Source organism: Oreochromis aureus, linkage group 11 (assembly GCF_013358895.1).
Source record: "Oreochromis aureus strain Israel breed Guangdong linkage group 11, ZZ_aureus, whole genome shotgun sequence".
Classification (NCBI taxonomy): domain Eukaryota; kingdom Metazoa; phylum Chordata; class Actinopteri; order Cichliformes; family Cichlidae; genus Oreochromis; species Oreochromis aureus.
In genome coordinates, this window is record NC_052952.1 from 39,102,978 (window position 1) to 39,245,750 (window position 142,773).

Here is a 142,773-nt window from a genome sequence, read left to right on the forward strand (position 1 = left end):
CTCTGTGTGACTGTGTATATAGCGATTTGAGTTATTGTGCTTTGCTTCCACTCCTTGTGTCCCGTGTTTTCCTCTTCCCATCGTGTTCTCTCTCTCTGCCTGTCTCAGCTGTCTCTGTGTACCTTCTGTGTGATGTTTAAGGTCCGCGTCTTGGCATCAGCACTTTCAGTTTCGCGTCCTCCCCGTTCTGTCATGTGTAATTGTCCTCAGCTGTGTTCCCCGTGTGCTTCCACTTCCCTCGTTACCTTCTGTGTATTTATGTCAGCGTTCCCCTCTGTTCCGTGTCGCGTCGTCCCTCATGGTTGTGTGTTTCCTTGTGTCTCCCTTGTGCCTTAGCTTCTAGTTTCTCCCAGTACAGTGTTGTATCGCTCCCTGTGTTCCTGTTAATAAAGCCGTGTCTTGAGTCGTGCGTTTGGGTCCTCTCCTGCTTACACACAACCAAAACCTGACAATAATTAGCTAAGACCGCTGGGTCTAGAGATGGCTTTTTAAGTAATGGCAAATTAATTAATTAATTGTACCAACAGCAGCTAGGTCTGGGGAGGCATCCAAGCCCTCAAAAAACTATTAATGCACCCCCCCAGCCCCAGCAGCCTCAACCTGGCAGAGGTGCTCAACACCTTGTTTGCTTGGTTTAAGTCTACCCCTCCCTCATACCCACTGCCACCCACCTCCACCTTCCTCCCACACTTCCCCCTCCATCTCCCTTCAGGAACATGAGGTCAGGAGGAGACTGAAAGTGGTGAACCCCAGCATCAGTGAAGAACACCTCAAACAGAACCCCTGTTGTGTTTCATCTTTAAATCGAGGGGAAGTAAATCCACAGCCATGTTTTCTGCAAAGGGAACAATAAATTATTTATTTATCAGAAGCTTTTAATTATATCTTCTTCAAGCTTTATCAAGGTGGTATGTCACTATTTTCCTTCACATTGACTGGATACATTCAGAAGTTTTCTGGGACTTTTCGTAAACATTTTGGATTCTTTGGCTTGCGTGTACTCACATTCTGATCATGAAATCTTTATTGAATATTTTGCTTTTTTATTTATTCTATGATCTCTACCTTTCTGAACAAGATGATCCCCTCTCACCTTCCTGTAAGGGAAGTTTATTTTGGAAATAATTCAGACAAATCCAGGACCCTAAGCAGGACTCCTCATCCACAGGTAAGCTGTCTGAATCCAGCTATGGCACACCTGTATGTACCACAGTGTGTATCTGCTGTGTGGTTCAAACACGAATCTTGAACATGCTGTTTGAGACTATTCAGGATGCTCTTTACAGGTACCCTCATCATCTCTGAGTTCACCTGAAACTTTCTGCTTTGTCGTGAAAACGTCCTGTGTGGCTTGTTTTATCCTGAGTTTAACACAAACTTTATCTCATATAACTTTACACTAACAGCAGGTTCATGATGTCGTTCCTGTATAACAGGAAGTCCACATATCCTGATGATGATAATAATAATAATAATAATGGATTGGATTTATATAGCGCTTTTCAAGGCACCCAAAGCGCTTTACAATGCCACTATTCATTCACTCTCACATTCACACACTGGTGGAGGCAAGCTACTGTTGTAACCACAGCTGCCCTGGGGCAGACTGACAGAAGCGAGGCTGCCATGTCGCGCCATCGGCCCCTCTGGCCAACACCAGTAGGCGGTAGGGTAAAGTGTCTTGCCCAAGGACACAACGACCAGGACAGAGAGCCCGGGGATCAAACCGGCGACCTTCCGGTTGCAGATGCACTTCCCAACCCCCTAAACCACAGTCGCCCCATGATGTTTCGATGAGTAATCCTTTAGTTTTCTCTCAGAGGATTGAACCTGCTGTCTGATCTTTCCAAAGATGTAATATAACCATGATACAACAAAGTCCTTTATTATGATTTACAAGTTATGAGGTAAGTTTTTAGGTCACTTAATCATCTCTGACAGCAAATATTGAAAACCTGCCTTTGGAGAATCGGCTCATTCGGCCTTTTATGGCCCATTAAAGATGCCACATCAGGAAAACATGTCCAAAATGTCCTTTTTATTGCACACAGAGACAGTGTGAGGAGCTGCTTTCGGCCTCAGACACATCTCAAGAAGTGAGGTTTAGAAAACTCTGTCTCACCTGTGATGATGTTACTGACCACACAGCGCCATCGGGTGGTCATCTCCAGGTATTACACCTGTATCATTTCTACTGTGTTGTCATTATTCGAAGCTCTCTAATTATTAATAAAGATGACACTGCTTTATTTAACCGTTACAACAAGATCAATCAGAAGCAATTAATAACATAATCGATGATAATCAGTAACAGGCAAAATGATCAGTCTGTTTAAGAGAAACTTTGAAGCACAAATAAAAGTCAGAATGCTGAATGTGATTGGACGGTAGTGGCATCTGTTTGAGGGGGTGTGGCCTCAGCTCACAATGCTGCCATAGCCTGGAGGTTTCTGCAAACAACAATATAATATAATAATATTATATAAAATACTTTTTCTTGCAGCAGATTGCATTTGATTTTACTTTCTGTATTTAGGTATTTTGGTTAATTTTGGACACATGCATGTTGATAATCTCTCTCTGGAAAACAAAAAGCAGCGTGGTCTGTGTTGTTTGGTTAATGATAATCATATGAGTCGAGCACGCAGATTTAATACAGAGAGGAACTGTCTGTGATGGGCGTGTTGATAATAATAAAATACAGCGTATTGGTCTATTGATACAATAATCAGATTCTTTCCTACGTTTGAAGAATCACATCTGGTTCTGAGCTTACAGCTGTAGAACAAACCTCGTGAGGACAGACGGGAACTATCCCTGGTGGTAGGTCCAGATAACTAGGTGGAGCCTGACTGACAGGCAGCGCTCTCACTGTGGGTTGGTCCAAGTTTGGGGAGTCTGTACAGTCACTGAAGCATTTCCATAGTGCTGGTTGGTGAATACCAAAGAGACAAATATATCTATTAGACATTAGAAAGAAGTAAGTGTGCTTGTCCTGCTAGACCTCAGTGCAGCGTTCGATACTGTCGACCATAATATCCTATTAGAGCGATTAGAACATGCTGTAGGTATTACAGGTACTGCGCTGCAGTGGTTTGTATCATATCTATCTAATAGACTCCAATTTGTACATGTAAATGGAGAGTCCTCTTCACACACTGAGGTTAATTATGGTGTTCCACAGGGTTCAGTGCTAGGACCAATTCTGTTTACATTATACATGCTTCCCTTGTCATTAGAAGGCATAGTGTATGTGACATGAATGACAGACCAACCACATAGTTCGTACGTTTCATACACTTCTTTATTCGGTTGTTGTTCTTACAGTTCTCTGTCTCAGCTGTGACCGGACTTCAGCACACTCACAACAACAATCCCAACCTCAGTTCCCGGCATATTTTGTACATGGCAGGCGTGATGAGCTGATGGAGCTCCAGCGTGTCTCAGCCTCTCCTGCAGCCACGCCCAAGCCACCCCCACCATATTTTTATTGCTATGCAGACAACACCCAATTTCCATCTATCCATGAAGCCAAATAATGCACACCAATTAGTTAAACTGCAGAAATCTAAACTCAGATCAAACTGAGGTTATTGTACTTGGCCCTGAAAATCTTAGAAATATGGTATCTAAGCAGATTCTTACTCTGGATGGCATTACCTTGGCCTCCAGTAATGCTGTGAGGAACCTTGGAGTCATTTTTGACCAGGACATGTCCTTCAACGCACATATTAAACAAATATGTAAGACTGCTTTCTTCCATTTGTGCAACATCTCTAAAATTAGAAACATCCTGTCTCAGAGTGATGCTGAAAAACTAGTTCATGCATTTATTACTTCCAGGCTGGACTACTGTAATTCATTATTATCAGGAAGTCCTAAAAACTCCCTGAAAAGCCTTCAGTAAAACTCGTGTTGTAAAGGACTTCAATCATTCAATTCATGCTTCTTTGGCAGCCCATCCTAAAGACACTATTTTCACAAATCAAATCAAATCAAAACTTGGTGATTAAAATGGATTTTTACAGCTCATTTCTGGAAGTAAAAGTTCAGCCTTTTTTATTGCAACATTACGTCTTGAATCTGACCCTGCTTAGTGCTGGACCAATCAGAACAGACTTGTTGAAAGTTAAACATTAAGGCCCAGACATGTATTAAGTCCAGTCTTGGACCAAAAATGTTTTTTAAGTGAAGCTACTGTAATCGATCCCTTAATTGATTAACTTAGGGACATGGATATTCTAGGTACTTTCAATGAGGAGAAGAGGAACAAGAAAACTAGAACACCTCCTTATGCTGTCTTATAGAGAACACTCTATGGCATTTATTACAACACAACACATGACAGTCTCATCAGCAACTTCAATAATATGCAGAATGTTAACAACACTTCTGAGACAAAACCCAATATAATCCCCCTTCAGTCAGTCAGTTCAGTTTCCATATTAATATTAGTCCATTTATGTCTCTTATCACAGTTCTACCTCCACCAACCACTCTGGTTTGGTGAGGAAAGGAAAAAGAGTAAAATATGGTGTTGAAGTAAAAAATAATAATAAAATAAATTCAGAGCTCTGAGAAAAACTTTGTCAATCTACCCGGGTAGAGTGTGTGTATGTGTGTGTGTGTGGATAAGCCCAGTGTTTATCTGCAAAGATGAGTAAAATCCTCGTTCGCCGTCCTTCGGGGTGGAGCGATGCGTCTCTGGGAAAAGCCCCACTGGATTCGCCTTCCAATCGCCGATCGAGTATCCAGCAACTGTCTCTCGCACTATGTCTCAACAAAGTAAAAAAAACAACTGGAAAAAGGGATACATGTTAAGCAAATCCTAATAAGTCTGTAACTGTAAGAACCTTAACACTTAGAAAAACAGTTCTTATTCTCTTCGGTACTCAATGCGCTCAGTGCGTTCTTCTTCTAGCTTGCTGGCTATCTGCGCCGCTGCAGCTCTTCTTCTTGCCGCATAACGCAGTGCAGGACAACTATAGCGCCATCACTGCCCTCTGTTGGATAGAATCAGTACTGCATACATTAAACATTAAATCACTGACTTGAACAGCAGTGGACACCTTGAGAGGGTTACACTACACATTAAAATGGCTTTTCAATTAGCACTAGCTTTAATCCACATCTGGGAAACTGGTTATGAATGGAAACGTATTACCATATCTGTGGGTAATCATCACTGGGCCTGTGTCAAGGCCCAGTGATCAATAATCTATTTTAAATAGATTTAAATAAATATAGTTTTAAATAATCTGCAGATTTTTTAAAATTGCAGTCATAAAATGTTAAAATGTAACCAACTAATCAACCACCTTCAGCCCAGAATCAAAGTGCAAAACCTAAAATCCCCAAAGTCTGATAAATGTTCAATTTAGGACACAAAGCCTTAGAGAACTCCTATTGGTTGGCCAAAACGCCAACTGCAAAAGGAGACCGAACCCTAACAGGAGATAAACACCAGAAGAGAACCTGCGATTTAACACCATGACTCTGCAATGTGAGACGATGGCTGTGTCCCAATCCAGCGACCGCACACTTTGTAGTGCGCATTTGTAGTGCGCATTTGTAGACTGATTACGTCACAGTGACGCGACGAAGGCTGTCCTCGAAGAGTCCTCCAAATGCATCCTTCATTTCCACAGATTTGAAGGCTGGGTCCGGTGTAGCCTTCATGGCCCAACCTATCCCACAATTCATAGTGCGGCAGTGGGTGTGGATAGTTTCTTCTGAAAAAATCGAGGATGGGTGAAACGGGGCGGCTGAAGAGTAAACTTTTAAAAGTAAGTACTGAATGTTATTTATTTATGTGCAAATGTTCAATAACAAAGAACATTAAAACATGACTGTTGGCCACATGTCGGCAAAGTTATGTGACATTAGTGATGTTTGTACTAACTTGGTTTTAAAGCATTTACTTTCAAATATACGCCGTTCAATAGTCGACCTTAATCTTACAGAGAATGTGATGATTTTATGGATAATTAAAGTCAGTCATATATCCACAAACACAACAAGCTGAAAGTCAGTGATGCTGCTCGGTTTGCAGTCCTGAATATGACGGCACAAGCAGGATTCACTGCACTGTTAATGTTAGCTATGTTATATTGCTGCCTCTGTTCGGTGGTGTCGAGCCAAACGGACTTTAACGTGTGTTTGAACGAGCTGACGGTTCACTCGTTAAGCTGAAAGAAAGATGCTTTAATCACAGGAGTCACACATGTGTCCACTGGACCATCTGGGAACTCTTCTTGTTTAGCACTCGTAATAACACAAACACTAAATCCTCCTTCTCTTGTGCTGTTTTGTAGCAGTGTGTACACCTGAGACTGTCACCTGTCTGTCTGTCCTGCACTCTCTCTCTGTTTCTTTCTCTCTGATTGTGGAATAAAAGTATGAACATGTATTTATAAGTTACACTTGTGTTTGAATCCTACAGCTTATCACACATTTGATTTCCATGTGTGACAACTGCAAGTGTCCAGAGTGAGGACAGACTGAGGGACCCACTGCTGCACATCATCTGTGAGGCTTTGCACCCTGATGATCCACCAGGACAAACTCAGCAGTGTGTGAGGAAGAGGAGGAGGAAGAGCCAGCAGCAGCTGACAGATGGAGAGAATAGACAGACTGTTCCCTGTTTGTGAAGGACTGCTAGGAAAGTTTAACATAACTAATTGTCTGTCCTGAATCAGTCTTATTAGGTAATGTTCAAATAATGTTATCATCCCAGTGTTTTCAGTGTGGGAGAAAGTACTCAGGGCCTTCAAGTTACACACTATGAAAGGCAGCAACAAGTTTAATATTCAGAAACCTAAAGTATGTATCAGCAGCAGAATGCAGCTAAAAATAAATGTTTGTTTCAGTTCTATGAAGCTTTGAGTATTTTGGATTAGTAGCACTGCTGTGTTTGTTGCATCATATTGCTGTAACTGTTTATATGCTTTATATATTCTGAGCTAAGTTGATCTATAGTGTTACATCATATTCTATAAGGATGTTATGTGTTTGTAGACTTTCTGCCCAGTTTGACCCATTTAGCAGAAGTCAGCCTGTTTAAGGCTCTGATATCTATTCTGTGTGACTTAAAGCAGTTATGACATGGTCTGATTTTCTCACCCAATAAAGGAATATTTAATATATCAGTCTGATCTTCATTCTATCAGAAACAGTTATCACAGCTCGTACATTGAATTTTTACACATATATATAAAGCATTGAGCCAAACTAAATAATGCCAACAAATTAAATGAACAACATTTGTCTCTTATATATAATACATCTGTATATACACTGTCAAAGATACTTGTCTTTGAGTGAAGATTTAAGGTGATAGGAAATATAAATAACTGCAACTTGAATCTTTACTGAAGCTCAGTGTTTGACACAGAGTTCAAGCTCACTGCTGTACTAAATCTTAATTAATATAATAATAAATATAATATTAGCCATATTATATTACCAAAGTGTAATGACACTCGTCTCATGCGTGACATTAGCTAATTGTTATTTACTAGCTCATCTTAAATCTCATGTTGTTACAGTCCCGTGGTCTCAGCCTCAGATACTTAACTAAGGAGTTTGGGTCCGCTCTTCTTCACAGCGTTGCTTCAGCTCATTGAAGTTTGCACCATTCGTTTACGCACAGCTCTCTGAGCTCTGCACTCTGGACCGCTGCAGCAGCTCCGTCTGTGCTCGGATCACCGTCCTGCCGATTGGTCCGAGCTTCATCTGCGGGACACACGGCCTCACTCTGAATCTGGAATACTCTGATGTACAGTGGAGTTCACGGTCCACTTGGATCGTCATCCCTCCTTCACCGCGCTCACAGTGAGCCGTTTGCTGCTGTGCACTTTACTGCTGCTGAAGTCTGCTGCAGCTTTACAAACCTAAGTCATGTTTTCTCCTCTTTTAAACCAGCCATACTTCTTTGGTCTATTTCTATTTGTGCTGTCATTAACTTCAATGTTTAAGATGCTAACTGAGGCCTGTAGTGTGAGATGGAGCGCTTTGATATTTGCACAAATTGACTGCAGCCACACCAACATCTGCCTATGAACAATCCTTCTCACTTTAGAATGATGGACTTTCACATTGTGTGGAAATGATCTCATCACTCCTCCCAGACTGATGGACAGAACCAAGAATATTGCTGATGTCTCATCCTCAGCACTGTGATAGCACATTCTTGAATGCTCCAGAGCAGCAAACTGACAACATTTCTACTTTTATATAGGTGGCTGCTTCTTACCCTTGTGACAGGTGAGACCTGAGCCTGGAAACTGCCCCTGGTAGGCAGGGCTGGGTTTTTCCCTTTTATAAGCACAGGTGCAGGTAATTTGTTGATCTCTTGTGTGAAAATGGAGTTGTGTGAATATTGGGTCTAAGCAGCGGTATTTGACCTTTTTAGCTTTTCTACAACAGCTTGATGTGGGTTGCATAGCCTTCTGTTAGTGAGGTAGGTCCCAGATAACGTTCTGCTTGAGTTTTGGCAGAGGTTTAAAGTTATTTGTACCCCAGTAGCAAAAAACTGCGGGGAAACTTGCCGGGGACAGTTAACTGAAAAACAGACATGAGGCAAAGTGGGAGGCATATTCCTTCTGAGGTAACCTGCTCAGTGTAAGTAATGTCCTGTTTTAATTTACAGATAGCCAATGGCTGCTGGGCCGACGTCCTTGGACGTCTGTGTCTGCTGCCATTTGTTCTGAGGCTGATTTAATTTGACAGTGAAGAGCTGAGAACTGTTCTGATGGTTGTGGCTGTTTATTTGGTCTGTTTGTTATCTCATCGTATCAGCACCCATTAATGTACTGATTTTGTTTTAGAGCAGTTTCATCATTTCTTAGCGCCGCAGACAGTGAAGGCGCTGTGTGGAAACTGAACCTTTTTCACGCCGCTTTTGCATGTACCGCGGTGCCGGGCATTGAAGAGTTTCTTTGACAAGTCTTTGCCCGGTCAAGTGTGGATTGCCATTTAATGTCTAAGACATGGTTTTAGTTTTTAATATATTCCCCTCAGCGCTTGTCCTGTCTCCCACCTACAATCGTACAATTTTATACTTTTAAATGTATATTATAAAGTGCACCTTTTAATTGTCTTGGGTGCTCCTGTTATCTGTTAAGAAAGATTTGTTTTTGTGTTAGGATTAAACCTTGTGGACTGATTGCATGCCTGCGGCTCATTCCTACTGACATGGGTGCCTCCCTTGGGTAACACCATGTTGATGCCTGTAGAACTAGTAAGAGTGGGCTTGGTTTTTTCACAGGATTGTATATAAATAAAAGTGAACTGAGGAGGTCGTAGGTTCAGCTGTGAGATTACTGATAACGATATCGACCAGGACACGCCCCAGTTTCCAACGATTTTTCCACCTGTTTATTAATAAAGGTGCTTCTGATTTAAAACCTACAACATCTCAGAATAAAATGAGTGAACTGACTTTTTCTGCCCAAGCTGCTCCTTTAACAGTGCCCCCTTGTGCTGAAACAGGTGTAGTGTATAACAGTACAGATTTGTTTTTCAGTACTTACAGTGTGAACTGGTTTCTTTGGAGTATCATAAACAATAAACCAATGTTTCTCAACACAAGTTCAATCAAAATATCATCTCTGAAAGTACAGACACAGGAAACGGGTAAAATAAAGATGAGTTTCCACGGATATACCAACTATTATATTGACTATAGATCATTACAGTACATACAGCGCAGTAGGTAGTTTTACACGTTATCAATCAAACAGGAGTGTATAAATAAATATGTCAGCTTTATGAATGAAAACAAGTTAGTTTGCAGCAGGATGTTTGTCTTCATCTGGTAGGAGGAGGAAAATGGAAATGACCTCAGTGCAAATTGTGCATCTGTAAACATCAAAGGAGTCTGATTATTTCTCTTTAGGTCAGTTCAGGTCTGAATGGAGGAGAGGACGAGGAATTCGGAAGAATCTGAAGAACTTTCTGTGGCTAAACATTTAGACAATTAAATGAAGGTGAGGAGAGCTTCACCCACAAGTTTCAACTTCAACCTGCTGAAAATCTCTCAGGGAGCCACAACGGTGAAACGAATTACCACCGTGTATGAGGAAATATGTTAAAGAGCTCTAGTAGTGGGTTATTTCAGTTATCCTTTATTTTATTCATTAAACTGATCTTGGGTTGGAGTTCTTCATCGAGCTTTCCTTTGATGTGAAAATTTTACACCAGGATGGTGGGTCTCCTGCTGGTCATGCAGAGGTACTGCAGTTTGTCTGTGGTGAAACGATGCAACAGGAAGCTGTTCTTCAGTTTGCCACACTAGAAAGAAGTAACCGTGACTGTCACTGGAAGACATTAAACACTGTATATCAAATTATAGCCCACTAGGCCAGAACCAACCCACCATACTTCTGCATGATGTTTGACTCATAAAGAATACATATCAGCGTTTTCTAGTTCAAAAATACTCAACATTAACATTTTATGCTTTTGAGGACCCAGTGTAACCTACAAGTTGTAATGCACATGCACCGTATGAAAAGCAGGTGATCGCTGCGTCAGGTACATATGTCATATGGTTTATTAGGAACTGAAGGCATGCAGATGGTGTAAATGATCTTCCTTCTGAGTTAAATTTAAATTTCAGAAGTTTTAAGAACTGCCCCTTGTATGTCAGCACAGTGGCCATGCAGATCAGGGGGAGCCAGGCCTCTGCACGAACGAGGCAAGTATATCATCATAACTCACTGAATTTAAACTGATTTTCAAGCACTTTAGTTTCTTAAAGATGCCAGAACAGTATTTGTGATCAAGAATACGTAGTTCGATTTAAAATGCAGCTTTCGTACTAATATGTTAAAACAAATTAGGATTACCTGTGAAGACACTGCTGACAAGCATCACGCAATGTCACTGAACAGCCACATAAAGCACCATTATTTAATTTAATACAGGTTTGTAAACACCTTCGTAAGAAAATAAGGTCTTGCATGTTGAACGTTATTTAGTTTCTTGGATTTAATATTTATTTTATTCGAATTTTGAAAGCAGTACAATTTGATATTTTCTTCTTGTTATTTTCAGAGCCCAAAGTCAGAGTCCCTGAGCAAGATGGCAGCATCTGCGTGTGGACGTACATGTCTATGAGCACGTCTCTGCGTGTGGACGTACACGTCTATGAATTCTGTATAATTTCAGCTTGAGCTGAAGCTTGACTTGAGTCTCATCAGAAACGCTTTTTCAATAACCTAAAAAAGAAGTCTAGTCAACTTAATACTGCTATCACCTGTATGATCGAGAACCTGCACAGACATGCACATGGCATATTCTCATATTCTCAGAATAATCTGATTCCTGAAGATATGTTATGTATGAAAGGTAATCTGAAGGGTAAGGTGATAGATGCATAAGACTGCTTTGTAACATCTACATTTATGTAGCTTTCAGCCAGACTTCATGGCTCTCTTTGGAATCTAAGTGCATGTTGCAATGATCTTTAATGTTGGTTGGATTAAACTCATACTGACCTCACAGTTTCACACCAGGAATAGACTAAACCTGTATTAAACCTAAACTCTTCTCAGGTGAATTGAGTCCTTGTTGGTGCAGCTCTCCTTAAAGACCACACCATGGTATTAATTTGAGTTCATCTGTGATGATCTAATGGAGATGCTTCACAGTAAATCAACCCCTGATGAGTCTCTGCAGCTACCTTTTGCTTTGCTCCCTTGTCCTCATTCATCAATCCCCGTTGGACTCAAGGACTTTCTCCGCCAGAATCTCCTGGAAGGTTGAAAGCTGCTTCATCTGCTCTGTCTGCATCGAGTGTCTCCTCATCAGCTTCTTCTTCATCTTGAAGTCTGGGCCCCGTTTGGGTGAGGCTGGGGCTACTGGGACCAGGATCTTATGTCCAGAGTTGATGGGGGAGGTGGGTTTCCCATTGGCCCGGATGTCAGGGATGGGTCTCTGCGGGTTGATGTTAAGCGGAGGCAGGAAGCCGGGCCTGGTGTGGGAGATGTGGTCCAGCAGCAGGGTCCCAGAGCCCCGGCGCTCCAGGAGCCCTGGGCCACGCCGTCGCATAGTGATGGGGGAAACTGAGTTGGGGATGTTTTCCAGAGACTCCCTGGAAGAACTTGTGACCAGGGACAAGGGGGAAGCGTTGTACCTCCTCCGCTCTACCGAAACCCTCCCAGAGTCCGGTGATCCAGGAATTGACTCTGGACAAAGGTGGGTATCTGACTCGTAGTGCTCCATCCGTGTGAGCTTGGGGTGAGCTAGGGCTCGGGCCACAACTGTCCCAGGTCCAGCAGCATTCTCCTGGGATTCTGGAGCTGTGTTCCTGCGGTAGAGGATCTGGTGCTGCTGGACTTTATCAGCCCACGATGGACCAGACAGCCCTGCGCAGTCCTCAGAGCAGGATCGGTCAATGAGTTTAGGGGACGTGGGGTCGTGCGTCTCAATGCTGTGACGCCGTGACAATAGTGGCCTCACCGGCTCTGTGACAGTCAGTCCATTCATCTCTGTGATCGTCTTGTTCAGGTTGCTGTTGCCCTCCTCCTCCTCCAGACCTCCATCCACCCGGTCCTGGGGAACCCCACTGAGAACCGAAGGTGCCACCAGGCCCCACGGTTCTGAGTTCAGACGCTTAAGCAGTTTACGGGGCGGTGGCCTCTTCTCACCTGGAGGTCGAGCTGAAGGTAAAGGTAATGCTGAGGTGAGTTTGAAGCTGAAGATTCCTTCCTCATCTTTGTCTCCTGCAGGGGAGGAGGTGCCAATCTCCACCTCAGAGGGTGACATACAGGCAGGAGACAGTTTGTCTACAATGCCTGGGGATGGTGGGGAGTTGAGGTACTGTTTGGTCTTCTTGGTGCCTGATGGAGATGTGTCGGTGGTGATGATGATCACCTCCTTGCCCTTGGCCTTGCAGGAGTCCAGCAGAACCTGCAGGGTGTCACGGTCCCCTTTGTTGATGGCGTGGACAAGAGCAGAGGAACCAGAGTAGTCTTTGAGGCTGGGATCGGCTCCATTCTCCAGCAGCAGTGAGACCACCTCCTTTCCTGCCTGCTCTGCACAGGCATGCATCAGCGCTGTCCGGCCACTCTTGTCAGGGATGTTGGGGTCAGCTCCTTTCTCCAGCAGATACCTCACCATCCTCTGCCGGGTCTGTGGGTCATCGTAGCTTGCTAAGCAGGCAGCGGAGATGGGCGTCTCCCCACGCTCATTGCCCTCATTGATGTAGGCGCCACCCTCCAGCAGCAGGCGGGTCAGCCTCAACTTCCCCTGGAAGACAGCTTTGAGGAGGGCATTCCCCTCAGTCTGCAGGGGTCCTCCATCGCCCATGATCCCTCGCCTCTCCTCAGACCTCCTGCCCACAGGATGCTGGCTTAATGCTGAATCTCCATCCTCCTTGATAAGTCACATGACCTGCAGAAAAAGTACATTGAGGTGAGTCCACCTTAATAAAAAACATGCTAACATGATGGAACCAAAGATACTATTTAAATTCTTTGGAGTTTTTAACCACTGATATTTACTGAGACTCTTTCTGCGTTGACGTCAGTAATTACTTCCTCATCCCCCACAATTTTGTTGTACATGTACAATGACAATAAAAGGCTATCTTATTGTATTCTCCAAATCATCAATGTGTCTTATAAACCTTCTTTCCTACAAGACTGCTGAAAGAATTCCTACCATTAATCAATACTTCAATCTTAAATATGATCAACCTATCTCTGCCTTCAAGCTGGCAGTAGTTCAGCTTTCAGAGCTCATCACAGCACAGAAACAGCTTTACTGAAGGTTACAAATGATCTTCCTATGGCCTCTGACAGTGGACTCATCTCTGTCCTTGTCCTGCTAGACCTCAGTGCAGCGTTCCATACTGTTGACCATAATATGCTATTAGAGCGATTAGAGCACACTGTAGGTATTACAGGTACTGCGCTGCAGTGGTTTGTATCATATCTATCTAATAGACTCCAATTTGTGCATGTAAATGGAGAATCTTGTTCACACGCTGAGGTTAATTATGGAGTTCCACAGGGTCCAGTGCTAGGACCAATTCTGTTTACAGTATACATGCTTCCCTTAGGCAGCATCATTAGAAGACATAGTATACATTTTCACTGCTATGCTGATGACACCCAGCTCTATCTGTCCATGAAGCCAGGTAACACACACCAATTAGTTAAACTGCAGGAATGTCTTAAAGACATAAAGACCTGGATGGCCGCTAACTTTCTGCTTCTTAATTCAGATCAAACTGAGGTTATTGTACTCGGCCCTGAAAATCTTAGAAATATGGTATCTAACCAGATTCTTACTCTGGATGGCATTACCTTGGCCTCCAGTAACACTGTGAGGAACCTTGGAGTCATTTTTGACTAGGATATGTTCTTCAATACACTTCAATGTCCTTCCATTTGCGCAACATCTCTAAAATTAGAAATATCCTGTCTCAGAGTGACGCTGAAAAACTAGTTCATGCATTTATTACTTCTAGGCTGAACTACTGTAATTCATTATTATCGGGATGTCCTAAAAACTCCCTGAAAAGCCTTCAGTTAATCCAAAATGCTGCAGCAAGAGTCCTGACAGGGACTAGAAAGAGAGAGCAGATTTCTCCTGTATTGGCTTCCCTTCATTGGCTTCCTGTTAAATCCAGAATTCAAAATCCTGCTCCTCACATACAAGGTCTTAAATAATCAGGCCCCATCTTATCTTAATGACCTTGTAGTACCATATCACCCAATTAGAGCACTTCGCTCTCGCTCTGCAGGCCTACTTGTTGTTCCTAGAGTATTTAAAAGTAGAATGGGAGGCAGAGCCTTCAGTTTTCAGGCCCCTCTTCTGTGGAACCAGCTTCCAGTTTGGACTCAGGAGACAGACACTATCTCTACTTTTAAGATTAGGCTTAAAACTTCCCTTTTTGCTAAAGCATATAGTTAGGGCTGGACCAGGTGACCCTGAATCCTCCCTTAGTTATGCTGCAATAGGTGTAGACTGCTGGGGGATTCCCATGATGCACTGGGTATTTCTTCTACACTCACTATGTGTTAATAGACCTCTCTGCACTGAATCATTCTTGTTATTAATCTCTGTCTCTCTTCCATAGCATGTCTTTAATAATAATGATGATAATAATAATAATAATAATAAACTTTATTTATAAAGCACACTTCAAACCAAGGGTATACCAAGGTGCTTAACAAGTAAACATAGAGGAAGAAAATAGAAATAGGACCAAAGCAAGTACTAGGTATGCAAGCAGATAACTGTCACTGATACACAGGAGAAGCAGCAGATACAGAACAAACAAGGAATTAAAATGAGCATAAAAGTGCATAATGTAGAATCATAAGTGAAATGTTAACTAGAAAGAAAGGCAAGATTGAATAAGTGGGTCTTTAGTCATGATTTAAACAATGCACTAGAATCAGAGGTGCGGATAGCAAGAGGGAGGTTATTCCAGAGTACCGTGGCAGCCAGAGCAAACGCACGGTCACTCCGAGACTTCAGCCGAGATCTAGGTTGCGTCAGAAGTAGTTGAGTAGCAGATCTAAGTGTTCTAGCAGGAGCATGTGGCCTAAGAAGTTCACTAAGATAATTCGGCGCTAATTTATTAATAGTTTTGAACATAAGCAGCAATATTTTAAATTGAATACGGTACTTGCTATGCTATCCAGCAATACAGCCAAGTTACTGACATAGTCACAGGAAGAGCTAGCAAAGGGACCCAAAGCACCACTTGGACATGAGAGATTTTACTGTCGAACACCACGATCTCAGTCTTCTTATCGTTTAAGACAAGGGAATTACTCAGGAACCATTCTTTGACCTCACGCTGCATTCTCGAAAGTAATGCAGAGACACAGCAAGGTCATCAATAAGTTCAAAATAGATCTGTATGTCATCGGCGTAACAGTGAAAGGCGATACTCTATTTTTCAAAGATTGTATTTGCTCCCTTTAGGCACAATGAGAAAAGAATAGGACCTAAAACTGATCCTTGAGGCACACCGCAACAGACCGGTGCACAGGAAGAGGAGAAGGTGCCCAAGTTAACCAAAAAGGACCTGTCAGCGAGGTATGATTTAAACCAGTCAAGGGCAGTGCCTCTAATACCCTCACTGTGCTCAAGTCTTAATAATAAGATGTTAGGGTCCACCATATCAAAAGTCGAAGAGACTTTCATTAGAGATAGGATACTAGGTCCAATTACATCAAAACAGTTCTTAACTATGCGAGATGGAAGAATGTCCAGCACAGTATTGTGTTATTCATTTGATCAACTAGCTGCTTAAAAGTCAAAAGTGACACAGGCTCAAACTGGTGGAAAGTTGAAATGCACTCAGAAATGGGGAGAGGACATGGAACAGGGGGAAGGGAGGACTTAAGAAATGAGACCTTATCTAAACAATGCATTTGAAATCGCTCACAAAGAGCCTGAGAATAAGGTAGAGGCATGTCCGGGCAAGGGTTAACCGCTGAGTTAAAAAATTTTAAATAAGGCGCAAGGGTTATGACCATTGGCCAAGATGATTTGGCCATTTTAGCAGCACTTTGGAATTTTAAGCAGCTTGTCCGTGGCCTGTCATAAGAAATCTGAAGTTGATCTTTTTTCCACCTTCTCTCAGCGCAGCGACACACGCTTCTGTTTCTTTATTATTATTAGTGTGAATGCTTGTAAAAGCATTCACAGTATTGTTCTTCTGTTTCTTTATTAGTGTGAATGCTTGAAGCATTCACAGTATTGTTCTTCTAATTAGTGTGAATGCTTGAAGCATTCACAGTATTGTCCTTCTAATTGTGTGGATGCCCTCAAAGGGCTTCCACACTATTGAGCTCCTGTTTCTCTTTATTCTTTATTGTGTGGATGCCCTCAAAGGGCTACCACACTATTGAGTTCCTGTTTCTCTTTATTGTGTGGATGCCTCAGGCATGCCTCTTTATTCTTTATCCTTTATTATTCTAGTTGCTCCGTTTTTTTGCCGCTTAACTACTCCCTCAGTTTTCAGCCGATTTTCATTGTTCAAACTCTAAACTGTTCTGCTACTTCTGCTTTCGAATGCTATATCTTTTGGTGTTTATTACTATTATACTTTTTAAAATATTACACTTTTTTCCTTTAATTTGTCCCATTGAAATGAATGGGAAACTTCCACAATTCTGCTAAAACTTGCTTGCTTTTCAAACTTAACTACTTCCTCATACTTTCACCTAGAAACTCCATTCAAACTTTAAAATGTTCTCAACTTATTGGGCTATTCCTGTCTGATTCAGCTTTTTCAGATCTTCTACCGTTTTAATCTTATCTCTCTTTAAGTTTTCAGTTGCAAAATTGTGATTTTTCGGAAAATACATGCGTTGCTATGGTTGCTATGCAGTTAACTCAGAGTGAGAGCTTGTCCTTTTTCAATTTTCTCTTCATGGCCAAACAACTTCTTGCTACTCGCTCAATTTCCACTCAACCCCCACAAATTATACATCAAAACGTAGGTATTTTTGCTGGCTTTCAGGAAATGTCATTATCATTGTTGTGGGATTTACAGATTTTTTGCAAATCTCCTCAGAGCAACACAAAGTCTGAAAACTCTCCATAGAAAGTCAATGGAGAGTTTGTTCAAAATAAGCGCTGGATTTCTCTAATGAGAGGCATTTTCAAATCGTCATATCTCCGTAACGAAACAAAGTTGAGACATGAGGCTTGTGCCAATATATCTTCAGACATCCCTCATGCTCACAATTCAAGAATTTTTTCCTCACCTATTACCGTTTGGCCATGAATTACACTTGTTTGAGGATAGGAAATTTGTCCCTCGCTCGGATTTCTTCAGATTTCAAACTCTGGAAATGAGGCACTTTTTTCTCTCGTCAGATCTTTTTGATGGATTTCCACAGAGACCTGAAAATTCCCATGACTGCTCACCAAAGCCTGCTGTTTCTTACGGTAAAAGAATGATTTTGATGCTCCATATAGATTTAGAGTTACAAAACGTTGCTTGAGGGCAAGTCAGGGCAGTTTTGCTTTGCCTCTACTCAGTTACAGTGTATTACAAGTCATATATCTTCAATAATTTATATTTTATCTCTGAATTATGAAGACCTGCAGATTCCCCCATCTCTTCTGAAGAACACGGTGTCAGAATGAGCATTCTAGCCCCTACGGTTAGGAAATTATGGCCATTTGTTCGAGGGGAGTCCTTAATGTGAGAAATACACTGCAGAAAACTTATACCTCTCTCTGTGTCTGTGTGTGTAAGGGCTGATTACAGCAGGTGCAGCTAATTTAACTGACCTAGATATACCAAGCCCAGACTCTTCACAGCCACTGTTCCCTTTAGACTGTGTGTATGTGTATGTTTGTGTGTCTGTATCAATATTTCTCCCATGTTTAAGTATTACTCCTCAATAATAGTATTTCTGTTAAATCAAAGTACTTCTACTACATCTTAGTACTTCTGCTCAATCATAGTATTTCTGCTATGCTGAAGTGCTTTTTGCTCGATTATAGAATTTCTGCTAAGTCAAAGTATTTCATGTAAATCAAAGTATTTATACCAAGTCCCAGTGAAATGAAGCCGTTTCTTCTCTCATCATATCTCCGCGACGGAGGTACAAAGAGCAATGAAAATCGCAGTCAAAGTACACCAAAGTCTGCTGATTCACCCAGTAGAAGAATGATGCTTCTATTCCACCTAGTTTTTGAGTTACACGACGTTTTCTAACTCCAAAAATCGGCGTTTTACGCCTCTCACCACGATCTAAATCTGACAGGTCATCTCCCTGTTTTCCAAGTTGCCGCCTTTCTCTTTCCCAGTGGCGTAGTTGGTAATGACACCATCACAGACCAGTAATTCATATTGATCATTTATTACAATTCTGCAAAGTTTATGATTTTAGCAGCTTTTCTAATATGGACCTCAGATTCTTGTTAACACTCCATGGCACAAATACTGTTCCCTTTAGGCTCTGTGTATGTGTGTGTGTATCAATATTTTTCCCATTTTAAAGTATTACTCCTCCATAATTGTATTTCTGTTAAATCAAAGTACTTTTACTACATCTTAGTACTTCTGCTCAATCACAGTATTTTTGCCAAATCATGGTTTTTGTGCCAAAACATAACATTTCTGTTATGTTAAAGTATTACTAATAAGTGGAGGAATTTTTGTCATGTTATAGTATATGTGCTGATTACAGTATATCTGCCAAATCATAGTATTTATCCCGATTCATAGTATTTATGCCAAATTACAGTATTTCTGCTAAAAAGCAGAAATAGTACCTTTTAGCAGAAATTTCTGTCAAAAGATATTAGTTATGTTAAAACAGTATTTCTGCTAAATCATAGTATTTGTACTAAATCATCGTACTTCTGCCTATTCATAGTATTTGTACCCAATCATAGTATTTCTGCCATATCATCGTATTTGTGCCAAATCATGGTATATTTTTGCCAAATCATGGTATTTGTGCCCAGTTAGAGTATTTGTGCCCAATTAAAATTTCTGTTATGTTATAGTATTACTACTAAGTCGCAGAATTTCTGTTATGTTATAGTATATCTGCTGAATATAGTATATGTCCCAAATCATAGTATTTATAGCAAATCATAGTATTTGTGCCTCAACATAGTATTTCTGCCCAATTGTAGTATTTGTGCAAAAACATAGAATGTCTGCAAAATCACAGTATATCTGTTATGTTATAGTATTACTACTAAGGCATAGTATTTCTACCAAATCATAGTATTCCTTCAAAATCATAGTATTACTGCAATTTCATAGTATTTTTGCAGAAACATTGTACTTCTTGTAAATCATAGTATTTCTACTAAATAATAGTATTTCTGCCAAATCATATTATTTGTTTCAAATCATAGCATTCAAACCAAATCATATTATTTGTGCCAAAACATTGTATTTGTACAAAGTCATAATATTTCTTCTAAATCATAGTATTTCAATCAAATCTCAGTAGTTGTGCTAAAACACAGTATTATTGCCAAATCATAGTATTTGTACCCAAACATATAAGTTCAACTTATTTAACTCTTCTCAACAGCCCAACACGTCTTCTTCACCCCGTTTCAGCAGAATTGTGTTTTTTTTCACCCCTTTTCAGCACAAATCCCAGTTTTTTCAGGTGTTTTCAACAGAAATTTTTTTTTTAGCAGAAATTCTGCTGATTCACCTGTTTTCAGTGCAACGTTCTACTTTGCCTCTTTTCAGTAGAAATTCTGCTGATTCACCTATTTTAAGCAGAATTTTCAGCCTTTTACCTCTTATCAGTACAAATCTCAGTATCTTCTGCTCATTTCAGAAGGAACCTTTTCACCTCTTTTCAGTACAAATTTGAACTTCTGTACCCCTTTTAAGCAGAATCTTTGCCTTTTCACCTCTTTTCAGCAAAAGATTCTGCTTCTTTACTTGTTTTCAGCATAATTTTTCAGTTTCTTTACTGCCATACAATTTTTGCAGCTTTTCATCTTTTTCAGTCATTTTCAGCAGACAGCTTCAGCGTTCCGGCATCCACACAGCATTTTCACAGGAAATGCAAATTTTTTCTAGTTAGTGTGAATGCTTGTAAAAGCATTCACAGTATTGTTGTTGTAATCTTTATTATTAGTGTGAATGCTTGTAAAAGCATTCACAGTATTGTTGTTATAATCTTTATTATTATTATTAATGTGAATGCTTGTAAAAGCATTCACAGTATTGTTCTTCTGTTTCTCTTTATTATTATCTTAACCACATTCCGTACGTTTTTTGGCATCTAACTCCTTCAAAACCGTTCAACTTAGAACAACAATTCAAACACCGTTAGATTCCTCTTCTTTTGGACGTGACTGCTTCTACTTTTCTCATTTTTAACATTTATATTTTTAAAATTATTCAACTTTTTCCAACAAAAATTTCCCATGTATTTCAATGGGGAGACCCTTCAAATTCTCCTTCAACTCACTCCTCTTTAAACTGTATCTACTTCCACATACATTGACATAGAGCCACCATTCAAACTTTAAGACGAAGACCAGACATTCAACTATTCAACTTGTATTTATCTTTTCAATATCTATTATACTTTTTCTTCAGTTCCAGTTTAAGTTTCATGATGTTTTTTCAGCCGTTTCAGAGTTTATAATGGGTGTGTATGGGACGGAATGTTGCCGCTAGAGAGAGCTCAACTGCTAGAGTGAGAGGAGCAAAAAAATTAATCTTAAAATCTTTTTTTAAAACTGCTGCTGTGTCCGCAGCGTTTGCTCTACAGCCATCATTTTACCCTCAATACGTAGTCATCGCTGTCCTCTTTCATCCAATGTGTTTACTATTGTACTAGGTGTTATGGTTCTTTCATAAATGTCACCAATGCACAGCCTCCTCCCTCCAACTCCTCCATAGACTCCAATGTTAAAATGGCTCAGAAGGTTCGTTTGAAAATCAGAAGTACAGGCTGTCTTTACACTGTCACCACGTCCATATAATAAACTCCACAGGCATGAAAACTGAGAATTCAGTAGACTGGACATTGCTGCCACTCACGGTGAAAGAATTTTGTCAATATGACCTGTACTTTTCTTTTGGGAGCGATTTGTTTGGGGCTGACTTTTCTGTTCATTTTAAGCAGCAAAAGTGAGGTGCATGTCTGCGTGTGTGTGTATGGAGCCATTGGGTGCAGTCACTATAGCAACCAGGCTCACACCTGCCTGCCTAACGAGCTCTGTCTCTCACTGTGCCAAGATTCATCTTGAACACTTGTCTTTCAACTGCTGCTGTGTCCACAGTGTTTGCTCTACAGCCATCATTTTACCCTCTAAACATCGCCATCATTGTTCTCTTTCCAACAGCATGTCTTTCAGAGCTCATAGATACAAACGTTTTAAACTGTGTGCATCCAAGTGGAGGGATCACATTTTAGTCATTCAGTTATTCAAAGAATATGAACTTTTAATATTAATTCAGATGTTTTCTGACTCTAAATTTTCTTTTCTCATTACTTAGGTTTTTCTAATTTACATTTAAAACATTTTCAACTATTTTCCAACTTCTTCTCTGTGGATGTCAGCTTTTAGCAGTTCGGCACTTTTGTTTTCAGGTGAAAATGTCTGTATTTTTCATCTCATTCAACATTTTTAACTTAAAATTCAGCAATTAATTCATTTCAGTGCATACATTCAGATTCAAGCATTCACACTGCAGTTTCTTCAAAAAATGCACTTTCTAGTTAGTGTGAATGCTTGCAAAAGCATTCACAGTATTGTTCTTCAAATCTTTATTTTTATTCTCTATTCCGTACGTTTTTTGGCATCTAACTCCTTCAAAACCGTTCAACTTAGAAAAACCATTCAAACACTGTTAGATTCCTCTTCTTTTGGACATGACTGCTTGTATTTTTCTCATTTATAACATTTATATTTTTAAAATTATTCAACTTTTTTCAACAAAAATTCCCCATGTATTTCAATGGGGAGACCCTTCAAATTCTCCTTCAACTTACTCCTTTTTTAAACTGTATCTACTTCCACATACGTTGACATAGAACCACCATTCAAACTTTAAAACGAAGACAAGACATTCAACTATTCAACTTGTATTTATCTTTTCAATATCTATTATACTTTTTCTTCAGTTCCAGTTTAAGTTTCATCCCTTTTTTTTCACCCGTTTCAGAGTTTATAATGGGTGTGTATGGGACGGAATGTTGGGGCTAGAGTGAGACAGCTCAACTGCTAGAGTGAGAGGAGGGGGAGAATTAATCTTAAAATCTTTTCTTAAAACTGCTGCTGTGTTCGCAGCGTTTGCTCTACAGGTCTGATTTTACCCTCAAAACGTAGCCATCGCTGTCCTCTTTCATCCAATGTGTTTACTATTGTACTAGGTGTTATGGTTCTTTCATAAATGTCACCAATGCACAGCCTCCTCCCTCCAACTCTTCCATAGACTCTAATGTTAAAATGGCTCAGAAAGTTTGTCTGAAAATCAGAAGAGCATGGTGTCTTTACACTGTCACCACGTCCATATAATAAACTCCACAGGCATGAAAACTGAGAATTAGGTAGACTAGACATTGCTGTCACTCACGGTGAAAGAATTTTGTCAATACGACTTGTACTTTTCATTTGGGAGCGATTTCTTTCGGCCTGAATTTTCTGTTCATTTTAAGCAGCAAAAGTGAGGTGCATGTCTGTGTGCGTGTGTACGGAGCCATTGGGTGCAGTCACTATAGCAACCAGGCTCACACCTGCCTGCCTAACGAGCTCTGTCTCTCACTCTGCCAAGATTCATCTTAAACACTTCTCTTTCAACTGCTGCTGTGTCCACAGTGTTTGCTCTACAGCCATCATTTTACCCTCAAAACGTCGCCATCGTTGTCTTCTTTCCAAAACCGTGTCTTTCAAAGCTCAGAGATTTAAATCTTTAAAACTGTGTGGATCCAAGTGGAGGGATCACATTTTAGTCATTCAGTGATTCAAAGAATATGAACCTTTATTATTCATTCAGATGTTTTCTGACTCTAAAATTTCTTTTCTCATTACTTAGGTTTTTCTAATTTACATTTAAAACATTTTCAGCTCTTTTCCAACTTCTTCTCTGTGGATGTCAGCTTTTAGCAGTTCAGCACTTTTGTTTTCAGGTGCAGATTTCTGTATTTTTCATCTGATTCAACATTTTTAACTTAAAATTCAGCAATTAATTCATTTCAGTGGATACATTCAGATTCAAGCATTCACACTGCAGTTTCTTCAGAAAATGCACTTTCTAGTTAGTGTGAATGCTTGTAAAAGCATTCACAGTATTGTTGTAATCTTTATTATTAGTGTGAATGCTTGTAAAAGCATTCACAGTATTGTTCTTCTAATCTTTATTAGTGTGAATGCTTGTAAAAGCATTCACAGTATTGTTCTTCTAATCTTTCTTATTAGTGTGAATGCTTGTAAAAGCATTCACAGTATTGTTCTTCTAATCTTTATTATTAGTGTGAATGCTTGTAAAAGCATTCACAGTATTGTTGTTGTAATCTTTATTCTATTTTATTATTATTATAGATTCCGTACGTTTTTTGTAGTCCTACTCCTTCAAAACCGTTCAACTTAGAAAAACCATTCAAACATCGTTAGATTCCTCTTCTTTTGGACATGACTGCTTCTATTTTTCTTATTTTTAACATTTATATTTTTAAAATTATTCAACTTTTTTCAACAAAAATTTCCCATGTATTTCAATGGGGAGACCCTTCAAATTCTTCTTCAACTCACTCCTCTTTAAACTGTATCTACTTCCACATACGTTGACATAGAACCACCATTCAAACTTTAAAACGAAGACAAGACATTCAACTATTCAACTTGTATTTATCTTTTTAATATCTATTATACTTTTTCTTCAGTTCCAGTTTAAGTTTCATGATGATTTTTCAGCCGTTTCAGAGTTTATAATGGGTGTGTATGGGACGGAATGTTGGGGCTAGAGTGAGACAGCTCAACTGCCAGAGTGAGAGGAGCAAAAAATTAATCTTAATATATTTTTAAAACTGCTGCTATGTCCGCAGCGTTTGCTCTACAGGTATGATTTTACCCTCAAAACGTAGCCATCGCTGTCCTCTTTCATCCAGTGTGTTTACTATTGTACTAGGTGTTATGGTTCTTTCATAAATGTCACCAAAGCACAGCCTCCTCCCTCCAACTCCTCCATAGACTCTAATGTTAAAATGGCTCAGAAGGTTCGTTTGAAAATCAGAAGAGCATGCTGTTTTTACACTGTCACCACGTCCATATAATAAACTCCACAGGCATGAAAACTGAGAATTAGGTAGACTGGACATTGCTGCCGCTCACGGTGAAAGAATTTCGTCAATAGGACCTGTACTTTTCATTTGGGAGCGATTTGTTTCGAGCTGACTTTTCTGTTCATTTTAAGCAGCAAAAGTGAGGTGCATGTCTGTGTGCGTGTGTATGGAGCCATTGGGTGCAGTCACTATAGCAACCAGGCTCACACCTGCCTGCCTAACGAGCTCTCTCTCACTGTGCCAAGATTCATCTTAAACACTTCTCTTTCAACTGCTGCTGTGTCCACAGTGTTTGCTATCAGCCATCATTTTACCCTCAAAACGTCGCCATCGTTCTTCTCTTTCCAGCACCGTGTCTTTCAAATCTCAGAGATGTAAACTTTTAAAATTGTGTGGATCCAAGTGGAGGGATCACATTTTAGTCATTCAGTGATTAAAGGAATATGAACTTTTAATATTCATTCATATGTTTTCTGACTCTAAATTTCCTTTTCTCATTTCTTAGGTTTTTCTAATTTACATTTAAAACATTTTCAGCTCTTTTCCAACTTCTGTGTGGATGTCAGCTTTTAGCAGTTCAGCTTTTTTGTTTTGAAGTGCAAATTTCTGTATTTTTCATCTCATTCAACATTTTTAACTTAAAATTCAGCAATTAATTCATTTCAGTGCATACATTCAGATTCAAGCATTCACACTGCAGTTTCTTCAGAAAATGCACTTTCTAGTTATTAGTGTGAATGCTTGTAAAAGCATTCACAGTATTGTTCTTCTAATCTTTATTATTATTATTAGTGTGAATGCTTGTAAAAGCATTCACAGTATTGTTCTTCTAATTAGTGTGAATGCTTGTAAAAGCATTCACAGTATTGTTCTTCTAATCTTTATTATTAGTGTGAATGCTTGTAAAAGCATTCACAGTATTGTTCTTCTAATCTTTATTATTATTAGTGTGAATGCTTGTAAAAGCATTCACAGTATTGTTCTTCTAATCTTTATTATTATTATTATTATTATATTTTATTATATATTCCGTGACGTTTTTTGTACTGTATCTCCTTCAAAACCGTTCAACTTAGAAAACCATTCAAACACCGTTAGATTCCTCTTCTTTTGGACATGACTGCTTCTATTTTTCTCATTTTTAACATTTATATTTTTAATTTTATTCAACTTTTTTCAACAAAAATTTCCCATGTATTTCAATGGGGAGACCCTTCAAATCCTCATTCAACTTACTCATTTTCAAACTGTATCTACTTCAACATAGGTTGACATAGAGCCACCATTCAAACTTTAAAACGAAGACAAGACATTCAACTATTCAACTTGTATTTATCTTTTCAATATCTGTTATACTTTTTCTTCAGTTCCAGTTTAAGTTTCATGATGTTTTTCAGCCGTTTCAGAGTTTATAATGGGTGTGTATGGGGACGGAATGTTGGGGCTAGAGTGAGAAGGCTCAACTGCTAGAGTGAGAGGAGCAAAAAATTAATCTGAAAATATTTTTAAAACTGCTGCTGTGTCCACGGTGTTTGGTCTACAGGTATGATTTTACCCTCAAAACGTAGCCATCGCTGTCCTCTTTCATCCAATGTGTTTACTATTGTACTAGGTGTTATGGTTCTTTCATAAATGTCACCAAAGCACAGCCTCCTCCCTCCAACTCCTCCATAGACTCTAATGTTAAAATGGCTCAGAAGGTTCGTTTGAAAATCAGAAGAGCATGGTGTTTTTACACTGTCACCACGTCCATATAATAAACTCCACAGGCATGAAAACTGAGAATTAGGTAGACTGGACATTGCTGTCGCTCACGGTGAAGGAATTTCGTCAATAGGACCTGTACTTTTCATTTGGGAGCGATTTGTTTCGGCCTGACTTTTCTGTTCATTTTAAGCAGCAAAAGTGAGGTGCATGTCTGTGTGCGTGTGTATGGAGCCCCTGGCTCAGTCACTATAGCAACCAGGCTCACACCTGCCTGCCTAACGAGCTCTCTCTCACTCTGCCAAGATTCATCTTGAACACTTCTCTTTCAACAGCTGCTGTGTCCACAGTATTTGCCCTACAGCCATCATTTTACCCTCAAAATGAAGCCATCGTTCTTCTCTTTCCAACAGCGTGTCTTTCAAAGCTCAGAGATGTAAACCTTTAAAACTGTGTGGATCCAAGTGGAGTGATCATATTTTAGTCATTCAGTGATTCAAAGAATATGAACTTTTAATATTCATTCAGATGTTTTCTGACTCTAAATAGTCTTTTCTCATTACTTAGGTTTTTCTAATTTACATTTAAAACATTTTCAGCTCTTTTCCAACTTCTTCTGTGTGGATTTCAGCTTTTAGCAGTTCAGCACTTTTGTTTTCAGGTGAAAATTTCTGTATTTTTCATCTCATTCAACATTTTTAACTTAAAATTCAGCAATTAATTCTTTTCAGTGCATATATTCAGATTCAAGCATTCACACTGCAGTTTCTTCAGAAAATGCACTTTCTAGTTATTAGTGTGAATGCTTGTAAAAGCATTCACAGTATTGTTCTTCTAATCTTTATTAGTGTGAATGCTTGTAAAAGCATTCACAGTATTGTTCTTCTAATCTTTATTATTATTATTATTATTATTATATTTTATTATATATTCCGTGACGCTTTTTTTGTAGTCTATCTCCTTCAAAACCGTTCAACTTAGAAAACCATTCAAACACCGTTAGATTCCACTTCTTTAGGACATGACTGCTTCTATTTTTCTCATTTATAACATTTATATTTTTAATTTTATTCAACTTTTTTCAACAAAAATTTCCCATGTATTTCAATGGGGAGACCCTTCAAATCCTCATTCAACTCACTCCTCTTTAAACTGTATCTACTTCAACATACGTTGACATAGAGCCACCATTCAAACTTTAAAACGAAGACAAGACATTCAACTATTCAACTTGTATTTATCTTTTCAATATCTGTTATATACTTTTTCTTCAGTTCCAGTTTAAGTTTCATGATGTTTTTTCAGCCGTTTCAGAGTTTATAATGGGTGTGTATGGGACGGAATGTTGGGGCTAGAGTGAGAAAGCTGAACTGCTAGAGTGAGAGGAGCGAAAAAATTAATCTTAAAATCTTTTTTAAAACTGCTGCTGTGTCCACAGCGTTTGATCTACAGGTATGATTTTACCCTCAAAACGTAGCCATCGCTGTCCTCTTTCATCCAATGTGTTTACTATTGTACTAGGTGTTATGGTTCTTTCATAAATGTCGCCAAAGCACAGCCTCCTCCCTCCAACTCCTCCATAGACTCCAATGTTAAAGTGGCTCAGAAAGTTCCTTTGAAAATCAGAAGAGCAGGCTGTCTTTACACTGTCACCACATCCATATAATAAACTCCACAGGCATGAAAACTGAGAATTAGGTAGACTAGACATTGCTGCCGCTCACGGTGAAAGAATTTTGTCAATACGACATGTACTTTTCATTTGGGAAGGATTTGTTTCGGCCTGACTTTTCTGTTCATTTTAAGCAGCAAAAGTGAGGCATGTGTGTGTGTGTGTGTGTATGGAGCCCCTGGCTCAGTCACTATAGCAACCAGGCTCACACCTGCCTGCCTAACGAGCTCTCTCTCACTCTGCCAAGATTCATCTTGAACACTTCTCTTTCAACAGCTGCTGTGTCCACAGTGTTTGCTCTACAGCCATCATTTTACCCTCAAAACGAAGCCATCGTTCTTCTCTTTCCAACAGCGTGTCTTTCAAAGCTCAGATATGTAAAGTTTTTAAACTGTGTGGATCCAAGTGGAGGGATCACATTTTAGTCATTCAGTGATTCAAAGAATATGAACTTTTAATATTCATTCAGATGTTTTCTGACTCTAAATAGTCTTTTGTCATTTCTTATGTTTTTCTAATTTACATTTAAAACATTTTCAGCTCTTTTCCAACTTCTTCTCTGTGCTTGTCAGCTTTTAGCAGTTCAGCTTTTTGTTTTCAGGTACAAATTTCTGTATTTTTCATCTCATTCAACATTTTTAACTTAAAATTCAGCAATTAATTCATTTCAGTGCATACATTCAGATTCAAGCATTCACACTGCAGTTTCTTCAGAAAATGCATTTTCTAGTTATTATTATTATTATTATTATTTTATTATATATTCCGACGCTTTTTTGTACTGTATCTCCTTCAAAACCGTTCAACTTAGAAAAACCATTCAAACACCATTAGATTCCTCTTCTTTTGGACACGACTGCTTCTATTTTTCTCATTTTTAACATTTATATTTTTAATTTTATTCAACTTTTTCAACAAAATTTCCCATGTATTTCAATGGGGAGACCCTTCAAATCCTCATTCAACTTACTCATTTTCAAACTGTATCTACTTCAACATACGTTGACATAGAGCCACCATTCAAACTTTAAAACGAAGACAAGACATTCAACTATTCAACTTGTATTTATCTTTTCAATATCTGTTATACTTTTTCTTCAGTTCCAGTTTAAGTTTCATGATGATTTTTCAGCCGTTTCAGAGTTTATAATGGGTGTGTATGGGACGGAATGTTGGGGCTAGAGTGAGACAGCTCAACTGCTAGAGTGAGAGGAGCAAAAAAATTAATCTTAAAATATTTTTAAAACTGCTGCTGTGTCCGCAGCGTTTGCTCTACAGGTCTGATTTACCCTCAAAACGTAGCCATCGCTGTCCTCTTTCATCCAATGTGTTTACTATTGTCCTAGGTGTTATGGTTCTTTCATAAATGTCACCAAAGCACAGACTCCTCCCTCCAACTCCTCCATAGACTCCAATGTTAAAATGGCTCAGAAAGTTCCTTTGAAAATCAGAAGAGCAGGCTGTCTTTACACTGTCACCACGTCCATATAATAAACTCCACAGGCATGAAAACTGAGAATTAGGTAGACTAGACATTGCTGTCGCTCACGGTGAAAGAATTTTGTCAATACGACATGTACTTTTCATTTGGGAAGGATTTGTTTGGGGCTGACTTTTCTGTTCATTTTAAGCAGCAAAAGTGAGGTGCATGTCTGTGTGCGTGTGTATGGAGCCCTGGCTCAGTCACTATAGCAACCAGGCTCACACCTGCCTGCCTAACGAGCTCTCTCTCACTCTGCCAAGATTCATCTTGAACACTTCTCTTTCAACTGCTGCTGTGTCCACAGTGTTTGCTCTACAGCCATCATTTTACCCTCAAAATGTCGCCATCGTTGTTCTCTTTCCAACACCGTGTCTTTCAAAGCTCAGAGATGTAAACCTTTAAAACTGTGTGGATCCACGTGGAGGGATCACACTTTAGTCATTCAGTGATTCAAAGAATATGAACTTTTAATATTCATTCAGATGTTTTCTGACTCTAAATTTTCTGTTCTCATTTCTTAGGTTTTCCAAATTTTAATTTAAAAACTTTTCAGCTATTTTCCAACTTCTTCTGTGTGAACATCAGCTTTCAAAAGTTCTGCACTTTTGTTTTCAGGTTAAAAACTCTGTATTTTCAGGCTCATTCAACATTTTTATTTTTAACTTAAAATTCAGCAATTAATTCATTTCAGTGCATACATTCAGATTCATGCATTCACACTGCAGTTTCTTCAGAAAATGCACTTTCTAGTTAGTGTGAATGCTTGTAAAAGCATTCACAGTATTGTTCTTCTAATCTTTATTATTATTATTATTATTATATTTTATTATATATTCCGTACGTTTTTTGTAGTCTATCTCCTTCAAAACCGTTCAACTTAGAAAAACCATTCAAACACCGTTAGATTCCACTTCTTTAGGACATGACTGCTTCTATTTTTCTCATTTATAACATTTATATTTTTAATTTTATTCAACTTTTTTCAACAAAAATTTCCCATGTATTTCAATGGGGAGACCCTTCAAATCCTCATTCAACTCACTCCTCTTTAAACTGTATCTACTTCAACATACGTTGACATAGAGCCACCATTCAAACTTTAAAACGAAGACAAGACATTCAACTATTCAACTTGTATTTATCTTTTCAATATCTGTTATACTTTTTCTTCAGTTCCAGTTTAAGTTTCATGATGTTTTTTCAGCCGTTTCAGAGTTTATAATGGGTGTGTATGGGACGGAATGTTGGGGCTAGAGTGAGAAAGCTGAACTGCTAGAGTGAGAGGAGCGAAAAAATTAATCTTAAAATCTTTTTTAAAACTGCTGCTGTGTCCACAGCGTTTGATCTACAGGTATGATTTTACCCTCAAAACGTAGCCATCGCTGTCCTCTTTCATCCAATGTGTTTACTATTGTACTAGGTGTTATGGTTCTTTCATAAATGTCACCAAAGCACAGCCTCCTCCTCCAACTCCTCCATAGACTCCAATGTTAAAGTGGCTCAGAAAGTTCCTTTGAAAATCAGAAGAGCAGGCTGTCTTTACACTGTCACCACATCCATATAATAAACTCCACAGGCATGAAAACTGAGAATTAGGTAGACTAGACATTGCTGCCGCTCACGGTGAAAGAATTTTGTCAATACGACATGTACTTTTCATTTGGGAAGGATTTGTTTCGGCCTGACTTTTCTGTTCATTTTAAGCAGCAAAAGTGAGGTGCATGTCTGTGTGCGTGTGTATGGAGCCCCTGGCTCAGTCACTATAGCAACCAGGCTCACACCTGCCTGCCTAACGAGCTCTCTCTCACTCTGCCAAGATTCATCTTGAACACTTCTCTTTCAACAGCTGCTGTGTCCACAGTGTTTGCTCTACAGCCATCATTTTACCCTCAAAACGAAGCCATCGTTCTTCTCTTTCCAACAGCGTGTCTTTCAAAGCTCAGATATGTAAAGTTTTTAAACTGTGTGGATCCAAGTGGAGGGATCACATTTTAGTCATTCAGTGATTCAAAGAATATGAACTTTTAATATTCATTCAGATGTTTTCTGACTCTAAATAGTCTTTTGTCATTTTCTTGTGTTTTCTAATTTACATTTAAAACATTTTCAGCTATTTTCCAACTTCTTCTCTGTGGTTGTCAGCTTTTAGCAGTTCAGCTTTTTGTTTTCAGGTACAAATTTCTGTATTTTTCATCTCATTCAACATTTTTAACTTAAAATTCAGCAATTAATTCATTTCAGTGCATACATTCAGATTCAAGCATTCACACTGCAGTTTCTTCAGAAAATGCATTTTCTAGTTATTATTATTTTTTTATTATATATTCCGACGTTTTTTTTGTACTGTATCTCCTTCAAAACCGTTCAACTTAGAAAACCATTCAAACACCGTTAGATTCCTCTTCTTTTGGACATGACTGCTTCTACTTTTCTCATTTATAACATTTATATTTTTAAAATTATTCAACTTTTTTCAACAAAAATTTCCCATGTATTTCAATGGAGAGACCCTTCAAATCCTCATTGAACTTACTCATTTTCAAACTGTATCTACTTCAACATACGTTGACATAGAGCCACCATTCAAACTTTAAAACGAAGACAAGACATTCAACTATTCAACTTGTATTTATCTTTTCAATATCTATTATACTTTTTCTTCAGTTCCAGTTTAAGTTTCATGATGTTTTTTCACCCATTTCAGAGTTTATAATGGGTGTGTATGGGACGGAATGTTGGAGCTAGAGTGAGACAGCTCAACTGCTAGAGTGAGAGGAGCAAAAAAATTAATCTTAAAATATTTTTTAAAACTGCTGCTGTGTCCACGGTGTTTGGTCTACAGGTATGATTTTACCCTCAAAACGTAGCCATCGCTGTCCTCTTTCATCCAATGTGTTTACTATTGTCCTAGGTGTTATGGTTCTTTCATAAATGTCACCAAAGCACAGCCTCCTCCCTCCAACTCCTCCATAGACTCTAATGTTAAAATGGCTCAGAAGGTTCGTTTGAAAATCAGAAGAGCATGGTGTTTTTACACTGTCACCACGTCCATATAATAAACTCCTCAGGCATGAAAACTGAGAATTAGGTAGACTGGACATTGCTGTCGCTCACGGTGAAAGAATTTCGTCAATAGGACCTGTACTTTTCATTTGGGAAGGATTTGTTTGGGCCTGACTTTTCTGTTCATTTTAAGCAGCAAAAGTGAGGTGCATGTCTGTGCGTGTGTATGGAGCCATTGGGTGCAGTCACTATAGCAACCAGGCTCACACCTGCCTGCCTAATGAGCTCTCTCTCTCTCACTGTGCCAAGATTCATCTTAAACACTTCTCTTTCAACTGCTGTTGTGTCCACAGTGTTTGCTCTACAGACATCATTTTACCCTCAAAACGTCGCCATCGTTCTTCTCTTTCCAACACTGTGTCTTTCAAAGCTCAGAGATGTAAAGTTTTAAAACTGTGTGGATCCAAGTGGAGGGATCACATTTTAGTCATTCAGTGATTCAAAGAATATGAACTTTTAATATTCATTCAGATGTTTTCTGACTCTAAATTTTCTGTTCTCATTACTTAGGTTTTTCTAATTTACATTTAAAACATTTTTAGCTATTTTCCAACTTCTTCTCTGTGCTTGTCAGCTTTTAGCAGTTCAGCACTTTTGTTTTCAGGTGAAAATTTCTGTATTTTTCATCTCATTCAACATTTTTAACTTAAAATTCAGCAATTAATTCTTTTCAGTGCATATATTCAGATTCAAGCATTCACACTGCAGTTTCTTCAGAAAATGCACTTTCTAGTTATTATTATCTTAACCACATTCCGTACGTTTTTTGGCATCTAACTCCTTCAAAACCGTTCAACTTAGAAAAACCATTCAAACACCATTAGATTCCTCTTCTTTAGGACATGACTGCTTCTACTTTTCTCATTTTTAAAATTTATATTTTTAATTTTATTCAACTTTTTCCAACAAAAATTTCCCATGTATTTCAATGGGGAGACCCTTCAAATCCTCCTTCAACTTACTCATTTTCAAACTGTATCTACTTCCACATACATTGACATAGAGCCACCATTCAAACTTTAAAACGAAGACAAGACATTCAACTATTCAACTTGTATTTATCTTTTCAATATCTGTTATACTTTTTCTTCAGTTCCAGTTTAAGTTTCATGATGTTTTTTCAGCCGTTTCAGAGTTTATAATGGGTGTGTATGGGACGGAATGTTGGGGCTAGAGTGAGACAGCTCAACTGCTAGAGTGAGAGGAGCAAAAAAATTCATCTTAAAATATTTTTTAAAACTGCTGCTGTGTCCACGGTGTTTGGTCTACAGGTATGATTTTACCCTCAAAACGTAGCCATCGCTGTCCTCTTTCATCCAATGTGTTTACTATTGTACTAGGTGTTATGGTTCTTTCATAAATGTCACCAATGCACAGCCTCCTCCCTCCAACTCCTCCATAGACTCTAATGTTAAAATGGCTCAGAAGGTTCGTTTGAAAACCAGAAGTACAGGCTGTCTTTACACTGTCACCACGTCCATATAATAAACTCCACAAGCATGAAAACTGAGAATTAGGTAGACTGGACATTGCTGTCGCTCACGGTGAAAGAATTTTGTCAATAGGACCTGTACTTTTCATTTGGGAGCGATTTGTTTCGACCTGACTTTTCTGTTCATTTTAAGCAGCAAAAGTGAGGTGCATGTCTGTGCGCGTGTGTATGGAGCCAGTGGGTGCAGTCACTATAGCAACCAGGCTCACACCTGCCTGCCTGCCTAACGAGCTCTCTCTCACTCTGCCAAGATTCATCTTAAACACTTCTCTTTCAACTGCTGCTGTGTCCACAGTGTTTGCTCTACAGCCATCATTTTACCCTCAAAACGAAGCCATCGTTGTTCTCTTTCCAACAGCATGTCTTTCAAAGCTCAGAGATGTAAACCTTTAAAAGTGTGTGGATCCAAGTGGAGGGATTACACTTTAGTCATTCAGTGATTCAAAGAATATGAACTTTTAATATTCATTCAGATGTTTTCTGACTCTAAATTTTCTTTTCTCATTTCTTAGGTTTTCCAAATTTTAATTTAAAAACTTTTCAGCTATTTTCCAACTTCTTTTGTGTGAACATCAGCTTTCAAAAGTTCTGCACTTTTGTTTTCAGGTTAAAAACTCTGTATTTTCCAGCTCATTCAACATTTTTGGCTTAATATTCAGCAATTAATTCATTTCAGTGCACACATTCAGATTCAAGCATTCACACTGCAGTTTCTTCAGAAAATGCACTTTCTAGTTATTATAGCATCTTCCGTACGTTTTTTGGCATCTAACTCCTTCAAAACCGTTCAACTTAGAAAAACCATTCAAACACTGTTAGATTCCTCTTCTTTTGGACATGACTGCTTCTACTTTTCTCATTTATAACATTTATATTTTTAAAATTATTCAACTTTTTTCAACAAAAATTTCCCATGTATTTCAATGGGGAGACCCTTCAAATTCTTCTTCAACTCACTCCTCTTTAAACTGTATCTACTTCCACATACGTTGACATAGAACCACCATTCAAACTTTAAAACGAAGACAAGACATTCAACTATTCAACTTGTATTTATCTTTTCAATATCTATTATACTTTTTCTTCAGTTCCAGTTTAAGTTTCATGATATTTTTTCACCCGTTTCAGAGTTTATAATGGGTGTGTATGGGACGGAATGTTGGGGCTAGAGTGAGACAGCTCAACTGCTAGAGTGAGAGGAGCAAAAAAATTAATCTTAAAATCTTTTTTAAAACTGCTGCTGTGTCCGCAGCGTTTGCTCTACAGGTATGATTTTACCCTCAAAACGTAGCCATCGCTGTCCTCTTTCATCCAATGTGTTTACTATTGTCCTAGGTGTTATGGTTCTTTCATAAATGTCACCAAAGCACAGCCTCCTCCCTCCAACTCCTCCATAGACTCTAATGTTAAAATGGCTCAGAAGGTTCGTTTGAAAATCAGAAGAGCATGGTGTTTTTACACTGTCACCACGTCCATATAATAAACTCCACAGGCATGAAAACTGAGAATTAGGTAGACTGGACATTGGTGGTGCTCACGGTGAAAGAATTTTGTCAATACGACTTGTACTTTTCTTTTGGGAACGATTTGTTTGGGGCTGACTTTTCTGTTCATTTTAAGCAGCAAAAGTGAGGTGCATGTCTGTGTCCGTGTGTATGGAGCCATTGGGTGCAGTCACTATAGCAACCAGGCTCACACCTGCCTGCCTAACGAGCTCTGTCTCTCACTGTGCCAAGATTCATCTTAAACACTTCTCTTTCAACTCCTGCTGTGTCCACAGTGTTTGCTCTACAGCCATCATTTTACACTCAAAACGAAGCCATCGTTGTTCTCTTTACAACACAGTGTCTTTCAAACCTCAGAGATTTAAACTTTTTAAACTGTGTGGATCCAAGTGGAGGGATCACATTCTAGTCATTCAGTCATTCAAAACATATGAACTTTTAATATTCATTCAGATGTTTTCTGACTCTAAATTTTCTTTTCTCATTACTTAGGTTTTTCTAATTTACATTTAAAACATTTTCAGCTCTTTTCCAACTTCTTCTTATGTGTAACAATCAGCTTTTAGCAGTTCAGCACTTTTGTTTTCAGGTGCAAATTTCTGTATTTTTCATCTCATTCAACATTTTTAATTTAAAATTCAGCAATTAATTTATTTCAGTGCATACATTCAGATTCAAGCATTCACACTGCAGTTTCTTCAGAAAATGCACTTTCTAGTTGGTGTCTGTTTTCTGGCTTCATGGACAGATAGAGCTGGGTGTCATCTGCATAGCAGTGAAAATGTATACTGTCTTCTAATGATGCTGCCTAAGAGAAGCATGTATAATGTAAACAGAATTGGTCCTAGCACTGAACCCTGTGGAACTCCATAGTTGACCTCAGTGTGTGAAGAGGACTCTCCATTTACATGTACAAATTGGAGTCTATTAGATAGATATGATACAAACCACTGCAGCGCAGTACCTGTAATACCTACAGCATGTTCTAATCGCTCTAATACGATATTATGGTCAACAGTATCGAACGCAGCACTGAGGTCTAGCAGGACAAGCACAGAGATGAATCCACTGTCAGAGGCCATAAGAAGATCATTTGTAACCTTCACTAAAGCTGTTTCTGTGCTGTGATGAGCTCTGAAACCTGACTGAAACTCTTCAAATAAGCCATTCCTCTGCAGATGATCTGTTAGCTGTTTGACAACTACTCTTTCAAGGATGTTTGATATGAAAGGAAGGTTGGAGATTGGCCTATAATTAGCTAAGACAGCTGGGTCTAGAGATGCTTTTTAAGTAAAGGTTTAACTACAGCCAGCTTGAAGGCCTGTGGTACATAACCGATTATTAGAGATAGGTTGATCATATTTAAGATTGAAGCATTAATTAATGGCAGGACTTCTTTGAGCAGTTTTGTAGGAATGGGGTCTAAAAGACACGTTGATGGTGTGGTGGATTTTTGTTTGATATGTATAACTATGTAACTATATACACTATATATCTATGCGCACTGAACATATATATTTTAACTTTCATGTAGAGTCTTAAGCACAAGACATTTTTGCTTCACCGAGGTTTATTAAGTTGGTACAGTAACAGGGCAGTTAGGTGAGGGGAGAATTCTCCTGAATAATTTACTTAATAATTAATTAATTTAACATCTTTAATGCAGCACAACCAAAACAGTAACATTGTAACAGAGATCCTGAACACATCACAATAAAATATCATACGGTATAAACACACACACACACACACGCACACAATAAATGTTACATGGTAGCAGAGATACTGAAAACAACATAATGAGATCACTGTCATGTACACACACACACTATAAACCTACACTGGAGTGTTTATTTTTATGTAATGCATTTAACTCATATATTTGATGTAGTTAGGCCAAGTATTATTCACATTAATATCATAAGATTATCACAAAAACTATGCTACTTGCTGTACTAATGTGTGACCTTTGACCATGTTGTGACCTATTGTCAGAGGGTAAAGCAAAGGGTTAACCTATTGGTGTCACTTTGGACCGGGCCCTCAGCCAGCGCCAGGTGTGAACTCTGGCCGGTATCTGACCCCAGCAGCTGTTCCTGGGTGCGTGGGAAAGTTACCCAGCAGCAGGGGGCGGGGATACTGGTCCCTATATTAGGGGACCAGAGGACGCCCCCAGAGCTCTTTTCCTCCTGCTGCTGCTACCTGTCCATCTCTGTGTTGCTCTGCTGTCTGTGCTTAAGGCTGTACACCCTGGGGTTTTGCTTTGCTTGCTTTCTGCTATGTAATTCTCTTGCTAAATGTCTGTATGTATTTTTCCTGCTGTTCATATGATTCAGTGTATTAAACTCTGTTCCAAGAATTCTACTCTTTTACAGAGCATCTTTTTGAGAGTCTTGGTTTTAATTGGATTTGGATCTCCACATCGTTGGTAGAAGAAGGTTATCAGAATGGCTTCAAAATTTGCGACCACAATGGTTTGGAGGAAGTAATTATTGAAGCCAACTCAGAAAGATCAATTGGAGAAAAAGAGTCTAACATCAATGGTACTAAAAGTAGCTGTAGATAATATTACATCTGTGGGATGATTATTGGTAATTTTTTCTCTAATGATAAAAATTTTATTCATGAAGAAGTTAATGAAGTCATTACTAGTTAACGTTAAAGGGATTGTTGGCTCAGTAGAGCTCTGACTGTTTGTCAGCCTGGCTACAGTGCTGAAGAGAAACCTGGGGTTGTTCTTATTTTCTTCAATCAGTGACGAATAGGAAGATGTTCTGGCTTTGCGGAGGGCTTTCTTATAAATCAACAAACTATTTCTCCAGGCTAAATGATGATCTTCTAAATTTGTGACACGGCATTTCCTCTCCAGCTTACGAGTTATCTGCTTTAGGCTACGTGTTTGAGAATTATACCACGGAGTCAGGTACTTCTGATTTGAGGCCTTAGTTTTCACAGGAGCTACAGTATCCAGAGGTAAATGCGTAGTGAGGAGGTAAAATTATTAACAAGATAATCGACCTCTGTTGGAGTAGCGTTCAGATAGCTGCTCTGCTCTATGTTGGTACAGGGCATTGAAGATGATAACAGTGGGTGGATTATATTCTTAAACTTAGTTACAGCGCTTTCAGAAAGACATCTACTGTGATAAAATCTACTCTACACTGCTGTGTAATCAATTATTGTAAATGTAAATGTTATCAGGAAATGATCAGACAGCAGAGGGTTTTCAGGAAACATTGTTAAATGTTCAGTTTCTATGCCATATGTTAAAACAAGATCTAGTGTGATTAAAGTGGTGGGTGGGTTCTTTTACATTTTGAGAGAAGCCAATTGAGTCTAATAACAGATTAAATGCCATGTTGAGGCTGTCATTTATAGCATCTACATGGATGTTAAAATCACCCACAATAATTATTTTATCTGAGCTGAGCACTAAATCAGATAAAAAGTCTGAGAAATCAGAGAGAAACTCTGTGTAAGGCCCAGGTGGACGATAGATGATAACAAGTAAGACTGGTTTCTGAGTTTTACAGCTGGGGTGGACAAGGCTAAGCATCAGGCTTTCAAATGAATTAAAAGTCTGTCTTGGTCTTTCGTTAATTAATAGGCTGGTGTGAAAAATTGCTGCCACACCGCCCCCACGGCCTGTGCTTCAAGATTTCTGGTAGTTAGAGTGACTCAGGGGTGTTGATTCATTTAAAGTAACATAATCATCCTGCTGCAACCAGGTTTCTGTAAGGCAGAGTAAATCGATTTGTTGATCAATTATTAAGTCATGTACTAACAGAGACTTGGAGGAGAGAGACCTAATATTTAATAATCCACATTTCACTGTTTTACTCAATGGTTCAGATGTGGATACTGTATTGTTCGTTCTTTGTGATTATTCATGTTTAAGTTGCTTGTTGTTGGTTTTTAGTTTGTTTTTTGTCTGTTTGGGAGCTGACACAGTCTCAATGGAGATGGGTTTTTGGGGGGGTAGCAGGAGGAAGGAAGTTGCAGAGAGGCGTGTAAGACTGCAACTCTGCTTCCTGGTCCCAACTCTGGATAGTCATATTTTGGGGGGTTAATAAATTTGTCTATATTTCTAGAAATGAGAGCTGCTCCATCCAAAGTGGGATGGATGCCGTCTCTCCTAACAAGACCAGGTTTCCTCCAGAAGGTTTGCCAATTTTCCATTTTGGACACCTGTCAAGAGAAAATTGTATATATGTGATCAGCTACATGAAATGTATCCTTTCATTATTTGTGATTAAGCACATGTTTAAGAGGGACGGCCGGGGGCATTCGTATTGTGCCGCTAGAGGTGAAATTCTTGGACCAGCGCAAGACGGACGAAAGCGAAAGCATTTGCCAAGAATGTTTTCATTAATCAAGAACGAAAGTCGGAGGTTCGAAGACGATCAGATACCGTCGTAGTTCCGACCATAAACGATGCCAACTAGCGATCCGGCGGCGTTATTCCCATGACCCGCCGGGCAGCGTCCGGGAAACCAAAGTCTTTGGGTTCCGGGGGGAGTATGGTTGCAAAGCTGAAACTTAAATAACCTTTTGCCTAGTAACTTGTGTGATGAACTTATGCAGATACTAACCGCATCCTGTCGTTCTGAACATTTAGATGTAGAGAAGACCAAGCTCAGCTCTTTTACGAGAACATGCAAATGAAGAGAAGGGGAAAAACCCGCTGCTCTTAATGACGTTGTTACCTTTGTACACCACACACACACACACACACACAGGAACATCTTGTATAAATAAAGGACGTGGACAGTCAATAGACGCAGATCCTGTGTTCATGGCTGCCCTCGCGAGTGAAAGAACTGCAGTGTTTGTGTTTTCTAAACTCAGGAGTCTTGGCTAAAGAAAGAGCGGCAGGGTGATTTAAAGAAATCCCCTGTCAACACCACTCAGACAGCCAGCAATTTAAGGAGAACATGCGGCTAAACATGTCACTCCTGGTCTGATTGGGGAGGGGACCAGAGAAAACTACAGAGTCTGACATTGTTTTGGCAAAGTTACACTCCATTTTCAATATTGATTTTAGTGACCTCCGATTGGCGTAACCGGGTGTCATTACTGCCGACGTGAATTATGATTTTACTGAATTTACGTTTACCCTTAGCCAGCAGTTTTAAATTTCCCTCAATGTCGCCTGCTCTGGCCCCTGGAAGACAATTGACTATGGTTGCCGGTGTCTCTAGCTTCACATGTCTGAGAACAGAATCACCAATTACCAGAGTTTGACCCCCGGCGGGTGTGTCGCCGAGTGGGGAAAAACGGTCAGACACATGAACAGGTTGGTGGTGTACCTGGGGCTTCTGTTTGGGACTATGCTTCCTCCTCACCGTCACCCAGCCATACTGCTTCCCCGGCTGCCCGGGCCAGTTTCCCAGGGGACAGCTAGTAGGGCCTACACAATCTTCGGCTGCACCGGCTACAGGGGCCTGGCTAGCTACGGATTTTTCAAGGGTGCAAAGCTGAGTCTCCAATTCAGTAATCCTGGCCTCCAGAGCTGCAAATAGGCTACATTTATTACAAGTATCATTACTGCTAAAGGAGGCCGAGGAGTAACTAAACATCTGACACAATGAGCAGGAAAGTGCAGGAGAGACAGGTGAAGAGGCCATGCTGCTAGCGAGTCGGCTACGAGCTAAGCTAAGCTAGCGAAACCCTAAAGAAACAGTAGTGAATATAAACAGTGTTGGGGAGTAACGAAATACATGTACCGCCGTTACAGATTTAAAATACAAATATGAGTAACTGTATTCCATGGTAACGGTAACTGTATTATTTTACAGTTACCATTTAAAAAGGTGGTATTCAGATTACAGTTACTTTTTTCTAAATAAATGGATTACATGGCGGTCTTTTCCTGTTTCATATGTTAGGCTGTCCCCTCTCTATTTCTGGTAATTCCACGCCAGTGGAAACCCAAACAAAACACGCATTAAGAGGCTCTAATGCCTGTGTTTCAATCTCGCGGCCCATGTCACCTCTACTTGCAGCCCGCATAACGACGTGAAGAAATATTTTTAAAAATTATTGTTCAAAAACTGATTTAATATGAAGGCAATAGGCAGAGTGTTACAGGCATAGCCCTAAAGAATGTAGCCTCATGGGCAGTGTAGTCCGCGCTGCAGGGAGAATGGACTGCCATACCCATGATGTGTCTGTGAGCGCGAGGGAGAAAAAGGAGAGTGGAAAAATACGAGCTGTCACAGAGCAGAAACAGGAGATGGAAGCATGTAAATATAATAATAACCACTGCAGCCAAAAAGAGTGCCTGACGAGCCCAGTTGTAAGTAAGCTATTAAGACTCGACTGTACACTGTGTTCGTGTTTTCCTCCCAAACAGTAAGTTCCGTTGGAGCAGCCTTTCAACGCCTCTCTCTGTCTCTCACTAGGAAAGTTGACCCAGACAACAAAGTAAAGCTAGTTTCCGGCTACGAGCCCGACACGAACCCAACGTATTAGCCAGAGGTCCCTTTACTACGGTTCGGAGCCGCGGACCTGTTTTATATACTCGCCGAATAGTTTTCTGTATGAGATCACTGCAAAAAGTGCAGCCTTACCTAATGTCCACCCTACTGTTACTTATTTTATATTAAGATTTAAAAATCTAGTTGCTATTGGTATGGCGAGTAGCCTTCAGTAATAGTAATAAATCACACAGCAAAAGTACATTCATGTACAGGGTGGGCCATTTATATGGATACACCATAATAAAATGGGAATGGTTGGTGATATTAAAGCCCTGTTTGTGGCACATTAGTATATGTGAGGGGGCAAACTCCTCAAGATGGGTGGTGACCATGGTGGCCGTTTAGAAGTCGGCCATCTTGGATACAACTTTTGTTTTTTCAATAGGAAGAGGGCCATGTGACACATCAGACTTATTGGGAATGTCACAAGAAAAACAATGGTGTGCTTGGTTTCAACGTAACTTTATTCTTTCATGAGTTATTTACAAGTTTCTGACCACTTATAAAATATGTTCAATGTGCTGCCCATTGTGTTGGATTGTCAATGCAAGCTTCTTCTCCCACTCTTCACACACTGATAGCAACACCGCAGGAGAAATGCCAGCACAGGCATCCAGTATCCGTAGTTTCAGGTATCCATATAAATGGCCCACCCTGTAGTTGTAAAAAGCTTGATAATATATGAAGTAATCCAAAGTATTCAGAATACGTTACTCTCATTGAGTAATGTAACGGAATACGTTACAAAATACATTTTGGGACATGTATTCTGTAATCTGTAGTGGAATACATTTTAAACGTAACCTTCCCAATACTGAATATAAATTACTGAGTAAATATACCAAGAGTGTGTTTCAGAGGAAGCACGTGAAGATTACACTATGAAATAAGAAGTTACTATAAATTTTTTATTAAATTGCTACACAGATAAACTACAGAAAAACACCACTGTGTTGGAACAGGAACAGGGAGTGATACTCTACGGCAGAGAGACGAACACCAAGTGACAGTGTATGTACTGCATATAGGAGTGCAGGGTGTTCACCTGTGACCTGATGAAGGTCGGATAGACCAATGTGTGTGCAGCTGTTACATGCAACTGTTTCATGAAGCAATAATGCAAAGATATTGAGATGACAAGCTGACTCTGAAGGAAATAAAACACAAAAACAGGCTGTTGTTTGTGTGTGTGCATTTTTATAAATTGGCATGCTACAATACTTGTGGGGACCATCAGTCACTTATGGAGACAAAATGCCCGTCCCCACAAGTTTGAAGACATTTCTGAGGTTCAAAACGTGGTTTTCAAGTCAGGCTTACAGTTAGGTTATAGTTAGGTTTAGGCTGAGGGTAAGCAGCTAGGCAGTGGCGTGTCCAGCGGGGTGGCCTGGGGGGCACAGGCCACCCCCCCAACCAGACTGGCCACCCCAGGTGTCACCCCGAAGCTAAAACAATAAAATTCAATGAAATATCAAATGTACGATTATGTTTTCACAGTGAAGCTCAGATATCTGAGTGTAAGTGAATGCAACATCGGCTTCTGCACTATGAGCGTCATGTTAGCAAAGGTAGGAGAGCCAAGCACGAAAGACGGCACCACAGAAAACAATTTTTCGGTGACAGATTAACAGGTTAACATTGCTGGACTGGCCATCGGGCATACCGGGCATTTGCCCGGTGGGCGGATGACTTCTTTATTTATTTATTTTGTAATGGCATGAACAATGAGAAGTGGTGGATTGTCCAGATGCTGGCCGATGTGTAAAAAAACTCAGTTGTTTGGTGTTCGCTATGTCGGAGCTTCCACAGAGGCCAGCAGGTGGATGAGGGAAGGGGAGGCAGGAGCAGAGACCCGAGGCAGCCGCCAGTCCGATTGTCAGGTGAACTGAACTTCAGGTAAGAAGTTATGACCTGCAGTCTATCTGGGTCAGATATAAACCAAGTTTAGGTGGAGTTTATTCTCGTTGTGCTGACTTTTTACATTCAGTTACAATAACTTGTACTGCGTGCTAGCTAGCATGAAGGAGTTTCTGTACAGCTGGGTGGGTGCTGTGATGTTACTGATGTTGAACTTTATTTTATTCATAAGGTTAGTTAGTAGAGTTTCCAACCGTCCTGTAAAAAACGGAATCGTCCCGCATTCAGAGAAAATATTACATGTTTCGTATTGAGCTGAGAAGAGACGCAGTTTGTCCCGTACTTTAACTATAATGAAAAAAAGACACAGCTGGAGTTATTCTGTCTTTATGCTGCACAGCTGCCTCTTCTCCTCTCATTCTCTCCCCCTCCCTCTCCTGTTGCTACTTCAATCATGAAACTGATCAATGATCAGCTGATCGGCTTTTCTGTCTTGTTTGTTTATCGCCCACTTTGCACCAGAAAGAGGAAACCAGTGGATGTCACGCTAAACAACAGCAGCACGTTTAAGCTTGGTCAGCTGTTGTTAGAATTTATTTAATATTAATTTCTAGTATCAGCTGATGTTTGCTGGAGCCACAGCTGTAAAAGCTGCTGGTCATGATATCGGTTTGGATATGTGGTGAGAGGGAAACATGAAGATGAAACCAGGAGATGTCCTTACTGAATCATCAGAGCTGAACAATGATGGAGAAACAGGTTTACCTTTTAGGTGACATGAATGAGTTGAAGGGAAGTTATGAACCGTTTCTGAGAGACAAATAACAGCAGGATCCTTTTCTTCGTAGCAGACAGCTGGTAACTGTGCAGGGGCGGGTCTAGCAAAGTTATGCCAGGGGGCCAGGTAGGGCATTAACAGGGAAAGGGAGCACAAAGATATACTTTTCTTTCTTATTCTCATTTAAAATATCTAGCTCTTATTAAATAATTATCTGAATCTTGCGAACAAAGTTTTTATTTGACGTAAATTGTATAGAGATCATACATATACCAACAAGACAGTGTACATCACTGTCACAACAGCGTTTGTCTTCATTCAAAGGCTTTATGGCTTTAATACCTGGTAGGCCGGTCTGTAGTCAAAATGCCCGATTTTTTTGTCCCAGTCCAGCCCTGCAGGTTAATACTGGCAGTGTCACCATGCCAGCTGACTGTATTTCATCATCAGCCAGTGTTGTTCTTTATACATCAGTATTACCAAAGTTTACCATAAGGCAGCATAGAAAGTATTTACTTCTTTTCATTTGTTTCCCCACTTTTTTCCTGTTTCAAAATCAAACACCAGTTTGTAAGAAGATTATCTTCTTTTTTTAATAGGCAGATAAAGTTTTGCATTGGCTAATTTGCCAATTGTATGTTAAAAATGTTCGTATTTTAATATTCAAAAATGTTTTTGCCCAAAACATATGTGTACTATATTTCCGTAAAAATACTATGCAAATATTGCTGTCCTTGAATGCTGAATAAACACTGACAAAGCACTGATTGTATCTCTTGTACATTATCAGCGCAGTATCTAAAAACTTTGCACCGTAGTGGTTAAAATCTCATTCTAATAAGAGTTAAAAGCACATTCAGTTATTAGGTTTATAGGGTTATTGAATTATGGTTAACGGTTGGTGGAATTTTTTTTTTAACATTATCTGCCAATTACATCTGCCACCCTTCTCCAAATCTGTGCCCCTACCTGGCCCCCCCAACAAAAAATTTCTAGACACGCCACTGCAGCTAGGGAAAGCATTACGTCAATTATGTCCTCACTAACATATGAAAAAAAATGTATGTGTGTGTGTGCGTGTCTCTTTGTTTGTGTGTGCATGTGTGTTTGTGTGTCTCTGTGCGTGAGGTAGTATTTCTACAGCAGTATACCGTGTAGTAGTACAGAACATTATTAGAGAGCAATCCCTGATCGATAGATTACTGATTGCGTCACGTGTTCCTGCTGTCACCTGGCACACAGGTGGAACCTCCCGCTCATGATGATGATGATGATGATGATGAAGGTGAGCTGTGGAGGAATGCGGATCTCTCGGTTTCTACGTCACTGCGCTGCTCTGACGCACGCGGTTCTATATTTACACACGCGTGAGACACGTGCACGCGCGTGTGCCATCGCAACACGCGTGCGCGTGTTCCAAGATGAAGATAAATGATGTTTCTATAGCTTCATCATCATCATCCTCAAACATCTGGAGGCATCACGGCGATCAAACAGACCCACACACGCACGCGCGGGGTACCGGGCCCGGGAGCGGCGATGCTGGTGGCGATGACGATGATGAAGATAGAGCAGAGCTGCAGTGATGGAGCTGATAAAGGTGTGTTTGGTGTTCTTACCTAGGTATGAAGAAGCCTCCTCTTCATCGGCTCACCGACCGTCTGAGTCCGTCACCGACCGATGCTGTTTACCGACGGACTGACGGAGCCGCTCCTCCTCCTCCTGTGCGTCTTCCTCCTCCTCTTCCTCCTCAGTCTCAGCGGCTCACAGCGGATTCACCCCCCCTACCCCCAACCCCCACCGCCGGTTAACGGCACAACCGGACATTTGAAACATTTCTCCCTGATCAATAACCTGATCAGACTGAAGCTCTGCTTTTAGTTCCGCTGCTTCATTTTAATAGAAATCACCTGTTAGACGGCCACGGCGTTTCCATGGCAACGGTACACTTCCTGTTCGCACGAGGGAGAGTTTTGCTGTTAAAAAAAGATTTCAGCGCAGACCAGCGATTATTATGGGATGTCTGTAACTGTAAGAAAGCAGGTCAGAGACTCTTCATCGTCATCATCCTCTTCATTATTATTATCATTTTTTATTTTTTTATTACCTGAAGATAAAAATAAAATACTGCAGCGCTCGCGCGCGCACACACACACACACACACACACACACACAGAGTGGTGCTATTATGGAAACAGTTTCTATGGTAACTGATGTGCTGAATTCCTGCAGAAGTGTTCCCACGGTGACACACACACGCACACACACACACACACACACACACAGACTGTGTGTGTTTAATGCTAGCATTTTAACGAATCAGCTTTTGTGTTTATGCTGAACATGCTGGAACCTCCTCACCTCACCAAGTCAGAAACCTTCATTATCATCATCCTCACAGGGATGCTGTAACAGGCGTGTTCTCCTGTCCCTTTGAAGGTTCTTCAGGTTCTCCAGGTTCCTCCTTCAGTCAAAACACATCCTCATCAGGTTAACAGGTGATAATAAACCTCCCATTGCCATGAATGTTGGTTTATCTCACTGTGTCAGATTGGCCACCTGTCCAGGTGTACTCCACCTTTCAGCCTATGACAACTGGAATAGGCTTCACCCCTCCATGACCCTGAAGTGTGTAAGCATAAAATCTCAGTGACACAGACGAGCAGAGACGAGTACCTGATGTTTGATCTGTTTCTGATAATTTACTGGAGTAACATTACAAAGTGCGTTCTGGGTAAACGTTCAGACTCGTATCAGCCTGTGGGACAGGTGTCTGCTCCGGTGTGAGCAGCTGAACGTTGCAGGTTTGTCGCAGACCGGTTCTGTTGCAGGGTGTCAAATCTTTCCTCCAGATCCATCACAGAAACTTGGTTACCACAGAGGTATCCATATCCATGATCCCTGTGAGAATTTTCCCATCTACACTGACTTCATGGCATCAGCCAAGCTTCAGCTGTTTATGATGACAGGTGGTGCTCAGTTTAAGTCCTCGAGTAAATATATGGCATTTGGGGAATGTATAATCAAATAAAGGCATGTTAGAAAATTAATCTGTGCAGTGTCTTGAAGCATGCTCAATCACCCAGCTAAGGAAATCCCAAAAGGTTGATTCTGTTCACCTGGACGTTTTCTGTGGGAAAAACATTTCGTCACTCATCCAGGTGACTTCCTCAGTCTCAGCTGACTACAGGTTTCCCCAATCATATAAACAGGACATTTGCACAATGACTGAAACCAGCCCACTGAATTAACAATGGCCTGGGAGGTCAGTTCCTTGATCATTAATATGCAAATTGTTATGACCATAGAACAAAGCCAATTGATGAAGGACCATTGATCACTGACTCAGGACGTACCACAATTCACAGCTCACATTAACTCGGTGGACCGACACATCAAATTCACCAGGGAGGATATGAAAAGTGGCAGGTTAGCCTTCTTAGACTTCCATCAGTAATGGGGGAGATCTAAAAGCTGATGTGTACCGTAAACCTACGCATACGGATCAGTATCTAAGGTTTGACTCTCATCATCCACTGGAGCATAAACTGGGTGTCATCAGGACGCTACAACACAGAGCGAACACCATCCACAGAGACACAGCGGCCAGGGGAGCAGAAGAACATCACATCAAGAAGGCCCTGAGTAAATGTGGTTATCCCAGCTGGACTTTTGTCAAAGCTGGGAAGGCCCCAAAAGAAAGCTCCAGCTGATCCAGGAGAGAAGGACAACCACTGCCCAAGCGAAAACCTGTAGTGATCCCATATGTGTCAGGAGTATCGGAGCAGTTGAGACGCATTTTTTCTAAACATTGCATCTCTGTGGCTTTTAAACCCCAAAACACGCTGCACCAAAAATTGGTCCACCCCGACACAAACAGAGTAACATAGTGTACGCTGTTAAGGGCCAGGAGGATTGCCAGGATTTATACATCAGGGAAACCAAACAACCTCTGGCTAAGAGGATGGCACAACAGAAGAGCTACCTCGTCAGGCCAGGACTCTGCAGTCTATTTACACCTACAGGCCAGTGGACACTCTTCAATGATGAGGATGTGCACATCCTGGACAGGGAGGAACGCTGGTTTGAGCGCAGAGTCAAGGAGGCCATTTACGTGAAGCTTTCCTGGTTTACAGTGGAGTTTTGGTCTGTCCTGGTCTTTGTGGTTCCTGCTGACTGCCTCTTGGGGATAATGAAGAGACCCATGACTCTTGATCTCTTTCAGTGCTTCTGTTGGTTTGTTTGAAGCATCAGGACGTCCTGTGCAATTGAAGCGTGTTCTTCTAAACTCTATGAACACGCCATCAGGAAAACTCTAGCGTGAGGAGAAAACCCCTAATACGTGACATCAGTGTAAATTAAACCCAGACCTCAGCAGATTACCTTTTTTATTATCAAACTGTCAAAAGCATTTACACTGAGCCTGTGCAAACAGTCATGTGACAGCCTATCACCAGCTGTAAGCTAACATGTTGGGTATTGAATATCAGCTGATTGATCATTCATTCACTTATCTAAACTCTCCTGTCAGATTTATAATTACGTCGCTGGCAGGGGCCGGAACCACTGCAGAGAGTGATTTGAATGACTGTGGTGGTCCAATGACAAGCGTCACAGTGCTTTCAGGATCCTTTGGTGTTTCTGATCATCACCTCCAGTATCTTCCACTGATCGGGAGTCACCTGAGACACAAAGAGTTGAATAAATGTTAATACAGTGAATAGGTGGAGCCACTGAATATTCAGGTGTGAAATTGGCAGAGGGACACAATGCGACACTTACACTGCGCAGTTCGTTAAACTCTCCTGCGAGTGACACATACTCTCCTCCATCAAACCGAATCACCTGAAAACAAACACGCAGTTCCTGTTACATTCAGCAGGAAGTCCAATCTGACCAATTAGTGGCGCCTCGCAAATGCACCTCATGAACCATCCAACCCTACAACTGTTTGACCTTTGACCCCAGGTCATTTTAAACTCACAGCTCCAGACATCCAGGAGGCATAGTTGCTGCTCACATAAGCTGCCAGGTTTGCGATCTCAGCTGGTGTGCCGAGTCGGCCCGTTGGGATGCGGTCGATTGTGGCCTTCTCGAAGGCTCCAGTCGGGTCCAAACGGCTGAAGGCCCCCTGAAACCCCCCAAACAAGCCAAAAAAACATAAACAACAACAACAAACTGAAGATAACAAACACCAGCCGCTACAGTCACGTGGGTGGCACCTTTGTTCTGATTGGTCCAGGCTGGATGATGTTGAATCTGTGGCCATAGCGCCCCCATTCTGCTGCCAGAGACCTGAGACACAGCAACAAAACTAATAATGCTAACCACAGGTGATGCTGTGATGTTCAAGGTCATCTAACCTTACAGAGTGACCTCCAAAATCAAAATGGAATTTAACCTACTTGTAGAGCGCCTCAACTCCGGCCTTTGCCGAAGCACTCGGGACCACAAAACCAGAGCCAGACTCAGCATATATGGTGGTGATGGCAAGGAAGGATGCTCCTAAACAAACAACAAAAAAACCCAGACAGCAACATACCCGACACACATGATCAGAGCGAGACAGTCAAAGACATCTGAACAGAATCTCGGAGAGAAGTCTCGAATGCCAAAAATGGCAGCACTCTATGCCTAAAGAGCCAATCAACAGCTGGACAGGAAAAGGCTTTTCTACCTTTCTGGTTCTGGATCAGCCTCTTTCCGAGCTCCAAGGTCACAAACGCTGTCCCGTTCAGGACGATGTCGGTGATGGTCTTCCAGGCATTTGGTGACAGACGTTCTGACGGACAGACAAAGTTTCCTGCAGCATTGTTGATTATTACCTGCACCAATCAGGATGGAAGGTTTAGGGTATGGGTCACCCAATGAGGGCCTGAGAGATCCAGAAAGAGGTGTGTGTTTGGTGTGTGTGTGGTTACATCAGGAAGTCCGGTCAGAGCTTCCATCTGATCGACACATTGAGAGACGGCCTGAGGATCTCTGACATCACACTGCACCGCATGCACCTGAAGACAAAGAGACACAGCTTGTTTGGACCAGCACAGACTACACAGAGTCTGGTACTGGATCCAGATTCTGGTTCTGACCTTGTTTCCAGTTTGGCTGCTGATCTCCTCAGCTGTCCGCTGCAGGATGTCCAGCTTCCTGAAGCACAAACCAAGATGGAATCAGGGTTCAAACAGTGCTCGTGGCTCGTTTTGAGTTCTGGTGGCTGCTTGGTTTAAAGAGGAGATGGAGGAAGATCCGAGTGTTGCTCTGATGAAAAAGGCACCGACTCATCTATGAAGTCGGGTTATTGAAGAGGAGAACTCAGAGGCTCTCTAGAGTTCTGGTCACATGTATGAAAACAGGTTTTCCCTGTTATCCAAACTAACTCAGAGGTAAACCTCAGTGTGACGATGATTCTTAATGAGAGAGGAGACACTGAAGCTGGACAGATGAGGAAGAGGAAGATGGCAGATTAAAGTTAACGGTGCGTTTCCGTTTAAATGGACCTCTCTTCACCTTTACCAGCTGGTTCTGCGGGATCTCTGCAAACATTGTGCTCAAATCTACAGTTCCTGAGCTGACGATCAGATTTAAAACAGATTATGGTCATGTGACCCCTGACCTGCTGGCAATGATGCACTGCGCTCCCAGCTGCGACAGGGTGGCAGTCATGGCACGCCCCAGCCCCGTCCCTCCTCCTGTGATTAAGGCCACGTGGTTATTGAAGCTTCCCGAGGGCAGCATGGCGTCTCCAAGGGGCGGAAAGAAGCTGGCCTGCGACCCGAAGCGGAGACCCGCTGACCCGTGGAGCCTCAACTGGAGCTGCAAACACATACGATTAATCACTTCATCGATCCGGTAAAAGGAGCAATTGATTACATTCAGCATCAGTTAGACTCTTTATTGATGGACTTTTCCAATTCGAACCATGAAAATGTACCTGACAGGTGAGTCCTTCTGGTAAAGAAGTGTGTAACTGAGTTGGGGCTTATTGATCTCATTAATCTCCTGACAGGAAGTTCATCTAACCACCACCAATCGCATGCTTATTTACTCTGATGAAACTGTGATCAGTCTCATTTATCGTTTTCTATAAATGAGACTGCGGCTGTTTCATATTATGAAACCTGCTGTAAATCAATCTGAGGCGGACTAACTGTGTTATTTAAAATCCTCTGCAGGTTAGAGCAGGATAAACAGGTTAGTTTGCTGCACTGTGACGGTCTAAAGTAAAGAACACAGTTAGCTTACATCAAGTGTAGCAGAGATTCATATGAATTTTAGCTGATGATGCTTGTATAGTGCAGGGGTAAGCGACCTTTCTGATGATGAGTGCCATCTAAAATTTCCTCAGAAGTCAATGTGCCATATGATTACATTAGCACTAAATTTAATAACGCTCTATATTAACAGTTACACACTATATAGAACAACTTTATAGAATTATATTTGTTGGCAGCTATCAGCGAATAGTTATCAGCTATTTTGAAACAAAAAAAAGGACACTTTTTATCCATAACAGCAAATGAACTGTACAACAGAAAATGCAAATACTATTTATGGTCTCCTCACAACAATGATAAGAAAAATAAACTGGGCCAATATGGTATGTTTGTTAACACAGAGATACACATATTAATGTGATCTGGGCTGTGTGTCGGACAGGGTCGTCTGCAGTACGGGGGCCCCACAGGGAACGGTTCTGGCTCCGTTCCTCTTCACCATCTACACTGCAGACTTCTCCCACAACTCCACCCAGTGCTTCCTGCAGAAGTTCTCTGATGACTCTGCAATAGTCGGCCTCATCACTGATGGGGACGACAAGGAGTACAGAGGACTGACTCAGGACTTTGTGGACTGGTGCCAGCTGAACTACCTCCAGATCAATGCCAGTAAAACCAAGGAGCTGGTGGTAGACTTCCGCAGGCACAAGCATCCTCCACTGCAACCACTGAACATCCAAGGTATGGACATCGAGGCTGTGGACAGCTACAGGTACCTTGGTGTTCATCTGAACAACAAACTGGACTGGACTCATAACTCAGACGCCCTCTACAGGAAAGGGCAGAGCAGGCTGTACCTGCTGCGGAGACTCAGGTCGTTTGGAGTGGAGGGCCCACTCCTGAAGACCTTCTATGACTCTGTGGTGGCCTCAGCCATTTTTATGGTGTGGTCTGCTGGGAGGCAGCATCTCTGCTGGGGACAGGAAGAGACTGAACAGGCTGATCCGAAGGGCCAGCTCTGTTCTGGGAGGCCCTCTGGACCCAGTGGAGGTGGTGAGTGACAGGAGAATGGTGGCTAAGCTGTCATCCCTGATGGACAACATCTCCCACCCCATGCATGAGACTGTGAAGGCACTGAGCAGCTCCTTCAGTGGGAGACTGCGGCACCCACGGTGTGGGACGGAGAGATTTCGCAGGTCTTTCCTCCCCACTGCTGTCAGACTCCACAATAAAGACTTTTGCAGCTGATCAAACACACAAACCCACACATGTGCAATAAGACTGCTATATGTGCAATTCTTCTTCTGACTAAGTTGTGTTTTGTATTTTCCTACTCAGTTGTATATAGTATTTGTATTTCTATTTTATTCTATTGTATATATTATTCTATTCTATTTTATTCTATTGTACATAGTATTTTATTTTATTTTATTGCATTCCAGTGTTTTCTAATTTCTGCTACATAACTTTGCACTTTTGCTGTAACAAAACAAATTTCCCACCTGTGGGACTAATAAAGGCCATCTTATCTTATCTTATCTTATCTTATCTCTGGTCTCCCACTCAGAGACACAGGTCTCCGAGTGTCCAGCATTCTCACGGCTACCTGAGGACACTCTTCCTGTGAGAGAAAATCTGCTCACACGGATATGTAGAACCAAATACTGTCAGTAATGCCTCTGCAATGTTCTGAAGACAGTTAAACTTGTCAGGTAGTGATGTCCAGCAGGTGAAAATGCAAGCTCCATAAACACGCACAGCTATGGATTCCAGCTGCATTCGTAGTTCTGCAAACTTTGACCCCCACAGAGTCGAGGTTTTCAGTTCAATCAGCTGCATTTCGATGTCCTCTGTGTCCAGCCAGTTAATGCGAGACAAATCCAGCTGCTCATTAAACCTTTCTGGTTTGATCAGAAAAGAAAACATTGGTCCATACACCTGAAAGTCCCGAAAACGCATTGTGAATTCTGTCTCGAGTCTACGGATGTATCCGTATATTTCCACGGTGCTGATGCTGTGCTGAGCAGAAAGCTCCCTGAAGAATTGGAAGTGTCGGAATGTGGAAATTTGAACATCGCTGGAAAAAACTGCCAGCTAGCAACGTCCCTCTCACTGGTAGGCTAAGTTATTTTTAGCCAGTTACAAGTTGAATCTGGTAGTTGGGGTTGTTAGCTAAGATACCATCATTAAGAAGAGGCACAACTAATGTGTGTATGCGAGCTAATTTGCGATGTGCACCGCTGGCCCGGCCATTTATTTTTTAATGCACCTTCTCAGATTAATACACTGCGTGTCGTGCCATCAGTTAACCCTTCGCGTGCCAGCTGTGGCACGGGTGCCCAGGGTTGCCGACCGCTGGTATAGTGTCTAACATAAAGACGCCATTTTCATTTTCATTTCATTTTAATTTTTTGTTTCACACATGGTTCAGCACTATTTCATTTCCTTCACACAAGCCCTCATTCCACTGCACCCATGGGTGAAAAGGAGCAGGAAGAAAAACAAATTCTTATTAGCCCCTGCCCCCTATCTGAATTCCAATTAATCTTACAAGTGGGCGCACTCTAATATTTATCTATATTTAACAATGCAAAACAAAACAAAAAATGAATATAATCAACAATATACAATACTACTAATATAAAATACCACAGAAATACTACTCTTGCACAGGTTTTCAGCCAACAGGCCCTTAGACAGGCAGCCAAAATCATCAATGACCCCTCTCACATTCTCCTCCCTACATTTCTATGGCTCCCCTCTGGGCGACGCCTCCGCTGCATTTCCTGCAGGACTGAGAGGAGGAGAGCCACCTTTATCACCAAAGCCACTCTGCTTTTTAACTCCTGCTGATAAGACCATTTCCCACACCCATAAACATAAATTACTCTACACTCTTTTTATACTGCCGACACTTTATTCACTATTCACTCACTTTAATTTTAAAACTGTGTATATAATGTATATTCTGTGTATTTATTATCTCACTCTTACTGCTTGTTTATGCCCTGTCCTTATCTTCAACGTCATGCTGCTCTGTTGTATCTTAATTGCCCCTTGGGGATAAATAAAGTCTTTCTGATTCTGATTCTACTAGATGGCACAGAAGAAGTGTTCCTTCCACATTTAGCCCAGATTACTTTCGTGTTCTTCATATTGAGTTATTGTTTTAAGCATGTAACACATTTTAAAACAGTGTATATTTGTACAACTCTTAAGATTATCATGAAGAGAATTCCATATTCTTATACCTCTAACTGTCGGACACATTTGCCTTTGTGTGGTCCTAGCAAACTGATCTTTAAAATAAAATTTCCTTCTACTGTCCCCACTTCCTGAACACAATACAAATAAACTTTGTAACTTAAGAGGTAATGTATTATTTTTTGCCTTTAACATGATTAATGTTTGTAATTTCACTAAATCTTTTAATTTTAACAATTTCGATTTTATAAACAGATTATTTGTATGTTCTCTATATTTAACATTATGAACCATTCGTACCACTTTCTTCTGTAACAAGTATAACGGTTTTATATTACTCGCATATGTATTCCCCCACACTTCAGCACAGTAACTGAGATAGGGGAAAATTAGTGAGAAATATAAAATACGCATTGCCTTATAACCTAATACATCTCTGACATATACAGTGTACTGTCACTGTAGAGGATGAAATCAGCCAGGACAGCTCAGGAAACATCTGCTCACATCTGGCTGAATTCATGGGAACTTCTAATCAACCACTCAGCTGTCTGTGCGCACGCGCCTCAGGTGGACATGGGATAACTGGGCGAGAGGTCAGCACTCTAAAAAAGTTATTTACTCTATCATCACTCAAACAATCCGCTTTCTGACGTCACAGACGCCCGAGCGAGGGCATCAACAAAGTGCTGCATAACTGAAGTTTTTTTCCCCTCACGCGCACAGCGGAGCTCCTTACGACCGCCGCCAGCCTCCCTGCTCTCCCCAGGACACGCGCCGCCATCTTCGTCGGTTCACGAAGGCGTCATGACGGGTCGTACTAAGTAAAGCAGGAGCGGCGGGAACGTCGAAACGGAAAAGCTCCCATAAAGTCCGGTTAATGCTGAGGAATCACTCGGGACTGACCTGGATTAGAATTTGTTCCATTTTTGAGTTAAAGGTTGTATTAGATTTGGTCATTGATCGCTTGGTTTTATTTTTTTAAATATAAAGTTTCTAGTTTTTAGCTAAAATCACCTCGTATCTGTTTTTTTAAATTTTAATTTTCAATCAAAGTTTGTTTTTATTTTTTGCCTCGCTCTTTCTTTATTTACGTTAGCAGTGACGAAACAGAGACACCCCCTCCTCCCTACACAGTGGTTCAGTCCACATCTGACGATGATCACGTGTTACCGTAATATCGCTATTGCGCGCGCAAACGGAGCTCCGTTTTGTCCACAAACAGCTTGACGTGACGCAGATCGATGGCCGGTCGGTTTGGTATTGATAATTGATCTGATGAAGCTTCGGTGACTGATGACCTGCGCTCTGGGAGGACATTGCTTTTGTTCGTTCCTGTCTGCTGGGCCAGTTACGGTTCCGGTCCGTCATGGTCCGACCGGAAATCTGAACTGATAAACAGAAGCTGATCGATGCGCGCGGAGCTGAATGAGAGGATTGATCAGCAATGGAGGACCGGGTCTCCGAGCCCAGCCTGGTTCTGGTCTTCAGCGGGAAGCGGAAGTCCGGAAAAGATTACGTGACGGAGCTGATCCAGAAGAGGTAAACACACCTGGAATAATTCGTAATTTATGGAAAATTCAGCAAAAGAAACACAATTTTCACAGCAGATTTCGGACCCAGTTTCAGCTCCATTACAGCTAAAACCAGAAAACAACAAACTGCACTAAGATAACCCACCGCCATCATCATCATCATCATTATATCACGATCTAGTTTTTAAATCCGCCTTTCTTAATGTTAACCTTGTACCTGTGCAGTTGTAAATATTTGTGTTTCTGAGTGTTTGTTGTTTAAAACACAAACACCAGGGGCCTGTTCTTCGTACCTCGCTAAGTAAGTTAGCCGGATTTGAATGTTGACGATTTCGCGTGATCTTGGATCGTTCGGTTCTCCGAAGCTCATCTGGGACTTGCTGTCATAGCAACAGATCCGTAAGAGTAAGCCTGCTCGGGAGCAGGTTTACTTTATGTAAACAGGATTAGATCGCGGCCACTCAGGTATGTCCGCTGCAGTTATACGAAAGCAACAGCGATATTTCTCCACTGTTTTACCATAAATAAATATTATCAATGTAACTAAAGATAATGTATTTGATTCTTTTATTGATTGCATACAGATACATACAGGTCATTTCCGAAAAAAAGGGAAATGTACTATTAACCATTCTATTACATGTAGTAGATCATGTCAGATGTAATTCATATTTTAGAGTAGTAATAGTAAATTCCTACGTGCAATCAAGATGAGAGACCACGGCTATAAAAGCGAAGGTGGATTTGGGAAGTCTGTCGCAGCCATGTCCTGTCCGTTTGTACGCGAGCAAGGAAGGTGCAAGATTGATAAGGAGAGTTTACAGAATTTAGCGTATATTGCGGGATAGACAGGATCCTTTAGCTCAGCGCGACGGTGTGTGCTCAGAGAGATATCGATTCTCCCGTGAGGGTATTATTTACTTTCTTCCTCCCCCTTTCTCTCTCTCTCTCTCTCTCTCTCTCTCTCTCTCTCTCTCTCTCTCTCTCTATATATATATACTTACTGTACTGTATATACTTACTCCCGACTTACTGTGCATGCTTCAGTCACTCCTTGCATGGGAACAGGTAAAAGTGATGGAGTGTTATTCAAACTACACATAAAAACCCACAATGTCAATAAATGTCACAGTACAAAAGGGGTGTGACGAGGGGTGCAGGACCACCACCTGTCTTTATTTGCTCTGCCCTTTTCTTGGTTGCTGTTATAAACAAACAGATTATTCCAGGGTCTCTTGTCATAGACTAAAAGCAATATAAGTGATAAATATTACCATTCTGTAGCATATTCTTATATTTCACTTTACTTTTTCCCATGTTCTAGTGGGTCCTGTTGTGGCTCTAATGTGAAAGAGGATATGATGTAATATAATATAATGTGGTATAATATAATATCACATGATATAATGTAATATCACGGATCACTTACGAGTTTAATTTGTCAGCAACTTTCTGCCAGCCGTCTCTCCTTGCTTTTGCAGCCTTTGCAGTGTTCCCCTGCGTTTTAATTAAACTCTGAAACTCCTGATATCCCTCAATAAAGAGTTCTTGCTCTGCTGCCGTGAGAGATACTGCGCGCGCTCCTTCGACATCTTCGCCGACCAATCACAGGGTTGCCGATCAATGTTTCTACTATCGATGCGTAGCCCCTTTTAAGCCACCCAGTGATCTCAGATTACTTCATCCAGCTATACTAATCGTCAACAACAGGTGCGTTCGGAGAACCGGATTAGCGAGCTCAAAGTTAGCGCGATGATTTGATCTTGGATGTGTCATTTGATCTTGGATGTAGTAAGCGAGGTACGAAGAACAGGCCCCTGGAGCACTTGGACACCTGTCCATGTTTGTTTACCTCACTGCACTGACCTTGACTTGTTGCAGGTTGGGCTCTGACGTCTGCTGCATCCTGCGCCTGTCTGGACCCCTAAAGGAGCAGTATGCTCAGGTGAGACTCACCTGCTCCAGATGCACCTTCACACAAATGTCTGCACTTTACCTGGAGGTCATGAGTTCAGATCCCCGGCCAACTGGTTCTCCTGAATTAAGGTGGGTGACTGTCCAGGTGTCCAGGTCTCGGAGCTCCTTCAGGTGAGCTCAGGCTGATGACGATTGAGGATGTGCCAGTGTGGCAGCAGGTTTGATCTCCAGAAGGTTCCTGGGAACCACCTCATGGACCACATCCTCCAGCAGCAGCTTATATTCGTACTCAGACATGTGTGAGGTGACCTCGCACAGGTGAAATAGCGCATTCAGGGTCACACCTCATCATACCTGCCAGTCTGCTTCTGTACCTGAAGCTGATAAATCACAGCCAGACACTATACCAAGAAGGCTGGTTCTGGTTCTAGTCCTCACCCTGGTTCTCGTTCTGCAGGAACATGGTCTGGACCTGGACCAGCTGATGGGTCCTGGACCTTATAAGGAGCAGTATCGGGCTGACATGATTCGCTGGGGAGAATCTCGCCGCCGCCAGGACCCTGGCCTCTTCTGTCGTCTGGCGAGCAGAGGAGCTCACCAACCAGTGTGGGTAGGTGAGTGCGGATCATGTTGCTGTGATGTAATCCTTCAGACTGCTGAGCTGTGCTCTGTGATTGGTCAGGTGGTGAGCGATGCGCGGCGGCTCTCAGACCTGCAGTGGTTCCAGGCAGAGTTTCCTCAACAGACTCAAAGTGTCAGAGTTCAAAGTTCAGAAAACACCAGGTCACAGAGGGGGTGGAGCTTCACTGCAGGTGAGACTGACTCCTCCCACTAACCGTTTCTCTCACCTTTTTCCATCTCACCCGTCTGCCCATCTCGGTCTCTCAGGTGTCGACGATGCGGAGTCGGAGTGCGGTCTGGACAGCGGAGTTGAATTTGATTGGAATGTAATTAATGAGGCCGACGCCCCCTCGTTGGACGAGCAACTGCGTCCAATCTTGCAGCTCGCTGAGGAAGCAGCTTCATCATCATCAGTAAATCGAAACTGATCATCAATGACTGATCAGGTGGTCCCGCCCACAGAACTAACGGGTTGACTGAACCTGCAGCTCAGGTGTTTCAGAGCAGCTGCTGCAGGTGGTCTGGCATCTTTTTAAAGAAAGGAGGACGGCGTGCTTTCAGCAGCATGAACCACAAAACTTTATTGTTCAGCTGATCAATAAAGTTTTATTTAACACCTGTCCAGGCCCTGTGTTTTTGTTTTTTAGAAGTTTGTGGTCCCCCCCTAGCTGTTGCTGGTGTACAAGCGCCCTCTGCTGGTCTGAGCAGGTTAAATCAATGATTTCAATGAGAAAGATGACAGCCGAGGCTTCGTTCCAAACTCTGCAGCTCTTGCTTTAGTACTGCAGTCCAGCAAATGTTGAATGAACATGGCTCTGCAGCTGGAAGACAACACTGGTGTAGTAAAAGGAGCCATTTCACCGGCTCTCACCTGTTCTCAGCACATGCCTGTTCCACAAGCCTGAAAGTTTACCCAAAGTTTGCACTTTGAGTCACCAGAATGTCACCAGGTTTTCAGACTCCGAGCCTAAAACTGACCTGGTGTCAGTTTTAAACTCTCCTGCGGACGTCTGCTCGAGTTGTACGTGTACTTTTACTGCAGTACAACTTCACAGCTGCCTCACCGTTTCAGAAGAAAATGAGTCGATCAATCAATAACCCACAGACTCTGTTTGGGTCTACATACGGTGTTTTTATTTTATAAAATCCTGTTTCACTTTCATGATTTATTACAATGAACTGTGACATCATCAGTGATGACAGCACCTGCCTCCAGGTAATCGCTTTTCTTAACTTTGATTCTGTCCTAAGGTCAAAGAAAAAAGGAGACATGTCTGGCTTGTGATTGGCCCCATGGTTCACCATATTTGGCAGTTGAATGCCTCTGTGATTGGTCACTCCAGTAAACCACACCCCAGAAGACAAAAACAATAATTCATTGGCTAACAGAAGATTGGCTTTAATCAATCAGTCATCAATATTTATTGTGGCAAAGTGAACTAAAGCAGGAACGACAAACCGTTAAGACAAACACGCCGTTAGTCATTAGTTAATGAGGGGCGGGGCTGTTAGTCACTCATTACTCCCGTAGACAAAAACATGAGCGGGGTGGAGACAAAGCAAATTGTGCAGAAAAACTTCAAAGTAGGAATGTGAGAAAAGAGGGGGAGGAGCCAAAGGTGAGGGGAGGACCCAGATTGGAGAGGAAATATCTCCCACGCTCCTCCCACCGCTGTCATAGCATGATCAGAGGAGGAACGCCCTCTAGTTTTTGACCTCCAGCAAGCAGAGGTAAAGGGGAGGGGCCAGTGAGAAAGGGGAAGGAGCCAGAGGAAGAAAGGGAAGAGGAATATTTTGGCCACAGAGTTCCTGACATCCACGTCAGGTGAGGCGGAGCCAGAGATTCAGCAGGAGTTGAGCTCCTCCATGGTCTGGTTCAGGGTCGCCTGGAGCTCCAGGTTTGCATTCTTGGCGGAAGTCAGAGCGTCTGCAACACAGAGAGCAGGGGCCAACCAGTGAATGACCAATCACATCAATCACAGGCTGGTCTGAGGTCTTACAGTTTTACTTTGTGACCTCAGCTATCAGCTGATAGTGTAGTGGTAAGACTATACGGCAGGGGTCGGTAACCTTTCTGATGATGAATGCCATCTAAAATTTCCTCAGAAGTCAATGTGCCATATGATTACATTAGCACTAAATTTAATAACGCTCTATATTAACAGTTACACACTATATAGAACAACTTTATAGAATTATATTTGTTGGCAGCTGTCAGCAAATAGTTATCAGCTATTTTGAAACAAAAAAAAAAAAAAAAGGACACTTTTTATCCATAACAGCAAATGAACTGTACAACAGAAAATGCAAATACTATTTATGGTCTCCTCACAACAATGATAAGAAAAATAAACTGGGCCAATATGGCATGTTTGTTAACACAGAGATACACATATTAATGTGATCTCTGGTCTCCCACTCAGAGACACAGGTCTCCGAGTGTCCAGCATTCTCACGGCTACCTGAGGACACTCTTCCTGTGAGAGAAAATCTGCTCACACGGATATGTAGAACCAAATACTGTCAGTAATGCCTCTGCAATGTTCTGAAGACAGTTAAACTTGTCAGGTAGTGATGTCCAGCAGGTGAAAATGCAGCTCCATGAACACACACAGCTGTGGATTCCAGCTGCATTCGTAGTTCTGCAAACTTTGACCCCCACAGAGTCGAGGTTTTCAGTTCAATCAGCTGCATTTCGATGTCCTCTGTGTCCAGCCAGTTAATGCGAGACAAATCCAGCTGCTCATTAAACCTTTCTGGTTTGATCAGAAAAGAAAACATTGGTCCATACACCTGAAAGTCCCGAAAACGCATTGGGAATTCTGTCTCAAGTCTACGGATGTATCCGTGTATTTCCGTGGTGCTGATGCTGCGCTGAGCGGAAAGCTCCTGAAGCTTTTGAAGTGTTGGAATGTGGAAATTTCAACGGCCGGCCCACACGGTATTATAGGAAAAAGCCATAAAGCCTTTGAATGAAAACAAACGCTGTTGTGACAGTGATGTACACTGTCTTGTTGGTATATGTATGATTTCTATGCATTTTACATCAGATAAAAACTTTGATTGTAAGACTCAGATAATTATTTGTTAAAAGCGAGACATTTTAAATGAGAATAAGAAAGAAAAGTATTTCTCTGTCCCCCCCTTTCCCTGTTAACGCCCTACCTGGCCCCCTGGCAAAACTTTGCTAGATCCGCCCCTGCACAGTTACCAGCTGTCAGCTACTTAGAAAAGGATCCTGCTGTTATTTGTCTCTCAGAAACAGTTCATAACTTCCCTTCAACTCATTCATGTCACCTAAAAGGTAAACCTGTTTCTCCATCATTGTTCAGCTCTGATGATTCAGTAAGGACATCTCCTGGTTTCATCTTCATGTTTCCCTCTCACCACATATCCAAACCGATATCATGACCAGCAGCTTTTACAGCTGTGGCTCCAGCAAACATCAGCTGATACTAGAAATTAATATTAAATAAATTCTAACAACAGCTGACCAAGCTTAAACGTGCTGCTGCTGTTTAGCGCGACATCCGCTGGTTTCCTCTTTCTGGCCCAAAGTGGGCGATAAACAAACAAGAGAGAAAAGCCGATCAGCTGATCATTGATCAGTTTCATGATTGAAGTAGCAACAGGAGGGGGAGAGAATGAGAGAAGAAGAGGCAGCTGTGCAGGGTAAAGACACAGAAAAACTCCAGCTTTGTCTTTTTTCATTCTAGCTGAAGTCCGGGACAAACCGTGCATCTTTTCAGCTCAATACGAAACCCGTAATATTTTCTCTGAATGCGGGACGATTCCATTTTTTACGGGACGGTTGGCAACTCTACTAACTAACCTTATGAATAAAATAAAGTTCACTATCAGTAACATCACAGCACCCACCCAGCTGTATAGAAACTCCGTCATGCTAGCTAGCACGCAGTACGAGTTATTGTAACTGACTGTAAAAAGTCAGCACAGTGAAAATAAACTCCACCTAAACTTGGTTTATATCTGACCCAGATAGACTGCAGGTCATAACTTCTTACCTGAAGTTCAGTTCACCTGACACTCGGACCGGCGGCCGCCTTGGATCTCTCCTCCTCCTGCCTCTCCTTCCCTCATCCACCTGCTGGCCTCTGTGGGAGCTCCACCATAGCCACCACCAAACAACTGGCTTATTTTTACACACCGGCCAGCATCTGGCCAATCCACCACCTTTTATTGTTTATACTATTACAAAAAAAAAAAAAAAAAAAAAATCACCGGCCCATAAAAACCAAACATCACCATGAGCATATCGGTCAAATGCCCAGTATGCCCGATGGCCAGTCCAGCTATGGTCATGCCATCAGTTAACCCTTCGCGTGCCAGCTGTGGCACGCGTGCCCAGGGTTGCAAGTTCGATTACCACCATGTATCCAGTAAGGGTCCTGACTAGAAAACCATGCTAAAACCTGGAATGGCGCGGCTAAGTCTGCAGGCTGTCCGCAGCTCGGACGCATGTTGTACTGTGTATGTAACAAATAACACTTGTCATCTGTGATGAATATTGATCGTGAGCCTCACCTTCCAGACCATCGATGGTTTTCTCCAGTTTGGCCACTGAGCGCTCGGCAAACTCAGCTCTGGTCTCAGCCTGAAACACAGGAAGTCGAATGACAAAAGGGAAGTACACACGGGGGAGAATGTGAAATGCAGCTGACAGCTTTTATTGTGAAAAGAAGGAACAAATCGAGTTTCTGGAACAGGTCATGACGTCACAGGTGAACATGACACTCACCTCCTTCAGTCTGTTGCGCAGGCTCTTGATCTCCTCCTCATATCTGTCCTCCTTCTGAGAGTACTGACACACAGAGACAGCAGCCAATCAGAAAGCAGGTACACACAGGTGAGCACACAGGTGTGAGGATGAACCGTTTCTGGCTCCAGAGACTGCACCGGCTCCGTTCCCCGGCAGCTTTACCTGAGCCATGAAGCCCCACCCCCTCCTCCTACCTTATCGGCTTGGGCCTCCAGAGACTTTGCACTTGTAAACACAGTTTTCAGCTCCTCCTCCAACACCCGGGTCTTGCTGCAGGTCAAAGGTCACATCAGAGGACACAGTGTGTCAGACAGGCATGTGGGCAGGTAGGCTCAGGTGGTGTCAGGTATCAACTACCTTCCGACTAAAGCAGTACGCACTCAGCAGCACCTGGAAATGTTATGAGCCTGACCCAACTGTCCATTCAGTCCCCATCTTTAATTTTCCCGCCTCAGGACTTAGACGAAGCAGCACACCTGCACAGGTGCTGCTCTGAGAGACTGCCAGGTACGGAACTGATGATGTATTCTGTCGCCAGGCAGACAGGTGCAGGTGCAAGGTGGAACACCATAAATGTGATCCTGGAGGCTCCGCCCCCTCGTTTTCAGGTCATGTGACAGCTCATGAGGATGGCAACAAAGCCACTGATTTACATTCCTACCTCACCTGCAGCTTGACACCCTGTTACCAAGATGGCTGCCGAGTGTCGAGAACTGCTTCTAGAAGGATTTTAATCAACCTGACACCACCTGAGCGTTCTACGAGTGTGTGATCAGGTGTGCGTGTGTGTGTGTGTGTGTGTGTGTGAGTGATCAAGTGTGTGTGTGCGCGCGCCCGCGCACTGTCAGGTGTCATTGAGCCTGCAGGTAGATTCATGCAGAGCAGCAAGAGGAGGAGGGTGAGGAGGAGGAGCTGAAGCAGCAGGTAAAGGTCAGAGATCAAGGAGGCAGTGGGAGGTCAGGAGGAGGAGCTTCACTCGGACAGCAGGTCCAGGTCACGTGACCCTCAGTACCTTATCCTCGGACGCCTGCAGACTCTTCAGCGAGTGATCGAAGCTCCTCAGCTGCTCCTCCAACCTCCGAACCTTACTGTGAGACAGGTGGAGACAGGTAGCAGGGCATGCAGACAGTTGTCGTGGAAACAGAGAGGGAGAAAGGCGGAGCTGTTACAGAAGCAGTGTGGCATCACACAGAGTCATCAATGTGATGTCACAGTTACCAAGTGCATCAAAGCAGCTTCATGCTGTTACAGAGGCAGGTAAGTCCACTTCATTAGGAACACCTACTCGCTCGAAACTCACCTGTGTGGTCACTGAGGTGTTCCTAATAAAGTGGCTTTGAAAGTTGCGTGCGTGTGTGTGTGCGTGTGTGTGTGTTGAACCTCTCGGCCTGCTCTGCTCGTTCTTCAGCTCGCTCCAGCTCTCCTTCCACCATCACCAGTTTACGAGCCACCTGTCAATCAAACAGCACACTGCATTCCTGTGTACAACACCACTATGTACTACTACTACTATGTGGTAATGCCGCTAGCAGAGTGTGCAGTACTGCAGTACCTCCTCATACTTGCGGTCTGCCTCCTCAGCGATGGTTTTGGCCTCCCTCAGCTGCACCTCCAGCAGCTCCATCTTCTCCTCGTCCTTCAGGGCTCTGTTCTCGATCACCTTCATCCCCCTGATTGTGGACAGAGTCATGTGATCACATTTAACCTTTGACCTTCTCATCACTGCTGCTGTGTAAAAAGGCTACAAACAAGCCCTACAAATCCTGCAGTGCTTCTCTAAAGTCATAGTACCGCCACAGTATTACTGTTTATTATTACAAGCTGTAGTACTTTGCAGTATTTGTAGAGTACAAGCGCCCTCTGACCTCTCGCTCTCGTCGGCCACCTTCTCAACCTCGTCCAGCTTGTGCAGCGCGGCAGCAAGTCTCTCCTGAGTGCGGTCCAGGTTCTCCTCGCTGAGCTGCAGACGCCGACCCAGAGACGTGACCTCGGCCTCCGCCTGCGGGGAGACGCGGACACGGGTCAGCTGACACATCGACCTCTAACCCCCCAGGGCGCAAACATCCTGTCATTCCCCGATCCTGTTCCTTCCTTTCACAATAAAAGTCCTTTTCACACACAGGTGCGCACATGAAATACTTAAAGCTAAAAATGTGTTTTTGACTAGTTATTGTATTAATAATGTAACAACAACAAGCTTGCTCTGGTTCAGCAGCACAAACAGGAAATGACATAGGACTCATCTGTTTCATAAATAATGTTTCTGATTTCATGATCCACAAACGTGCCTAAAAAACAAAAACAAAGCTTATCTGTAGTTTGTCTAGGTACTCTTAAAATATGAGAAACTGTCATAAAATAAAATAAACGACTTTAACTCTGCTTAAAGTCGAGTTCAGCAGCAGAACGCACAAGCCGACTGCAGCCATTTTAACCCAGCACCTTTAATCTGGAGGTAACAGGAAGTGAAACGGCTCAGGCTTCCTGTACGCATCAGGTCACACAGCTAAGTGTGTGTTATCAGCAGCTTCATGCTGCCGTTTATCAGCGTGTCACGCCCTGATACACACACACACACACGCTCACACAGTGTACTGCAGTACTCAGAGTACACACTCCGCTGACAGGAAGGGTACTGGATATTTACTGTAACAGGTAGCAATGAGGCTATGCATGCTGTGTGGGGGGAACCACATGTGAGCCACCTCCAGGTGTGCGTGAGCCAACGCACCTCCTATCAATCATAGTCATTTTCACAACACTTTAATAATCGGAGGAAATGATGTCGCTGCAGCACAGCAACAGTGAGAGAAATAACAGGATATCTAAACGTTTACAAACATAAGAGCTCAGTTATAAACATCCAGAATATTACAGAGGTGAAATATATCTGTGTTTAAAGAAGCAGCAGGAACGTGTTCATCGAGCTTCATCACTTCCTGTTCACGCTGGCTGCCGGGTTAACGCAGTCTCCTCCAGCGACATCAAACAAACGATCAGCATGTTATCACGGACAGCTTAAACAGCCAATCAGAGTGAAAACAGCTGGAACTACACAGCTCGCCTGATCTTTACGCCCTGCTTCAAACACGCCGAGTTCACTCTAAACTTCAGACTGTAGACCAAACAGAGCCAGCCGCATCAGGCACACTTCCTGTTTTGTGACTGAGGTCTGATTGCGAGTAATGGCATCACTCCTGTCTGACGGCAGGTAAATGCAGTGCCACTTAAACCCACAATGACAAACGCACAGCAGTACAGGACTTTGGGAGTGCAGCTTCATGCCACCTGACAGGAAACAGCTGTGAAATACATAATGTCATCGCCTGTGACTTAAGGACATCGTTCGGGTGTGCATGCCGTACCTCCTCCCGGCTCCTTTTCTCCTTCTCCACCTCCCTCTGCAGTCGCTCTGCCCGCTCCTCAGCCTCCTCGGCCTGCTCCTGCAGGACTTTGATCTTCTTCTTCACCGCCTCAATGCTGTTCATGCCGCCACTCATCTTTTCTTCTTCTACTGCACAGAAAAAGTTTATTACACACTTTTCACAGTAAAACAGTCAGAGCGCCACACACGCGTGCGCGCGCACACACACACACACACACACACACACACACACACACACCTAGTCTGAAATAAACTATCAGCAGGAAGTCTGTTTAAACAATGTTTTGAAAGAGTGAAATAATCACAGCTGTGGTCAGAGGGAGGCCATCTGTCACTGAGCTGGGGAGGGAACACAGCGAGCCGCGGTGTGAAACATAACGTGGAGCCTTTCAGAGCTCTGTGTGTAAATACATGAATCCTAAAACAGGAGCGAGGGGAGCTCCCTTCTATAACCTGTTAACGGTCCGGATTTGCCCATGCCGGTAAACACGACTTTACAATAACGTAAACACAAACGCAGACCAAATGTCTCATTTTAGAAATGATCCTGAAAAGAAAAACAAGAATAAGGCAGAATTTACACATCAGTCGAAGCTCAAAGAAAAATCAAACATTGAAGCAAGAATTCAAACGCTGAGCTCGACAGCTGGAAAGAAAGAATCAAGAACCTGAGCGATTTCAGGAAGAGCTCGGTGTTACTGGCCTTTAAAACACGTGTCGCAGAGCCAATCACTAACCTGGGTTAGAGTATCGAGCTGCTGAGGTTCAGTGACATATACAGCTTCATGTCATCAGTAAAGAAAATAGAAGAGATCTCATTAAAAGACAGAATGATGCTGGAAAAAAATAACGACTGAGATCTCGATACAAGCGTGGAAATTAGCCTTCTCCGAGAGGTGGATTGACTCTGCCTTAGTGACAGGGTGAGGAGTTCAGGAGGGGTTCAGAGTCGAGCCGCTGCTCCTCCACACAGAAAGGAGACGACTGAATCTGTCGCCTCCTGAGTAAGGTGCTCCGACCGGGCCTGTCCTACCAGGAGGAAGCCCCAGATCTATCGGCTGGCCTGGGAACAGCTCAGTGTTTCCACAGGTAAGCTGGAGGAGGTGGTGAGAGGGAGGTCTGGGCCTCCCTGCTGCTGCTGCCCCCGCCAGCTGACTCCAGATCAGTGTAAGAAACGGCTGGATGATTTATGGTTTTGTTGTTTTGGATGTTAACTTTAATTGAAGTGGTTGACATTGACAGGGGTGCACATAAGTCAGGGGTGTCCAAACTCCGGCCCACGGGCCAACTGCGGCCAGCGGTCCATTTTTAATTGGCCCGCAAGTAATTTTATAAATAGAATAGAAAATGGCCCGCACTTCAACTTTTGCTTGAGTGTGTTGCACTTCTTAGTTTTAACACCAGGGGGAGCTGCTGTTGATCAAGGCAGTTGCTCTACCAAAAAGGACAATCACAGAAGAAATTTACCCCAAGTTACCAAACATGGCAGAACCAAAGAAGCAAAAGGTAGAGAGTGAGTGCAGAAAATTTCAGACACGGTGGGAGAGTGAATATTTCTTCAAAGAATTAAAGGGGACGTGTGTCTGTTTGATCTGCACTGAAACTGTGGCAGTTATGAAAGAGTATAATGTACGACGTCATTATGAAACCAAACATCAGGCCTATGCATCCTACACTGGTGCTGAGCGAGAGCAGAAATTAAAGCAAAGGGTAGCTCTCCTGCGGGGTCAGCAACAGTATTTTTTTCGTGCTCAAAAGGTCCAGGAAAAGGCTACAATAGCAGCTATGAGGTCGCCCAACTCATCGCAAGACATGGCAAGCCTTTTTCAGATGGAGACCTCATAAAACACGGCCTCGTTAAAGTCACCGAAATAATGTGCCCGGAAAAAGTGCAGGACTTCAACAACGTCAGCATGTCCAGAAATACAGTTGTGCGACGCAGTTGTGCGACGCACTGAAGACTGTCAGCCAACATATGACTGCAACTGTCTGATAAAGCTGTGCTTTTGATTTTTACTCCATGCGATCCGAGCACCGATGCCACAGACACCGCACAGCTGCTAATTTTTTTTGCGGGGCGTGCGAGAGCACGAGCGCTTTAGGTGAGTAAAGAATATATTCCACAGTACCTGTGTGTTAATAAGCATGCATGTGCAGGTACACATGCTTCAAATATCAATAATGCGCATCAATTCTGTCACTACCCTGCTTTTGCGCACCACTTTCTTATATGCGTTTTTCTTGTTAACACACAGAGTACACACCGCTGTGCACAGCGCACGCACAGTCAGCTGATCTCATCTGATGCAGATCTGCTCCTTCATCAAGTGACATTTGTCCGGATTTTTGGCACGAGTGGCGTACGATCAGCACCGCGGCTGGATGGCCCGATTTACATACCCAGCGCAGCTGATACTCACCAGAATAATTTACTAAAATTATATGGACTCATGTTATTAAGTCCAGTTCAGTCTGTTAATGTTGATAACCATTTCAAACGAACGTTAATAGGTGTGTTGCTAAGCCTAAGAACTTAAATAACAAGCTTGAAATGTACCCGTCCCATTTTCCCCTTTATTGTTTTTTCTCTGTGCTGTAAATCTTCTGTCCAAGAAGAAATCTGCTGCTGTTCTGAGAATGAGCTACCAAAGCTTTTTCTGAATAAATCAATAAAGATCCATTTATGGAAAGCTGTGATGAAGGCAGTTTTGTCTTTAATTATATTCAACAATATAACATATTTGACCACTTTTAAGTGATTTTTTAACTTTAATACACTAAAGTTAAGGTTATATATCTAATTTCTAGTAAGTGGCCCAGCCCCTCCTATATTTGTATGTATGTGGCCCTCAGTGAAAAAAGTTTGGACACCCCTGACATAAGTGGTCCACAGGTGCGCATGCGCTTCAAAATAAAAGACGCGCACCAGATAAGAAGTTGCAACGCGTGTTTGCGTACATATAAAAGGCACTGTTTTTGTCCGCTAGAGTGGGATTTTCAAGGCATATTCTGCACCGCATCTCTGTGCGTTCATCATTTGTTTGAAGCCAGCTCACCTCCTGCAACCACTTTTCCGAGAATACGCGCTTCTTTTGCGGTTCGGACTCCTTCTGACATTTCTTTGGAGGTGGAGGAACACCAAAGTAATTGCTTAATGGAGCTTGCTTCTTCAACATCTTTAAGAGTTCTAAACAAATGTCTGTCCTCCTCCAGAAAATCTTATGTACGCAAACGCGCATTGCAACTTCTTATCTGGTGCGTGTCTTTTATTTTGAAAGCGCATGTGCACCTGTGGACCACTTATGTGCACCCCTGGTCATTGACTTTCATTCCTAATGCATGCCACAATGCGCCACACTTTTCAGTCACAGTTGTAGGTTTTTGGATTTTCATTTGGCAAATTTTAATAACACTTGAAACTCTTTTATATCACATTTAACATGAGTTTAAGCGCTTTCTTCTCTGTCGCCGGTCTGGAGTCTAACATGCAGTGTTCATAATGCATGCTGCGTGGTGCTGCACAGTTAAGCAGCATGATTCACTGTTGAGAGACTGATGGGTTTAAATGCCTTTGTTAAATGAGTTTTGGACATGAAATGCATCTCAAATACAACTTGAAATCTAAGCGCTTCTTAGTTTTAGACTACTCAGTTCAATTTTTCCCTTATTTAGTTGGCTAAGAAATGCTAGGCATACACTGTGCGATTTTTGGCCCATTTTGAGCCGATTTTTCAGTCGTGCGACTGTTTTGAGGATCGGCCCGAGTTTCGCCTTAATCGTGTGTCGTGCATCATGCAGTATACATGGGGTAACGAGAAGCGTTTACCACCTCACGACCAGCTCCTGATCATCAATCACTTGGTCGTAAGTAAATCAAACCTGTTTGACATCCTGTCAGCCGTCGCGAGGGTGTCACCACAGCCTCTCACACTGCGCACGCGCGAACACAGAAATGAAAGTGAAAAGACGGAGCAGCACGGCAGTGCAGCGTGTGATCTGGACACAAGCGATGGAAGCACAACTTGTAGAACTTTGGCAAGCTCATCAGAGCCTTTTCAATGTGGTCTCACAAAATTATGATCACAACAACCGTGAAAATAGTTGGATGGACATTGCTGCTCCATCACAGCTGCCTGGTGAATGTTTTTCAGCAAAGTTGATGGTGGTGGTGTGTCTGTGTGAGTGAAAGACAGAGAGTGAGAACGAGAGACAGATTTTGTGTTATAACCTTCATGTTATGGATGCTAAGTGTGAGCACTCAGGGTAGATAATGTAGATAATGTAATATTATGTCTTGATGCATTCTCAATCATCCAGGAAAGTAAATCTCCAAAAGTTGATTCTGTTCACCTGGACGTAGCGTTTTGTGGGAGAAACGTTTCGTCACTCATCCAAGTGACTTCTTCAGTCTCAGCTGACTGCAGGTTTCCCCAATCTTATAAACAGTACATTTGCATAATGACTGAAACCAGCCCACTGAAGGAACAATGGGCTGGGAGGTCAGTTCCTTAATCTAAATTATGCAAATTCTCATGACCATTGATCAACAACCACTGATCAATGGCCATGAGTACCATTCACAGAGTTGGGGAATGGCTGCAATCACAGCATTGTAAGATGGTGACAGATGTACCCTTAGGCCCCCTCCTCCATTCAGAGATGGTCTTTCCCTTTTCACGTAAATGGCCTCCTTGACTCGGCGCTCAAACCAGCGTTCCTCCCTGTCCAGGATGTGTACATCCTCACCCTTGAAAGAGTGTCCACTGGCCTGTAGGTGTAAATAGACTGCAGAGTCCTGGCCTGACGAGGTAGCTCTTCTATGTTGTGCCATCCTGTTAGCCAGAGGTTGTTTGGTTTCCCCGATGTATAAATCGGGGGCTGGTTCAGTGGGCTGGTTTCAGTCATTATGCAAATGTACTGTTTATAAGATTGGGGAAACCTGCAGTCAGCTGAGACTGAAGAAGTCACTTGGATGAGTGACGAAACGTTTCTCCCACAAAACGCTACGTCCAGGTGAACAGAATCAACTTTTGGAGAATGTATTATATACAGCTACTTTCAGTACCATTGATATTCATTTAGACTTGGATGCTACAACTGGCAGCCTCCTCTCCAACTTTCCTTTCATATCAAAAATCCTTGAAAGAGTAGTTGTCAAACAGCTAACAGATCATCTGCAGAGGAATGGCTTATTTGAAGAGTTTCAGTCAGGTTTCAGAGCTCATCACAGCACAGAAACAGCTTTAGTGAAGGTTACAAATGATCTTCTTATGGCCTCTGACAGTGGACTCATCTCTGTGCTTGTCCTGCTAGACCTCAGTGCAGCGTTCGATACTGTTGACCATAATATCCTATTAGAGCGATTAGAGCACGCTGTAGGTATTACAGGTACTGCGCTGCAGTGGTTTGTATCATATCTATCTAATAGACTCCAATTTGTACATGTAAATGGAGAGTCCTCTTCACACGTGTGAGATTATTATACTGTCTTATGCCGCCTTATACTTCTTATTAAAGATTGTGAAATCATTACACTGTTTTATGATGCATTACACTGCTGAGTTATAAGAAATGCTGTTTGTGTAGAATCATGGCCTTCCTTTTCTGATCACAAAGAGAACAGAACGTACCGTGGAGTTTTTCTGCCCCATCTCATCAAGAGGAGATAAAACAGGAAGCCAAGGCCGTCACGTAGGCGTTGTAAGATATTGAGGGTTTAGGCTTTATGGCCCTGAAGGGAGGGGGAACAAGCTATAAGAGTCTGTAACTGTTAGACACTTCGAGATGTTGCCAGACACCCTCCTGTGCACATCTCCCGTCCGGATGTTTTTAATGCTCAAAGTGTTGTATGGAATATGGAATAAAGAGATTGTTGATTGAGCATTTATACACAGAGTGTTGTTCTTCCTTCAGCCAAAGATGAAAGAATTGGGGTATTTAACACACACTGAGGTTAATTATGGAGTTCCACAGGGTTCAGTGCTAGGACCAATTCTGTTTACATTATACATGCTTCCCTTAGGCAGCATCATTAGAAGACATAGCATACATTTTCACTGCTATGCAGATGACACGCAGCTCTATCTGTCCATGAAGCCAGGTAACACACACCAATTAGTTACTTCTTACTAACTGCAGGAATGTCTTAAAGACAAAGACCTGGATGGCCGCTAACTTTCTGCTTCTTATTTCAGATCAAACTGAGGTTATTGTACTCGGCCCTGAAAATCTTAGAAATATGGTATCTAAGCAGATTCTTACTCTGGATGGCATTACCTTGGCCTCCAGTAACGCTGTGAGGAACCTTGGAGTCATTTTTGACCAGGACATGTCCTTCAATGCACATATTAAACAAATATGTAAAACTGGTTTCTTCCATTTGTGCAACGTCTCTAAAATTAGAAATATCCTGTCTCAGAGTGACGCTGAAAAACTCGTTCATGCATTTATTACTTCCAGGCTGGACTACTGTAATTCATTATTATCAGGAAGTCCTAAAAACTTTCAGTTAATCCAAAATAGATGTATCCTTTATATATTTATAAATGCACCATGGGGGGCTTAGGGTGAAACAGCATTTCGGTACACTGTATACTGTGTATACTACTGTATTGACAATAAAGCTCTTGAATCTTAAATGCTGCATCAAGAGTACTGACAGGGACTAGAAAGAGAGCATACTTGAGCCTGGTTCTGTTGGAGGTTTCTTCCTGTTAAAAGGGAGTTTTTCCTTCCCACCATCACCAAAGCCCTAACTCATATAATTGTTTGGGCCTTCTCGGTTTTCCTCGCATTATTGAAGGGCCTTTACTTTACCATATATGGCACCTTGAGGCAACTGTTGTTGTGATTTGGCGCTATATAAATAAAACTGAGTTGCATTAAACCAACATGTGTATTTTTGAGCGACCAAGCCGTACACAGAGCAGTGATCAGGCAGTTCTCGAATGTGTAAGAAACATTGGTATTATGCTGTGTTGCTAGTGATAGTAGAATGGCTCTAACTCATGAAGAACCAAAACAAAAACCTGCTTTTCCTGGAACGCGTCAACTCCGAAGTGACGTGACTGTCGAGTTCTGACATCCAATGGTAACATGGATGGAACATAGCATAACATCTTAGCTCTGACAGAAGGCGGCGTGGTTATTTCTGCTGTCAGATCACAGTGGCGTCCTGCAGCCCACAGAGTAACATGGGTTTGGCACTCGTGAGACGAACAAAGAGGGCAGAGCAATCTCTGTTTTAGATCATCTCCATAGAATGGCGTCCTCTGAGAGGATCCGATATTTGGATTGGGTGTCAGCAACGAGTCGATCTCGGGGAATTTTCCTCGCAGTCAGCTGACACAAGTCCGCTGAGATGGGTACGCCGCTGTTCCACCCGAGCACCAGTGGCTCCTTCTTGTGTCGCAACAGCCTCTTGATTCCCAACACCGCTAAGCTGAAGGCTGTAGGAACGACTGCTACACTTGAGCGCAGCTCACAGATTCTTAGAGTACTCTGATTATTCCTAATAATCTGATTTCCCAACACTGCTGGGCCTGAGCAATGACCCATCCTCTGAGTGTGATTAATGAACAGGGTCATCACCCATATTTTTGACCACTGATTAATCTGATCCATTCGGAGGGGTAGGTCAGAGTTGAAGCTTTGATCTGAAGAGGCACGTTCAGGGGGCGGTTCTGGTTCTCTCCCCCTATGATTGACTTTTTTAATAAAGTTGGTCTGAATAAAACTCAAACTTTAGTCCCTCCCTGTGCCCGCGCACCTCTCACGTGCTCAGGTCTTTTATCTATACCTCATTGATTATTACCGACTTTATCGGAAGCACGTTTTTCACACCTGACTTCCTCTTGTGTACGCCACTGTTTGTTCCGTGTTAGCACGTTAGCGCCGGAAGCTAGCTGCGGACACCGCCCTGTTAGCGGCTAGTTCGTTAGCTCAGCTTAGGTGTGCTCCGCTTTACCCGTGTGTCACCGACTTACCTGTCCGAATCCTTGGAAGGAATCACACCTGTAGCTCGCGCCCTTCTTCCGCTGCACTCACTTCCCGGTCAGCTAACTGTTAGCTGTTGGCGGCTAATGCCTCACTCTCCGTGAAGTTTGTCGAACTGTGAATCGCGCTCCGTCTCAGCCTCCGCGAACTCGAGTCTCGTGTCGGTCCTCGTGCTCCCGGTTCGGGTGGTGGTCTCGATTTCTGGTCTAGGGTTCTGGTCGCGCTGAGTCTGGATTCCGGTTCCAGCCAACTCCCAACTCAGGAGACTCCGCCCTCTTCCGGGTTAAATCCGCTCCACAGGAAGTGATGCTGTACTATGTCCTCTTCAAAGTAAAAGTCCGAAAGAAGAAGCTGCCGAGTATCAAACTTTAAAATCAGACTCCTGAGCTCTGTGAACACCTCCCTGACAGCACACATTAACCTTCTCTATGAAAACTAAAGAAAGTGTATTAATTATCTGTCCAAACATGACTGTTTTAAATGAATTAAAACTTACTTTTGCAGAAAAATCCAACGTAAACAATCAGACTTTAAAAAGTGTCCGTGAGGATTTTGATTCCTCTCACACAAACTGCAGATTTGCTTCAGTTTTACCGGTCTTAGTGACTTTACTGAATGGACTCTTTGATGTCTGGCTCTGTTCTGTTTATTTTTTTTCCTGAATAAGTTGTTTTTGAAACTGTTTAGCTGTTAATCCTGTCTCATTGTGACTGAATATTAAATCTTAAAATGCATAATGACAGATTTTTTTTTTTTAACAAACCAAACCAGAAATCTTCTCCAGCTTGTTCTTCTAATGTGTTATTGCAATTCGGCTCTAATTAAATCAATTAAATTAACAGCAGCAGCCACCTCGAGGTGGGAAAAAAGTGTAGAAGACCAGAGAGGAGCGACTCTAACAGGTATGCACAGGTAGGTCAGGAACCCAGCGTGATGTTAAAGCAGACTGTGTGCTGGCCTGCAGGAAGACCCCCACCTTCCTCCTGCAACAGCAGCAGTAATCTCTGATCCTGGGACATCGATCAAGCCGCTCTTCTATGGAACCAGCTCCCTGTTTGGATTGAATCAATTTTTTCCTGTTAAAAGGGAGTTTTTCCTTCCCACTGTTGCCAAGTGCTCAATCAAAGGTTGTCATTTGATTATTGGGTTTTCTCTGTATTATCATAGGGCAGCGTGTCAAACATCTGCTGCTGATCTGCTCTTGCTCTTGACGAAGGCGGTCGCATTTTTCTCCTCTCCTCCTCCTCCTCTCCCTTAGCTTCCCTGCTTAGCCTCTTATGTCCTCGTCTAGTCTCGTGTTTTTTGTATGACTTTTCCCTGGAACAATCTCTCACAGTCTGTTTTCTAAAACCTAAAAGAGGAATTATGGATTTGATCAACTGGTCTCTGAATGCAATTGACACCCCTTTCTCAACGAGAAGTCTGGGCTTGGGTGAGCCTGACTGCTGAAGATTTCTACCTATTCGGAACCATGATAACAGGGTTCTGGCTGATCGGAGCTGGCTTGGCCCTGGCTTATCGAAGAATTAAGAAAGCGGAACCGGCTGTTCAAACCTCCACAAGGCTGCCCGCCGGAATTGAAACGATGGGACGAGGCGTGAGTTTCTCAAAATGGGCTCATTGAGTGCAGCACAGATAAGATCTTGGAAAGGCTACGGCTGCTGTGAATACTCAGAATAAGATCTCTGAGTGCAGACTGGATTACATCTCGGGAAGGGCTCGCTCGGCATAACATCTCTGAGCGTAAATTGGATGACATCTCGGGAGGCACACTGTCGTGAGTTTTTCAGAATCAGCTCCTTGAGCACAAGAATGACAACATCACAGAACGCAAGTATGGCAAAGCTCATGCTCTCCAACGGGAGATTGAGAGACCAGTGTTGGACTGTAGAACTGCTTTGAAATTCATATAAGCTGTTTGCACTAAAGTAAAAAGCACCTTCACTTCATGTGGATACCTTCTCGCGCCAGCTGCGGTTGCAAGGCTGGAGCTGTACAACAACACCCTGATTACAGACTGTGTTTAGTCTGTTCCTTCCTATTCTATGCAAGGCCACCTGGGTTGGCTGGAAGACTGTTTACTTAGCCTGGCAGGGCGAAGGACACTGTCTCAGCTGAACTCTGACACGCACACACACACATATACACTGATATGCACACACTCATCCCCCTCCTTTCCAAACGCCTTCGACGCTTATTCCCTTCCGATGCTGACGGTGGATCATGGAGACCAGCGCACAGGCTGCAGGCCCGGATGTACTGTCTAAATCGGCTGTCTCTCACCCTTTACCCGCCCCTGTTGCTTGTCATGTGTTTCTTTGGTGTATTAAGAGTTTTTTCATGTGCTATGTGCAGAGGTGTTTTTTTCTGTTCCCAAACTGATCTCCCTGTTGGAGCTCAGTCTGGGGGGAGTTATTTTTTTCTCCTTATCTTTCCTCATGTTGTGCTTTTCCATGTTATACCCCTCTGACCTGTCTTCCCCATGTGATGTTTTGTGTAATGTATGTATGGTCGGAGGGTAAGATGGCGCCGCCATTGCGTGCAATAGGTCGGCAGCCTTATGAAATTTCCCCCTTGTGGGACTAATAAAGGTATATCAATCAATCAATCAATCAATCATACACTGCTGGGGGCCAGAATTGGTTCGCAAAGGATTCGATTTGACCCACTGGACCTCTTTGGAAAAGAGGGCATACATTTAGGACTTTTAATTGTGTTTTCATAACTTTTACAGCTTGTACTACTGATAAAGACCCTCCTCACAGTCACTCATACTAAGTAAAGTAAGTAAGTAAAACTTTATTTATATAGCACCTTTCAAGATAAAAATCACAAAGTGCTTCACAGAGGCTAAAACCTAAAAATAAAAATCAACCAAAAGCAAGTTTAAAAAGATGAGTTTTTAGCTGTTTTTTAAAAGAGACCACTGAGTCCACAGATCTCAGGCTCAAAGGGAGAGAGTTCCACAATCTGGGGGCCACAGTTACAAAAGCTTTGTCGCCTTTTGTTTTCAGCCTCGTGTGTTGGACAGCCAGCAAGCCCTGGTCACATGACCTCAGGGACCTGCTGGGAATGTATCTACACTAAAGCAACAAACAAATAATTATATGACAGAAAACTTCCTATTTTTTCACTGTGTATTCTATAAATTTCTGTTTTTTACAAAGATTCCACGGTAAAACAAATGCAGTAAAATGAGGGGTGCAGTTGAAACTATTCTTGTTTTTCTTACGTTGAGATATCGGAGGGATTACATGTGTAGTTACAGTTCAACGGTTCCACTAAAGATCAAAGTGAGCTGCATCTAGCCCTGATGTAAGATGAGTTTAAGACTATGTTAGACAGTTAGACAGTAACAGTTTCACAGTAAGGACCTCCTCCTCTGAATGTGTTTAACACGATTTAACTGCTGCTGCAGGATGTGTCAGTGAACACCTCCACCACCTCCTGCATCACTGACTACCTGACAGACAGATGCAGGATGTGAGACTGGGCAGAGCACTGTCTCATCAGATGATGTGAAGGAGCTCCACCTACACTGTGATGGAGCAGCAGTGGGTGGCTGCATCAGCAGGACGAAGCACCAGTGGATGATTTTATGTAGTATCTGCTTCTGAATGTGAGTAAGATCAGAGAGATCTGCTTCAGATGGAGGAGGATGGCTACATGATCCACGTGTTTGTTCCAACCTCTGCAAGAAAGTACAAATACTTCATTACTGTAGCTGTACATTGCTTTAGTTGTTGTTTTTGTTTTTTTAATTATTGCTTCACCCATTTTGATAGTTACAGTGAAGATTGACAGGAACGCGGAGGTAGGAGAAGACGTGTCAAAGGGCCATGGGTCGGACTCTGGAGAGTGGCCGGGGCTCTGAAAGAGCCGAACAGAAGCGGGACAAACTGATACAAACCATACAGAGTGGAGAAGGCCGTTTTTTCTTGGACTCTTCAGACATGTGAATCTGCCAGTATCCCCTGGTTAAATCCAGTGTCTTGGAAAGCTAAGCAGTGCCTAACTGGTTCAGGAGGTCGTCGACCCGGGAAATGGGATAAGCATCAAACTCTGACGCTTCATTCACGGAACCACTACGCACAAAACGTGTTCAGGTAACCTGCAAAGCCATGAATGCATCGGCCCACCAAGTCGCATTTCAAAATGGTATGACCACACGGGGGGGAGAACAGATGCACCAATATCCGCTCTCTGGACCTGTGTGAGATGCTCGTCACAATGGAGGGAGGTGGGAAAGGTGGAATTTGGCACCTTGGGCTCCAACTCATCTCTTTCCTTCACCAGGCTCACCAGAGAAGTGGTTTGAGCCTCTTTCCATGCTTTGAAGAGGTTGAGGTGAAAAATCTGTGTGGCCCCTCCCCTGTCTGACCGTGATACTTCAAAGTCAACGTCACCCACTTGCTGTGTGACCAAGAAGGGTACTTACCACTTGGCGAGTGATTTTGACCGGGAAGAAGGGAGTAATACTGATGTGTTGGTCAGCCTTATGTTACAAGTACTTTGTATCCCAGTGAAAGTTTCCTGTCTAGCCCCTCTGTTGCAGATTCCTGGACCCGTGTACAGCTTTGGTCTCAGGTCCAGGACTTACTGAATCTTATTTTTAGCTGGGCTTGGATCTTCCTCCCAGTTTTCTTTAATCAGGTCCAACACCTCTGCAGCTTCCTGCCAAACAGTAGTTTAAAAGGAGAACATCCTGTGGAGACCTGGGGCACCTCCCACTGCGACCCCAACTGCGTTCATTGTTGTGAATGAATTTACAAATCATTATTCAGCCACTCCACCAGTCTGTGAGTCTGAGGCTGGTCACTATGGTGAAAAGGTCAGATGAGGTCCATCCATTAAAAGTAGGGACACAAGTACACTTTCAGAGTGGCCAGGGTTTTTCCCTCCTCCATCCGGTGCAGCCTCACCCCCAGGGCCGGGAGGAGCTGTTGCATCATCCCACAACTGGGTTTGGGCACCTTTTGTAACAAAGGGCAGCACAGCTTTGATCTGTGGGCTGAAATGCCATCCCTGGAGACTGAACCCTTCTCTTTATCTGCACTTCCAGGGTGAACAAATTGTTCTGCACGCTTCCACCTGTCCTAACGAGCATGAGAGCAGATTTCTCCTGTATTGGCTTCCCTTCATTGGTTCCCTGTTAAATCCAGAATTGAATTCAAAATCCTGCTCCTCACATACAAGGTCTTAAATAATCAGGCTCCATCTTATCTTAATGACCTTGTAGTACCATATCACCTTATTAGAGCACTTCGCTCTCGCACTGCAGGCTTACTTGTTGTTCCTAGAGTATTTAAAAGTAGAATGGGAGGGAGAGCCTTCAGTTTTCAGGCCCCTCTTCTGTGGAACCAGCTTCCAGTTTGGATTCGGGAGACAGACACTATCTCTACTTTTAAGATTAGGCTTCAAACTTTCCTTTTTGCTAAAGCATATAGTTAGGGCTGGACCAGGTGACCCTGAATCCTCCCTTAGTTATGCTGCAATAGGTGTAGGCTGCTGGGGATTCCCATGATGCACTGGGTATTTCTTCTACACTCACTATGTGTTAATAGACCTCTTTGCACTGAATCATATCTGTTATTAATCTCTGTCTCTCTTCCACAGCATGTCTTTATCCTGTTTTCCTTCTCTCACCCCAACCGGTCGCAGCAGATGGCCCCGCCCCTCCCTGAGCCTGGTTCTGCCGGAGGTTTCTTCCTGTTAAAAGGGAGTTTTTCCTTCCCACTGTCACTAAAGTGCTTGCTCACAGGGGGTCATATGTTGTTGGGCTTTTCTCTGTATCTATTATTGTAGGGTCTACCTCACAATCTAAAGCGCCTTGAGGCAACTGTTGTTGTGATTTGGCGCTATATAAATAAAACTGAATTGAACTGAACGTCAGCTCACAAATTCTTCAGGAGCCATCTTTGTTTATTTTTAGTTTCAGGAAATAAATTTGCCGAATGAAGTTTGTGTCACTGTGTGTTTAGTTTAAAACTCCACTTTCATCAATTTCTGCATCAGTAATCAAAATCTAAAAGTCACGTTTCATCTGAAGCTAAAAATAAAGACAAATACTCGAAGAGCAGCTGATTAGATTTATAAAGAGTACAGCAGGAATCAATTACACTGATCAGAGATCAATACAATTACTTCAGTCCATTGTTACTACAGTTAAAATACACTCAAAAGAAATGTTACAGCGGCACATCTGGATGTGAGCTGTGCATCTTGGCGAGCTTTTTTGCGTAAACAGTCAGAAATGTTTTGGATCCCAAAGCTTCAGATAAAAAACAAAACAAAACAAAACAGTGGCGGTTCACACTGTAGAAACTTCTCAGCGTTAAACCTGAACACGCTCAGTTATTCAACAACTTCATTCAGGTCCTGATGTTACATATTTATTTTTTTGTGTTTCCAAACTCTACAGAACATCATGTGACCTCACAGGAGGTGGGACTACTGTCCATAAAACACCTGATCAGACATGATCAATCACACATGATCAGGACAGAGGATACCAGCATTCTTCGTTAACACTTTCTGCTTAATCAGCGCCAAACTGCAGTTCCTCTACTGTCCAGCAGAGGCAGCAGCGAGTCAGTCCCAAAACCCTTACACGTTAAAATAAACATGCTTACAGCCTGATTCACAAACTGGAATCTATAGCTAACACTCTCTTCTCTGAACTGGATTAGAGTTTGCATTATTAGGGGCGTGGCCTCTTTGACTGATCGCAGACTTGTTAAACTTGCTGTAGTCCACCCCGATATGATCGCATGATTACATCATCACCGTACACAGCGGCGTCTGTTGTTCTTTTTCGTAAATTAACAATTTTCTACATGAAACACTGTTCTATCATCATCATCATCATCATCATCAACATCATCATCATCATCACCGGACGACATGAGGAGCTGACATCATCACCTCCATGCATCAAAAGAAACAAGCTGATTGGTCAATTCAACCAATGTCCTACACAAGTATAAGAGACACAGCCATGCTAACATGCTAATAGAAGGAGCTCTGTTCTCCTTAAAAACACACCTGACCTACAATCCAGCACTACGTGAGTCCCGACCCCCAAAACCCACATCTGACCACACCTCCTCCAATCCCTCCCCATAATCCCAGTCCTTTCAATGCTTACATACTGGTAATGATTTCTGTAAATCAGACACCTCTAAAACCAAAACTTTAAATATGAGATGGCTGCTGGTCCAAAGGCATTCTGGGTAATGTAGTGTGGTGTGGTGTGTCTCAGATTCAAAGAATAAATAAAAATCTGTCTGCTTAAAACAAACTGTGAAAAATATCCGGATCAGACCAGATCCAGATCCAGGTCCAGCTCCAGATACGCATGCTCTGGTCCCATTTACAAACAACAAAGAAACAAATAAACAAAAAAACATCAAGGGCGCAGATCAAACCAGTGATCTAATCACATGACCCAGTTTGTTTGAAGCAGAAAATAAGTTGCCAATTTAACCCCACCCTTCCCCTTTTGGCTCCTCCCATTCCAACAGACATGATAACACAAACAGGCCACATGGTTCCTGTTTTAAGCATAATAGCAAGTTTTAGAAAATGTTCCAAGAACAAAAGTCTAATTTGGTCTAAAAACTGTAAAACAGGAAATGGCATTATATCCAGCGCCGTTAACAATAAGAGTCCGATGTGTGTCTGTGACATCACAGTGACAACAGCAGAGGTCCCTGAGGTCATCGGCTGTAGGTGGGGTGTTAACTCTCGCTCTCCTCTGGGATGTCCTGCAGGTCTGAGGGGTCAGAGGCAACAGGTTACCATGGAGACCATCATAATGCCATGGGTTTTCCATAACAATCGTTGATCAGTGGTACCAACCTCTGGGGCTGTCAGAGCGAGGAGAGATCTTCATCACTTCCTCATCTTCCTCTTCATTTCCTTCTTGGACGCCATCTAACTGGTCGACTGGATCCTCGGTGGCTAGTGGGGCGAGGGGGCGGAGCTCCAGTTCCCGACTGCCACGCCTCTTGTTAACCTGCCAACAGACAACTCAGGTTTATTTCAGTTTTGTCGACTCATCGCGATTTAGGTGAACAGGTGAATGCAACTCACCTGTTCTCCTTTCATAACATCACTCTTCTCTCCATTTTTGCTCCTCCTCCTGGTGCCTTGCTCCACTCCCTCCCAGTTTTGGTCCTCCCCTCTCAGACGGAGGCGTGTCACTTCCTCCTGTAGCAGCTCCACCTGCCGCCGTAGCAGAACCGCCTCCCCGCTGGCTTCTAACCCTGTGTCACGTGACAGTGACCGGCTGAGGTGGGGGCCAGGGGCAGAGCCAGGGGTGGTGGAGGGGGTGGAGCCTGCACTGACCAACAGCGCTAGCATTGAGTCCTGACGAATCACAGCAGCCTGCAACATTGATAACATAAATACTGAATAAATGAATCACTATTTATACATTTATTTGGGTCAATTGCAGGAAGTATAAACAATCAATACTGGAAAAAAGTTTCAGACCTGCAGGGCGTGAAGCTGCGTGCTCAGACTGATCAACCGCTGATGGACGTCCTGCAGAGAGTACAGCTGAAGATGTTAGAACTGTACAGGCAGAAACTTTGTACATCAAAATGTATCAAACAGTGCATGAGCTGCATCCCAACACAGACAGAAACATGTCGATCTTCAAAGCGAATCTAAGCCCCTTTTCCATTGGCACCTACTCAGATCGACTGGCTTTCCATTACAGTCCAGTTACACCTAATGCGTGTTCGTCATCATACCGACATGTCCGAGTGTCCCGTGATGTAATTAGTATGCGACGGCTACAACAAAGGTGGACGTGAACCCAGCAGTATAGCTGCTACTGGGTCTTTGGCTTTTCGTCAGACTCGTGCACCTCGTGTTGGGTTTTGTAGCCTTTTTCCTCGTTGCCGGGTTTCAAAAATGTCTGTTTTGATTTTTGTGAAAGAGATGCTTTCATGAGTCTTTGAATGACGCCACTGACCAGCCAATCGGTGTCACGCAATCTGACATCACATTTTAGTACCTGCTCGGGTCCCTTGGAACCCCGGCCGACCAAGTACTATTGCAGTACGTGGTGCCAACCCCTGTGGCGAGTCGATCCAAGTAGGTACTGATGGAGAAGGGGCTTAGGTCTTTGAGTTCTTGGTAACAAGAGGTTACTCAGAAAAGAGGAAGTAGGCGTTACCTCGTTCAGGGTTCGCTCCTGCAGCTGGTTACCATTTCTGTCCTGAAAGAGAAAAGAGTTGAAACTGAGAGACGTGGAGACAAGCTGCCACAGACCTTCTCTTATTTTGAAGGTTCACTCAGACATATAAAAACATACAGTTCATATAAAGAGGATTTCTTTGAAGAACTGAGGTTCACCCTCACAAACCACCTGAAACATGTGGACCAATCAGGTGGAGCCTCTGTTGTACCAGCTGCATACGATGATGTTATAAATAAGGGAAATGTTGCGGACCGTCGACCATGTGAGCGAAAAAGCAGCTCCACCCGCTCGTCTGTGCAGTGAGACGTAAACGAGCCCCTCACTCAGAAAAACATTCTTCCACATTTACTTGTTTTTTACTGTCACCTGTATCTTCATTTCTGCACCAGTTTCCATGGAAACAAAATCCACCAAAACCCCGCCGTGACATCGGGATCATATGACCAACTGCTCACTGATTGGTTAAAGACTGTAAATAACTTCCATGGAACCTCTGAGCATTCAAATATTTTAGCTGTCAGAAGAAATAGGAAGGGTTGAAAGCAGAAGGTGAAAGGTGAGCTTTACCTTTGAGGATTTGTCGTTCAAGTCAAAGGAGCCGTTCAGAGAACCAGAGTCACCATCTGAGAGAAAGAGACAGGTTATCAAACAGCAACAGCAAGATGATTTCTGCACTTCTAACAGGAAGGGGCAGAGAGTGGGCAGAGCACAAACAGGTGACAGGTGACTCACCGCTGATCTCCTGGTTGCCGTTGGTTATGGAAGATTTCTGGATGCTGGCGTCTGACAGCAGCTCCGTCAGTCTGTCGACTGAAACAGAAAACATGGTGAGCTTAATGGTGAGCAACCGATGGCCTGGACTGAGTCTCTATGAGCGTTGGAAGCTGCTCAGGGTGGAGAAGTTGATGCTCAGTTCTTCTTTGTTCCCACTTACAGATGTTTATGTGTGGCACAAGCACCTGAGGTGTGACGGCTTCACCCCATAAATATCAGTTTAAAACATCAAACCAGGTCAACTACACTCACCTCCACAAAAGGTCACATGATCTGTTAAGGCTTTAGTCCATCGTTCTGGACCTAAGTAGCATTAGCACCGCCTCACCTTCACCGATGGCAGCGAGGAGGAGCGGTTCGGCCTGAGGAGCCTGAGGAGTGTCAGCTCTAAAAAGGTTCCTGCAGGAGGAGGAGATCCTGACCTCCATGTCTCCTTCTTCTTCTGCCGTTCCTCTTCCAGAGGCCTCCACCAGGTCAGAAAACAGAGTGACGCGCTCCTGTAAGAGCTCCAGCACCTCCCTGTCCTTCTGCTGGATGTCAGCTCTGAGTCTGCGCAGCAACGCTTTGTCTTCTGTCTCAATGAGAGGAAACTCGTCTCTGCACGGACAGCTGCAGAAAAAAATACATCAGTAACTAAAGTACACAGTAACTACAGTAACTACAGTAACTACAGTTTGCAGCAGTTACCACGGTAACCAAGGTCACCAAAACTAAAAACAAGTAGAGGTGCTACAGGTAACAAATACCAAAGTTTCACAGGTTAAATGTCAATCATATATATTTCACCTTTGTAATATTCTGGATATTTATAATTGATCCGTTTGTGAATATTAGAGAATATTTCTTACGTTTGTAACTTTATAATATATTTAGTGCTGTCAAAATTAACGTGTTAACGCAGATTAAGCTGTCATCATGATTAACGTGATACAAAGAAATTAACACTATTAACACATCTGGAGTGCAGAATGACTAGAAATCCCTGAATTGTTTCTGTCAATGCATTTCAGGCAGTTTGTCCAAGTAGAGTCACCTTCGCACATGCGCAAATGGGCAGTAGATCTGGTAGTGACGGGCAACTGAACCAATCAACTCAATATGGAAGATGATAAACGCACATGCTCGACGCTCGATGGGAAATTTGAGTATTAAAAAAATAACAAGTCGGAACAGTCAAGCGACATAAAGTATTACGCACAATGTGCAAGAAGGAATATCCTTTTCACTGAAGCACTTCCAGCTTAAAATATCACATTGATGCGAAGCATACGTTAGTCGGGCATGCTGCTAGCACTTTGGCTAACGAGTCACCCAGTTTGCGACAAACCACTGACAGAGCATTCTAAACGTCAGTTACAAGCTTAAATATAAAACTAGAAAGTGCATTTTCTGAAGAAACTGCAGTGTGAATGCTTGAATCTGAATGTATGCACTGAAATTAATTAATTGCTGAATTTAAGTCAGAAATTTTGAATAAGATAAAAAAACAGAATTTAACCTGAAAACAAAAGTGCTGAACTGCTAAAAGCTGATGGTTACACAGAAGAAGTTGGAAAAAAAGCTGAAAATGTTTTAATTGTAAATGAGAAAAACCTAAGAAATGAGAAAAGAAAATTTAGAGTCAGAAAACATCTGAATGAATATTAAAAGTTCATATTCTTTGAATCACTGAATGACTAAAATGGGATCCCTCCACTTGGATCCACACAGTTTAAAAAAACTTTAAATCTCTGAGCTTTGAAAGACACGTTGTTGGAAAGAGAACAACGATGGCCATGTTTTGAGGGTAAAATGATGGCTGTAGAGCAAACACTGTGGACACAGCAGCAGTTGAAAGAGAAGTGTTTAAGATGAATCTTGGCACAGTGAGAGACAGAGCTCGTTAGGCAGGCAGGTGTGAGCCTGGTTGCTATAGTGACTGCACCCAATGGCTCCATACACACGCACACAGACATGCACCTCACTTTTGCTGCTTAAAATGAACAGAAAAGTCAGGCCGAAACAAATCGTTGCCAAATGAAAAGTACACGTCGTATTGACAAAATTCTTTCACCGTGAGCGACAGCAATGTCTAGTCTACTGAATTCTCAGTTTTCATGCCTGTGGAGTTTATTATATGGATGTGGTGACAGTGGAAAGACAGCCTGTACTTCAGATTTTTAGACAAGCTTTCTGAGCCATTTTAACATTGGATTCTATGGAAGAGTTGGAGGGAGGAGGCTGTGCATTGGTGACATTTATGAAAGAACCATAACACCTAGTACAATAATAAACACATTGGTTGAAAGACGACAGCGATGGCTACGTTTTGAGGGTAAAATTATACCTGTAGAGCAAACGCTGCGGACACAGCAGCAGTTTTAAAAAAAGATTTTAAGATTAATTTTTTTGCTCCTCTCACTCTAGCAGTTGAGCTGTCTCACTCTAGCCCCAACATTCCGTCCCATACACACCCATTATAAACTCTGAAACAGGTGAAAAAATATCATGAAACTTAAACTGGAACTGAAGAAAAAGTATAATAGATATTGAAAAGATAAATACAAGTTGAATAGTTGAATGTCTTGTCTTCGTTTTAAAGTTTGAATGGTGGCTCTATGTCAATGTATGTGGACGTAGATACAGTTTGAAGAGGAGTAAGTTGAAGGAGAATTTGAAGGGTCTCCCCATTGAAATACATGGGAAATTTTTGTTGAATACAGTTGCATAATTTTAAAAATATAAATGTTATAAATGAGAAAAATACAAGCAGTCATGTCCAAAAGAAGAGGAATCTAACGGTGTTTGAATGGTTTTTCTAAGTTGAACGGTTTTGAAGGAGATAGAGTACAAAAAACGTACGGAACATATAAAATAGAATAAAGATTACAACAACAATACTGTGAATGCTTCAAGCATTCACACTAATAAAGATTACAACAACAATACTGTGAATGCTTTTACAAGCATTCACACTAATAATAAAGATTACAACAACAATACTGTGAATGCTTTTCAAGCATTCACACTAATTAAAAAAGTGTAATTGCAGCCAGGCTATTGATCAAGTAATTGGGATTAATCGCGATTAATTACAGAAAATTGTGAGATTAATTAGTTAATTTTTTTGTAATCTATTGACAGCACTAAACATATTATTTAACTGGTTCAGCCTGTTGCTCTTATTGTCTTGGAGCGACTGTAAACACATCATTTCATTAATAGTTGTGATTCTGATTCCTGCAGCACATCATATACTAAAGAGAAAATCGGACATCAAAACTCCTACAAATACATGATATTGTGCACTGGTCGAAACACTCGACTGCAGGTATATGACACACAGCTGGAGTTGCCTTGTTTACATTATGAGTATTGATCGAAACAATTGGAGGAAACCGTAGCACACAGCGCCGCAGCAGCAGGTATGTGGACAAGCCAAAAAACGCATCCCCGAATGAGTCTAATGGCTGCACACTCTGCAACTGATGTTTTCAGGCAGGTTCGATTCCTGATGACCAAACAGGAGCCCGAGGCTTAGCAGAGCATGTGTCATTACAGGATAAGGGAAGGTCCATACTTGTTTCACTTTTGATGACTTAATTTAAATGTAAAAAAAGAAATGGGTCTTTTGATGTGGTGATTATATAAACTATTCACTGAATTTACAGGCGCTCTGTATTGTGATAAATGTTGTCATCGGGGTAGGACATGACGCACAGCCCGAGCACTTCGTATCCTCAGGACACACAGCTGTGTCTTGCTCACCTGGTGGCGGCCTGCTGGATGCGGCTCATCCAGGTCTTCCTGTCTTCTTTTGATGAGGCGTGCAGCTCATACATCTCCGGGGGGGTGGAGTCACTGATCAGGTACATCCCTCTCTCCTGATTGGCTATGTCTCTGACAATCAGGTTAGTCAATGAGACCACTGGAGACTTGTCCTGAAACACAGGTGAGCAGACAGGTGAGCAGACAGGAAAACATGAACAGAGCTGAAGAAGGTCAGGAGACTTTTGAGTGTTATCAGGCGTGACTCACCAGTGACGCAACAAAGGTGAACTTCTGGTCTTTCTCCTGGAGGAAAACCAAGATGTCTGACATCAGCAGCACCTGCACATCTGGAGACAAACACAGTCATGACTTGCAAGCTCCGCCCACATGCATGTTACACCACAGCAGGTGATAAAGCCCACTACCTTTCATCCTAGAGCCCTGGACCTTGCATAGGAGAGTCCCCTCGTGCAGGAGCCTCCTCCTCAGCAGCTCTCCACCTCTGAACACGCCTCCTCCCCGGACCTCTGCCTGGGCCCGTGGGTCCAGGCGGGCGTGGATCTCCTGCAGCCTCCTGCTCCGGTCCAGCTCCAGTACCTCTTTGTCCACAGAGCTGATCAGCTCCTTCAGGAGGCCCAGTGCGCGGCTCAGAGTCTGAGCCTCCTCCTCGCAGCCTGCAGGAGGTCATGGATTCATCACAGTCATAAGTCAAAGGTCATCAGAGAATGCTAAAGGTCAAAAGTCAAAGGTTACCTTTAGTGTTGTCCAGGATTCGCTGGATGAGGACGGGATACTTTGTGATCCGCTGCGTCACCAGCAGGATGCACTCCTGGACGCCGTGACGCCGCAGCAGAGGACCGCGAGTCACACGCTGAGCATTGTGGGAAAGGACGGAGACAGGAAGTCAGCATCAGAAACACCAGCCGGCCCCGGGCAGAACCAGCTTGCAGCAGCGTAAATCGAAACACATCTAAAGTGACCGTGACAGTTCCAGGACGGGCCTGAAGCCACAGGTGAGCGCCTCACCCTGATGAACTGCTGCAGTCTCCGGTCGCGAGCCAAAACTTCCTTGTAGAGTTTCACAGCTTTCGGATGTCGACTGCAGAACTCTGAATAAACTTTCTTCCAGTCATCAGCAGTCTGCCCTGAGAACTGCACACACACACACACACACACACACACACACACACACACACACACGTGTAGGTTCGGTGTATAAACTCAGGTCTGTGGCATGTCTTTGTAGCGAACTTCTGGCGAATGCCATTTTAAAATCAGTGCCAAGCGGTCGGTTTATGCTGACAAACGTGACATTTCAGTTCTGGGCGAAGAAGCCTCGGGTTTTATTTGTTGGATGGATGCTGTTGCCCCGTCATTCTGTCTGTGGACACGACCTCTTATTTGACGTCTTCTTCAGGGTCAAGCGGTCATAAAACATCCTACCTTTGCTTAAAATGCGGCTGCCACAGTTTGTACTGACAACATTTAGGGAAAGATGCTGTGTCACATTTGACCTCTGACCTCAGCTCTTTCAAGTTGACCCCAAAATGTGTTCCATCTTTAAAGAAAGTATCAGTTAGAGCAGCGGTCCCCAACCTTCGCGCCGCGGACCGAGTCGTTTGGTACCAGGCCGCGAGAGTCGAGGCTCGGGTGTGACATTTATGGTTTTCAGGGTTTTTATCATTAACTTGGTTTCCCTGGGTCATTTTTCCGTGTTGTAGTTGTGTCTCTTATTTTGAAAGAAATGTTTACGTGTTACCATAGTGACCAGAGAGCATTAAGGGGCAGAGAGGAGGATGTTACTCTCAATCTTGTTGGCGCATTTCAGGAGGACGCTGCTAATAAAGTTACATAATTACACAGTGAATTCACATTTATTGTTATATTTACAAAATACCACAGTTTTTGTCTCGGTCGTATCATTTTATTTTGTTGTATTTATCCGCCACACCTTAAAGGCCCGTCCATGAAAATATTGTCTGACATTAAACCGGTCTGTGGGTTGGGGACTGCTGGCTTAGAGTAATAAAGCAGCATGCAGTACAATATTACACAAGAAGCTCAAGTTATTCATGTCCACTTCAGTACCTGTGATCCATCATGCACTCCCGTCTAACGTCTGTGTCACACTACCCTCACCTGATTATTACTGCACTGTTCCAGTAACAGGAAATACTCCCAGAAAGCGAGCTGAGGTTTGGTTTGTGCTTCTTGTTAATCTTTTGATTGTATGCTTGGCTTTCCTGTGTTACTGGATTATTACGCTGTCTTCTACTGTCAGTCATGTGGCATTTCTCTGTTTCAGAGCTCTTCTGTAGTTTGTATGACCCGCGCTGCACATACGAGGAAGCAGCAGGTATGTTAACACCTGTTTTGGGGTCTTAGTCCTCCTTCAGTGTCGTTATTAAAGCGAAACTGAAATGTTTACTCTTATCAGGCCTGCTAGGCTACATTTACACTGCAGGTCTTAATACTAGATTCTGATTTTTTGATCAAATCCGATTTTTTTTGTCTGGTTGTTCACACTACAAATAAAATGTGACAGCAAACGTGCTGTAGTGTGAACGATTCCCGGCCCTCAAAGCGGCCCACATGCGCAAAAGAAGACGTCATACACAATGTGCTCTGTTTACGGAAGTAAAAATGGCGGCTACAGAGCTAGTAGGTGTTGTTGCAGTGGTCTATCAATTTCTGCACAGTCGTAACTGACAGAATTTTGACAAATTAATTAGAGAAAGAAGGACACTGAGAAAACAGAGAGCCCGTGCTTTAACAATGTCGTTGTTTGGAGCAGTGGCTGCTACCTTCGTGCAGAGGTATATATGGACACAGAGTCATTTGTCTTCTCCGGCGCTGATAATTCTGTCTTGTGTCAGTGACGTAAAACAGGGATTTAATGCGACATGACCGTTCAAACAGCAGTCGCTTTCTAAAACATCAGATATGTATCGGATTCAGTACCACAAACGAAAGTGACCTAGGTCAGATTTGAAAATGTTGGATTTGTGCTGTTCACACTGTCATACCATGATCGGATATGGGTCACATAGGGTGAAGAAAGTCGGATTTGATGCGCTTTCGCCTGCAGTGTGAACGTAGCCTTAAAGGCCTTGTGGCGGGTGCAACAGGTGGAGCCGTCGTACCTGTTGGACCAGCAGGTCTCCCAGCTTGCGCACCGTGAAGTTGGTGGAGCTGCCCTCCACCAGACCCGCCTTCCTCCTGTTCAACAGCTCTGACAGGAAGTGGGAGTGAAGCTCCAGCAGTTGGTCCAGACACGGGAAGATGGTGTGGACCACCCCCGCCTCCAGCATCACCTCCTCCAGCATCCCCCGCCGGTACACGCCCTCCATGATCCTTAGCGTGCGGACGTGGTGAAACTCGGTCTGGATCAGCTCTGAGGCAGAGAGAGAGCTCGGTCACATTTCTTCTCCAGCTGTGGCGAGCACACACACAGCTGCAGACCACGCTTTAGTTACAGTTTTAGAATTGCTGTGAGTTCAAAGTTCAGATGCTGAGTTTAGTTTGAAACATTAAATGAATGCCAGCTGTCTGACCCTCTGTGACCCACAGGGTGTATCCTCCTTGTTAGTCGTGCTGCTCACAAAGACATTTTGGACAAATCTATGCTTCCAATGTTTTGGAAGAGTTTGGAGAAGGCCCATGTGTGTCCCAAACAACAGTCCCCGCTACTTCGTTGGAACTGTAGAAAAACTCGACCCCGCCCACACAGAGCACTGACACGTCAAACACCTTTGGGATGAACTAAAACGGAGACGGCATGTGCCAGACCTGGCAAAAGCTCTCCTGAACGAACAAACGGGAAAAAATTCCCACACGTCTGGAAGCTGTAAGAGCTCCAAGTTTAAATCTCCCACAGGTGTAGCGAGTCCACATTTTGTGTGTGTGTTTGGTGACTGTTGCTGTACCATAGATGACATCCTGCTGCTTGATCAGGTCTTTGTGAAGTGTTTGCAGGAAGTTGGGCTCCACGGCGAGGCTCCAGCTGTCGGCCTGCACGCAGCTGCCCTCCTTCTGCAGCTCGTCCAGCAGAGGGCTCCACTCAGCTGCATACAGAAAGAATGAATCCCATCAGGTTACAGCGCCACCTGCTCACATAATTAAGATCTGATAGGAATCAATAAAAGTGACTGACAGACCGTCATCAGTGAGAGACTCCATGGACAGAGTCCTGCTCCTGAAGTTCAGAGACTCTGTGGACTGAGACAGGATTCTCTTGAGACCTGCGGAGTCCTCAGTCACACTGAGGACAGACAGGTGAGACAGACAGAAAGGTGACTTATGATGCTCTGATGGTGTGAAGAGGAGGAGCAGCAGGTGAGCATGCCAGCTGTTGACCGCCATGGCAATGAATAAACGTCTGAATGTCTGACCGTGTCGAAGTTCGTCATATAGAAAACTTTTTCAAGTCACTGAAACTGCAATACTCGATTACAGTAATTGAGTACAGTACAAACAGAGGTGGCAATGAAAGAATAACTTAAAGTCCTGATTAGTTTAAAGACAGAGAGCTTCAGTGTTTTACTTTTGCCCCACAAAACACTGAACTAGTTTCACTGGATGTGATTTAAAAGCTTGCTTCACCCACAAATTGATTCTGTTCATCTGGATGTTTTCAGTGGGAGAAACGTTTCAGTGGGCTGGTTTCAATCATTGAGCAAATGTCCTGTTTATAATGTTGGAAACCTGCAGTCAGCTGAGATATAAGAAGTCACGTGGATGAGTGACGAACAGAGATGGGCAGTAACGCGTTACTGTAATCTGATTACTTTTTTCAAGTAACGAGTAATGTAAGGGATTACTGTTGCAAAAACAGTAATTAGATTACCGTTACTTTCACGTAGGAACGCTGCGTTACTGCGTTACTAAAACCGTGATTTTTTGCGAGAATGTCTCATGACAGTGACGTAAGCGAGTGCGACGTTCGTGACAACAGCTGTCTGCAGATCAACAATGGATAATATATCGAGTGCGGGAGAGAGTATGAGCGTGCAGTGTTTAAAGCGTGGAAGTACTGACCTTACTTTGAGTTTGATTCCATAAAAAGAAGTAATCAGTAATTAGTTACTGATTACTTTTTTCAAGTAACTTGACCAACACTGGTGACGAAACGTTTCTCCCACTGAAAACATCCAGATGAACAGAATCCACTTTATGGGATTTACTTACCTGGATGATTGAGCATGCATCAAGACCTCACCTCACTTTGTGATGGGCAGTGGTTTGATGATGTCAGCATCTGGATTCCTTTTTTTATGTTTTATTCTTAATGAACTCTTCATGATTTTAATCTTGCATATAAAGAATTTTACTTCTTTCATTCTGCGGCCATATCTCTAACCCTCCCAGCAGCTGCTTCCTGCAACCACAAGAACCACAAGATGGCGCTGTCGGAGCCAAGCAAAGCGGATCCTCATCTGTTACCTGGAGGTTTATATTTCAGCTCAGCTGAATGTTTCTGATTTCCTGTCTTAGCTATTTATACTCTTACAAACACACAATGTGGTCAGTTTATTAGGAACACCCATAATCACTTTAGTCTGTACATTTGCTGTTCCTGTTTCTGATGTTCCTGCTCAACCACAACAGCCAGCAGCCAATTAGCTCCATGCTCAGCCTCACCCTGCGATGTTATTGGTGGAGACACTCTTGGCGAGTGAGAGGCCAGATCGAACGCGTCTGGAGCCGAGCAGCGACTGACGAAGGCTGTCAGAAGGATAGATGGCTGAGCTCGGACGCTCCTTCATCATCGGCGCTGAAGTAGAGAAGAAGAAAAAGTCATTGTGACAAACAACAGCAGAAGAAGAGGAAAAGGAGATGTTTTTAGGTGACAGGACTCACTTTTGCTTCTCATGGCGACGTTCTGCAGAGCTGAACTATTTCTCGCCAACGCCAGCTTCTGTTGCTGTCAGAGAGACACACAGGTCAACCTTGGAGCGACCAAAGAGAGAGAGACAGCCTGCGTTCATGAGCAACACAGCTGCTCCAAAAACCTGAGTCACCAACGTTTGTGGCACTTCTTTTTATAACTTCGCTCTGTGTTTCACTATGGGAATCCCCTTGGCATGACCAACTACGGAAGCTCCAATGACACCACGTCTGTCCACGACGGACCTGTCGAGCCGTGCTCAGGTCTCCGCCCCCTCATTCTGACACTGCCGACCAACCCCTGCTAACTCATTCTCGCTTTCTTCCTGTGAGAAACTACTTTGAGCTCCCTCAGCTTCTCTAGGCTAATTTGGTAAGCTGCCTAACAGTTCTCACGCATCCCGAATAGGAGTATGTTGCCAAACGCAGTTTCCGGTTCCAGTTTTTGCTGAGTAAGTCCTTCGAGAGAAGTGTACTTACAGTTACACCCTGTTGAATAGCAATCGTGTCAGGCGAGCTGTTCCGACGCTTCCTGGTTTTAGCTAGTGAGCTAGCCGACGATTGTGAAATTCAGGCTCACGCGTTACGTAGAGCCTTTTCCTTTCAGTGCCTGGCTAGCATTAACATGTTAGTACGCCACAAACCGTGTTCCCACATAGCAAAATTGGTATGGCCCGGATCTGGCCCACACAATGTGCTTACACATGGCCCACATGCTGCAAAGAATGACGGCCCTTTGGTGGCCCAGACCTGGTTTGCCAGGGGTGGCCCACACATGGTCCAGCACAAGGCCAGTTGCAGACATACTGGTGGTCCTGTGATGGTCCATGTGTGGATTACCTTTGGCAAACCTTATCTGGGCCACCAAAGGGCCGTCATTCTTTGCGGTATGTGGGCCATGTGTAAGCACATTGTGTGCAGCCATGGGCCAGTTGCAGACACACTGCTGGCCCTGTGCTGGCCTAGAACAGTTTCAGCTCTGGCCCCAGATGTCAGGCTAATGTGTACCTTAATCAAGCCATGTAATAACAACATGTGCTGGGACAAAACCCTCGGGGATGCCCCCACTGTCCATTGACGCCAGAGCAAGTCCTGGAAAGGAGGTTGAGAGTAGCAGTAATGAACAGGCAGGATCCTTGCCTGTCAGCTGCTACTGCTACGAGTGATATCTGTCATCCGTGAGCCACCACAAGCTGGGTGGACATGATGGAGGAAGAGTCCCTGAGAAGAGTCCCATCATTTGAGGACCTCATCAATCAAAACGTTGGCCACCCAGGTGGCGAGGGTGCGGCCAACTCTTACCTCCTCGATCTGGAGGATACGGCTGACCCACATAGCAAAATTGATATGACCCGGATCTGGCCAACACAATGTGCTTACACATGGCCCACATACCGCAAAGAATGACGGCCCTTTGGTGGCCCAGATCTGGTTTGCCAGCGATGGCCCACACATGGAGCAGCAGCAGACACACTGGTGGCCCTGTGCTGGGCCAGAACAGTTTCAGCTCTGGCCCCAGATGTCAGCCTAATGTGTACCTTAATCAAGACATGTAATAACAACATGTGCTGGAACATAAGTAACATGACGAAACTCTGTTGAGACAGTGAACAGACTGATTCTCATAGCCCTTTTCACTATCCCAGATTACTCAAAGTGCTCTACACAACACGTCACATTCAGAGACTTTCTCCAAACTGAGTGCTTCCTAACTACATTCATACACATTCTTGACACACAGACTGGAGGAGCCAGGGATCGAACCACTAACCTTCCGATCAACAGGTGACCTGCTCTACCGCCTGAGCTACAGCCACCCAGTGGTAAACATGAGTGAACCCTCCCTAGGTTTTGGATAAAGTGTACACTCACAAACCTGTCAAACCTGCATTTGCAATGTTGGCTACCATAGCAGTATAGTATTGCAACATGGCATTTGGGTCTTCTAACTAAAATAGGAAAATAGGAACATAAATACTGCATCATTGTCAGACCTGGCCCACATCTGGTTGACATACACCCTGACGTGACACCAGTCAGTCAGAAGTGCCAGCTTGATGCCGGATCCGGGCCAGACCTGTTTGCTATGAGCCTGGGCCACATATAGTGAACCATAATCGAGCCAGATATGGCATGCCATCACATAAACAGTGCGAGTGAGCTGGGGCTCACTGAACCCCCGGCTGTGGAGCCTGCTTATTACCTACACCCTAACTGCGGGGCAATCTCAGCTTCTGCCAGCATTTCTTTGCCCAGTATGGTAGACTGCTTCACGGCATCTATTTATCAAAGGATGTACAAATGTGCTGCACAGTCAGTATGTTCTCTTAATGCAGTCACACTGCATATCAGACAGTACTCATACTGTCTGCTGGAGGCTCCCGGTCTCTAAACCAGTGGTCCTACTATTGGAGCTGTCAGTCAGCCTTTGAGCCTATCAGGACTGTGGGTTTGAAGTCTTTCTCTCTTAAAACCGCTCTGCTGTTGGCTCTAACCACAGCTAAATGAGTTCTGTCTATTCACCACTCTTGTTTGCAGTTGGCTCCCGGACTCACTAAAGCATGACGGAGGCGTAACCCGGTCTTTGTCACTAAGGTGATAGAAACGTCATCAGGTGCTGAGCTCATTCTTCTAGGGGGGCTTTGTTCAGAGGTGTATCAGTCCAGGATATTTGTGAGGCAGCAAGCTGGGCTATGCCACACACGTTTGTGCGATTTTATAAGCTGGATGTTGCACAGTCATCCCTAGCTCAGGCAGTGCTGGAATCCAGTCCCTCAGGTCCACCCTGAGACCTGAGTAGTGCTGGAGCATAGCTGCGGGGGATGCCGCAACCCAGGAGTGGGCTATATCTCCCATAAAGAAACACGGAGGAGTTAGAAAGAACGTTGGATTACTGAACGTAGTCCTTGGTTCTTTGATAAGAGAGTCAGGTGTTTCACCAACACTTCGCTCCTTGCTTGGGCATGGAAAGAAATCTACTTAGAATGACTTGGGAGGGGCTGGTCGGCCATGTTAGAATGAGAGGGCGGAGCCCTGAGCCTTTGGCCTTTGGGTCGAGCCCCACATATTCCTGCTCCACAATAATATTGCAAGCTTACTCAAAGAGACGACTTGAAATGAAAAAGGAGAATCCTGAGACAGGACGCAAACATCCTGTTTTCCTTTTTCCAGCGATCAGTTCACTGTTTTAGTCTAACTTCTACACAAAGATCAGTGCACAATAAAAATTGCATAACATTTCTCAGTAGTGTGCACACAGAGTAATATTCATTTTCTTTCTTTTACTGTCCTCAGTGCAGGTGAATGCCTCATCTGTGCTATTTTTGACCAGCTGTGACACAACTGTCAGCTTAAAGAAAGAATTAGTAAATATTCCACTACAGGATGTTCCCAATAAAAAGTATGCTTTGATGCCATTTATTTTTCCTGCAGTGCATCAATTCCCTTTTTTTCCTACACATCTTTCCTCTGTGCAAGAACGGAGACATCTCGCTCCATTCACTGAGTTCAACAGTAGACTTTCAGATTTTCAGAGTTAATAAATATGTGAAAGTAATATGTTTTACCACATCATTGTTCTGCACTGTGAATGGTGCACTGAATGAGGGTCAGGTTAGGGCTGATTTTTTCACTCAGGGGTGTGACACCTATCACAGCGGCTGCACCATCCGCTGCAAAGCCACGTGCATGTATGTGTTAATAAACTGTCTCTCTTCCACAGCATGTCTTTATCCTGTCTTCCTTCTCTCACCCCAACCGGTCGCAACAGATGGCCCCGCCCCTCCCTGAGCCTGGTTCTGCCGGAAGTTTCTTCCTGTTAAAAGGGAGTTTTTCCTTCCCACTGTCGCCAAAGTGCTTGCTCATAGGGGGTCATACGATTGTTGGGTTTTCTCTGTATCTATTATTGTAAGGTCGACCTTACAATATAAAGCACTTTGAGGCGACTGTTGTGATTTGGCACTGTATAAATAAAATTGAATTGAAGTTAATGTAACATTTTGTCAGAGACACCCTGATAGCAAAGCTTTCTGATGTAAGACGTAAACCAAGAGCGAACCACTGTTTTCCCCAGTGTGACTGTAGCCTACCAGGACTGGGACAGGTGTGTGCAGACAGACAGGTAAGAAGAGAGAGAGAGAGACTGCTCTTACCTTCTGCTTCATCTTAGCACAGCTCGCCAGACTGTCTCTGCAGCGATTGTGGATGGTGACATTACATGCTATGAGACACAGGTAAAGAGAGACACAGGTGTAAATGGGGTGACCCAGCAGTCTTAGCTAATTATAGGCCAATCTCCAAACTTCCTTTCATATCAAACATCCTTGAAAGAGTAGTTGTCAAACAGCTAACAGATCATCTGCAGAGGAATGGCTTATTTGAAGAGTTTCAGTCAGGTTTCAGAGCTCATCACAGCACAGAAACAGCTTTAGTGAAGGTTACAAATGATCTTCTTATGGCCTCTGACAGTGGACTCATCTCTGTGCTTGTCCTGCTAGACCTCAGTGCTGCGTTTGATACTGTTGACCATAATATCCTATTAGAGCGATTAGAACATGCTGTAGGTATTACAGGTACTGCACTGCAGTGGTTTGTATCACATCTATCTAATAGACTCCAATTTGTTCATGTAAATGGAGAGTCCTCTTCACACACTAAGGTCAATTATGGAGTTCCACAGGGTTCAGTGCTAGGACCAATTCTGTTTACATTATACATGCTTCCCTTAGGCAGCATCATTAGAAGACATAGTACACATTTTCTTTGGTATACAATGAAAATGTATATCTCTGAAATTCGAAACAACGAACCGACGCAAAAAAACTAGTTCATGCATTTATTACTTCTATGCTGGACTACTGTAATTCATTATTATCAGCACTATTATCAGGAACTCCCTGAAAAGCCTTCAATTAATCCAGCAGGAACAGTCTGTAAACGAGCTTCTTACAGTCTCTGAAGTTTACAGAACAGAATCTGCTGTGCTGCCGGACTCTGTGAAGTCCAACAGAAACGCTACAACTTTTTTAAGATTCGGATGGCCCCGCCCCTCCCTGAGCCTGGTTCTGCCGGAGGTTTTTTCTTGTTAAAAGGAATTTTTTTCTTCCCACTGTCACCAAGTGCTTGCTTATAGGGGGTCATATTATTGTTGGGTTTTCTCTGTATTATTGTAGGGTCTACCTTACAATATAAAGCACCTTCAGGCAACTGTTGTTGTGATTTGATGCTGTATAAATAAAAAAGAGAAGCGAGAGAGAGAAACCCAAGTACCACAGTGGTACTGGAACCAGCAGACACCAGGCAAGAAAGAGACTACTTACATGCTAAAGACACACACATTTATTCACTGTGCTGACCTCACTTTTCCACAGAAGATGTCATCAGTAAACCACAACACACACACAGTTAAAAATACTCTGTCTGTGTTCTTTTTACAAACTTCCTTCAGTCTTCGAGTCGCTCTACACCAGGGGTGTCGAACTCCAGGCCTCGAGGGCCGGTGTCCCGCAGGTTTTAGAGCTCACCCTGGGTCACCACACCTGAATCACATGATCAGTTCATTACCAGGCCTCTGGAGAACTTCAAGACACATTGAGGAGGTCATTTAGCCATTTAAATCAGCTGTGGGGATCAAGGACACATCTAAAACCTGCTCTACACAAAGATTTGTCTGTGTCTGTATCATTCTATTCTGTCTGGTGTTGTGCTGTCTTTGTTTTGGTTTTTTGCAGTTTTTGCACATGTCACTTTATGTTGTTCTATGTTGATTGTCTGTCATATGTAGTACCGTGGTCTTGGAGGAATGCTGTCTCGTTTCACTGTGTACTGTACCACTCAGGGCTCTAGACTAACTTTTTGACATGGGCGCACCGGTACGCCTAACTTTAAAAATTTAGGCGTACCGGCACAAAAGTTAGGCGCACTCAAATTTTTCATCCGCATCGCTTAACACCGCAGTTTTACATGTGCACTTTCTTTGGGGGGGAAGTCCATACAGACAATATTCATTTCTAAATTATTAACTAACAAACTTGAGCTTAAATTGCTTTGTCAATATTGTAGAAAATGTTAAACTTAATCATCATCTTGGCTCCTCTGACGACCTGTTTGCTGCTGCCTGCTGCTGAAAGGCAGTGGGGAGAGGGGACACTTGGGCGTTGCATTTATTGCAGCATATAATGTGTTTTCTGGATACTTTGCTGTTTTTTCAGCATTCAAAGATTGATGGCACCGTGTCAGAGCTGGCTATGAATTTCAGACGGATCAGTCCTTAACACAAAAGTTATCAATAGTTCTTTTCATCTTTTCTTATTACCCACAGCTACATCCACTTCTGTCAGGCCTAGGCTGCTCACTAGGGCTGGGTATCATCACTGATTTCTATAATCCATTCGATTCCGGTTCTCAAAGTCCTGATTCGATTCAATTTAGCCTCAGACAGTCAGAAATATTATAATTCTGATCATTTATCAGCACTGATACACATGAGACTTCATCAGAATTGTGAACATCACAGCAGATGCCTTTGTGTCAAAGTAACTGAGAATAAAACACAGAAAAACATGAAGGAGATTTTCCTGGTCTGGCGTTTTATAGCAGATAACCTTAAAAATATTCTGCAATATTCTGCAATTTTGCATAATTTTGAGAAGTTTAAATGTCTTCAGTATTGAACAGCAGAAATTAGGCTTTCTTGTCCGAGGTCATTTAAGTGAAAAAAAGAAAAGAAAAAGACAGCGGCCGACAGCGCTGTAAACAACGGTAGAATGGTGGGTAATAAGCCAATGAATAATGCAGAAAACAGAGATTTGAGACGGAAACTGTTCTTGAAGTACAGAGAGAGAGAGAGAGAGAGAGAGAGCTGTGCATGAAGTGTGATTTTTATCGTGGTGGAAGCAAAACAGCAAAAGTCAGAGTGAATTCATGACGACATTGATCAAATGTGAAGCGTAGTTTGCTGCTTCTTTTGCTGCTGGCTCGGCGAATTTTGGTTGGAGAGACAAAACCTGCAGCTCAGAATCAGTGCAAAAAGACGGAAACACAGCGCGTACCCGACGCATCAGAATCGATAAGCTCCGACAGCGTGTCCGTGTTCGGGCCATCAGGTGAGAAAGCCGAGAAAGACAAAGCTGATTCTGATGCGTCGGGTCCGCTCTGTGTTTACGTCTTTGTGTGGAATCCGTTAATGAATCGATATCGCTTTATTCAAGCTACTCACCTCTCTCTTCCACCTGCACTTTCAACTGGACCACGGCCAATCAGAGAGGTCCCGCCCCTGACTATCTCTGATTGGTTTAGTCCATGATAGGGGCATAATGTGTGTCTGTTGTTGACCACACGGAGAGTTGCAGAGACTTTTTTTTTTTTGTTACCCGAAAATGGTGCGACCAAATGTTTTTTTTTTTAGTCGCACCACTGAAAAATTTCGTCGCATTTGCGACCAAATTGGTCGCACTCTAGAGCCCTGCCACTGTACATGGTTGGAATGACAATAAAGCCACTTGACTTGACTTAAACTCTTAAACCTGTGCACACACACACACACACGTGTAGATATAGTCCCCTTGACCTACGTCTCAGGGTGCATCTGCAGCAGCCAATCAGAGTGCAGGACAACAAGGTGTGTAGGCTGACACACACACACACAAACACACACACTGGGTGAGGGGCTTGGGGGGATGGGTTGGGAAGAGGGGTGGGTCTTTTTTCACCCGCTCCTGAGGTCTACATGTGGTCACATGATCAATCTGTTGTGTTCAACAAGGAGATTTTATTGTGTTACACTGATCTCAGCTAACTCTGTATGTGTTAATCTGGAGGTACATCTGTTCATTGTGAGGATTAAAACACCGCCTGTCATACACACAGCAGACAAGCCCCCCCCCCCGCCCGCCACCACACACACACACACACACACACACACACACACACAAGCCTGTTCAGCTATCTTAGTGAGGACCTTCATTGACATAATGGTTTCCCTAACCCTAACCATTGAAAAAGAATGCCTAACCCTTACCCTAAACCTAACCATAACCTAATTGTAACCCTGACACTAAATCCACATTTTGAGCCTCAAAAAGGCCTTCAAACTTGTAAGGACCGCTGAGTGTGTCCTCACAAGTGACTGTTGGTTCTCACAAGTATAGTAGAATGCAGATTTGGGTCCTCACAAATATAGCTAGACAGGAACACACACAGGCACACACACACACACACACACACACACAAGTTTGATCAATCTGTAAATCGGCTGTATAAATAAAGTTTCCTCTGTGTGTAAATCCACTGTGAACCCTCCCTCGGTACAGGTGTGCTTACCTGGGCAGCTGAGCGCCTCTTTGGCCGTGATGCTCCTGTTGCAGGAGGAGCAGAGGGTGGTGGAAGACACTGTCAGTGAGGTAAACAGGTGGCCATTACTGGAGCGCGCCTCCCTCTCTCTCGCTTCCTTCTCCCTCTCCTTCAGGCGCTCCTTCTCCTTATTCTGAGAAACAGACGAGATAGAGCTGTATGAGAGGGCCGGAGGACCTGCTGAGAACAGCCAGCAGATTCAAACCCACGACTTCTGATTGGCTGCAGACAGACTGTTTCACCAGCCAATCAGAGTGCAGGGCTGAGCATCAGTGGCTCCACTCTGAAATGAGTCAATAAAATACTTAGACGCCCGCCGTGCGTGGGAATCACTGACACAGTGATTGTGACTAAATTCAGCCAGAGTGATTAATCAGCTATCAATACAGACGTGAAGGCAGCGTGAGGCTTAAATTAGTCACATCTGTAACCGAAACCGTTGACAAGTTTCAGAGACATATTCACTAAACTGCTCCAAAGTTACAGACTCAGATCTGATCAGTCGATCGATCGGTAACAGCAGAGGGGGCAGAGTTTAAACTGAAAACACTAAAAGTGACGATTCATCAGAAACATGTTTCATGTTCCCAAAAGCTGAACTTCTGCTTTCTGCTTTTCTGCCCTGGGAGGGGCAGGAAGGGGAAGTGTGTGAGGACCGTGGGGGGTGGGGGGTGATGTCATCACAAACACAGAAGTACAGACGGGTGTGAAATCCACCGACAATGAAACACTTCTCCTTTTCCTCTTCACACAGCTGCAGCTGAACATCATTATTGATTCTAGATTATTGGATGCTGCAGGTTGAAACCCGACACCTCACAAAACACAACCACCTCTTGAGTCTTTGCAGGAAAATGTGAAACAGCTGCAGGGATGAAACATGCAAACACACGTGTCCAGTGTATTTCTAACTGTTTATACCCACATAGCAAGCAGGTCTGGCCGAGATCTGGTATCAAGCCGGCACTGCTGGCTGACTTCTGGCATGGTAAGATGTATGTCATCAGGATATGGGCCAGGCCTGGCGTAGATGGCACTGTCTATGTGATGGCATGCCATATCTGGCTCGATTATGGTTCGCTATATGTGGCCCAGGCTCATAGAAAACAGGTCTGGAACAGATCCGGCATCAAGCTGGCACTTCTGACTGACTGGTGTCATGGCAGAGTGTATGTCAACCAGATGTGGGCCAGGTCTGACAATGATGCAGTATTTATGTTCCTATTTTCCTATTTTAGTTAGAAGATCCAAATGCCATGTTACAATACTATACTGCTATGGTAGCCAACATTTCAAATGCAGGTTTGACAGGTTTGTGAGTGTACACTTTATCCAAAACCTAGTGAGGGTTTACTCACGTTTCCCACTGGGTGGCTGTAGCTCAGGAGGTAGAGCAGGTCACCTATTGATCGGAAGGTTAGTGGTTCGATCCCTGGCTCCTCCAGTCTGTGTGTTAAGAGTGTGAATGTGTATGAATGTAGTTAGGAAGCACTCAGTTTGGAGAAAGTGTGTGAATGTGACATGTTGTGTAGAGCACTTTGAGTAATCTAGGATAGTGAAAAGGGCTATGAGAATCAGTCCGTTCACTGTCTCATCATAGTTTTGTCATGTTACTTATGTTCCAGCACATGTTGTTATTACATGTCTTGATTAAGGTACACATTAGGCTGACATCTGGGGCCAGAGCTGAAACTGTTCTGGCCCAGCACAGGGCCACCAGTGTGTCTGCTGCTGCTCCATGTGTGGGCCATCGCTGGCAAACCAGATCTGGGCCACCAAAGGGCCGTCATTCTTTGCGGTGTGTGGGCCAGATCTGGGCCATATCAATTTTGCTATGTGGGTAAGTTTGTATATTATGTGTGAGCTCCTTCATGTGTTTGGGATTATTGTCATGCTGAAAAATGAAGCTGATGACAATCAGATGCTCCTGCCTGGTGGATCAGACTGTGTAATTCATCAAGGAAGTCCAACACCACAGATTGACCTGCAGCTGAAACCGTGACAGAGCCTCCACCGTGCCTCACAGATGGCTGCTAACCCTTCTTTAATAATGTCCTGTTACGGACGTGATACTGTTCAGCTGCTGTAGTTTTTTAGGTCTCACACTTCTTCTTCTGTTCGTTTTTTAAGGTCACGCTGCTGAAATATGCAGAGTTTTCAGCTACCAGCTCTTTGGAATTCACCGTTTTGGTGCAAAAATACTTTATTTCCAACTGTGTTATCTTTAACATTTGTCATAGGTTCAGTAAAGAAATGTGAACAGGACACTGGTAAGAAAGAGCCTAAAGACACTGAGGTGTCTTATGTGTGGATACAACACTGGTTCATCCTTGATTTATTATCCTTTTTATGTTTGGATGATTCAAAGGTCAGAGCTGCGAGGCTAAACAAACACAGTGGTCAGGTACATGGACCAGACTGAAAAAGCAGCCAGTGTCCAAAGAACTTTACTGGAGAACTACTGCTCGAGTCTGGCTGCTTATGAGCAAAGCATAAAAAACGAGACGTTTGCACAGCATCGAGACATCCATCCTTCCACTGCCCCGCTTCGTGTCCATCACAAACAGCAACACTGTCAGTGGAAATAATCACAGATTTAACTAATGATGGTGATGATTATAGAAACAGGGTTAGTTCTTCCTGTTTGAGTTTTCTCTGCATGTGATCGGTGTTTCTCTTTGAGCTCATGTCTGAAAATAATAACTACTTCCTGTTTCTGACTCTGAAATTCTTCTGGTCAGAGAAAAATTAAAGGAGAGAAATCATGTGACTAGCAGCCAGCCAATGACAGAGCTCCTGTTTTACACTGTCTGTAAAGTTAAAGTTTTAAGGTAAACAAACTGCAGCAGCTCTGATGTGAAAACCGTCTCAGCATTGACGAAAAAAGCATCACAGTTACAGAGAAACTGGTGACAGTCACCGATCAGCTGATCAATAAATAAAGAGCTCAGTGATGAAGATGAAGAAAGAGAGCTCTGTGTGCTGTGGAGCAGGGGGTCATGTGACGGCGAGCGAGTGAGCTGAGGTTAGAGAGGAGAGACGGGAGAGACAGCAGACTCAGTGAGGACAGAAGAGAAACAGGCAATGCTTCACTGGAGCCTGACCCATGTGACCTCACTGCGTACCTGCCGCAGAGCTGATAACACGCTGGTGAAACGCAGTCTGTGCTGGCCTGACTCACACCATACGTGTGTCTCCTAGACTTCATTAGAAGCCGTAGCATGCACACTCACTGCTATGCAGATGACCCAGCTTTATCCAAGCATGAAGCCAGGGGCCGGTACTATGAAGCTGGATATCCAGATAAGTTCAGGGTTAGAGAGAGACAGTGTGTGTGTGAGAGAGAGAGAGAGCGAGAGAGAGACAGTGTGTGTGTGAGAGAGAGAGGGCGAGACAGTGTGTGTGTGTGAGAGAGAGAGAGAGAGCGAGAGAGAGACAGTGTGTGTGTGAGAGAGAGCGAGAGAGAGACAGTGTGTGTGTGAGAGAGAGACAGTGTGTGTGTGTGAGAGAGAGACAGTGTGTGTGTGAGAAAGAGACAGTGTGTGTGTGTGTGTGTGAGAGAGAGAGAGGGCGAGACAGTGTGTGTGTGTGTGTGAGAGAGAGAGGGCGAGACAGTGTGTGTGTGTGTTAGAGAGAGCGAGCGAAAGAGAGACAGTGTGTGTGTGTGTGAGAGAGAGGGCGAGACAGTGTGTGTGTGTGAGAGAGGGCGAGACAGTGTGTGTGTGTGAGAGAGAGAGGGCGCGACAGTGTGTGTGTGTGAGAGAGACAGTGTGTGTGTGTGAGAGAGAGAGAGTGAGTGAGAGAGAGACAGTGTGTGTGTGAGAGAGAGACAGTGTGTGTGAGAGAGAGACAGTGTGTGTGTGTGTGTGTGAGAGAGAGAGAGGGCGAGACAGTGTGTGTGTGTGAGAGAGAGGGCAAGACAGTGTGTGTGTGAGAGAGAGAGAGGGCGAGACAGTGTGTGTGTGAGAGAGAGAGAGGGCGAGACAGTGTGTGTGTGAGAGAGAGACAGTGTGTGTGTGTGAGAGAGACAGTGTGTGTGTGTGAGAGAGAGACAGTGTGTGTGTGAGAGAGAGAGACAGTGAGAGAGAGACAGTGAGAGAGAGAGACAGTGTGTGTGTGAGAGAGAGACAGTGTGTGTGTGTGTGTGAGAGAGAGAGGGCGAGACAGTGTGTGTGTGTGTGTGTGAGAGAGAGAGAGAGGGCGAGACAGTGTGTGCGTGTGAGAGAGAGAGCGAGCGAGCGAAAGAGAGACAGTGTGTGTGTGAGAAAGAGAGAGAGAGACAGTGTGTGTGAGAGAGACCTTCACACAACTTTATTCACACCGAATTAAAACAAAACAAACCAAAAAACCAACACAAAAATGCTACCACATAAACACAACATTCATTGTACACTAACCATTAACTAAGGTACCCAGCACACACACTTAAAAGTGAAGCACAAGTGACCCATCTGCTCCTACTGAACACAAAACCCGTCCAATCCCCCACATAGTTTCAAAAGAGTCCAGATTATCAGTCAGAGAGTAAAAAGCATGCTCCACTCTCAGACGGGATGCCAACAGGCCCTTCAAACTTTGCACAACATCAGTCCAACCCTGACCTAGCATCTGGTTCTTCCTAGTCTTCCATATTGCCAGCTTAGCTGTGCCAAACAAAAAATTAATCAGAACCAAGGTCCGTCTTTTCTGCACTGAATACTTAGGGCCAAAAACAAACAAAGGTACAGAGAAAATCTCCCCTAAAGATTCTACCCACTCCTGCAACAAAGAAAATAAACCCACTAGCCTCGGACAACAGACCACCAAGTGCTCCAGCGTCTCCCTTTCTGAACAAAAAGGACAACCCTCCCCAATGCTTGGGTCCAGGTGGGCTCTGTGTCTGTTCGTGGCTATTGCTCCATGTACAATCCTCCACTGGAGGTCAGCCATCCGTTTTTCAACAGGAGGCTTATACAGGACCCTCCACCTGCCTTTAGGGGTAGAATCTGAAGCAAAAAACTCAGTCCATTTTGACTCCCTGATTCCAACCAGAGAGCGGAAATTCAGCACCTTAACACAGCATAAATAAAGCTGCTTCTTGCCACAAGAGCTGAAACTGTCCAGCACTGGTGTCCCCAGGGAGAGAAGCATGCCACTCCCCTCAGGCTGCTCCTCAAAGGCAGGACTGACCATCAATGAAGGGAAAACATATTCGCTGTCAGCAGCCCATTGATCAGCTAGGACACGGTCTCCAGCAAAGTCTCTCAGTGATGGCGACAAAGATTGCCAAACTTCCTCCATAATTCTCTCCAGCACTCTGTAGGACTTAATGCCTGTGACACCACCAAGTGCAGCCATAGACATCCTTGTAAGATGACCCAGTTTGACAACGCCAGCCTCCACAAACTTGGTCCTTATCGTAGCAGAAGAAAATACAGTGTGTGTGTGAGAGAGAGAGAGAGGGCGAGACAGTGTGTGTGTGTGAGAGAGAGACAGTGTGTGTGAGAGAGAGACAGTGTGTGTGTGTGTGTGTGAGAGAGAGACAGTGTGTGTGTGTGAGAGAGAGAGAGTGAGAGAGAGACAGTGTGTGTGTGAGAAAGAGAGAGAGAGACAGTGTGTGTGAGAGAGAGCGAGAGAGAGACAGTGTGTGTGTGTGAGAGAGAAAGAGACAGTGTGTGTGTGTGTGAGAGAGAGAGAGAGCGAGACAGTGTGTGTGAGAGAGAGAGAGAGAGAGAGAGAGAGAGAGAGAGAGAGAGACAGTGTGTGTGTGGCAGCTGCAGTGTTGACTTTATTTCTCATTAACCTTTCTAACTGCGTCTCTGAGTAAACTCGTTTTTAATAACCTGTTTCTGCACACGCTCAGTCACCTGATCAGAGTCAGGGTCAGGGTCAAAGGTTATTGATTGTGGCTGGCTGCTGAAATCCACTCACAGTTTGAAAATGCCCATTTTTAACCTGTGGGTAACCATGGAAACAGGACTCCTTCTTCAGCAAAGTACACACCGGCACTATTTCCATCCCACAATGCACTGCAGCACAGTCACATGACCGCACAGCTGATGGTGAGATCAGTGTTCCTCAGGCAGAGCTGAAAGGAGTTTACAGCTTCCTCCATGCCAGGGGACAATTCTGCGATCCCATAATTCATAGCAGCGCACCGTCAGGTGATCATGGAAACATGCTCGCCTGCTGGCACAAGGGAAACGTTCGCTTCCTTCTCTGACGTCAGAGTGAAGCTGTGGAAGCTCCTCTGGTGAGCCTGCGTCTGCCTGAGCATAGGTCAAAGTGCAGCTCCGCCCTCACTGCGTAGCATTAGAGAGAGATCATGTGACAGGGCGGTAATCACATGATGTGGTGTTCTGACCTCAGTGAGGTTATTCTGACTGAGTGAAGCCTCCTCACCTGTGCTCAGGTAACGTCAGCTCGCTGATCAATGTGACAATTGCTCTGGGCCTCACACCTCCCATCATGTTGTCATCATCATCTGAGGCAGCTGATTGGTCGGTTTGTAGCAATACTTGGTGCAGACAGAGGCTATCGACCAGCGTTGATTAATGAACTAAAACTGATCAGTTTCACTGATGGCAGATCAATGAAGACAGCATCGTACAGCGAGGACTTCAAATAAAGTTTTACGGAGCTCGCAGACAGAATTTCTGATCTCTGATTATCAGCAGATCGTCCTTCAGATCAATCCTCATCATGATTGATTGATTAGCTGAAGTCTCAGCAGCCTGACACTCACCTGTGTGTCTACCTGTCAGTCGGCCTCACCTGAAGCTGATCGATCGACTTTTTCAACTGCGTGAGTGTGAGAGAGAGAGAGTGAGTGTGTGTGTGTGTGTGAGTGTGTGTGTGTGTGTGAGAGAGACAGTGAGAGAGAGAGAGTGAGTGTGTGTGTGTGAGAGAGAGAGACAGTTTGTCTGTGTGTGAGAAAGAGAGAGAGAGAGAGATGGTGTGTGTAAGAGAGAGCCAGAGAGACATTGTGTGTGTGTGTGTGGATGTGTGTGTGTGAGAGAGAGAGACTGTGTGTGTGTGTGTGCGTGTGTTTGTGTGAGAGAGAGAGACTGTGTGTGTGTGTGTGTGTGTGTGTGTGAGAGAGAGAGCATGTGTGTATGTGTGTGTGTGTTTGTGTGAAAGAGAGACGGTGTGTGTGTGTGTGTGTGTGAGAGAGAGAGACGGTGTGTGTGTGTGTGTTTGTGTGAAAGAGAGACGGTGTGTGTGTGTGTGTGTGAGAGAGACTGTGTGTGTGTGTGTGTGTGAGAGAGAGAGAGAGAGCGAGAGAGGATGTGTGTGTGTTTGTTTTTAAAGTATTTAAAGGGTTTGTCTTCTACTAAACTTTATTAGTACATCACCTGTCTCAGTTTCCGTCTTTTACATTTTTACAGCTCAGAGGTCAGAGGTCAAATATTCACAGTCACTCCTCCTCACTGCCGCTTCCTGTCTGACACACACACAGCCTCCCCTCCCCCTTCTCGTTTCCTCCTGCAGGACAAAGCGGCCACGCTGCAGCTAACGGACATACAAACTAATACACACCGAAACTCAGTGTGAACACACGCACACAGGCCGAACGCACATGCGCGTTGAATGAACACGGGCGCAGAACACACGCGCGCGCGCTCTGAGCAGTTTTCAGTCTGAACGAAAAAAAACTCCCGTTTCCGTTTCTCCTCCAACTTTCCTCACGTGTTCAAACACACCTACACGCTGATCAGCGATCGATCGGTGATCAGCGTGTACGACCAATCAGTAGCCGATCAGTGTTTGATCAGCAGGTATCGATGCTGTGATCGATACTCCATAGTAACGGAACAGTCTAAGCGGAAACAAAGCGGAACAGCCAGAGTCCGCCTCCCGCCGCTCCCTCACCGATCACTCATCAATAACTCCTGATCGGACGCGCGCAGCCGTCTGCCCCGATCCATCCGCGAGGAGCGCGTGCACGCGCCCGGAGAGCATTTCTTTCTTTTTTTCCGGTAAACTCACCTTCAGGTTGATTTCCTTCATCCTGTCCTGCCTCCTGCTCTCCAGCAGCCGGGACATTCCCCCAATCAACCGATCCTCGATCAGCCGATGGTCGATCACCTGCCGATCTCCGATCGATCCAGCTGATTGCTCCGGTCTCTGATCAAAGAAGTGCGGTTCTGGTCCCGGAGCGTCCGCGGTCTGAGCGGAGGGGGCGGGGCTTCTCTCTGACTGACAGCGAAGCTCTGTACTTCTAACCAATCAAAGTTCAGCCCGCTGCTGGGACGCTCGACCAATCACAATCCACCCAGGCCTGTGAGCCCAGCCCCCCGCCAGCTGTCAGGGAGCGCTCCTTTTCACCACCGGGGCGGGTGTGACGATAGTGAGGGTGGAGTCAGTCTCTATGACAACGTGTCCACAGCTCACGTGACCCTCATCAGCCACTAGGACAGCCGAGGGCGTCACGTGACTGATGACTTGCGCGGATAAAATAGACCCGCCCGCGCGGGCGGAGGGTGTACAACCATCGCTGTGTGACGTGGAACCCCGGAGGTCAATCCCCACCCACCGCGCGCGGAGACCGGAGTACATTAGTGTAGACAAGAAACGAACACAAGAAACGAACCTCGATCGGACACAAAGAAAAAGCGATCGATGACAGCTCAGACCGATCGGAAGCAGCTACACATCAGTCACGTGATCGTTCAGAAGCGGATAGATCACTTCACACAGAACCAAACGTTTGTCTGCAACTGCCTCCCAACACAGGCCGCCACTGTTACCATGACAACCAGCAATTAACAAACACATTAGCCTAAGGATAGTGACGTCATGTAAGCCTACCGCCCCCTCCTGACAGGCCGGAGGAAGTACAGCTGATATTTAACCTTTAGTCTTTCAAAGGGAAAAATGGATATTTTGATATCACGGCCAGTAGTGGTTCAACTCCACAATGAGGGCGGGGCTTTTTTGTGCGTGGGTTCTCTCTGGCTTCCTCCCACAGTCCAAACACAGTTAGTAGGGTTTGGTTAGTTAGTGAAACCGGTGGTTACCAGACTAAATTATAAATAGGGGTGGGTTTCAATAATCGATTTTCCGACTCAAATCGACTTTAGCTTGAATAAAGTGATATCGATTCATTAAATTCTGAATTGATTTTTAAATATAAATGTATTTTGCCAGAAATGCCAGAATCTCAGGTCAAAACTCACAAAACTATTTCATTAACTAGCAAACAGATAAAACAGCAAATAAAGACAACTATTTATTGTCATTACACAGTCATACCAAGTACAATAACATAACAAAACAGCACTACGCACAAGACAACACAAACAAGACAACACAAACACAGTAACTTAACGTAAAGTGGATTTTTTTCAGAGCAAGAAAGTTATGAGCAAATGAATGACTTAATAAATAAAAGAATGAGTGTATGTTTATTGCACATTGTTATTGCTGCGTGCCCTCTGGAGACAGCGAGTGCTTTACAGGTCCTTAATTCAATTCAGTTTCAATTCAATTTTATTTATATGGTGCCAAATCACAACAACAGTCGCCTCAAGGCGCTTTATATTGTACAGCAGATCGTACAATAATAGATACAGAGAAAAACCCCAACAATCATATGACCCCCTATGAGCAAGCACTTTGGCGACACTGGGAAGGAAAAACTCCCTTTTAACAGGAAGAAACCTCCGGCAGAACCAGGCTCAGGGAGGGGCGGGGCCATCTGCTGCGACCGGTTGGGGTGAGAGAAGGAAGACAGGATAAAGGGAGGGAAGAGGATGTCCAATGATTTTTTGGGCCACATTAATGACCCTCTGAAGTGCCGTGGTGCAGCTGGAGAACCACACACAGATGCAGTATGTCAGCACATTTTCAGTGGAGCAGCGGTAGAAGACGATCAGCAGCTCCTTCTTCAGCTCCATTTTCCTGAGGATTCTCAGAAAATGGAGATGCTGTTGGGCCTTCTTTAAAACCGCCGAGGTGTTTGAGCTCCATTGGAGGTCTGTGTCTATGTGCACACCCAGGAACTTGAAACTGGACACCCTTTCCACGCACTCCCCGTTGATGCTGACAGGCTGCAGCTCAGACTTCCTCCTTCTGAAGTTGACTACCAGCTCTTTTGTCTTGGTGGTATTGAGGTCCAGGTTGATGTCTGCACACCAATCCAACATCCTCTGGACCTCAGCTCTACATACTGTCTCGTTTCCCCCAGACATGAGCCCTACCACGGTGGTATCATCTGCAAAGTTAATGACTGCATTGTCTGGGTGGGAACTAACATAGTTGTGTGTCTACAGAGTGTACAGTAGGGGAGTTAGTACACAGCCTTATGGAGAGCTGGTTTTAAGGCTGAGGGCTGAGGAAAGACGAGGCCCTCAATCTAACTCTCTGTACACGGTCTAACAGGAAGTCTCTGATCCAGCAGCAGGTAGTAGAAGGAAGTCCGATATAGTTTAACTACTAGTCTATTGGGGAGTATCGTACTAAAAGCAGAGCTAAAGTCAACAAAGAGCAGCCTGGCCTATCGCCTCTGTTGTTCCAGGTGAGAGATGGTGAGGTGGTGCGTTGCAACAGTGGCGTCTTCAGTTGATCTGTTAGCTCTGTATGCGAACTGGAGCGGGTCGAGTGTGGGTGGCAGGCAGGACATGACATCGTGACATCGGACCAGTTTCTTGAAGCACTTCATTATAACAGGTGTTAGAGCAACTGGTGGGTAGTCTTTGAAGCCGCTAATGTTGGTGCGCTTTGGCAGTGGGACAATTGTGGCCGACTTTAGGCACGGTGGGATGCAGGACTGGGACAGTGAAGCATTGAAGATCTTAGTGAAGACCCCAGCCAGCTGGTCCGCACATTCTTTTAGGGCCCTTTGGTCACCCAATCTGGACCGGTGGCCTTCCTGGGGTTCACTGCCCTCAGTGTGCGCCTCACCTCATATTCCTGCACCATGAGGCTGGACTGCTGCTGCCATCCGATGTTTTAGCTGCTGCTGCCTATGGTCCCTTCACCTCAAAGAAGTGGTTCAGTTCCTCTGCAGCGCCGCGTTTCCAAATTCGTAGGCTGCATCCTCCTGAGGACCCTGCCTTTGCGGTCTATGTGCTCTCCAAAAAAAACTGTTACAAAATGCATAAAATGCTCAAACGTGTGTTTAGCTGTGGTAACTAATTATTGTGGAAAGATCAGAGAGAAACACTGATGATGTCATAAATCTTGACACACTGGGCTGCCTTTACACTGCCCCTGTGTTTACTTGGTACTGGACCAATACCAAAATTTGCAGAATGGTAAAGCACTATGACTGACCTGCTGCTGAAGCAGCCACACCTCTGTGTGACATCATTAACACCGGACATTACACCTGTTTTCACCTGCAGCGTCTGCAAAATGAGATTTAAATTCTTATGGCTGTTTTCAGCCTTGGTACTCTGAGGGGGCTAAACTCGCCGAAGCTCCTCATGTTTGAGTCTGCAGCAGGTGGGCTTTCTCACCGTCCTCCAATCACGGATCATTTCCACTCCTGAAACTGAGGCAGGCCGAGAAATGTCATCAAAGGTCAGACACCTGGACAGAAGGTTAGACCTGAGGCTCTGACCCAAACATCCAGACAGCTGATGGTGATGAAGATGTAGGCTTCACATCATCAGTGTGTTATTCCTGTCGAGTGCCTCCGCAGAGTCACAGCAACCAGACCGTTTTACTCGCTCACCGCTCAGACGAACACCTGCACAAACAAACAAACATCTGCACTCTCAGTGCCGCTGCTCCTGCTCGCAGACGTTCGGAGGAGGAGCGAACATGCTCCCCGTTCTTATTTCATGAGTAAGATCACATAAAGGTTGCGAACGAAAACAAATCAAAGAACATTTAACGCTGTTATTTCAACGTGTTCGCGCGTGCGCGGATGTTTAATTGAGACTTCTCCTTTAAGAGAGCTTTTCCTTTAACACACCTGACCACACCTGAGCTGGACTTCCGGGTCTTTCACAAGGAGAAGAAACAACAACAAGTCGGCGGAAGAGAGCCGGGACCAGGATTAAAACCAGGCCCAGGTCTTCAGCGATCAGGTGGGGTTTTTTTTAGTGCGAGTTTCCGCTCCGTTAGCATGTAGCCTGTTAGCTCGGAGCTCAGTCACACAGTTTTTATCATATTTGATCGCTGTAATCACAAACATCACGTCGCCATGTTAACTTGAGACTGACGTCATGCAATGGGCGGGACTAACGCTACCTGCGGCTTGTGTTTTAATTGTCACATTTTCAAGTTTAAAAAACGTCAGAGCATAAGGAAGAAATTTTTAAACACGCCCGCGCGCGCGCACACGCACGCATACAGATAGACAATTGCGTCAGATACAAAGCTGCGTGTAAGAGTCTGTACTGATTATTGATCATGAGGTCAACACGAAACCTTCACACCTTCGTTCGTCCACTCTGAGCTCTGAGGGAGCCTCAGAAATGGAAACGACATTTTTCAGCGATCTGATTGGTCAGTAGAGCCTGATCTGTTCCAGAGCAGGTTAGGTTAACAGCATCAGTTACCATGGTGATTTACCTCAACAAGCAGTGAACCAGCTTCATAATTACGTGAATTTACCTGGGTCTAAGTGGCGACGTGGGCCCCTCTAAAGATCGGAGTCAGCTGATTAACAGTTTGAGGGTCATCAGAGAGGATGAGTTTGTTTGGACCGAAGTCCTGCACTTCTAAAATAACGAGTATAAAGCAGAACAACAGGAGACTAAATCTGAGTAAGAACAACACAAAAGCACTCAGAGTTCATCCTGATATCAAAACCAGAGAATAAAGATGAGTTTGATGTCAGGGCCTGATGTGAAGAAGACCTGATCCCCTCTGTGCTTTCATCTGGACCACAGTCATCCAGTGTGCAAACTTCAGAAATCAGAGAGGAAACAAGACACTAGAACAGAATAGAAAAGGATAGAATGGGCCTTTATTGTCACTGTACATGTACAATGAAATTATGGGCGGTCCCCGCCAACTGTGCCGGAGTTCAAATGTAAATAGTAAAGACGTCGGGAATAAATGACACACAAAAATAGGAAAGGCACACAGTGGAGAGCAAAGAAAAGACTTGGACTGAATGTGTGAGTGTCCTGAGTGATGGGGGTCACACAGGCCATGGCTCAGATGCGTGGATGGGGTGCATGTGCTAAATCAATCATGAAACTTAGGTGAAGGTAGCATTTTCTTAATGTTTGTGATTCAGAATTTCATATCGAGAAGAATTTTACATGCTTTATTGTGATGGCAGTGAAAGTGTTGTCTGTTGGATTCAAACATTACATCAGATTTCAAAATGATCTTTCACACAGTCTTTATATATGCAGGAAGCCAGGAGGAGGGGCAGGAGGCCTGCGTTACGCCTTAGTGATCAACAGTGTTGGTCAAGTTACTTGAAAAATGTAATCGGTAACTAATTACTGATTACTTCCCCCAAAAAGTAATCCCGTTACTTTACTGATTACTAATTTTCAAAAGTAATTAATTACTTAATTACTTAGTTACTTTTTAAAAACACGATTTACAACCTGAATAGGTAATAAAGCGATAGATCTTTCAGCCCAATTCTACTTTTTCTGCATAATCCATCATACAAAATGTAATCAAATGGAAAAGTCTCTTTTTAAAACTTGTTTTATTAGTTTTAATCTTTTAACTTAATGCATCAAGCAAAAATTAAATTATATGCAACATTCTCTGACTGGAAGAAATTTGTTTAACATTTAAACCTATTTTCTGCACATTCCAGCACATAAAATAAAATAGTTTTTTGTGTTTACACTCACTCTTTCAAATAGATGCAAGTAAAACACAGCAGAAAATAAATAAAATCAAAGACTAGCGGTCCTGTTGCTCTATTTTCACCTGTAAAGCAGGACTGGGGTAGGCGGAGGTTTACCCTGGTGCAGGTGTGCCGCAGCGGTCAATGGAAGAATCCGCGAGTTTCTCTGTGAATTTCACATTACGTCGTAGTGCACTCGGTGCTTGCCTGGAAGTTTAGGGGTTTAAAAAAAGTTTTCTTCCCACGCAGTGAACAGTGGACACTAATGTTTTTGTCACTTTTTATGGAATCAAACTCAAAATAAGGTCAGTACTTCCACGCTTTAAATGCTGCATGCTCATACTCTCTCCCGCACTCGATATATTATCCATTGTTGATCTGCAGACAGCTGTTGTCACGAACATCGCACTCGCTTACGTCACTGTCATGAGACATTCTCGCAAAAAAATCACGGTTTTAATAACACAGTAACGCAGCGTTCCTACGTGAAAGTAATGGTAATCTAATTACTGTTTTTGCAACAGTAATCCCTTACATTACTCGTTACTTGAAAAAAGTAATCAGATTACAGTAACGCCTTAGAAGTAACGCGTTAGAAGTAACGCATTACTGCCCATCTCTGGTGATCAACCACATCACACCTGCAGCACTGACGTTTGCTCCAGTGTTTCAGCACACACAGGTGAACATGTGCGCTGTGTGTGGCACAGTTCCTTGTATCACCTGTTTACTGTTCACTTGGATTGACCTGACCCACTCTCTGTTCTCCGGCAGGTGCATTTGCTCACATAACAGGACGCGCCATGATGGAGGACAGTGGAGGGAGGAAGACCAGAGTGGGCGAGGACGAGGAGACAGTGAGCTCAGTCGTGACTGAGATGAGCACGCTGCCGTGGTCTGCAGACAGACAGACCGGTGGACGGACGGGTAAAGCTGACAGGATGAGCGTGAGATCAGGTGTGTCTCTTCCTGAGGCGTCGAGCCGCACAGAGAGCGAGAGAGAGCTGAAGGCAGAGGTGGAGAGGAGGGGCGGCAGGGCGGGTTTAGATGAAGGAGTGGAGCCACGTGAGGATAAAGCGAGGGTACACCTGTTGGAGGAGGAGCCCCGAGAGAACCTCCTGCCAGAGAAAGCTGCTCAGGTGTTCAGGCCTGCAATGACTGCCCTCCACTCCCCCTCCTCACTCAGAGAGTCTGGGCCGCTCTGGGAAATGGAGTCCGAGAAGAGTCCCTTCCTGGGTCCCCGAGGAGTTCCCGAGGACTACAATCAACATTATTACCTGCACGAGGACCTGCGCTCCAATAAACGTAAGTACTAACTCAGAGACTACGTCAGAAAATCACATCACCTTGTATCAGGAGGAAATGGTCAGGGGGTCGGGCACACCTGAACAGAACCACCTTAAAATCTGTGGATTTTAGACGACACTGAACTGAAATGACTGTAATGACTCTGATACTTGTACATATCAGTGAAACAGACCCAGACAATCAGAAAAATGCACATTAAGAGCTTTTTTTTTTTTTTTTTTTTAAAAGTTTTAAAAGTCAGAGGCTGAGGAAGAACTCCTATTAAACAGGAAGTTGGCTAATGCGTGCTCTGGCACTATCTGCCACCATGGAAGCCGTGGAGAATTGCTTATGCCATCACTCATTTAACCAATCACGGTAGGCTTTGGGGCTAATCACTCAGCTGACATTTATGAACTAAGTGTGTTTAACCCTTTGGACAGGACAGACAGGCTAGCGTGTCCAAATCACATGACCGTTTAAGATGACGTACCAGCAAGATGCAGTCTCGCTGAGTGTCTGTTTGTGTTGAGAGGCCAAGTAAAGCTAGAGTTATGATAAATCATTCTCATTGTGCTTTTTCCTGAATACTGTCGTCAGGTTTAGCGTACGGAGCAGTGGTAAAAACTGGATGTTCTAAGGAATGCACTTTCAAGCAAAAACAAACAAACACACCTTTTCCTATTGGTGGAAAAATGCACCACATCAACCAGTCAAGAAATGATATGGCAACACGTGCCATTTGGTTGCTCAGTTGCACAGAACTTTTATTTTTGCATCACAAGTTCTGAAAATGATTTGTTGAACATGTTTCCTACTCTGATTTTTTTTTTTTTTTTAAAGGTAAGTTGTGTCACTACAGTATGTCAAAATGAAAACATGACTGTAAATTCAGAAACGTGAAGTCGTGCATAAAAGAATGATGCCAAACATGGTGAGGGAGTCAAAAACAACAGGTTTTACCCTGGACTCCAGAGGGTTTAGTTACCTGTCCCTGTTTATACACCTGTGCACCTCTAAGTGCTGACTCTGCCTCCATTAACTCATTTTTCTCATCTGTGTCAGGAGGGCAGTGCTGTCTCAGTACGGATGTCCTAAAGATGGGCGTGTCTCTAATGGCCTCGGCGTTCTTCTTCCCTTTACTCGTCTGGGGCGGTTTTGTGTTTCTGCCATTTGACGCCCCGCTGCTGGATGGTGCCCCCCTCCGGCTCGTCTACACGCTGCGCTGCTCCGTGTTTGCTGCCACCCCCATCGTCCTTGGTGAGTCACACACCACCGAAAAAGAGATGCAGAATCTCACCTGTCTCACCTGTGTGCGTCTCACCTGTTCGTCAGGTTGGCTTGTTCTGGGCATCTCACGGCTAAGGTCAGGTGTGCTTCGTCCTCTGTTTGATGACGAGATAAAGGAGGCGGAGCTACAGGAAGTGACTGTCCACCAGCGCTTCATCTCTGACTCTGCCTCGCTGTTCGTGATTTACTTCTTGCAGCTGGTCGTTGTGGCGATGTACCTTAGCCAGGAGCAGCTGAAGCTTGTCCCGCTCCTGACCATCCTCTTTGCTTTTGGAAGGTGAGGATCCATCCACGATGAGATCAGTCGAAAACGACATCGATCGATGAATCTAATGGCACTTCCGTGTCTACACAGGTTGGCGTACTGGGTCGCGGCGGCATTTGGCAGCAGCATTCGTGGATTCGGTTTTGGCATCTCCTTCCTGCCGAGTGTCGTCATGATGGGAGCAAACTTCTACTTCATCTTCACGATGGATGCGGCGAGTTCCATTTTCAGTGTCCCCCATGACGAGGCGCCGCCTCCACCTGCAGGCCGACAACGGTTCTGGGGATAAGACACAATCAGTGATTGATGATTGTCATTATCGATTGAAAAGTAAAATCTGTCTTTATTTTGAGGTTTAAATGCTTTAAAATGACCGGGCGTAGCCCTGCCCAGCTGGTATGCGCAGCTCTTGTTTTTTCCTTTATTAAACTGCTTCCTGTTCTCTGCAGCTTCCTGTTGATTGTGTTTTTTTTCTGTGTTTTATTTTGTACAATTGTTTTTATGATCAATAAATTAAAGAAAAGAGACTGTCATTTACAAATTTTCACAATAAAAGTTGGAAACTATCACTCACATTGCTTCCTGTCTGCGGTCTTTCAGAATAATGTTGGTACAACAAACCTTTTGTTTTTTTTCAAAGGAAATGACAAAATATGTGATTTAAGGAATAAAATAAGAAACTGATTATTATTTATGTTACATTTAGATATTTAGATTTTAATTTATATTTATTTACACAAAGGTTTGTTTTTGCGCACTGCAGCCTGTCAGTGTTGATGATTAATCATCTGCTGCTGTGAGGCTGATTTTCTAGTTAAACTGGTCGAACTGTCAGATGAAATCTGAGCACAGGAAGTACTCACACCCTGACTTCACAATAAAAGGATAATGTTTTTCATTTAGGATAAATAAGAATCTTAAAATTATCGTGAAGCATCAACAGTCGATCATTTTTGTCCCTCTTTATCAGTATTTATAATTTTATAAGCAGAAATGACACAGCAGGAGGATAAAGGGTTGAAATGTTTCTTGCTCTGAGGCATCAGAAACGGTATGCGTTATTTTATTAACACAGTTTCTTGTTTACGGTGACACAAACTAATGAGATCAATCGCAGTGATCAATAATCACGAAATCATTTACGGTTAACGGGAAGCAATTTTCTGTCTTCTCCATTCTGTCTACAGGCAAGCTTTTATTTTGAAGGCTCAGGTGTGTGAGGCGTTTGCAGGTAGACTGCAGTGTTTTTATTGTCACGGACTGAAGGAGCTTCTGAGTGCAGCACTGCCATTTATTCCTGCAAGATCGGCTCATTTTTACCACATCCTGCCACTGAAAACGCCAAAAAGAGAGGTTTTCTTCATGGAGTCCGTACCTGTGAAGAGGCGGTCCTGCCTGCTGCGCTTCAGAGAGCGCTGTCCGTTCAGGAAGCTCTGCAGACGCACGTACGGTCAGTTATCTCTGTTTAAATAAAGCTTAGTGAAACTGCTTTTGCGTTTGTAATCAGCTTTCAATAAAGTTTAACAATCGGTGTGTTTTAACATTATTAACGTGTTTAACTTTGATGAGGTCAGAGGCTGCAGAGCTACTCTGAGAGAGAGGCAGGGTTCATCTGGACAAGTGAGAAGTGTGATATACTTCACCTGAGTAGAAACCCCATAACTGGTCTAAATGAAAGCTGCTGACCTTCAAAACAGATTCCAACTTGATCAAAATAACTGTGTACACTTGAGTGACAACCACTGTCTTAGCTTTCAGTTCTGGTTTTAACTCCAGTTCCTCTTCTGGTCTATGTTCTTAAGTCCAGTTACAGCTGTGGTTCGGTTACAGTCCACTGTCAGAGGCCATAAGAAGATCATTTGTAATCTTTACTAAAGCTGTTTCTGTGCTGTGATGAGCTCTGAAACCTGACTGAAACTCTTCAAATAAGCCATTCCTCTGCAGATGATCTGTTAGCTGTTTGACAACTACTCTTTCAAGGATTTTTTATATGAAAGGAAGTTTGGAGATTGGCCTATAATTAGCTAAGACAGCTGGGTCTAGAGATGCTTTTTAAGTAAAGGTTTAACTACAGCCAGCTTGAAGGCCTGTGGTACATAGCCAATTATTAGACATAGGTTGATCATATTTAAGATTGAAGCATTAATTAATGGCAGGACTTCTTTGAGCAGTCTAAAAAGAGTTGTTAAAAAGGGCATAAGGCACCTCGAGGGGACTCCTGTTGTGATTTGGCTGAATTGAACTGATTCCATTTCTAGTTCCAGTCCTAGTTTTGGTCAGAACAGAGAAAGAAGTCAGTCTGTCCCTGAGGTTGCTGACTCTTTATCACCTCCTCTTTCCTGTGAAACAGACATATCAGCAGCAGATTCGCCTCCTATTGATCCACCTTGGAATGATGTCAGATTTTCCTCCACCAAGCAGCCAATGCTTGAGCCGTTCCCACCTTTGGCCAGGTGTCAGAGTGTCTCTCCTCCTGACCAATCAGACACAGACACTCACATGGAGGAAGATTTGTGTGCCGCAGAGAACCACCAGAACCACCAGAGCCACCAGAACCAGTGGCAGGATGCAGAGAGCAGAGCAGACAACCATATGGGTGAGGACTGCCTGTCCTTTTAGTTTGAGCCTGCAGGAAGCTGAACTGAGGAGTTCAAAATCAGATTTTTAGACCTTTGAAAGGAATCGGTTAGTTTCTCTGTCTTTTTCTCTTTGTTATTCATATTTATGATTTCCTTGGAGACACATGCTAAGCTAAAGGAGCCCAGTTAGGTCATTTAGTGAGTTAATTTTTTCCAGTTACACATGAATTTTACTCAGAGCTCACTGATGTAAGCATCACGAACGGACCATAATGCACACCGAGTGGGAAGCCGTGACCACAGAGGTAACTGCTTCACCCAGGAGCTCAGAGGCTTGCCACTAGTTGAAATGTCTCTGATTTTTGTTTTGTTGTTTCTTCCTGTTTCAGAGCTCGATGATGATGTAGACCCAGAAACCGGAGAGAGAGCACAGGGTTGACCCCACCCCCTTCCTGTCAGGAACTGCTGCACCGCCAACATCACCTACACCTGGGGGAAGAAAAAAGTCTGTTGCACGATCATGACCAAAAACATCATCAGAGTTTTACAGAAATTCTAAAAATGTTTAAAGAGAATTTAGTTTAAAAATACATTTAGACCAGTAACAGATATATTAGACTTCACTGATGACAATAACAGGTAAAGTAGCATTTCTATGAAGAAATATGTGAACCTCTTATGATGATTAATAAAGGTAAAATCAGAGTCAGGTGTTTTCAGTTGAGCTGTTTATATTTAAAGGACAGGGATCTATCTGAGTCTGATCTCCACAACATGTTCTGACTCATGACCAGAAGTGTGAGGATTTCAGAAACAGACTTGTTGGTGGTCATTTGGCTGGAAGGGTTTCCAGAAGTTTCCCTACTTTTATATTTTTCATTTGTTGCATCAATCAGCATGCACTTTGTCACTCAGAGATTAAAATTCCTGAATTAGCAGCAAAGAACCAAAAACAGGTTCCAAGAACTTTGGCAGTTTGTGCTTCCTGCAGCGTGGAGTGACCACAACTACGAAAATGTTCCCACGGTCCAAAGGCATCTATGGTGGTGTCATGGTTTGGGACTGCTTCAGTGCATATGGACCAGAACAGCTCAGCATCACTGATGGAATGATGGATTTTGACTGAGAAGCAGGACATCTGCCTGTGGATTGAATCGTACAGCAGAGACAACAACCCTCAGCTCACAAAGGAGAACGTTAAAGAAACGTTCATGTGAGGAGGCCACAAACACCCCAAACGTGAAGCTCCGAGTCCTCAGGGCTGATCGCCACAGCAGAACCTGGAAGCAAAGGTTGAAATACTTGATGTGATACTGGAACAGTCGCCTCAAGATGCTTTATATTGTAAGGTAGACCATACAATAATTCAACAGTGATAACCCCAACAATCATATGACCCCCTATGAGCAAGCGCTTTGGCGACACTGGGAAGGAAAAACTCCCTTTTAACAGGAAGAAACCTCTGGCAGAACCAGCCTCAGGGAGGGGCGGGGCCATCTGCTGCAACCGGTTGGGGTGAGAGAAGGAAGAAAACTGCCTGAAAACTTAAGGCTCTCCCTCCCATTCTACTTTTAAATACTATAGGAACAACAAGTAAGCCTGCAGTATGAGAGTGAAGTACTCTAATGGGGTGATATGGTACTATAAGGTCATCACGGTCATTAGGGAGCATTCGCCCCATGATCACAAGGTTGAGGGTTCAAATCCACCGAACGGCTACCTGGGGTATCCCTGAGCAAGGTGCCGTCACTACACATTGCTCCCCGGGTGCTGGATTGGCTGCACACTGCTTCACTGAGTGAATGGGATAAATGCAGAGAGTAATTTCCCTACAGGGGAAAATCCAGTTTTGAGATCCCTTCCCAGACGCCTTAACGCCCACTCACATCCTGGGTATTCTGACCTCAGGAAATCACATGATAGGGTGGGGCTAGGTTTCACAATGAGCTCACCCGAAACCTTGGCTGATTGGTGACCTACACCCGTTTTCGCACCTTGGGTCGTGTGATTAGGTAGAGGGTCATTAGGGGGTCCATTGTCCCTCTTGGCGGGAGACTCCCACAGGGCTTAAATCTGGGACTCTCCACCATTTGACCCTAGAACTGAAGAACCTTCTCGGATGAGTGGTAAAACGTCTTCAAGCAACTTAAAGAAGTCCAGATGCTTTTTCCAAGCTCCTTAAACTACGATGACCTGGATGACTGAGAACCTTCACAGACATACAGGGGAAAGCATACAAAAAAAAGATAAGATGGGTCCTGATTAATCAGTTATGATTAATATCATCAGTAAATAAAGGAGCAGATCTGACTGGATTCTCTTTGAATGCTTTTAGGACTTGTTTGAGGATCTGATGAAGGTTTAGGTCGTACTGCAGAAAGAGAGAAAATGTTAAAGGCTTTAATCTTTTTACTGCAACAGAAACACCTCCATTAATTGTTTGTCTGTTTTACAAAGAACCTGAAACCTGAATCAGGTTTTGTTTTGTGTACAAGAAGCGTCACTTACCTGCTGCAGGTAAAGCTGCACTCAGACATCAGTATAAAAACTTCTGCTATCTTCCTGTATTGGCACCAGGGCGTGGCATTCAAAAGGAAAGCTTCTGTGTGAGAGGCACATGAATGCAGTCCAGGCAAGAAGCTTGCAACATGTCAGAGGACAATGTGACCTTTGACCTGCAGACAAAAACTATTTTCCCAGAAAGTTCTGACTTTCATCCCATAAAATTTTTCCTCAGAATGTGACCAAGCTTTTGATTTTTTAAGATCTCATAACTTCCAGTTCAAAAACAGAAAGTTCCCAGTGGCTGATTTCTGGTGGATAAAATGATTGATTGATTTATCTGATTTTAACATTTTGTGAGGTGATGAAATATAAAAGGTGATTTCTGTGGTGCAGCAAGATTTAATAATTTCCTTAGGGATCAGCATACTTTTTTAGTATGCTGATTCTTCTTGATGAATACCAACTCTTGTTTAAACTTTTGTCCTTAGGTCTGATTCTACTGTACGGTCATCTTATTGATTACTGAACTATTGATGACAATGTGATGGCTCTATAAAACTGAATTTTTGGGTTTTTCTCTGCTTTTGTGTGAACAATAAAGTTATTCAATACCAGGTATTTCGTGTTGTATCCCATCCATCCATTTTCTTCCACTTTTCCAGGTCGTGGGTCGTTGGTCGGGGGAACAGCCTAAGGAGATAAATCCAGGGTTAGGGTTAAGCTCGTTTTAGCTTGACATCACCAAAAAAAGCCAGATTAGGCAGCAAAGTAACCAGACTAACATTAACATTAGTGTAACTGGTCCTGATGTTTGACTGTAAAAGTGATATGCACCTGAGTGTTGTGGTCCTGCTGTCCTCCACGCAGCATTCCCAGCCTGTGTTCATGTTTCAGATTGTTCTGTTTGTGGATATGTTGGTACCATTAATTATTGATAAAGTCTTAATCGCTCTGTAACGTTAAAGTCAATCTTTGATTGGCATGCATCACTGACTTTCTGACGGACAGGAAGCAGCATGTGATGCTGGGAAAGAATGTCTCGGACTCTGGACCATCAGCACCGGCTCCCCTCAGGGCTGTGTTCTTTCTCCTCTGCTCTTCTCCCTGTACACTAACTGCTGCACCTCCACCCACCAGTCTGTCAAGCTAATCAAGTTTGCAGATGACACCACTGTTATTGGACTCATTTCGGACGGGGATGAGTCTGCCTACAGGAGGGAGGTTGAACGTCTGGTGTCCTGGTGCAGCCACAACAACCTGGTGCTGAATGCCCAGACAGTGGAGATTATTGTGGACTTCAGGAAGCACACAGCCCCCCCCCCCCATCCTGACTGACACCCCCATCACCTTTGTGGACTCATTCCGCTTCCTGGGTACCACCATCACCCAGGACCTGAAGTGGGAGCCCACCATCACCTCCGTCATAAAGAAAGCACAGCAGAGGATGTACTTCCTGAGGCAGCTGAAGAAATTCAACCTGCCAACACGGACGATGATGCAGTTCTACCCTGCAATCATCAAGTCCATCCTCACCTTCTCCATCACCGTGTGGTACGCTGGAGCCACTATCAGGGACAAACAGAGACTGCAGCGTGTTGTGCGCTCTGCTAAGAAGGTGATTGGCTGCGGTCTCCCATCTCTGCAGGACCTGTACACCTCCAGGACACTGGGGCGTGCAGCTCGGATCACAACTGACCCTTCTCACCCTGGACACAGACTGTTTGACCTGCTCCCCTCAGGCAGGAGGCTCCGGTCCATTCGCACCAGAACCTCTCGCCATAAGAACAGTTTCTTCCCCTCTGCTGTTGGACTCGTGAACAATAACCACATGACTGTTCCCACCACTAACACGTGACCCTACACTGTGTTCACTGCATCATTCCATGTTTGGCACTGATCACAACCTACACTCATGTATATATCTATCTACTTAGCACTTTTAATTTTAATTTTTATGTTTATTTAAGCGTTATATGACAGTATGTTTGCACTAAGTACCGCAGCAATTTCCTAATCATCATCATCATCATCATCATCATTTATTTATATAGCACTTTAAAAACACACCTGGTAGACCAAAGTGCTGTACAATACTAATATGCACATTGTAATAAAAAAAAAATAAAATAAATAAAAATAAAAGAATAAAAATAAAATAAAAATCAGTTACCCACAGAGTTAAAAGCCAAGGAATAAAAATAGGTTTTTAATAAAGACTTAAAAACTGGCACTGATGTAGCCTGTCTAATATGGAGAGGAAGGTTATTCCAAAGCATCGGCGCTGCAACAGAGAACGCTCTGTCTCCTCTAAGTTTCCGCCGTGACTTTGGGACAGAAAGCAGCAACTGCTCAGCTGACCGAAGGGAACGAGTGGGGACGTGGGGCTTCAACAAGTCAGCCAAATAAACAGGTGCCAGACCATTTAGAGATTTAAAAACCAATAAAAGGACTTTAAAACGGATCCTAAATTCAATTGGAAGCCAGTGTAGAGAGGCCAATATTGGAGTGATGTGATCAAATTTTCTTCTGCCAGTTAAAAATCGTGCTGCAGCATTTTGCACTAATTGCAAGCGTGACAAAGTGCCCTGCCCAACCCCTATTAAAAGAGAATTACAATAATCTAAACGTGAGGTAATAAAGGCATGAATAACACTTTCCAAGTCACGCTTGGAAAGAAAGGGCTTAACCTTTAATAAACGTCTGAGGTGATAAAATGCTGATTTTACCACCCCATTTACATGGTCATCAAAGGTAAGTGCAGAATCAATTTTAACTCCGAGATTTGTGATCGAACTCTTTAGTTGGGAAGTTAAAGCTGCAAGATCAACATCCGGAGTATGAGAAGAACGATTTGGGCCAAATAAAATTGCTTCCGTCTTCCGATCATTAAAATTTAAAAAGTTTTTTGCCATCCATGCTTTGACATCAGTAAGGCAGTCAAGCAGAGGTCGAGCTGGGAGACTATCAGAAAGACTAAAGGGTAAGTAGAGCTGGCAGTCATCTGCGTATAGATGGAATGGCACTCCATGTTTCCGGAAAATCGCGCCAAGAGGCAAAAGGTACAATGAAAACAATAAAGGCCCAAGAATAGATCCCTGTGGCACACCCCAAAGCAGAGGGGCCACAGAGGATGAAGCCGACCCCAACTTAACACAAAAGGTCCTATTTAAGAGATAGGACTTTAACCACAAAAGTGCCAAACCAGAAATTCCCACACAGTGCTGTAAGCGGGAGATAAACAAATCATCATCCACTGTGTCAAATGCAGCGGTCATGTCCAACAAGACCAGCACTGCATATTTACCATGGTCTGTGGCTATCAGGATGTCATTCATAACTTTTACGAGGGCTGTCTCCGTACTGTGAAATGGCTTAAAGCTGGACTGAAAGATTTCTGACAAATTAGAGTCATTCAAGTAGTCCATCAACTGAGTATAAACAATCCTTTCCAGAATCTCACTAAGAAAGGGAAGCTTAGAGATGGGTCTAAAATTGGATATGACTGAACTGTCTAAGCCTGGTTTCTTAAGTAAAGGATGTATGACTGCATGCTTAAATTCCCTAGGTACTTGACCAGACAAAAGACTAGTATTAATAATGTTCAGAATGTGTGGTCCAATGATAGGAAATACCTTTTTAAGAAAACGGGGAGGAACAATGTCATTAGGAGAGCCACACAGTTTAGCTTTCAACACAAGTTTCTCTAAGTCAGATAAAACAATTGGTAGAAAAGCAGAGAACAGACTTGAGCAAGAACCATGCATGGCTGGGTCAGCAGTAGGTAGAGTCGGAGGTCTCAAACTAGCAACCTTGTCCACAAAATAATTAAGAAACTAATGTTGTAAACCTGCTCAACATTTGGCAATAAAACCCTTTCTGATTCTGATCACAAAGTACAGCTTTAAAAGCCATCTGGTCCGTCAAGTTATTGTGTCCCCACAAACATTTTCTTTTTCTGTTTTTGTTGTTTTGTGTGCTTTTGCAGCATGTTTATATCTGCTGGTGTTTTCTTAGGTCACAGACCGTTTGGCCCTCAGCGCCACTGTATTTATGTCCTATTGGGAGTGTCCCTTAAGAGGGTCGTTGGTCCACTATTGATATGTTCATATATTGATACAGGACAGGACAGCTGTACATCTGCACCTACAGGTGCCAATGTTTACATTTTGGACAGAGAAGGCAGATGGTTTGAAAGAGGAGCGAAAGAGGCAGCTATGTCCACTGTCCGCCTAAACGCCCACTCACACCTTGGGTCAGCTGACCTCAGTAAGTTACATGATAGGGTGGGGCTAGGTCTCACAATGAGTTCACCCGAAACTTTGGCTGATTGTGACCCACACATCTTTTCAAAACCTTGGCTCGTGTGATTAGGCAGAGGATCAATAGGGGGTCCACGACCCTCTTAGGGACACTCCACCATCTGCTGTTAGAACTGAAGAAGCTTCTCGGATGAAATGCCTTCAAGAAACCTCCCAGCTCAGTGTTCATTCAGCTAGTTTCAGTCATTGTGCAAATGTCCTGTTTATGAACCTGCAGTCAGCTTAGACTGAAGAAGTCATAATGATGAATCTGAAAACGTCCAGGTGAACAGAATCAACCTTTTGGGATTTGCTTACCCGAATGATTGAGCATGCATCAAGACACTTAAAGAAGTCCAGTCGCGTTTCTTTCTAAGCTCCTTAGATTACCATGACTTGGATGACTGAGAACCTTCACAGACACTCACAATAATTATTTAATCTGAGCTGAGCTCAGAGCTGGCAGCGGGGTGTGGTCTGTGGCAGGGATGGTGCAGCTGGTTAATCATGGGTGGAGAGTACTGAGCTGGCATGGTGGATACAGAGCAGCTGGAGCAGAGGAGCGTTGGCTGGAATAGTTGAGTGTACAATAATCCAAGTGTCTCCAGTATTGTGTCGGGTAACACTGCAGCATCAGACCTACTACAAATCGGTTTTAATCTAGGACTTTTCTAACCTCTGCATGTTTAAGGCTTGGAGTTTTAGCTTATAGAATATTCCATATTTTTGTTTATGGAAATTAACTAAAAACTTAATGAAGACATGAAGATTGTGTTCCACTGGCAAGTGTCCAGTTAGAACTGCTGACACCCTGACTCTTGGTGGCGCTGTCACTTGGTGTTCGCTCTCTCTGCGGTAGAGTATCACTTCCTGCTCCTGCTCAAACACAGTGGTGTTTTTGAGTAGCTTTTCTGCTTAGCAATTTAACTAAACAGTTTTAGATACATTCTTTTTTCATCGCATAATCTTTATGTGCTTCATCTTCACCCTTTCTGTGTACTCACTCGCTAATTTAAAGCCAAAGTATTCACTCACTGTGTCTTTACTGTTTCGCTAGCTTAGCTTAGCTCGTAGCCGACTCGTTAGCACCATGGCTACTTCACCTGTCCCTCCTGCACTTTCCTGCTCATTGTGTCAGATGTTTAGCTACTCCTCGGCCTCCTTTAGCAGTAATGATACCTGTAACAAATGTAGCATATTTGCAGCTCTGGAGGCCAGGATTACTGAATTGGAGACTCAGCTTCGCACCCTTCATTCACCCGTAGCTAGCCAGGCCCCTGTAGCTGGTGCAGCCGAAGATAGCGTAGGCCCCACTAGCTGTTCCCTGGCAGACCCCAAGCAGCTGGGGAAAGAGGGCGGCTGGGTGACGGTGAGGAGGAAGCATAGTCTTAAACAGAAGCCCCACGTACACCACCAACCTGTTCATGTGTCTAACCGTTTTTCCCCACTCGGCGACACACACCGCCGGGGTCAAACTCTGGTAATTGGTGATTCTGTTCTCAGACATGTGAAGCTAGAGACACCGGCAACCATAGTCAATTGTCTTCCAGGGGCCAGAGCAGGCGACATTGAGGGAAATTTAAAACTGCTGGCTAAGGGTAAACGTAAATTCAGTAAAATCATAATTCACGTCGGCAGTAATGACACCCGGTTACGCCAATCGGAGGTCACTAAAATCAATATTGAAAATGGAGTGTAACTTTGCCAAAACAATGTCAGACTCTGTAGTTTTCTCTGGTCCCCTCCCCAATCAGACCATGAGTGACATGTTTAGCCGCATGTTCTCCTTAAATTGCTGGCTGTCTGAGTGGTGTCCAAAATGGAAAATTGGCAAACCTTCTGGAGGAAACCTGGTCTTGTTAGGAGAGATGGCATCCATCCCACTTTGGATGGAGCAGCTCTCATTTCTAGAAATATAGACAAATTTATTAACCCCCCAAAATATGACTATCCAGAGTTGGGACCAGGAAGCAGAGTTGCAGTCTTACATGCCTCTCTGCAGCTTCTCTCCTCCTGTTACCCCCTGAAACCCCATCTCCGTAGAGACTGTGTCAGCTCCCAAACAGACAAAGAACAAACTAAAAACCAGCAATAAACAACTTAAACATAAAAAATCACAAAGAAAGAACAACACAGTATCCACATCTGAACCAAAGAGTAAAACAGTGAAATGTGGATTATTAAATATTAGGTCTCTCTCCTCCAAGTCTCTGTTAGTACATGACTTAATAATTGATCAACAAATCGATTTACTCTGCCTTACAGAAACCTGGTTGCAGCAGGATGATTATGTTACTTTAAATGAATCAACACCCCCGAGTCATTCTAACTACCAGAAACCTCGAAGCACAGGCCGAGGGGGCGGTGTGGCAGCAATTTTTCACACCAGCCTATTAATTAACCAAAGACCCAGACAGACTTTTAATTCATTTGAAAGCCTGATGCTTAGCCTCGTCCACCCCAGCTGTAAAACTCAGAAACCAGTCTTACTTGTTATCATCTATCGTCCACCTGGGCCTTACACAGAGTTTCTCTCTGATTTCTCAGACTTTTTATCTGATTTAGTGCTCAGCTCAGATAAAATAATTATTGTGGGTGATTTTAACATTCATGTAGATGCTAAAAATGACAGCCTCAACATGGTATTTAATCTGTTATTAAACTCAATTGGCTTCTCTCAAAATGTAAAAGAACCCACCCACCACTTTAATCACACTCTAGATCTTGTTTTAACATATGGCATAGAAACTGAACATTTAACAGTGTTTCCTGAAAACCCTCTGCTGTCTGATCATTTCCTGATAACATTTACATTTACAATAATTGATTACACAGCAGTGGAGAGTAGACTTCATCACAGAAGATGTCTTTCTGAAAGCGGTGTAACTAAGTTTAAGAATATAATCCACCCACTGTTATCATCTTCAATGCCCTGTACCAACATAGAGCAGAGCAGCTATCTGAACGCTACTCCAACAGAGGTCGATTATCTTGTTAATAATTTTACCTCCTCACTACGCATGCGACTCTGGATACTGTAGCTCCTGTGAAAACTAAGGCCTCAAATCAGAAGTACCTGACTCCGTGGTATAATTCTCAAACACGTAGCCTAAAGCAGATGACTCGTAAGCTGGAGAGGAAATGGTGTGTCACAAATTTAGAAGATCATCATTTAGCCTGGAGAAATAGTTTGTTGCTTTATAAGAAAGCCCTCCGCAAAGCCAGAACATCTTACTATTCGTCACTGATTGAAGAAAATAAGAACAACCCCAGGTTTCTCTTCAGCACTGTAGCCAGGCTGACAAACAGTCAGAGCTCTGTTGAGCCAACCATCCCTTTAACGTTAACTAGTGATGACTTCATGAACTTCTTCACAAATAAAATGTTAATCATTAGAGAAAAAATTACCAATAATCATCCCACAGATGTAATATTATCTACAGCTACTTTCAGTACCATTGATGTTAAGTTAGACTCTTTTTCTCCAATTGATCTTTCTGAGTTAACTTCAATAATTACTTCCTCCAAACCATCAACGTGTCTTTTAGACCCCATTCCTACAAAACTGCTCAAAGAAGTCCTGCCATTAATTAATGCTTCAATCTTAAATATGATCAACCTATCTCTAATAATCAGCTATGTACCACAGGCCTTCAAGCTGGCTGTAGTTAAACCTTTACTTAAAAAGCATCTCTAAACCCAGCTGTCTTAGCTAATTATAGGCCAATCTCCAACCTTCCTTTCATATCAAACATCCTTGAAAGAGTAGTTGTCAAACAGCTAACAGATCATCTGCAGAGGAATGGCTTATTTGAAGAGTTTCAGTCAGGTTTCAGAGCTCATCACAGCACAGAAACAGTTTTAGTGAAGATTACAAATGATCTTCTTATGGCCTCTGACAGTGGACTCATCTCTGTGCTTGTCCTGCTAGACCTCAGTGCAGCGTTTGATACTGTTGATCATAATATCCTATTAGCGCGATTAGAACATGCTGTAGGTATTACAGGTACTGCACTGCAGTGGTTTGTATCATATCTATCTAATAGACTCCAATTTGTACATGTAAATGGAGAGTCCTCTTCACACTCTAAGGTCAATTATGGAGTTCCACAGGGTTCAGTGCTAGGACCAACTCTGTTTACATTATACATGCTTTCCTTAGGCAGCATCATTAGAAGACATAGTATACATTTTCACTGCTATGCTGATGACACGCAGCTCTATCTGTCCATGAAGCCAGGTAACACACACCAATTAGTTAAACTGCAGGAATGTCTTAAAGACATAAAGACCTGGATGGCTGCTAACTTTCTGCTTCTTAATTCAGATCAAACTGAGGTTATTGTACTCGGCCCTGAAAATCTTAGAAATATGGTATCTAACCAGATTCTTACTCTGAATGGCATTACCTTGGCCTTCAGTAACACTGTGAGGAACCTTGGAGTCATTTTTGACCAAGACATGTCCTTCAATGCACATACAGGGAGTGCAGAATTATTAGGCAAATGAGTATTTTGTACACATCATCCTCTTCATGCATGTTGTCTTACTCCAAGCTGTATAGGCTCGAAAGCCTACTACCAATTAAGCATATTAGGTGATGTGCATCTCTGTAATGAGAAGGGGTGTGGTCTAATGACATCAACACCCTATATCAGGTGTGCATAATTATTAGGCAACTTCCTTTCCTTTGGCAAAATGGGTCAAAAGAAGGACTTGACAGGCTCAGAAAAGTCAAAAATAGTGAGATATCTTGCAGAGGGATGCAGCAGTCTTAAAATTGCAAAGCTTCTGAAGCGTGATCATCGAACAATCAAGCGTTTCATTCAAAATAGTCAACAGGGTCGCAAGAAGCGTGTGGAAAAACCAAGGCGCAAAATAACTGCCCATGAACTGAGAAAAGTCAAGCGTGCAGCTGCCAAGATGCCACTTGCCACCAGTTTGGCCATATTTCAGAGCTGCAACATCACTGGAGTGCCCAAAAGCACAAGGTGTGCAATACTCAGAGACATGGTCAAGGTAAGAAAGGCTGAAAGACGACCACCACTGAACAAGACACACAAGCTGAAACGTCAAGACTGGGCCAAGAAATATCTCAAGACTGATTTTTCTAAGGTTTTATGGACTGATGAAATGAGAGTGAGTCTTGATGGGCCAGATGGATGGGCCCGTGGCTGGATTGGTAAAGGGCAGAGAGCTCCAGTCCCACTCAGACGCCAGCAAGGTGGAGGTGGAGTACTGGTTTGGGCTGGTATCATCAAAGATGAGCTTGTGGGGCCTTTTCGGGTTGAGGATGGAGTCAAGCTCAACTCCCAGTCCTACTGCCAGTTTCTGGAAGACACCTTCTTCAAGCAGTGGTACAGGAAGAAGTCTGCATCCTTCAAGAAAAACATGATTTTCATGCAGGACAATGCTCCATCACGCGCGTCCAAGTACTCCACAGCGTGGCTGGCAAGAAAGGGTATAAAAGAAGAAAAACTAATGACATGGCCTCCTTGTTCACCTGATCTGAACCCCATTGAGAACCTGTGGTCCATCATCAAATGTGAGATTTACAAGGAGGGAAAACAGTACACCTCTCTGAACAGTGTCTGGGAGGCTATGGTTGCTGCTGCACGCAATGTTGATGGTGAACAGATCAAAACACTGACAGAATCCATGGATGGCAGGCTTTTGAGTGTCCTTGCAAAGAAAGGTGGCTATATTGGTCGCTGATTTGTTTTTGTTTTGTTTTGAATGTCAGAAATGTATATTTGTGAATGTGGAGATGTTATATTGGTTTCACTGGTAAAAATAAATAATTGAAATGGGTATATATTTGTTTTTTGGAAGTTGCCTAATAATTATGCACAGTAATAGTCACCTGCACACACAGATATCCCCCTAAAATAGCTAAAACTAAGAACAAACTAAAAACTACTTCCAAAAACATTCAGCTTTGATATTAATGAGTTTTTTGGGTTCATTGAGAACATGGTTGTTGTTCAATAATAAAATTATTCCTCAAAAATACAACTTGCCGAATAATTCTGCACTCTCTGTATTAAACAAATATATAAGACTGCTTTCTTCCATTTGTGCAACAAGGAAAAGGCACGGTCAGGATCCTGTTTCTTGACTTTTCCACTGCCTTTAATACCATCCGGCCCTGTATGCTCCAGGAAAAACTGAACAGGATGCACGTGGACCCCTGCCTGGTTGCTTGGATCTCCGACTACCTCACTGATAGACCACAGTACGTCAGGCTGAAGGACATCATGTCTGACACTGTGGTCAGCAGCACAGGAGCACCACAGGGAACTGTACTGTCCCCTCTTCTCTTCACCCTGTACACCTCTGACTTCTGCTACAACTCTGAATTATGCCATATTAAGAAGTTTGCAGACGACACAGCCATCATGGGGTGTATCTGGGATAATCAGGAAGAGGAGTACAGAAGTCTGGTGAGGAACTTCGTCACATGGAGTCACACAAACCACCTGCAACTCAACACTTCAAAGACCAAGGAACTGGTTGTGGACTTCAGGAGGTCCAGAGCAGGTCCACTGCCGGTTCAGATAGAGGGAGAAGAGGTGGAGGTGGTCAACAAGTACATGTACCTCGGGCTGTGAGTGGACAACAAACTGGACTGGTCATGCAACACAGAGCACCTGTATAAAAAAGCCCAAAGCCGACTGTACTTCCTCAGGAGGCTGTCTTTTAACATCTGGAGGAAGCTCCTGAGGATGTTTTACCAGTCAGTGGTTGGAGTACTTTTCTATGCTGTGATGTGCTGGGGCAGCAGCACAGCAAAGGACTCATCCAGGCTGGAAACACTGATCAGGAAGGCTGGCTCTGTGGTCGGCATGAAGCTGGACACTGGTGACAGTGGCAGAGAAAAGGACACTAAAAAAATTGCTGGACATTATGGACAATGCTGGGCATCCTCTGCACATGGCCATAAATAACCAGAGGAGTCTGTTCAGTGACAGGTTGCTTCTCCCAAAGACAAGAACCAACAGACTTAAAAACTCCTTTGTCCCACGTCTTGATGCATTCTCAGTCATCCAGGAAAGTAAATCTCCAAAAGTTGATTCTGTTCATCTGGACGTAGCAATTTGTGGGAGAAATGTTTCGTCACTCATCCAAGTGACTTCTTCAGTCTCAGCTGACTGCAGGTTTCCCCAAATTTGCATAATGTCTGAAAAAAAAAAAACAGCCCACTGAGGGAACAATGGGCTGGGAGGTCAGTTCCTTAATCTAAATTATGCAAATTCTCATGACCATTGATCAACAACCACTGACCAAAACCCACTGATCAAAGACCACTGATCAATGGCCATGAGTCCCATTCACAGAGAGTTGGGGAATGGCTGCAATCACAGCATTGTAAGATGGTGACAGATGTACCCTTAGGCCCCCTCCTCGATTCAGAGATGGTCTTTCCCTTTTCACGTAAATGGCCTCCTTGACTCGGCGCTCAAACCAGCGTTCCTCCCTGTCCAGGATGTGTACATCCTCATCATTGAAAGAGTGTCCACTGGCCTGTAGGTGTAAATAGACTGCAGAGTCCTGGCCTGATGAGGTGGCTCTTCTGTGTTGTGCCATCCGCTTCGCCAGAGGTTGTTTGGTTTCCCCAATGTATAAATCCTGGCAATCCTCCTGGCACTTAACAGCGTACACTATGTTACTCTGTTTGTGTCGGGGGACCCGATCCTTGGGGTGGACCAATTTTTGGCGCAGCGTGTTTTGGGCTTTAAAAGCCACAGAGACCCGGTGTTTAGAAAAAATGCGTCTCAACTGTTCCGATACTCCTGACACATATGGGATCACTACAGGTTTTCGCTTGAGCAGCGGTTGTCCTTCTCTCCTGGATCGGCTGGAGCTTTCTTTAGGTGCCTTTCCAGCTTTGACAAAAGTCCAGCTGGGATAACCACATTTACTCAGGGCCTTCTTGATGTGAGTCAAACCTTAGATACTGATCCGTATGCGTAGGTTTACGGTACACGTCAGCTTTTAGATGTCCCCCATTACTGATGGAAATCTCACAGTCTAAGAAGGCTAACCTGCCACTTTTCATATCCTCCCTGGTGAATTTGATGTGTCGGTCCACCGAGTTAATGTGATCCATGAAATGTAGTACGTCCTGAGATTTGATTTTCACCCAGGTGTCATCCACATATCTGAACCAATGGCTTGGTGGTGTTCCAGGGTAGGATAGCAAAGCCCTCTTTTCCACTTCTTCCATGTACAAATTGGTAGAATGAAGACATAGTTCCAAAAGCAAACACACTTGGTCGATGCTGAGAGTGGTCCCACACGCCATCAGACTGTTTAACGCCTCTCTGGAGGGGAAAGGGAGGGGAAACAGGAGGACAAAGGAGGGGGGACAACTAAGCTGTAGTGCCTCTTCACTTCACTGTGCAATACTTTTTGTGCAATACTTTTTGTTAATAGCCAACGGTGCAATAGACTTCAATACTTGAAATGTGCAATTCCCTTGTATTCTTATTCCTATTTATTCTATTTATCCCTTTCGTATATTTTATTTATATATGTCTCTGTATCTATATATGTGTATATATAGTATTCTGCTCACATTCTGTAACTTCTGTCGGTGCTGTGCTATTGGAAACCGAATTTCCCAGAGGAACCCACCCGAGGGATTAATAAAGTTTTATCTAATCTAATCTAACATCTCTAAAATTAGAAATATCCTGTCTCAGAGTGATGCTGAAAAACTAGTTCATGCATTTATTACTTCCAGGCTGGACTACTGTAATTCATTATTATCAGGATGTCCTAAAAACTCCATGAAAAGTCTTCAGTTAATCCAAATTGCTGCAGCAAGAGTCCTGACAGGGACTAGAAAGAGAGAGCAGATTTCTCCTGTATTTGCTTCCCTTCATTGGCTTCCTGTCAAATCCAGAATTCAAAATCCTGCTCCTCACATACAAGGTCTTAAATAATCAGGCCCCATCTTATCTTAATGACCTTGTAGTACCATATCACCCTATTAGAGCACTTCACTCTCACACTGCAGGCCTACTTGTTGTTCCTAGAGTATTTAAAAGTAGAATGGGAGGGAGAGCCTTCAGTTTTCAGGCCCCTCTTCTGTGGAACCAGCTTCCAGTTTGGATTCAGGAGACAGACACTATCTCTACTTTCAAGATTAGGCTTTAAACTTTCCTTTTTGCTAAAGCAAATAGTTAGGGCTGGACCAGGTGACCCTGAATCCTCCCTTACTTATGCTGCAATAGGTGTAGACTGCTGGGGATTCCCATGATGCATTGAGTTTTTCCTTTCCAGTCACCTTTCTAACTCACTATGGGTTAATAGACCTCTCTGCACTGAATCATCCTTGTTATTAATCTCTGTCTCTCTTCCACAGCATGTCTTTATCCTGTCTTCCTTCTCTCACCCCAACCGGTCGCAGCAGATGGCCCCGCCCCTCCCTGAGCCTGGTTCTGGCGGAGGTTTCTTCCTGTTAAAAGGGAGTTTTTCCCTTCCACTGTCGCCAAAGTGCTTGCTCATAGAGATTGACAGACAACGTGACTTTCGCGCATTGCATTGTAGGTACGAGTGGCAACAAAATCAAAACACTGCATGAAGCGCTAGCATTTCCAGCACCGCAAACCATTCATTCTTCAGTTCCAATTCCTTCTTTCGTTTTCTTTGCCCCCCCCCAAAAGATATGTACAAAACGAAGGAGAACAATGCAGGTCCGTACAAAGAGCGACTTGATGAAAAGTTAAAACAAAGATACAAGGAAAAAATCAAAGAAGTGAAAGGGTTAGATCCTTACGAGCACACAGAGTGGACTAAAGACATTAGCGTGCTGACAACTTTCACCACGCTCATATTTATACACGCAATGTTTTTTTCTGAACAAAACAGTGGTGTTTACAGCGGGAAGAACGGTAAAAACGGCGTTTTCTACAGACAGCGCTAGCAAACACTCTCCGCTATAGTGAAAAAGAAAAACACCCTTCCCTATTGGTGTTAGAGTTTACCATGTCAGCCAATCAAAAAATGATATGGCAACATGTGACATTTGGTTGTTTAGGGATAAGGGAAGTTTTCTGAGTGACACCATAACGGAAAGCGGAAAGCGAAAGAAAGAGATAGAGCGAGTTTTCATATGTGAGACATTAGTGATATTTAGCGTGTTTGGAGGCTATAGTTAGTGTGTTGTGTAGTTATTGTTTTGTATTGTGTGTCGGTTAGACTGCTGAATTTCACATTTTCTCCAAAAAAAGCTGTCAAAGGCAGATTCCAGTGTAAACACTGTCTCCACATGGAAAACTGGACTGATGCACCTCCTGCTGTCAGACCTGCAGGGTTTAGGCCTTTGGTGTTCTCCTCTGTCTTATACTGAACACAAACTACATTTTTTGGACTGGCACAAATAATTTGTGTGCCTTCTTATTTGATGCAGCACACCTGATTGTTCTGTAAATAGATTTAAATGGTTATATAAAAAAATGCCTGAGGCCTTGGCTGCATTTTTAGGTAAATAGTACCATATAATTTTGTTGTTTGCAAAACTTGTGCATAATTTTTAGAAATATACAATTTCTATTTGCATTTCAAGTTATGAAAATGATTTGTTATACATGTTTGTGGGTTTTACAGTAAAAAATACAATTTTTTTCTACTCGGATTTTGAATTTTTTGTCTGAATTTAGATCAACTGTGCTAATATAGTATACCAAAATGAAGAAATAACTCAAATTTCAGATATTTGAGGTTGTGCTGAAAATAATGATACCAAACAAGGCAAGAAAAACATATTTTAAAGGTGAAATATAGAGGTAAAATCAAAAGTAGTCAAAAACGGCCAATTATACCATGGACCCCAGAGGGTTAAGATCAATGGTAATTAATTAGTAGTGGAAATAATAATTTACAAAAATGTAGCAGTGACAATAATATTGTACGTTGTAATCGTACTGGGCAAGAAGTGACACAAAAATCTGACATATATCCTGTGAATAAAAGTAGATTTTTTTGTCAATGTACCATGGTAATAACAAAAGTGAAACGCAATATTCTGTCAGGACAATTCGCTATTTATGAAAAGCTGCATATTTACTGTGCAGTGTATCCTCTCAAATACGTTTTTCTGCATTGACTGTTTCAGGTAAATCACTCCATGCGCCTCAGCCAAAAGCCTCTTCAGCCCTGGGTTATCCTGAAATCTAATGGGGAGGTTGAATCAGAATCAGAATCAGAATCAGAATCGTGTTTATTGGCCAAGTATATGTGCAGACACATACAAGGAATTTGGTTCCAGTAGATGGTGGCTCTCAAGCACAGCAATGTAAATCTCTCTCTCTCTCTCACACACACACACACACACACACACACACACACACACACACACACACACACACACACACACACACACACACACACGTGTCTATATATACATTACACATGCATACACATACATACACAAAGCTGTGTAAACCAACTATAAATAACCAATCTAAACTTATATACATAAAATACAGAAATGAAATGAGGTGGAATGAAAACTACAGAATGTACATAAGGGGCAGTTGCAGTCTGGCAGTGGGAGCAGTGTGACAGGTCAACTGTTTAGAAGGGAGATGGCGAGGGGAAAGAAACTGTTCCTGTGTCGGGTGGTCCTGGTCTGCAGGCTTCTGTACCGTCTGCCAGAGGGCAGCAGATCAAAAAGTCTGTGTCCAAGGTGTGAGGGGTCTGTGATGATTTTCCCTGCCCATTTCCTGGTTCTTGAGAGGTACAGATCCTGGATGGAGGGCAGGGGGGGCGCCGATGATCCTTTCTGCTGCCTGTACAGTCTGCTGCAGTCTGCTCCTGTCCTGTTTAGAGGCTGCACCATACCAGACTGTGATGGAGGAGCACAGGACAGACTCAATGACCGCAGTGTAGAACTGGATTAGCAGCTCCTGTGGAAGACTGTACTTCCCCAGTTGTCTCAGGAAGTACATCCTCTGCTGGGTCTTTTTGAGGATGGAGTTGATGTTGGTCTCCCACTTCAGGTCCTGGGAGATGGTGGTACCCAGGAACTTGAAGATCTTCACAGTCGACACAGGGCTGTCTGATATGGTAAGGGGGAGCAGAGTTGAGGGATGTCTCCTGAAGTCCACTGTCATCTCTACAGTTTTAAGAGTGTTCAGCTCCAGATTGTGCTGACTGCACCAGAGTACCAGCCGCTCAACTTCCTGCCGGTATGCAGACTCATCACCATCCTGAATAAGGCCAATGACAGTGGTGTCATCTGCAAACTTTATGAGTTTAACAGCCGAGTTCTTGGAGGTGCAGTCATTGGTGTAGAGGGAGAACAGTAGTGGTGAGAGGACACATCCTTGAGGGGCACCAATACTGAGGGACCGAGTTTCAGAGGTGATCTCCCCCAGCCTCACTTGTTGCTTTCTATCTGTCAGGAAGCTGGTGATCCACTGACAGGTAGCTGGTGATCCACTGACAGGTAGCTGGTGACACGCTGAGCTGGGAGAGTTTGGAGGAGAGAAGTTCAGGCACGATGGTGTTAAAAGCCGAACTAAAGTCCACAAACAGGACCCTGGCATAAGTTCCCGGGCGGTTGAGGTGTTGCAGGATGTAATGCAGCCCCATGTTCACTGCGTCATCCACCGACCTGTTTGCCCGGTAGGCAAACTGCAGAGCCTGTAATGTCCTTCAGATGAGCTAACACCAGTCGTTTGAAGGATTTCATGACCACAGACGTCAAGGCAACAGGTCTGTAGTTATTCAGTCCTGTGATGGTGGGTCTATTGGGAACAGGGATGATGGTGGAGCGTTTGAAGCAGGAGGGAACTTCACACAGCTCCAGGGATCTGTTGAAGATGCGAGTAAAGATGGGAGCCAGCTGTTCAGCACAGGTTTTGAGGCAGGAGGGTGAAACACTGTCTGGTCCGGGGGCTTTCCTGGGCTTCTGTTTCTGAAATAGTCGGCTCACATCCTCAGTGTGTATTCTGAGTTTCAGGGAGGAGGAAAGGGGGGTGAGAGGTGTGATGGAGGTCGTTGAGTCTGGAATGGGGAGGGTGGTGGTGGTCGTTGAGTCTGGATTGGGGAGGGTGGGGGTGGTCGTTGAGACTGGATTGGGGAGGGGGAGGGTGAAGGGGGGAGAGGTGGGAGGTGTGTTGGAGGTCAATGTCTGAAGCAATGTCTCTGGGGAGGGGAGGGTGAGGCATGGGAGTCTGTCCATCTCAAACCTGCAGTGGAATGTGTTTAACTCATTGGCCAGGTTTTTGTTTGCTTCAACAGTGGGTGGGGGGCGTCTGTAGCTGGTGATTTCCTGCAGGCCCCTCCACACTGACGCAGGGTTGTTGGCTGAGAGCCGTTCTTCCAGCTTCTGGGAGTAGATCCTTTTAGCTGCTTTGATCTC

The 142,773-nt window shown here is 43.4% G+C and overlaps 6 protein-coding genes across 12 annotated transcripts; 2 read left to right on the plus strand and 4 right to left on the minus strand.

The window, feature by feature from the left end:
• Positions 1 to 9,395: 9,395 nt before the first annotated feature.
• LOC116327106 (ankyrin repeat domain-containing protein 34A) lies at positions 9,396 to 46,718 on the minus strand. 2 transcript variants are annotated; one of them, XM_039619095.1, is made up of 3 exons: positions 46,420 to 46,718; positions 11,687 to 13,398; positions 9,396 to 10,293 (listed from the first exon to the last, which is right to left on the minus strand). In XM_039619095.1, the coding sequence occupies exon 2, from the start codon at positions 13,312 to 13,314 to the stop codon at positions 11,716 to 11,718; it is 1,599 nt and encodes a 532-aa protein (XP_039475029.1). In that variant the 5' UTR covers positions 13,315 to 13,398; positions 46,420 to 46,718; the 3' UTR covers positions 9,396 to 10,293; positions 11,687 to 11,715. The 2 variants fall into 2 exon arrangements, with proteins under 2 accessions (XP_039475029.1, XP_039475030.1); XM_039619096.1 differs by having other exon boundaries at positions 9,396 to 10,319.
• A 2,453-nt stretch (positions 46,719 to 49,171) lies between these two features.
• Positions 49,172 to 56,240, minus strand: decr1 (2,4-dienoyl CoA reductase 1, mitochondrial). 2 transcript variants are annotated; one of them, XM_031758439.2, is made up of 10 exons: positions 55,943 to 56,240; positions 51,414 to 51,613; positions 50,890 to 50,947; positions 50,722 to 50,808; positions 50,478 to 50,625; positions 50,206 to 50,305; positions 50,023 to 50,095; positions 49,785 to 49,931; positions 49,583 to 49,645; positions 49,172 to 49,482 (listed from the first exon to the last, which is right to left on the minus strand). In XM_031758439.2, the coding sequence occupies exons 1-10, from the start codon at positions 56,000 to 56,002 to the stop codon at positions 49,423 to 49,425; spliced, it is 996 nt and encodes a 331-aa protein (XP_031614299.1). In that variant the 5' UTR covers positions 56,003 to 56,240; the 3' UTR covers positions 49,172 to 49,422. The 2 variants fall into 2 exon arrangements, with proteins under 2 accessions (XP_031614299.1, XP_031614298.1); XM_031758438.2 differs by having other exon boundaries at positions 55,937 to 56,082.
• Positions 56,241 to 56,470: 230 nt separating this feature from the next.
• Positions 56,471 to 59,911, plus strand: pmvk (phosphomevalonate kinase). 2 transcript variants are annotated; one of them, XM_031758441.2, is made up of 5 exons: positions 56,471 to 56,760; positions 58,635 to 58,698; positions 59,128 to 59,284; positions 59,353 to 59,482; positions 59,559 to 59,911. In XM_031758441.2, the coding sequence occupies exons 1-5, from the start codon at positions 56,666 to 56,668 to the stop codon at positions 59,602 to 59,604; spliced, it is 492 nt and encodes a 163-aa protein (XP_031614301.1). In that variant the 5' UTR covers positions 56,471 to 56,665; the 3' UTR covers positions 59,605 to 59,911. The 2 variants fall into 2 exon arrangements, with proteins under 2 accessions (XP_031614301.1, XP_031614300.1); XM_031758440.2 differs by having other exon boundaries at positions 59,128 to 59,280.
• Positions 59,912 to 60,402: 491 nt separating this feature from the next.
• LOC116334904 (tropomyosin alpha-3 chain-like) lies at positions 60,403 to 75,737 on the minus strand. Of its 3 annotated transcripts, none has more exons than XM_031758446.2 (9): positions 75,442 to 75,737; positions 67,437 to 67,582; positions 65,937 to 66,070; positions 65,624 to 65,741; positions 65,452 to 65,522; positions 64,266 to 64,341; positions 64,051 to 64,113; positions 63,837 to 63,906; positions 60,403 to 61,218 (listed from the first exon to the last, which is right to left on the minus strand). In XM_031758446.2, exons 2-9 carry the CDS (start codon positions 67,569 to 67,571, stop codon positions 61,136 to 61,138), a joined length of 750 nt encoding a protein of 249 aa, XP_031614306.1. In that variant the 5' UTR covers positions 67,572 to 67,582; positions 75,442 to 75,737; the 3' UTR covers positions 60,403 to 61,135. The 3 variants fall into 3 exon arrangements, with proteins under 3 accessions (XP_031614306.1, XP_031614305.1, XP_031614307.1); XM_031758445.2 differs by having other exon boundaries at positions 67,437 to 67,585; XM_031758447.2 differs by lacking the exon at positions 64,266 to 64,341 and adding an exon at positions 65,084 to 65,159 and having other exon boundaries at positions 67,437 to 67,585.
• Positions 75,738 to 81,526: 5,789 nt separating this feature from the next.
• arhgef2 (rho/rac guanine nucleotide exchange factor (GEF) 2) lies at positions 81,527 to 111,601 on the minus strand. Its single transcript, XM_031758443.2, has 21 exons — positions 111,390 to 111,601; positions 103,392 to 103,554; positions 99,224 to 99,291; positions 95,046 to 95,109; positions 94,827 to 94,959; positions 93,344 to 93,447; positions 93,113 to 93,250; positions 92,330 to 92,580; positions 90,213 to 90,338; positions 89,940 to 90,057; positions 89,612 to 89,860; positions 89,454 to 89,533; positions 89,184 to 89,356; positions 85,765 to 86,045; positions 85,395 to 85,472; positions 85,230 to 85,285; positions 84,639 to 84,680; positions 83,948 to 83,998; positions 83,546 to 83,839; positions 83,312 to 83,468; positions 81,527 to 83,225 (listed from the first exon to the last, which is right to left on the minus strand). Exons 1-21 carry the CDS (start codon positions 111,444 to 111,446, stop codon positions 83,191 to 83,193), a joined length of 2,718 nt encoding a protein of 905 aa, XP_031614303.1. The 5' UTR covers positions 111,447 to 111,601; the 3' UTR covers positions 81,527 to 83,190.
• Positions 111,602 to 115,149: 3,548 nt separating this feature from the next.
• On the plus strand, positions 115,150 to 120,589 carry tmem79b (transmembrane protein 79b). Of its 2 annotated transcripts, none has more exons than XM_039618976.1 (5): positions 115,150 to 115,438; positions 117,949 to 118,479; positions 119,527 to 119,721; positions 119,797 to 120,028; positions 120,107 to 120,589. In XM_039618976.1, the coding sequence occupies exons 2-5, from the start codon at positions 117,978 to 117,980 to the stop codon at positions 120,303 to 120,305; spliced, it is 1,128 nt and encodes a 375-aa protein (XP_039474910.1). In that variant the 5' UTR covers positions 115,150 to 115,438; positions 117,949 to 117,977; the 3' UTR covers positions 120,306 to 120,589. The 2 variants fall into 2 exon arrangements, with proteins under 2 accessions (XP_039474910.1, XP_031614304.2); XM_031758444.2 differs by lacking the exon at positions 115,150 to 115,438 and adding an exon at positions 115,915 to 116,119.
• Positions 120,590 to 142,773: the final 22,184 nt, after the last annotated feature.

What these genes read in the sequence shown, in the direction of transcription:
- tmem79b (XM_031758444.2), top strand. Translation starts at nt 116,044, where the DNA reads ATGAGTTTGTTTGGACCGAAGTCCTGCACTTCTAAAATAACGAGTATA. An exon ending in GGACCTGCGCTCCAATAAAC is followed by an intron (nt 118,480 to 119,526) that starts GTAAGTACTAAC and finishes CATCTGTGTCAG; the next exon opens with GAGGGCAGTGCTGTCTCAGT. An exon ending in ATCCTCTTTGCTTTTGGAAG is followed by an intron (nt 120,029 to 120,106) that starts GTGAGGATCCAT and finishes GTGTCTACACAG; the next exon opens with GTTGGCGTACTGGGTCGCGG.
- pmvk (XM_031758440.2), top strand. Translation starts at nt 56,666, where the DNA reads ATGGAGGACCGGGTCTCCGAGCCCAGCCTGGTTCTGGTCTTCAGCGGG. An exon ending in ACGGAGCTGATCCAGAAGAG is followed by an intron (nt 56,761 to 58,634) that starts GTAAACACACCT and finishes GACTTGTTGCAG; the next exon opens with GTTGGGCTCTGACGTCTGCT. An exon ending in TAAAGGAGCAGTATGCTCAG is followed by an intron (nt 58,699 to 59,127) that starts GTGAGACTCACC and finishes CTCGTTCTGCAG; the next exon opens with GAACATGGTCTGGACCTGGA.
- LOC116327106 (XM_039619095.1), bottom strand. Translation starts at nt 13,314, where the DNA reads ATGGGCGATGGAGGACCCCTGCAGACTGAGGGGAATGCCCTCCTCAAA.
- LOC116334904 (XM_031758446.2), bottom strand. Translation starts at nt 67,571, where the DNA reads ATGAGTGGCGGCATGAACAGCATTGAGGCGGTGAAGAAGAAGATCAAA. An exon ending in AGAAAAGGAGCCGGGAGGAG is followed by an intron (nt 66,071 to 67,436) that starts GTACGGCATGCA and finishes GTCTCCCCGCAG; the next exon opens with GCGGAGGCCGAGGTCACGTC. An exon ending in TGCGCAACAGACTGAAGGAG is followed by an intron (nt 63,907 to 64,050) that starts GTGAGTGTCATG and finishes CCTGTGTTTCAG; the next exon opens with GCTGAGACCAGAGCTGAGTT.
- arhgef2 (XM_031758443.2), bottom strand. Translation starts at nt 111,446, where the DNA reads ATGTCCCGGCTGCTGGAGAGCAGGAGGCAGGACAGGATGAAGGAAATC. An exon ending in AGAGGCGCTCAGCTGCCCAG is followed by an intron (nt 99,292 to 103,391) that starts GTAAGCACACCT and finishes TGTGTCTCATAG; the next exon opens with CATGTAATGTCACCATCCAC. An exon ending in GCAGCAGGATGTCATCTATG is followed by an intron (nt 92,581 to 93,112) that starts GTACAGCAACAG and finishes TCTCTGCCTCAG; the next exon opens with AGCTGATCCAGACCGAGTTT.
- decr1 (XM_031758438.2), bottom strand. Translation starts at nt 56,002, where the DNA reads ATGGCGGCGCGTGTCCTGGGGAGAGCAGGGAGGCTGGCGGCGGTCGTA. An exon ending in TAAGGAGCTCCGCTGTGCGC is followed by an intron (nt 51,614 to 55,936) that starts GTGAGGGGAAAA and finishes ATGTGTTTGCAG; the next exon opens with CTCCAGTTGAGGCTCCACGG. An exon ending in CTGGACCAATCAGAACAAAG is followed by an intron (nt 49,932 to 50,022) that starts GTGCCACCCACG and finishes GGGGGGTTTCAG; the next exon opens with GGGGCCTTCAGCCGTTTGGA.